The sequence below is a fragment of the Coregonus clupeaformis genome, chromosome 23 (assembly GCF_020615455.1).
Source record: "Coregonus clupeaformis isolate EN_2021a chromosome 23, ASM2061545v1, whole genome shotgun sequence".
NCBI classification, from domain to species: Eukaryota; Metazoa; Chordata; class Actinopteri; order Salmoniformes; family Salmonidae; genus Coregonus; species Coregonus clupeaformis.
In genome coordinates this window covers 26,523,349-26,667,527 of record NC_059214.1, presented here as the reverse complement: position 1 = coordinate 26,667,527, position 144,179 = coordinate 26,523,349, and the positions used below count along the sequence as shown (strand labels likewise).

Here is a 144,179-nt window from a genome sequence, read left to right as displayed (position 1 = left end):
ATTTACATTTTCGTCATTTAGCAGACGCTTTTATCCAGAGCGACTTACAAAATGGTGCATTCACCTTATGATAGCCAGTGGGACAACCACTTTACAATATAGATATATACAGTGGGGGGAAAAAGTATTTAGTCAGCCACCAATTGTGCAAGTTCTCCCACTTAAAAAGATGAGAGAGGCCTGTAATTTTCATCATAGGTACACGTCAACTATGACAGACAAATTGAGATTTTTTTTCTCCAGTAAATCACATTGTAGGATTTTTAATGAATTTATTTGCAAATTATGGTGGAAAATAAGTATTTGGTCACCTACAAACAAGCAAGATTTCTGGCTCTCACAGACCTGTAACTTCTTCTTTAAGAGTCTCCTCTGTCCTCCACTCGTTACCTGTATTAATGGCACCTGTTTGAACTTGTTATCAGTATAAAAGACACCTGTCCACAACCTCAAACAGTCACACTCCAAACTCCACTATGGCCAAGACCAAAGAGCTGTCAAAGGACACCAGAAACAAAATTGTAGGGTAGAGGGATTACTTGTATCCTATCCCAAAAGAGGTGGGGTTTCAAGTGTCTCCGGAAGGTGGTGAGTGACTCCGCTGTCCTGGCGTCGTGAGGGAGCTTGTTCCACCATTGGGGTGCCAGAGCAGCGAACAGTTTTGACTGGGCTGAGCGGGAACTGTGCTTCCGCAGAGGTAGGGGGGCCAGCAGGCCAGAGGTGGATGAACGCAATGTCCTCGTTTGGGTGTAGGGACTGATCAGAGCCTGAAGGTACGGAGGTGCCGTTCCCCTCACAGCTCCGTAGGCAAGCACCATGGTCTTGTAGCAGATGCCGGTGGAGTGTGTGGAGGAGCGGGGTGACGTGAGAGAACTTGGGAAGGTTGAACACCAGACGGGCTGCAGCGTTCTGGATGAGTTGTAGGGGTTTAATGGCACAGGCAGGGAGCCCAGCCAACAGCGAGTTGCAGTAATCCAGACGGGAGATGACAAGTGCCTGGATTAGGACCTGTGCTGCTTCCTGTGTAAGGTAGGGTCGAGGTTCAGCTTGAGGTGGTGATCCGTCATCCACACTGATATGTCTGCCAGACATGCAGAGATGCGATTCGCCACCTGGTTATCAGAAGGGGGAAAGGAGTAGTGTGAAATGGACTCGTAAGTAAAAAAATGTTTGCTGGTGTTCTAGAAGAACTCCCTCGTGTTCTGCCACCAACTTGCGCGCATCGCCCTTTGTGCGGCAAAGTTTGCAAACACAGAAAGGGGTCTATTGGCTACTTAGCTGATTCAAGCCTGTCTCAAAATACAACACTACCCCTTTAAGACAGAAAAAAAGCTCTTTACCTGACTTGCTTTTCAAAGATGGCTAGAAATGCACACATTTTGTGCTATTGTAGGAAGCAACCACTCCCCCATTGCTGACTAGAAATTAGCTATAACTGGGCTAATAACTCACTTACTAGCAAAGAATATGAACAAATGTACAAACGTGGCTACATGCAGCTCTTGCTTTGATCTAAAAACAAGTGCATCTACGTGCGACCACTCATGCTGTAAACACAGTCCTGTTCAAAGTGAATGGAACAGATCCATATATGGCAATGGTCTATTTGCATATAGGGATACTCCAACTCTGATTGGTTATGGCGCAACTGTCTGTGTAGAGTATGGGCCTGTCGTGCCTGTCATTGCAATAGAATCCTACTCCAATGCGCTCTGCCTACAAGAAAATCTCTTGCATAGTTTGTGTTGTTTCGGTGTGTTGCACTGAAAGTGGCTAATATTGCGTTCATTCGATTAAAATTCGCACAGTAGAGGGAAACGTTGATAGTGTTTTCTAAAGGGGAAAACTAGAAAGTTGAAAGAAAGTTAAATCTTGTGCTTCTCTGCGCAGGCTGATATTTATTCTGTGTGGCAGTCCCGGGGAGCTGCGCACCCGCGTGCAGCTTAGAGGGATCATTGCTCTCAGGCCAGGGGCATAATGTATGAATTTATGGTTGGATCAGAATCACTGTTATAACCATCGGCCAGTACGGATAATTACGTAAAATCACAAGTCCCTATCTTCATCCATGGCTAATCTACGAAAGGGCGATTTTAGCTAGCTAGCTAACCACCGGAGGGTAACGTCAGAATGAGATGCAACAATTCAAGTTTTTCTTTGCTCAATCAGTAAGTTTGCTGATGACATAACAGTGGTAGGCCTGATTACCAACAACGACGAGACAGTCTACAGGGAGGAGGTGAGAGCCCTGGCGGAGTGGTGCCAGGAAAATAATCTCTTCCTCAACGTCAACAAAATGAAGGAGCTAATCGTGGACTACAGGAGACAGCAGAGAGAGCACACCCCCATCCACATCAACGGGGCCGCAGTGGAGAGGATGAAAAGCTTCAAGTTCCTCTGCATGCAAATCACTGAGGACCTGAAATGGTCCCTACACACCGACAGTATTTCTTCAGCCTCCTGAGTGCCTCTTCACCCTCAGGAGACTGAAGAAATTTGGCTTGGCCCCTAAGAACCTCACAAACTTCTACAGATGCACCATCGAGAGCATTATATTGGGCTCATCGAGATAGATAGAGGACTCATCTTTGTATCTGTGCCATTGTAGCGTCTGTGAAAGCATGGGAAGCACCATTGAGGCAATCTCCATTTTGAAGTAGTCAGTTTTCTTCATAATTGGCTGATCCCTCCTGATGACCCCGGTTGGACATGACTATAACAAGGTCACCAGGAGGGATCAGCCAATGAAGTTGGAAGTCCCACCCAGTTGACTACATTAAAATGGTGGAAGCCCTCAATGGCGCTGCCCATGCTAATATGGCCTTTTGGCCACTAGAGGCCTCTATCATTCTCTATGGTCGGGCTGTATCACCACTTGGTACAGCAACTGCACCGCCCACAACCGCAAGAAGATCATCAAGGACCTCAGCCATCTGAGCCACGGCCTGTTCACCCCGCTACCATCTAGAAGGCGGAGACAGTACAGGTGTATCAAAGCTGGGACTGAGAGACTGATAAGCAACTTCTATCTCCAGGCCATCAGACTGTTAAACAGTCATCACTAGCCGGCCTCCGCCCGGTACCCTTCCCTGAACCTTAGACACTGTCACTAGCTGGATACCACCCTGTACTCTACCCTGCACTAAGTCATGTCTTGCAGAGGGGTCAAATACTTATTTCCCTCATTAAAATGCAAATCAATTTATAACATTTTTGACATGCGTTTTTCTGGATTTTTTTGTTGTTATTCTGTCTCTCACTGTTCAAATAAACCTACCATTAAAATTATAGACTGATCATTTCTTTGTCAGTGGGCAAATGTACAAAATCAGCAGGGGATCAAATACTTTTTTCCCTCACTGTAGAGTCATTGAACACTGGCCGCTTTAATAATGTTTACATACTGTTTTACCCACTTTATATGTATATACTGTATTCTAGTCAAGGCTCATCCTATATACTGTAACTATTGTTTTTCTATTCATATACTGTCCATACTGTCAATACACACCATTTATATATATTTATATTCCAGTCTCTGACATTGCTCATTCTGATATGTCAAATTGAAGGAAAATTATGAAACACAAAGAGATGAAAGCTCAATTATTATTATTAATTTTGTTTTTTCTTGGTCAAATTTTGGGGGATGCCTGTCTTCCCTTGGCATCCATGAATACACGCCACTGCGAATACTAATTCACTCCAAAGATGTTGAACCTCAGTTAATGGGTAAATGTGCTTGGCTCCGCCTGATTACACAATCCTAGCAAGCAACGTAAAAGTAAACCCTTTCAACGACCGGAAGCCAGATAGCACTGGTGACACCCTGAGTTCCCCTTCCTGTCAGTGGATGTAACCCCCTGTGACTCTGGGCCATCTGCAAGACACTCAGCATGCCCCCCTCTGCACATTATCATTAAATCAACCTTGGGGTGAAGGAGTACATTACAAATATCTTGTTGTGAGACAGAGAGAACAAGAGTGATGCACAACCTCTTATCTGTCATGGAGTGCCAGCTCTTATCATGACAGCCCACTCCAGTTCAATCACAGTAAATGGGAATGAACAGGAGGAGTAGCTGTCTGTTTTGACATGGAAAATAATAGATCACAGACACTAGATAGATAATTGAGGATGCAGAAGCAGCTCCTATATCAGGTCTTGCCTTACGCTCCACTGTCTCCTGTAGGTGCCACCTGTTCCTCTATCTCCTCATACGTGTCAGTCTGGCTCTATACACATATTTAGTCTCAGCAGGGGAGATGATGATAACCATGCTCAGACACAATGTTCATTGAGTGGAGAGTCTTGGGGGTATCAACACGATCTCACACACACTTGGAGAGGATAGAAGAGGCACGTCCTTCCACTCGGGCTCCACTCGGGCTGCCTACCCCAGGGACTGAGTGTGTGCATTTACACTGGCAGCCCAATTCTGATAGTTTTCCCCCTAATTTGTCTATTGAACAATCAGATTAGCTCTGAAAAAGATGCGAAAAGATCTGATGTGATTCGTCAATGCAGCCTTAGAGGAGGAGCAGACCACCTCTACCATCTATGATCCTATGCAACACGCGTTCTCTGAATAATAAAATGAGCGCTGACTCAACACCAGAGCATGCTACGAGTTCAGTGAGTCCTGCATCATGACATTTACTGAGACTTGGTTACATCCAGACATCCCTGACTCTCTTATTGAAATAGAGGGGTTTACTCATGTCTCCTTGGATAGGAGTTATGCGTCAAGGAAGAGCAGAAGGGGCGGTATCTGTGTGTACATCAACGACAAGTGATGTAGACAATATACAACACGAGAGTCTTGTATATTGTAAATATAATCTGCATTCCTACCCCAGGAATTTGGAAATATTATTATCTGCTCTGTGTACGTACCCCCTAGTGCCAAGGGTGCGAGGGCTGCTGCCCAAGTGGCTGACTGTGTCCACCAACAACTACAACGCACCACAGAAGCCCCTATTTTCATTTTGGGGGACTTCAATTATTGCAAACTGGAAATGTCACTACCTGGGTATGAACAATATGTTAAATGTGACACTAGAAATAACAGAATCCTTAACAAATGCTATGGAAATATTAAAAATGCATACATAGCTTAAGGCAAACCACCCGTCTAACTCTGATCACAACACTGTCCAGCTCATTCCCACCAGTGGTGTAAAGTACTTAAGTATAAATACTTTAAAGTACTACTTAAGTAGTTTTTTGGGGGTATCTGTACTTTACTTTACTATTTATATTTTTGACAACTTTTACTTTTAAGTCACTACATACCTTAAAAAAGTATGTACTTTTTACTCCATACATTTTCCTTGACACCCAAAAGTACTCGTTACATTTTGAATGCTTAGCAGGACAGAAAATGGTCCAATTCACACACTTATCAAGAGAACATCCCTGGTCATCCCTACTGCCTCTGATCTGGAGGAATCACTAAACACAAATTCTTTGTTTTTAAATGTCTGAGTGTTGGAGTGTGACCCTGGCTATCCGTAAAAAAACTAAAAATACTATTTGTGCCGTCTGGTTTGCTTAATATAAGGAATTTTTCATTATTCGTACTTTTACTTTTGATACTTAAGTATATTTTAGCAACTACATTTACTTTTGATACTTACGTTTATTTAAAACGAAATACTTTTAGACTTTTACTCAAGTAGTATTTTACTGGGTGACTTTCACTTTTACTTGTGTCATTTTCTATTAAGGTATCTTTACTTTTACTCAAGTATGAGAATTGAGTACTTTTTCCACCACTGATTCCCACCTACCGTACAGCTATTGAGCAGTAATCCTCTTGTGAAATCTGTGAACGTGTGGACTGAAGACAGCATAGAATCACTTAAGGGATGTTTTTTGTGCAGATATTGGGACATTTTTCATGAGTTAGATGTGCACAAGTTTACACAGATTGTCACAGACTACATACATTTCTGTGTTGACTCTGTAATACCCAAAAAGACAGTAAGGCCGTACCCAAACAACAAACCATACATCACAAAGGCATTAAAGGACTGTATCAACTGCAAGAGGCAAGCATTCAAAAACAAGGACCAAAAGGAGCTCATCCAAAAGCTCAGAGAGACAAGGAAACAACACAAGGAATCAATGGAAAAATAGTTCCTTACAATGAATTCCAAAGAACTGTGGGAGTCGATGAGAACAATTACCAACATGAACCCTGCAAAATAATCCTTGCAAACACCAGACGAGCTGACCAAAGACAATTAATTAAATGTTTTTTATGCAAGATTTGATGTACATGACTTCTCTGTTGAGTGTGATAATGTGATTGACTCCATTGTTATTGATGGTTGTGTTCATAGGTTGGAAATCAACCCTATAGCTGTCACTAGAGTCTTCAAGCACACCTGTATGAATAAGGCAACAGGTCCTGATGGCATCTCTGCTTTTCTTCTAAAAACATGTGCAGTGGAACTGACTCCGGCTTGGTGACCTATCTTTCAGAGGCCTGTAGACTCCCATACTGTCCCATCTCTGTGGAAAAAAGCCATCATCACGCCAGTCCCCAAAAAGCCTTGTTGCCCTGACCCCCATCGTAATGAAGTGTTTTGAAAAGATCATGGTGTGTGAGCTCTGTTCAGATGTGAACCCTGTGTTAGATTCTTATCAATTTGCCTATAAGCAATGTTGTGGAACTCATTATGAAATCAACACCATAGTGCATATCATTGTTAATCTGGAAAACCCCAAGGCCTATGCTAGACTGTTATTTATTGATTTCAGTTCAGGGTTTAACACAATACAGTCACATGTCCTACTCAGCCAGTTAAAGCAGATGGGTGTTAACCCCTATAATGTAAGGTGGTACCACTCATTCCTGACTAGCAGTACTCAGCAGGTTAGAGTTAACAGTACCCTCTCTGAGGCCAAGGACATTAGCACGGGGGCCCCGCAGGGTTGTGGGAGTTCACCCATCTTATTCACATTGTACACATATGAATGCACCAGCAGTAATCCTGATAACTATATTGTCAAGTTTTCTGATGATACCGCCATTCTTGGTCTGATGTATAAAGATGCTGATACTACTGTGTACAGATCAGAGATTCAAAGGTTTGTCAAGTGGTGTGATGAGCACCATCTCATCCTTAATGTAAAGAAAATGGAGGAGATGGTGTTTGACCCCAAATCTGTAGGCGACCACATGCCTGCGGTTGTCCACAATGCCAACATAGCACAGGTTAGTTCGTATAAGTACCTGGGTGTCCACATGGACAATGTGCTGAGCTGGAGGGTCCAAGTAGAGAGTGTCTGCTGCAGAGTCTAACAACGCCTCTAATTCCTACGTAGACTGGGTTTTTGGAGTTGACCAGAAAATACTGCTCCTGTTCTACCATGCGGTTATAGAGTATCCTGAGATATGGCATCACAGTCTGGTTTGGCAATTTATCAGTCCAACTGAAATCCCAAATTGCTCACCTGATACAAACTGCCATGAAGTTCATGGGTGTGAGGCAACTTCCCTCCCTGCAGACAGTTTTTGAACAAACCGTTATCAGACAAGAGCAGAAAATTATTTCAGATCCCTCCCATGTACTTTACTCCGGTATCAGCTCCTCCCCTCAGGCAGTGTCACAACTTCCGCTGAGGCTGCCTCTCCTCTTTGTTCGGGCAGGTTTCGGCATTCGTCGTTACGGGATTACTAGCTACTGCCGCTCCCATTCTCATCACTCCACTTGTCTTGTCTTGTCAATCACACACACCTGGTTCTCATCCCCTAATTAGTCTGTGTATAAGTGTTCCCTCTTCCCCCTTGTCTTTGTGAGTGATTGTTCTATGTGAGAGGAGAGTAGCTGGGTTGAGATACTCTCTCATTTATTTTGCCAGGGTTGATTTTCCCCTGTGTTATTACATTTATTGTATTTTCTGAGACTGTGTTTGGTCAGGGAGGATTGTTTCCCCTGTACCTGTTTTGATTGCCGTTGTAGGCGCATTGTATGTCTGGAAGGAATAAATCTGCATCCGGTTATTTTACTCCTGCGCCTGACTCCGTCCATCATTCACCACAGAATCACTCACCTGCTGATATGGAGTCAGCAGGAGAAGACTGCATGCCTGGAGTCGTGGCAAGGGTCCAGGAGCATTCCACGATGCTGGCCAGCTTGGAGGAAGTGATGGATCGGGTTCTTCAGGTCGTCCAACGCCTGGAGAGGAGAGGACCCAATCTGTCGAGACCAGCAGGCCAATCGGATCCAGCCACCTACACCCTAGCACCCGGAGGGATCCAGATATCCCAACCATCGGCGTTTGATGGGACGGCAGCGCGCTGTAAAGGATTCCTTCTCCAACTGGAGCTGTATTTCTCCAGCATCAGGCCGGCGCCATTGGAGCGGGAGAAGATATCCGTTTTCGATCACCCACCCGAGGGTCGAGAGGCGGGCGAGCGGCTGGTCCAGCTGAGAAAGGGGACGAGGACCGCACAGGACTACGCGCTGGAGTTCCGGACGCTGGTAGCGGGGTCCGGGTGGAACGAGTGGGCCCTGATCGACCATTTCCGGTGCCACCTACGGGAGAATGTCCGATGGGAGCTAGCCTGCTGGGATGCCATGCTATCGTTCTCCGAACTGGTGGACATGGCCATCTGGCTGGACAATCTGCTGGCAGCCAGAGGACGTCCTGGTAGGGGTCTGCCCGTTCCCACCCCGGACGACTCGGATCCCGAGCAGATGGAGCTGGGTGGAGCCGCCAGTCGAGAGAGCGGAGGAGGACAGTGACAGTGCCACTCTGGTGGCACGAAGGGACAATACACCTCACGTCGCAGTCAACGTTCTTTTGGGTCTGGAGGCGGTAGGCAGGGCACTCACGCATCACCCCAGGTATCGAACACCCACACTTGTTCAGAACCATTTGCGGCGCACTGTACCCTATCTATCTCTTTTCCCGATCACATGGTAGTTCCCCAGTGTAAGGCGCTAGTCGATTCAGGCACAGCTGGGAACTTTATGGACAGGGCATTTGCACGCCGTCAAGGTATTTAATTGGTTCCCCTATCCATTCCACTCCCCATCAGAGGCCTTGATAGTCGACCATTAGGGTCCGGGTTAGTTAAGGAGGTTACTGTACCAGTCACCATGATCACCCAGGAGACTCATTTTGAGCAGATCACCTTTTTGATTATTGAATCTCCTGCTTACCTTGTAGTATTAGGTATCCCGTGGTTAGCCCTTCACAACCCCAATTTCTCATGGCCGCAGAGGGTTCTGACGGGGTGGTCGCGAGAGTGTCCCGGTAGGTATACCCCCACCGTGCGCATTCCCCCCGAATACCATGATCTGGCGCTCGCGTTTTCCAAGACGCAGGTGACTAAATTACCGCCTCATCGGGAGGGGGATTGCGCGATAAACCTTCGGGTAGACGCTGTACCTCCCAGGAGTCATGTGTATCCCCTGTCACAGGCTGAAACGGAGGCTATGGAGACATACATCACCGAGTCCCTGGGCCAGGGGTATATACGTCCCTCCACTTCACCTGCTTCCTCGAGTTTCCACTGAACAAGGTAATGATACGATTTAGTTATCCTCTTCCCCTCATTCCTTCAGTGATTGAGTCAATGCATGGGGCCCGCTTCTTCACCAAATTAGATCTCAGGAGTGCCTACAACCTGGTGCGAGTGGAAAACTGCATTCAGCACAACCTCGGGGCATTATGAATACCTGGTGATGCCCTACGGTTTGATGAATGCTCCATCCGTCTTCCAGTCCTTTGTGAACGAGGTGTTTCGGGACATACTTGGTTGCGGTGTGGTGGTCTACATCGATGACATCCTGGTGTATTCCTCTACGTGCGCCGATCATGTGTCCCTGATTTGCAAGGTACTGGTCCGACTGCTGGAGAATGACCTTCATGCCAAGGCAGAAAAGTGTGAGTTTTTCCAGCAGTCAGTCTCCTTCCTCGGATACCGCATTACTACCTCAGGTGTGGAGATGGAGGGAGATCGCATTTCAGCCGTGCGTAATTGGCCGACTCCAACCACGGTTAAGGAGGTGCAGCGCTTCCTTGGCTTTGCCAACTACTATCGGAGGTTTATCTGGGGCTTTGGCAAGGTCGCAGCTCCCATTACCTCCTTGTTGAAGGGTGGGCCGTCCCGGCTCCGCTGGTCTGCTGAGGCTGACCTGGCCTTCAGTAGACTGCGGGGTCTGTTCACCTCAGCCCCGGTACTGGCCCACCCCGATCCATCACTACCGTACGTAGTGGAGGTGGATGCGTCCGAGGTAGGGAGAGGCGCTGTCCTGTCTCAACGCTCGGGCACGCCACCCAAGCTCCGCCCCTGTGCCTTCTTTTCTAAGAAGCTCAGCTCTGCGGAGCAGAACTACGGCATTGGTGATCGGGAGCTGCTGGCTGTTGTCCGATCTTTGACCGTGTGGAGGCATTGGCTCGAAGGGGCGAAACACCCTTTCCTCGTCTGGACAGACCACCATAACCTGGAGTACATCCGGGCAGCGAGGAGGCTGAATCCTCGCCAGGCCAGGTGGGCCCTCTTCTTCACCCGGTTTGATTTCACACTATCATACATTCCGGGTACGAAGAACGTGAAGGCAGATGCACTGTCCCGGCTGTATGACACAGAGGATAGGCCCAGAGACAACACCCCCATACTCCGGGCCTCCTGCATCGTGGCGCTGGTCGTGTGGGCGATGGACGCGGATATAGAGTGGGCATTACGCACAGATCCATCTCCACCTCAGTGCCCAGTTGGGCTGGGGTACGTGCCTGCTCTTATCCGTGATAAGAGTCACACGTCACCCTCCTTTGGTCACCCAGGTACCGGTCGTACAGTGCGCTGCCTGACCGATAAATACTGGTGGCCTACCTTGGCTAAGGACGTGAGGGTGTGTCTCCTCCTGCTCGGTGTGCGCCCAGAGTAAGGCACCTAGGCACCTCCCAGCGACTCATCCTGGTCGTTGTGGACCACTTTTCGAAGTCCTGCCGCCTCCTTCCTCTGCCCGGTCTCCCCACGGTCCTACAAACTGTGGAAGCCCTGTTTACTCACGTCTTCCGGCACTACGGGGTACGAGAGGATATAGTGTCCGACCGAGGTCCCCAGTTCACGTCTAGGGTCTGGAAGGCGTTCATGGAACGTCTGGGGGTCTCGGTCAGCCTGACCTCTGGATTCCACCCCGAGAGTAATGGGCAGGTGGAAAGGGTTAATCAAGATGTGGGTAGGTTCCTGCGGACCTACTGCCAGGACCGGCCGGGGGAGTGGTCGGTGTTCTTGCCATGGGCAGAATATGCCCAGAACTCTCTCCCCCACTCCTCCACTAACCTAACACTCTTCCAATGTGTTTTAGGTTACCAACCGGTTCTGGCACCATGGCACCAGAGCCAGACCGAGGCTCCTGCGGTGGATGACTGGTTTCGGCGAGCGGAGTAGACTTGGGACACTGCCCACGTTCACCTCCAGCGTGCTGTGCGTCGTCAGAAGGCAAACGCTGACCGTGGGGGATACGGGTCTGGCTCTCGACCCGGAATCTGCCCCTCCGCCTGCCCTGCCGGAAGCTGAGCCCGCGGTTTGTGGGGCCGTTTAAAGTCCCGAGGAGGATAAACGAGGTCACATACAGGTTATTACTTCCCCCTGATTACCGTATTAACCCCTCGTTTCATGTGTCTCTCCTCAGGCCGGTGGTGGTTGGTCCGCTCCAGGAGTCTAAGGTGCGGGAGGTCCCTCCACCTCCTCTGGACATCGAGGGGGCCCCGGCGTACTCAATCCGTTCCATACTGGATTTGAGGCGTCGGGTGGGGGGCCATCAGTACCTTGTGGAGTGGGAGGGGTATGGTCCGGAGGAACGGTGCTGGGTCCTGGAGAGGGACATCCTCGATCCCTCCCTGTTGCAGGATTTCCACTGTCGCCATCAGGCACGCCCTGCTCCACATCCTCCTAGCCGTCCCCGAGGCCGGGGTCTGCGCACTGCTGGAGCCGCGCGTCAAGCCTGCCTCCCCTCCTTGTTTCGGCGTTCGTCGTCACCGGCTTACTAGCTACTGCCACTCCCATTCTCATCACTCCACTTGTTTCGTCTTGTCAATCACACACACCTGGTGCTCATCCCCTAATTAGTCTGTGTGTAAGTGTTCCCTCTGCCCCCTTGTCTTTGTGAGTGATTGTTCTATGTGAGAGGAGAGTAGCTCGGTTGAGATACTCTCATTTATTTTGCCAGGGTTGATTTTCCCCTGTGTCATTACATTTATTGTATTTTCTGAGACTGTGTTTGGTCAGGGAGGATTGTTTCCCCTGTACCTGTTTTGATTGCCGTTGTAGGCGCATTGTATGTCTGGAAGGAATAAATCTGCATCCGGTTATTTTACTCCTGCGCCTGACTCCGTCCATCATTCACCACAGGCAGACACTATAGGGTCCCTCCTCCCCTCAGGCAGACAATATAGGGTCCCTCCTCCCCTCAGGCAGACACTATATGGTCCCTCCTCCCCTCAGGCAGACACTATAGTGTCCCTCCTCCCCTCAGGCAGACACTATAGGGTCCCTCCTCCCCTCAGGCAGATGCTATAGGGTCCCTCTTCCCCTCGGGCAGACACTATAGGGTCCCTCCTCCCCTCAGGCAGAAACTATAGGCTCCCCACATGTAAGCTGAACAGGTATAAGCATTCCTTAATTCCCATGTCCATCAAATACCTAAACAGCAATCAGTAAAGCTGAGCTGTGTTAGTACGCCACTGACAGAATAAGGGAATATACAGCGTATTATGTACAGTGAGGGGAAAAAGTATTTGATCCCCTGCTGATTTTGTACGTTTGCCCACTGACAAAGAAATGATCAGTCTATAATTTTAATGGTAGGTTTATTTGAACAGTGAGAGACAGAATAACAACAAAAAATCCAGAAAAATGCATGTCAAAAAATTTATAAATTGATTTGCATTTTAATGACGGAAATAAGTATTTGACCCCCTCTCAATCAGAAAGATTTCTGGCTCCCAGGTGTCTTTTATACACGTAACGAGCTGAGATTAGGAGCACACTCTTAAAGGGAGTGCTCCTAATCTCAGTTTGTTACCTGTATAAAAGACACCTGTCCACAGAAGCAATCAATCAATCAGATTCCAAACTCTCCACCATGGCCAAGACCAAAGAGCTCTCCAAGGATGTCAGGGACAAGATTGTAGACCTACACAAGGCTGGAATGGGCTACAAGACCATAGCCAAGCAGCTTGGTGAGAAGGTGACAACAGTTGGTGCGATTATTCTCAAATGCAAGAAACACAAAATAACTGTCAATCTCCCTCGGCCTGGGGCTCCATGCAAGATCTCACCTCGTGGAGTTGCAATGATCATGAGAACGGTGAGGAATCAGCCCAGAACTACACGGGAGGATCTTGTCAATGATCTCAAGGCAGCTGGGACCATAGTCACCAAGAAAACAATTGGTAACACACTACGCCGTGAAGGACTGAAGGACTGAAATCCTGCAGCGCCCGCAGCACATATACAGGGCCGTCTGAAGTTTGCCAATGAACATCTGAATGATTCAGAGGAGAACTGGGTGAAAGTGTTGTGGTCAGATGAGATCAAAATCGAGCTCTTTGGCATCAACTCAACTCGCCGTGTTTGGAGGAGGAGGAATGCTGCCTATGACCCCACGAACACCATCCCCACCGTCAAACATGGAGGTGGAAACATTATGCTTTGGGGGTGTTTTTCTGCTAAGGGGACAGGACAACTTCACCGCATCAAAGGGACGATGGACGGGGCCATGTACCGTCAAATCTTGGGTGAGAATCTCCTTCCCTCAGCCAGGGCATTGAAAATGGGTCGTGGATGGGTATTCCAGCATGACAATGACCCAAAACACACAGCCAAAGCAACAAAGGAGTGGCTCAAGAAGAAGCACATTAAGGTCCTGGAGTGGTCCCATCCCATCCTATCCCACCCTATCCCACCCTATCCCATCCTATCCCATCCCATCCTATCCTATCCTATTCCATCCTATCCCATCCCATCCTATTCCATCCCATCCTATCCCATCCTATCCTATCCTATTCCATCCTATCCCATCCTATTCCATCCTATCCTATCCTATCCCATCCTATCCTATCCTATTCCATCCTATCCCATCCTATCCCATCCTATCCCATCCTATTCCATCCTATCCTATCCCATCCTATCCCATCTTTCCTTTTCCCATTCCCTTTATAGTGCAATACTTTTGACCAGTGCAGATGGTTTTCATTCTGACTCCTGCTGCTACACTTTGTCTTTTCATCACTGTTCTATCTCCAGCCTTGTTTACCTCTCTGTGGGTCTGAGACTTCATTTACAGTGGGGGAAAAAAGTATTTAGTCAGCCACCAATTGTGCAAGTTCTCCCACTTAAAAAGATGAGAAAGGCCTGTAATTTTCATCATAGGTACACGTCAACTATGACAGACAAAATGAGAAAGAAAAATCCAGAAAATCACATTGTAGGATTTTAATGAATTTATTTGCAAATTATGGTGGAAAATAAGTATTTGGTCAATAACAAAAGTTTCTCAATACTTTGTTATATGCCCTTTGTTGGCAATGACACAGGTCAAACGTTTTCTGTAAGTCTTCACAAGGTTTTCACACACTGTTGCTGGTATTTTGGCCCATTCCTCCATGCAGATCTCCTCTAGAGCAGTGATGTTTTGGGGCTGTCGCTGGGCAACACGGACTTTCAACTCCCTCCAAAGATTTTCTATGGGGTTGAGATCTGGAGACTGGCTAGGCCACTCCAGGACCTTGAAATGTTTCTTACGAAGCCACTCCTTCGTTGCCCGGGCGGTGTGTTTGGGATCATTGTCATGCTGAAAGACCCAGCCACGTTTCATCTTCAATGCCCTTGCTGATGGAAGGAGGTTCACTCAAAATCTCACGATACATGGCCCCATTCATTCTTTCCTTTACACCGATCAGTCGTCCTGGTCCCTTTGCAGAAAAACAGCCCCAAAGCATGATGTTTCCACCCCCATGCTTCACAGTAGGTATGGTGTTCTTTGGATGCAACTCAGCATTCTTTGTCCTCCAAACACGACGAGTTGAGTTTTTTACCAAAAAGTTATATTTTGGTTTCATCTGACCATATGACATTCTCCCAATCCTCTTCTGGATCATCCAAATGCACTCTAGCAAACTTCAGACGGGCCTGGACATGTACTGGCTTAAGCAGGGGGACACGTCTGGCACTGCAGGATTTGAGTCCCTGGCGGCGTAGTGTGTTACTGATGGTAGGCTTTGTTACTTTGGTCCCAGCTCTCTGCAGGTCATTCACTAGGTCCCCCCGTGTGGTTCTGGGATTTTTGCTCACCGTTCTTGTGATCATTTTGACCCCACGGGGTGAGATCTTGCGTGGAGCCCCAGATCGAGGGAGATTATCAGTGGTCTTGTATGTCTTCCATTTCCTAATAATTGCTCCCACAGTTGATTTCTTCAAACCAAGCTGCTTACCTATTGCAGATTCAGTCTTCCCAGCCTGGTGCAGGTCTACAATTTTGTTTCTGGTGTCCTTTGACAGCTCTTTGGTCTTGGCCATAGTGGAGTTTGGAGTGTGACTGTTTGAGGTTGTGGACAGGTGTCTTTTATACTAATAACAAGTCCAAACAGGTGCCATTAATACAGGTAACGAGTGGAGGACAGAGGAGCCTCTTAAAGAAGAAGTTACAGGTCTGTGAGAGCCAAAAATCTTGCTTGTTTGTAGGTGACCAAATACTTATTTTCCACCATAATTTGCAAATAAATTCATAAAAATCCGACAATGTGATTTTCTGGAATTTTTTTTCCTCAATTTGTCTGTCATAGTTGACGTGTAACTATGATGAAAATTACAGGCCTCTCTCATCTTTTTAAGTGGGAGAACTTGCACAATTGGTGGCTGACTAAATACTTTTTTTCCCCACTGTATATACTTTGATATCTGCTGTTCTTTGCTCCCTGCTCTGTATGACCTTTCTAGGCCTCTATAAGTGGCTGTTGTTGTTAGTGTGGGAGATGGAGATGATGGTTCATTATAGATTGATCGTCGTGACCATCTTACCTTACGTCAGCACAGTCGTTTTTCTGTTTCCAAGAACCAGCTAATTAATGGCATAGTCTGTTTTTAGATGGCAGGCCTGTTCATTTGCGTTAGCATGGCTTTGTGATTTTTTCAATACATGTTAATTGGGATGAAAACATGCATGAATGGCATTTAAATTACATTGTGTTTTGATGTGTGTAATATGTTCCATGTTAAAATGTAGCCTAGATGGGGATGTGAAACTAAACCTGCTTGAATATGAATAGGGTCCTTTAATGATGGTGTGATGTGAGAGGAAATTATGATTGCTATTGTGAGCGTGGTGGAGTACTTCTCTAATTACACACATACACTTCCCTAAGTATTTATTTTGACTTTTAATTAGGCTCTATACTCCAGCATTCAAGTGTTTTATATGAGGCGACAGTAGAGAACGTCACCTTTTATTTGAGGGTATATTCATACAAATCTGTTTTACCATTTAGAAATTAATGCACATTATGTATCTACTCCCCCCATTTGAAGGTGTCATACGTATTTTGACAAATTCATTTATAGTCTATTACATTTAGTCAAAAGTTTAGTATTGGGTCCCATATTCCTAGCACGCAATGACTACATCAAGCTTGTGACTCTACAAACTTGTTGGATGCATTTGCAGTTTGTTTTGTTGTGTTTCGGATTATGTTGTGCCCAAAATAAATTAATGGTAAAAATGTATTGTGTCATTTTGGAATAATTTTTTATTGTAAATAAGAATAGAATATGTTTCTGAACACTTCTACATAAATGTGGATGCTACCATGATTATGGATAATCATGAATGAATCGTGAATAATGATGAGTTTAGTGAGTGAGAAAGTTACAGATGCACAAAGATCATGCCCACAAAACATGCTAACCTCTCACCATTACCAATAACTGGGAGGTTAGCATTTTTGGGGGGTATGACATTTATGATTCTAACATCATTATTCACGATTCATTCATGATTATCCAAAACACAACCAAAACAAACTGCAAATGCATCTAACAAGTTTGTGGAGTCACATGTTTGATGTAGCCATTGCGTGTTTGGAATATAAGACCAAATACTAAACTTGACTACATTTAATACACTATAAGTGAATTTGTCCAAATATGTATTACACCTTCAAATGGGGGAACTAAATACTTGTGAAGTGCTTTAATTTCTAAACGGTAAAACAGATATGTATGAAAATACCCTCAAATAAAAGGTGACATTCTGCACTGTCGCCCCATATAAAACATTTGATCTCAATTCAAAATGCTGGAGTATAGAGCCAAATTAAAAGTTTTACCTTCACTGTCCAAATAAATACGTAGGGGAGTGTATGTTGTCCTTATGTCCATTGTTTAAGGAGAAAAAAATATGTTAATTGTATGGAATTTCTACACTACACTAATTTCATAGAACAGAAAGTGGTATTTTAAATGCATTTGTCGCAACGTTTCAGAATTGTATTGGAGCATTTCCATGTAAAAAGCCCCATGAGCACTAACATGTGAAGTTCATAGGAGCACATCAGATTTGGTGTCAAATGAAAGCTAAGAGTCTATATTTTCTCGAGAAATGAAGGCATCTATACATTTTCAACCATTTTCCATCCTAAAAATGTGGAATAAGCAAAAGCTTTTATTTCTGGTCAAACAGATTTAAAAGGGGTCTTAGAAAACATCTAGCAGAAAAAGTCTTAAAAGCTATTAGAAATACATCATGAAAAAACCCAGACCTCCTCCTCGAGGATAAATCATATAAATTCACATCTCTCCTGAATGACCTTTGATACCTTTAGGAACGTGAAATACAAATTCATTCCAGGGCTGTTGAACCTCAGCTAATGTGTCAAGTCAACGTGCTCGGCTCCACCTGATTATACAATCCTAGCGAGCAACGTAAAAGTCAACCCTTTCAACGACCGGAAGCCAGATAGCGCTGGTGACACCCTGAGTTCCCCTTCCTGTCAGTGGATGTAACCCCTTGTGACTCTGGGCCATCTGCAAGACACTCAGCATGCCCCCCTCTGCACATTAAAGAGGTAAAAACAAAATGGCACGGGAGGCAGAGGTTGTGTCCCAAATGGCACCCTAGTCACGCTATAGTGCACTACATTTGACCAGGACCCATTAGGCTCTGGTCAAAAGTAGTGCACTATGTAGTGAATAGGGTGCTATTTGGGACACAACCATAGTTTGTGACCGGGAATATCGGGCAGTAAACGTTGCTAAAAGCCTGTTAAAAGCTGCCACCAAATTCTAATACAACACGTTGAAGCTTCACGCAGAGTCTCCTCCTGTGACTATAATAACTACCATTAAAGCAAGCATGGCCAAGCTTTTAAAGTTTAATGGAGTGTTTTGCTGTTGTTGTTTTTTCCCTGGCTCTGACTTTCAGAAAATGTTCCTCTGTGGGGAATTAAGTTGTCTACACAGCTACAGGCTGCTTAGGCTTACAGTAGCTAAAATATGGTAACACTTTACTTCACACCCAGCGTCATAACACATTATGACACGATCATAACCATGTCATAATATGTGATAACAGGTGACATAACTTGTCGTAACATGGTCATAACAATGTCATGACCCATATTTACACCTGTTGTGACATTTCATGGCTGGTTATGAAACTTACATAAGAGTGTCAAAACCCACATTTATTCAAATTTGTTTTTTCCCTGCCAAGCAGTTTCCTTTAGTTTTTTCTTAAGTCCTTTGTTGTTGTTGTAATTAATTATTTACAGACATGTATTTTTTTCATCATATTTTAAATAACTTGACATTATGACCATCCTGTGTCACTTTACTTGGACTAAGAAAATGACCGTTATGATACTGTCCTGAACCATTATGATCATCCTGTGTCAATTTACTTGCACTAAGAAAATACACTTTAGGACACTGTCAAGAAACATTGTGATGACCATCATAATCATGTAAGCCAGATAGGCCTATCAGGTACATGCCCTAATACCAAAGACAATATCAGCATGTAAAGTACTCTATATTTATAAAAGTATGTAGACACCCCTTCAAATTAGTGGATTCGGCTATTTCAGCCACACCCGTTGCTGACAGGTGTATAAAATAGAGCACACCACCATGCAATCTCCATAGACAAACATTGGCAGTAGAATGGCCTTCCTGAAGAGCTCAGTGACTTTCAACATGGCACCGTCATAGGATGCCACGTTTCCAACAAGTCAGTTCATAAAATGTCTGCCCTGCTAGAGCTGCCCCGGTCAACTATAAGTGCTGTTATTGTGAATGGAAAACATCTAGGAGCAACAACGGCTCAGCCGCGAAGTGGTAGGCCACACAAGCTCACAGAACAGGACTGCCGAGTGCTGAAGCACGTAGGTTGTAAAAATCATCTGTCCTCGGTTGCAACACTCATTACCAAGTTCCAAACTGCCTCTGGAAGCAACATCAATCAATCAATCAATTTTGAGACGACTTTACAACCATCAAGATGAATTGTCAGATTTAACAGAAGATCTCTTTGTTTCTTGGGACCTAGAACAAGCATCTCTGTTTTGTCCGAGTTTAAAAGTAAAAAGTTTTCAGCCATCCACTTCCTTATGTCTGAAACACAGGCTTCTAGCGAGGGCAATTTTGGGGCTTCACCATGCTTCATTGAAATGTACAGCTGTGTGTCATCCGCATAGCAGTGAAAGTTAACATTATGTTTTCGAATAACATCCCCAAGAGGTAAAATATATAGTGAAAACAATAGTGGTCCTAAAACGGAACCTTGAGGAACACCGAAATGTACAGTTGATTTGTCGGAGGACAGACCATTCACAGAGACAAACTGATATCTTTCCGACAGGTAGGATCTAAACCAGGCCAGAACTTGTCCGTGTAGACCAATTTGGGTTTCCAGTCTCTCCAAAAGAATGTGGTGATCGATGGTGTCAAAGGCAGCACTAAGGTCTAGTAGCACGAGGACAGATGCAGAGCCTCGGTCTGACGCCATTAAAAGGTCATTTACCACCTTCACAAGTGCAGTCTCAGTGCTATGATGGGGTCTAAAACCAGACTGAAGCATTTCGTATACATTGTTTGTCTTCAGAAAGGCAGTGAGTGAACATCAGCACAATAACTGTTTGTCGGGAGCTTCAGGAAATGGGTTTCCATGGCCGAGCAGCCCACACTTAGTTAGAGTGAAGGGAAATCTTAATGCTACAGCATACAATGACATTCTAGAAGATTCTGTGCTTCCAACTTTGTGGCAACAGTTTGGGGAAGGCCTTTTCCTGTTTCAGCATGAAAATGCCCCCGTGCACAAAGCGAGGTCCATACAGAAAGAGTTTGTTGAGATCGGTGTGGAAGAACTTGACTGGCCTGCATAGAGCCCTGACCTCAATCCCATCAAACACCTTTGTGATGAATTGGAACACTGAGTGCGAGCCAGGCCTAATTGCCCAACATCAGTGCCCGACCTCACTAATGCTCTTGTGGCTGAATGGAAGCAAGTCCCCGCAGCAATGTTCCAACATCTAGTGGAAAGCCTTCCCAGAAGTGTGGAGGCTGTTATAGCAGCAAATGGGGGACCAACTCCATATTAATGCACATGATTTTGGAATGAGATGTCCGATGAGCAGGTTTCCACATACTTTTGGTCATGTAGTGTATTTAGCCACCCTTCCCCCCTTTTCAGTCTATCACACCTGAAGATGTTATAATCAGCAACTTCAATGTCCTTATCCATGATCCAAATCTTGAGCACAGGAGGTTGGTGGCACCTTAATTGGGGAGGACGGGCTCGTGGTAATGGCTGGAGAGGAATGGTATCAAATACATCAAACACATGGTTTCCATGTGTTTCATGCCATTCCATTCGCTCCTTTTCAGTCATTATTATGAGCCGTCCTCCCCTCAGCAGCCTCCACAGCTCTTGAGCCAGGTTTCCATGAGAACCAGAATAGCAGGGCTCATATCATGCACCCAGACATCAAGAAAGTCCATCTTTGACATTAAGCGTTGCATGTTTACGTGCAACTGCCCAAGCCCTCAACATTATTTGAAAACTGAAGGGGTCTCCGTATTGTTGAATTCACAATAGAACTAATAGCACTTGTCGAGTTAATCACTAGCTGCCGAGTTAATCACTAGCTGCCGGGTTGACGGAGGTATTGCCGGATTGACAGAGGTATTCAGGGGAGTTAGAGGAACATAAATTAGGCTACTTATATCGGCCGCACTTGTACGAGACATAACATGCTTTCGATGTCCTCTGTTACTAATTATGATAGGGATAGCAATGTTGCTGGAAATAATCCTGGAACCCCTGCGGTTAGGGAGAATCGATCTCTTTAAAAAGCACTGGTTGTTCCCATAGCATATCAAAATTGTCACAAAAGGAAACATTCTGGTTATTGCAAAGTTCCTTGAGGTACTCATTTTAGGGCAACGATTTGGCTGAAACGTTCCGAACCCCTTCCATAGCACAGGACTGGGCCAGAGAACATTCTTATCTTCCCTGTGCTAATGAGGGTGTTTAAAAGAGCATAACAATTGTTGGCTGCTGAAAGTTGTTTGTCGTAGTCGCTATAACAAGCTTCAGACCTCATACACTTTCCCTACTAATGAGTCACTGCGGTGAAGTGAATACAGGAATTATAGGAAAGTCGGTGTCCTAGTCCTGGACGCACCGCTTGTCTCCGAGTGACTCCTTTGTGCCATGAGTGTCTCATACACAGCAGCATACAGGAGCAGACAGGTAACCAATTAAGCTCTTAATTGGCTCTTTAAGAGAGAGCTGTACTCCTTGCTGCCAAAGAGTAGATCCCTTCTTCACTGTCCCTCTTTCTTTCTCTCTCTTTCATCTCTTTTTTACACATATATTTTGCTTCTTATCTTTGCCCATACTGATGAAAGCTTTCGCCAAAATGCTTGGTGGAACAGATTATATTTTGAGCAAAAGAGAACTTTGGTAAAAAGGCCTGGTTTTGCTTGTGCCCCCTAATCAGACGTAATCACCATTCCCATTTTAGACATGAATGTAGCCTATTGGTTAGACTATAGAGATAAGCAATTTTCCAAAAGTCAAGGCTGATTGGCTTGTTAGCTTAGCCTTTGGATCAATTCCATGCAATCGATTCCAACCGAAACTTGTAACTATCTATTGTTATAGAGAACACTGACTTCATACATTGTTCCTCTAATCACACCTTTTGGGCTGGAACATTACTATTATTGATTTCACCACAACTCCCCATGATTTTAGAGGTGTTGGTTCAATGACACTCACAGTTGGAGGGCCAGTGGTGCCAGTGGTGCCAAGCACTGTAATGGTGTTGATGGGGGGAGAGCTTTCTGGCTAAACACGCTGGACAATAATACCATGGGGCATGGCTGGCTACTGTCCCTCTACTCTGGATCACCCTACTGATTACACAGAGGTGCATATAATCATAGCCTATTTTTCAGGATTTGCTGCGTATGTTCAAAATGTGACTTTTGTGGACGTGGCATACCTATTGTCAGTTTTAACTTAAAAACTTAGTGAAAACGTCCTTGAAATCTGCTCACTCTAGTTTGTCCTTGTTGAACACACTTTCGTTTTCCATTTAGTGCCCGTTATTTTTACATTTTTACTCGGTCAGGACATAATGGCCTCAACAGGTCTTTACCTGTGAGTGCCCATACACTAACTACCATTATTGATCCATTGGGCTTCTCTTGGCGCCCTGTAAAATTGAGGGCCATATTTTTACGGGAACAAATATAGAATAGCTTTTGGTTGACTTAAAGCAGGACGTCCAATTTGGCCCGTGGGTGGTTTGAGTAAAAATAATAATAATAAAAAAATTATAATAATAAACCAAACTCAATATACTTTAAAATAACTCAAACCAAATCGAAACTGTGTAGAAATGACAATGGACCTATATTCATACAGTTTTCTTGACTGTTCAGCTCGCTAATAATCATTAGACAGGGAGCATCGAAAAGTTCAAAAACGATGGATAGAGGACTATTGTTTGCACATTTTTACGGCAAGGAAATATAAAAAGATGTCAGTGCAGCCCTCTGGACCTCGTTGAAGACCGAATGCGGGAAAATGAGTTCGACACCCCTGAATAGAAGTGCTCATGCACATACACACTTACTAACATGATTAAACCATTTTGGCTTGTTTAGGTAGTGTACAATTGAGAACCATATCTATTGTGGCGTACGGCAGACAAGCCACCAGGGCGAGACTCGTCGAGGCCTGGTGACAGACGGAGTCTACATCACACAGCGGTGGCTCCCTCTGCTGGACGTGCCAGATTGAGGCTGGTGAGTAATCAAGGGGCTGATTGCTCACCAGCAGTACGGGGCCCATAAAGCTGCCAGGAGGGCAGCACACGGGAGGGTTGGAGGTAGTGAGGGGTTGCTACCAGACAGAGGTCCTCACGGTCTGATAGAACCGAGGGGCTCGGTGTTCTACCCCAGAGACAGCATTCCCTGGAGCCCAGAAGGCGGTAACACGGAAGAGGTCTCCTGGAGGAGACTGGTTTCTTTTCTTTTTCTTTATTGTTTTAAAGAAACACCCTTGAAACTGAGGTATCACACTTGTGCCCGTGTCTGATCTGTGTAAACGTCTTGATCAAACCCCCTGGTCTGCCACAAGTGGTGGAGAATGTGGGCAAGTCTGATAACGTGGTCAGACCAGGGTTGATGTTTACGCAGTATCAGCATGGACGAGTTGATAGCTCAGTTCGTTCGGGCCCAACAAGCGCAACTGGGCATTCAGGAACGAACGCTGGAAGAACAGCGTCTACAGAATGTCCTGTAGACCGAAACGCAGACCGAATCGCATCCCAATCAGTTTTTAATCAAGCTAACGGAGGATGACTACATCGAGACCTACCTCTGCACGTTCGAACGGACAGCACTCCGGGAAGGATGGCCCAAGACGAAGTGGGCGAGTCTGCTGGCCCCGTTCCTGTCTGGAGACGCCCAAAAGGCGTATTATGACCTCAACACCGAACAGGCGGCTGACTACGACTGTCTCAAGAGGGAGGTACTCAGCTGCTACAGGTACAGCCTGGCCCGTTGGGCCCAACTGGTCTACGACTGGAGGTTCGTGGCTGAAGCTTCCCCCCCCGAGCCCAGATGAGCGACCTACTGCGCGTAGCCACCCTCCCCGTTATTGACAAAGTGGTCATGGATCACTTCTTACGGGCACTACCACACGACATGAAGAGGGCGGCGAGCCTATGCACATCCTAGACCTTGGAGGACCTCTTGGGAGCCGTGGAGACACAACAGAATACCGAGGCCTTGCTGAAGGGGGCGCAGGCTGAGTCCGGGAGCCACCGCCGTGTTTTCCGAGAAGCCGGGCCGAACGACCCTCATTGAACACCACGTAGGAAACGGTAGGAAAGAGGCCATAACGGATCCCCGAGGCCTGAAGGAAGGCCGTGAAGCAGGAGGTGGAGGGTATGCTGAGGATGGGAGTCGTCGAGGAGTCCCACAGCGCATGGTGCAGCCCCATCGTGTTTGTGCCCAAACCGGACGGTAGTCTACGTTTCTGCAATGACTTCCGGGGGGTGAACGACATCAGTTTGTTCGACGCCTACCCTATGCTGAGGGTGGACGAGCTCATCGACCGGTGGGGAAAGGCCCGGTACATCAGCACCCTGGACCTGACCAAGGGATATTGGCAGGTGCCCTTGGCAGCCTCCTCCCGGGAGAAGACGGCATATATCAATACCGGGTCCTCCCGTTCGGTCTCCATGGAGCCCTGCCCACGTTCCAGCGCCTGATGGACCGAGTCCTCTGACCCGACCAACAGTATGCAGCGGCCTATTTGGATGACATCATCATCCACAGCCAAGGTTGGGAAGAGCACCTGACGCGCCTCCAGGCGGTACTGGACGCGCTCAGGCAAGCCGGGTTGACAGCAAATCCCAAGAAATGCAAGCTGAGGTTCGAGGAGTTGGAGTACCTGAGGTATTTGATCAGATGGGGGAACATCAAGCCCCAGGAGAGGAAGGTCCAGGCGGTTCGTGACCGGCCCGTTCCCCGCACCAAGACACAGGTAAAGTCCTTCCTGGGGCTGGCGGGATACTATAGCCGGTTTGTCCCCAACTTTGCAGCTATAGCCTCCCCCTTACTGATCTGACCAGGGCCCGGCGGCGTCCCGCAAACAAGCCACCAGGGCGAGACTCGTCGAGGCCTGGTGACAGACGGAGTCTACATCGCGCGGCGGTGGCTCCCTCTGCTGGACATGCCAGGTCTCGACGGGTCCTCGGCCAGGACAAATTTGGGCTGATTGAGGCTGGTGAATAATCAAGGGGCTGATTGCTCACCAGCCGTACAGGGCCCATAAAGCTGCCAGGAGGGCAGCACACAGGAGGGTTGGAGGTAGTGAGAGGTTGCTACCGGACAGACGTCCTCACGGTCTGATAGAACCGAGGGGCTCGGTGTTCTACCCCAGAGGAGACAGCATTCCCCCGGAGCCCAGAAGGCGGTAACCGGGAAGAGGTCTCCTGGAGGAGACCGGTTTATTTTCTTTTTCTTTATTGTTTTAAAGAAACACCCCTGAAACTGAGGTTTCACACTTGTGTCTGATCTGTGTAAATGTCTTGATCAAACTCCTTGGTCTGCCACACTATATTGATGCATACAAGACTCAACCTTGGCTTGACTAAAATGGCTTCCAGGAAATAGAATAGAATAGCTTTGTCTGTACACAGTATACAGACCTGAGGGAGAAAAAGAGCGTCTACAATACACAGTGAATTTACCCATCTCTCTGTATGAGTGACAGTAAGTAACTCTAAAAGACAGAAAGAGTCGAGAACAGGGAGCAGTTAAATAACATTTATCACAAGTAAACAGAGAAGAGAACAACAAATATCACTGAGACATGACTGTAATCACTTTTTAAGCCAACAACAAGCCAGACTTTTTAAAGGTCTTCTTCTAGACTGGACAAAACTCAGCTTGACAAGGGGGCAAACACAATACTGTTGGCATTTAGACATCTGTTAGTCAGTCAAATTTAATTATGGATTAAAAAATCATGCTTTGAACAGACAGACACATGATGCAGACATCTCCTGTAGCCCTTAGTACTGACTTTAGCCCTCACCTCCACTGGGGAGTGTTTGGCAGAAAACATGGATCCTTGGCCAGAAATCGTATGGACAAAGCAATGAAAATGTGTATTTTTTGCTTGAAAATGTGATCTATTGGCTACAAAAAGTCAGTCCATGAGTTTGTACAAAGATGAGACATGTATTTTCTTGTTTTTTGTCTTACCCCTCAACTGGGCTTCTGTTTGTATGTGGCGTGTGTGTGTGTTTGAGTCTGGAGCCTGCATATACGCCTACTGTATCTATCAATATAGGCCTACTGTATGTATCAATATAGGCCTACTGTATGTATCAATATAGGCCTACTGTATGTATCTATATAGGTCTACTGTATGTATCAATATAGGCCTACTGTATGTATCAATATAGGTCTACTGTATGTATCTATATAGGCCTACTGTATGTATCTACAGTGGCTAGCGAAAGTATTCACCCCACTTCACATTTCTCCTATTTTGATGCCTTACAACCTGGAATTAAAATTGATTTTTGGGGAGTTTGTATAATTTGATTCAAACAACATGCCTACCACTTTGAAGATGCAAAAATATGTTTTATTGTGAGCCACCTTTTGCAGCAATTACAGCTGCAAGTCTCTTGGGGTATGTCTCTATAAGCTTGGCACATCTAGCCACTGGGATTTTTGCCCATTCTTCAAGGCAAAACTTCTCCAGCTCCTTCAAGTTGGATGGGTTCCGCTGGTGTACAGCAATCTTTAAGTCATACCACATATTCTCAATTGGATTGAAGTCTGGGCTTTGACTAGGCCATTCCTAGTTTAAACCACTCAAGTGTTGCTTTAGCAGTATGCTTAGGGTCATTGTCCTGCTGGAAGGTGAACCTCTGTCCCAGTCTCAAATCTCTGGAAGACTGAAACAATTTCCCTGTATTTAGCGCCATCCATCATTCCTTCAATTCTGACCAGTTTCCCAGTCCCTGCCGATGAAAAACATCCCCACAGCATGATGCTGCCACCACCATGCTTCACTGTGGGGATGGTGTTCTCAGGGTGATGAGAGGTGTTGGGTTTGCACCAGACATAGCGTTTTCCTTGATGGCCAAAAAGCTCAATTTTAGTCTCATCTGACCAAAGTACCTTCTTCCATATGTTTCGGGAGTCTCCCACATGCCTTTTGGCGAACACCAAACGTGTTTCCTTATTTTTTTCTTTAAGCAATGGCTTTTTTTCTGGCCACTCTTCCATAAAGCCCAGCTCTGTGGAGTGTATGGCTTAAAGTGGTCCTATGGACAGATACTCCAATCTCCACTGTGGAGCTTTGCAGCTCCTTCAGGGTTATCTTTGATCTCTTTGTTGCCTCTTTGATTAATGCCCTCCTTGCCTGGTCCATGAGTTTTGGTGGGCGACCCTCTCTTGGCAGGTTTTTTATAACCCAACCCTGATCTGTACTTCTCCACAACTTTGTCCCTGACCTGTTTGGAGAGCTCCTTGGTCTTCATGGTGCCGCTTGCTTGGTGGTGCCCCTTGCTTAGTGGTGTTGCAGACTCTGGGACCTTTCAGAACAGGTGTATATATACTGAGATCATGTGACACTTAGATTGCACACAGGTGGACTTTATTTAACTAATTCTGTGACTTCTGAAGGTAATTGGTTGCACCAGATCTTATTTAGGGGCTTCATAGCAAAGGGGGTGAATATATATGCACGCACCACTTTTCCGTTATTTATTTTTTAGAAATCTATTTTTTATTTTTATTTTTTTTACTTCACCAATTTGGACTATTTTGTGTATGTCCATTACATGAAATCCAAATTAAATCCATTTAAATTACAGGTTGTAATGCAACAAAATAGGAAAAACGCCAAGGGGGTTGAATACTTTTGCAAGGCACTGTATGTATCTATACAGTGAGGGAAAATAAGTATTTGATCCCCTGCTGATTTTGTATATTTGCCCACTGACAAAGACATGATCAGTCTATAATTTTAATGGTAGGTTTATTTGAACAGTGAGAGACAGAATATAACAACAAAAAATCCAGAAAAACGCATGTCAAAAATGTTATATATTGATTTGCATTTTAATGAGGGAAATAAGTATTTGACCCCTCTGCAAAACATGACTTAGTACTTGGTGGCAAAACCCTTGTTGGCAATCACAGAGGTCAGACGTTTCTTGTAGTTGGCCACCAGGTTTGCACACACCTCAGGAGGGATTTTGTCCCACTCCTCTTTGCAGATCTTCTCCAAGTCATTAGGGTTTCGAGCCTGACGTTTGGCAACTCGAACCTTCAGCTCCCTCCACAGATTTTCTATGGGATTAAGGTCTGGAGACTGGCTAGGCCACTCCAGGACCTTAATGTGCTTCTTCTTGAGCCACTCCTTTGTTGCCTTGGCCGTGTGTTTTGGGTCATTGTCATGCTGGAATACCCATCCACAACCCATTTTCAATGCCCTGGCTGAGGGAAGGAGGTTCTCACCCAAGATTTGACGGTACATGGCCCCGTCCATCGTCCCTTTGATGCGGTAAAGTTGTCCTGTCCCCTTAGCAGAAAAACACCCCCAAAGCATGATGTTTCCACCTCCATGTTTGACGGTGGGGATTTTGTTCTTGGGGTCATAGACAGCATTCCTCCTCCTCCAAACACGGCGAGTTGAGTTGATGCCAAAGAGCTCGATTTTGGTCTCATCTGACCACAACACTTTCACCCAGTTCTCCTCTGAATCATTCAGATGTTCATTGGCAAACTTCAGACGGGCCTGTATATGTGCTTTCTTGAGCAGGGGGACCTTGCGGGCGCTGCAGGATTTCAGTCCTTCACGGCGTAGTGTGTTACCAATTGTTTTCTTGGTGACTATGGTCCCAGCTGCCTTGAGATCATTGACAAGATCCTCCCGTGTAGTTCTGGGCTGATTCCTCACCGTTCTCATGATCATTGCAACTCCACGAGGTGAAATCTTGCATGGAGCCCCAGGCAGAGGGAAATTGACAGTTATTTTGTGTTTCTTCCATTTAAGAATAATCGCACCAACTGTTGTCACCTTCTCACCAAGCTGCTTGGCGATGGTCTTGTAGCCCATTCCAGCCTTGTGTAGGTCTACAATCTTGTCCCTGACATCCTTGGAGAGCTCTTTGTTCTTGGCCATGGTGGAGAGTTTGGAATCTGATTGATTGATTGCTTCTGTGGACAGGTGTCTTTTATACAGGTAACAAGCTGAGATTAGGAGCACTCCCTTTAAGAGTGTGCTCCTAATCTCAGCTCGCTACCTGTATAAAAGACACCTGGGAGCCAGAAATCTTTCTGATTGAGAGGGGTCAAATACTTATTTCCCTCATTAAAATGCAAATCTATTTATAACATTTTTGACATGCTTTTCTGGATTTTTTTGTTGTTATTCTGTCTCTCACTGTTCAAATAAATCTACCATTAAAATTATAGACTGATCATTTCTTTGTCAGTGGGCAAACTTACAAAATCAGCAGGGGATCAAATACTTTTTTCCCTCACTGTACCTGTACAGTATGTGATAGTGGTGCGCGGGTCAGCTGTTTGTTCAGCCGCACCTGCCCACAATTTTTAATAACCCATCTGCAACCACCCGACTACATAACTACATGTGATAAAGTGAAAATCTGAGGCCCGCACCCGACCCTAACCCGCTAATATAGAAAATGAGCTGTAGGCTACAGTCAGAGACGGCAGAATTGTTTTGGGACGGGGGTGCAGGATTTTTTTTGCCTGATTTAGATATGTTTCTGATTATAATTTCTGACATTTTGGTAGACTATTTATTAGTCAACTTGTCTATAGTTAGATCCATGCAGCTTCTCTCCTGTCATTATATGTTGCCCTAGAAGACTAAATAAACCCTTGCTCACCAAAATAACGTCATAAATCGATAAAATGAATGCTTCAATCTAGTTGACATCGGTAATGTTTTCTGTCATCTCTGCTTATTTCGCGGAGCAGACATTTAGGGACCAGGGAGAAAATGCAATAAATAAAAAAAATCAGTTTGACCAGTTATAAGGAAATAGAAAGCTGTGAAAACGACCCAGCATGTTCCTGATAAGATTTCAGTTCGGCTTGGATGCATATTTTATGTGGTTAAAATACTATCAGCTTTTATGATGCTGATAAAGATAGCACCTCTACAGATGGTATCTAACTAATTATTTGCATTCTCTCACAAACTGGTCTCAGAGCATTTAGTATTATTCTGTACGTAAATCCAAGACACTTGATTTAGTATGATATGTTACGTTTCGTATGGTATGTATTAATTTGTGGATGTCCATCACCCATTTCGTATGATATGTTTCGAATTATAATTCGTATGATATGTTACGAATTTACAAAATGCACAACATGTTATGAATTCTAGCTACGTGGCTAGCTGGCTAAACTTAGCTAAGCTAGGGGTTAGGGTTAAAGTTAGGGTTAAGTTTAGGAATTAGCTAAAAGGGTTAGGGGACAGGTTAGCTAAAAGGGTTAAGGTTAGGGTTAGAGGAAGGGTTAGCTAACATGCTAAGTAGTTGCAAAGTAGCTAAAAAGTAGTAAGTAGTTTAAAAGTTGCTAATGAGCTAAAATGCTAAAGTTGTCCATGATAAGATTCGAACTCGCAATCTTTGGGTTGCTAGACGTTCACGTTATACGCCAACCCATCCACCCTGACCAAATACCCTACTTTCGTTTTTACCTTAAGTAACCATCTGTTTTGTGTAACCATACCAAATGTAACATATCATACTAATTTGATGTCCCGGATTTACTTTTACTATGTTACTTCTAGTCTATGAGACCAGGCTGCCTCTCAAGATGCTGAAAGAAAGAAATCAAATTTCTCCACTCCTGTTCCTGAGTCAAAATGTTGCCTACATTTGGTGTATAATTTTACTGCAAGAAATACTTAGGCCAAATTGAGTTAATATTAAGGCTATGTGAGAGGTTATAGACCTACAGTCAGTGTCCAGTGTTCAGTTTCCATTTAACCCATCTAAACAGTAGGCTACAGTTCCCTTGACGTGCCATAGGTCTATTTGAAGTTCCTGTCTTGTGACTGTTGAATTTGTATAGCGCCTCACAATCATCATACATGGCACTGCCATCATCCTCTTTTACCACTTCACCTAATCTTTCCCAAACATTACTTTTCCGACCCTCCCTTCTCTTTATTTTCAGCTCTCCCTTTCGCATATTTTCTCTTATTTAATTAAACTCCGACATTGTCCTTTTTGCCTCGGTGGATCGACATTAACTTTCTCTGCCCGTTTCCAAAAGCTTTTGACGATTGGTGTGTAGGCTATTTGGCGCGCCTACAGCTTAGGCTTAAGCACTAATGCCAGATAAATAATGAAAGAAAACACTGAATGTAGCCTATAGATATAAATTGCACAAGAATTATACATTCATGGATTTTTTAAGGTATAGTTTTCTCTTTATTCAAACCGCCCGCAACCTACCCGCCCTTCATCCACACAATATTTAATTACCCTAAACCCGCCCGCCCTGCGGATATAACCATGGGGACTGCAGGTTATGAGCCAACCCGCGCAGCACTAGTATGTTTGTATCTGTATGAATGTACATGCGGTTCCAAGTCTAGGGCCAGGAGTCTTTGGTCCCTATCCCAAAGGACTGGTGTTTTTCCCAGCCGAGATATATATTATTAATATTCAGGAAATCCTCCTGTCTCTCCCCTTGTCTACAGCGTCTCCTCATCTTCATCTGCGGTCATGCTACTATTGAGTACAGGCAGCGTCTCCTTCAGAGAGATGTCATCCACCTGCTTGGCACTGTCCTCCTCTGGTTCCTCTGGGATGGAGGGGTGGAGGCTGTCTGGGTCTGAGTTACTGATGACGTAGCCAGGCAGGGTGGCATGGGTGCTGAGTGTAGGGGGTCCGTTGCTCCGGTATACCCGGCTGGAGAAGAGGGTGGTGGATCGGGTGGCAGGGACGACCCCGGCCAGCTGGGACTGGCTGCTGGTGCTGTTGTTGAGCACTGTGAGCACCGAGCCGTAGCGGTACCTGCCACACACCACTGGACCCTTCCAGTCAAACGCCAGGTTCCAACGAGTCCATGTCTTCTTGATCTCTGTCTGGACCTTTGGGGGAGATGAGGAGAGGGTTAGGGGGAGAGGAGGTGGTTGGTGGAGGAAGATGGGGAGAAATAGAGAGGAAGAGGGTTTGGGGGAATCTCAGCCCTTGTTTCTCATATGTCAAAAGAACAGAGATCTAAGGAGCCCCTCTAGGGAAGCTCTCAATCTAGAGATGTCTTGTGTTGAAATTACACAACTTATATAGAGTGTAGAATCCTCCGCACTCACCTCTCCATTGCAGTAGCAGTAGATGATGGATACAAAGAACCCCTGGAAGAGACAGAAGAGTATGAGGTGAGAACCAGTGTAATAGAGAAGATCAGTTTATTTCTGGGTTGCAGCGGCATTGTAAATCAATGGAAAGTGTATAGCATTGGGGCGGCAGGTAACCAAACGGTTAAGAGCGTTGGGCCAGTAACCGAAAGGTCGCTGGTTTGAATCCCCGAGCCGAATAGGTGAAATCTGTCTATGTGCCCTTGAACAAGGCACTTACAGTAACCCTAGTTGCTCTGGATAAGGGCGTCTGCTAAATTACTAAAATGTAAATTGCAAAGCCTTTGTCAACTGGTGACATGTACAGTGCCTTCAGAAAATATTCACACTCCTTGACTTTTTCCACATTTTGTTGTGTTACAGCCTGCATTTTTAATGGATTAAACTTTTTACTGCAGTGGGCTAAATCAGGGTCACAGAGAGTGATTATTTCTAGTCTTAAACAAATCTACTTTGAAACAAAAGTATATACCTCACACATTGTTATGGGCTTAATAAAAAAAGTAAGATATAATTTTGAGTTTGCATCCCAATATATTACACTTTATATACATCACATAAGACTGAAATATAACAAAACCGTTTGACATTGAAACACCTGATTTTTTGTCTGATTTTTTAAAGTAATCTTAATAACATTCCACCCGTGAGGCCAAAGAGGGAGCTTTTGGTCATCGACTGCAGGAAAGGGCTACATGTACAGTGGGGAAAAAAAGTATTTAGTCAGCCACCAATTGTGCATGTTCTCCCACTTAAAAAGATGAGAGAGGCCAGTAATTTTCATCATAGGTACACGTCAACTATGACAGACAAAATTAGAAAAAAAAATCCAGAAAATCACATTGTAGGATTTTTAATGAATTTATTTGCAAATTATGGTGGAAAATAAGTATTTGGTCAATAACAAAAGTTTCTCAAATACTTTTTTATATACCCTTTGTTGGCAATGACACAGGTCAAACGTTTTCTGTAAGTCTTCACAAGGTTTTCACACACTGTTGCTGGTATTTTGGCCTATTCCTCCATGCAGATCTCCTCTAGAGCAGATGTTTTGGGGCTGTCGCTGGGCAACACGGACTTTCAACTCCCTCCAAAGATTTTCTATGGGGTTGAGATCTGGAGACTGGCTAGGCCACTCCAGGACCTTGAAATGCTTCTTACGAAGCCACTCCTTCGTTGCCCGAGCGGTGTGTTTGGGATCATTGTCATGCTGAAAGACCCAGCCACGTTTCATCTTCAATGCCCTTGCTGATGGAAGGAGGTTTTCACTCAAAATCTCACAATACATGGCCCCATTCATTCTTTCCTTTACACGGATCAGTCGTCCTGGTCCCTTTGCAGAAAAAACAGCCCCAAAGCATGATGTTTCCACCCCCATGCTTCACAGTAGGTATGGTGTTCTTTGGATGCAACTCAGCATTCTTTGTCCTCCAAACACGACGAGTTGAGTTTTTACCAAAAAGTTCTATTTTGGTTTCATCTGACCATATGACATTCTCCCAATCCTCTTCTGCATCATCCAAATGCACTCTAGCAAACTTCAGACGGGCCTGGACATGTACTGGCTTAAGCAGGGGGACACGTCTGGCACTGCAGGATTTGAGTCGCTGGCGGCGTAGTGTGTTACTGATGGTAGGCTTTGTTACTTTGGTCCCAGCTCTCTGCAGGTCATTCACTAGGTCCCCCCGTGTGGTTCTGGGATTTTTGCTCACCGTTCTTGTGATCATTTTGACCTCACGGGGTGAGATCTTGCGTGGAGCCCCAGATCGAGGGAGATTATCAGTGGTTTTGTATGTCTTCCATTTCCTAATAATTGCTCCCACAGTTGATTTCTTCAAACCAAGCTGCTTACCTATTGCATATTCAGTCTTCCCAGCCTGGTGCAGGTCTACAATTTTGTTTCTGGTGTCCTTTGACAGCTCTTTGGTCTTGGCCATAGTGGAGTTTGGAGTGTAACTGTTTGAGGTTGTGGACAGGTGTCTTTTATACTGATAACAAGTTCAAACAGGTGCCATTAATACAGGTAACGAGTGGAGGACAGAGGAGCCTCTTAAAGAAGAAGTTACAGGTCTGTGAGAGCCAGAAATCTTGCTTGTTTGTAGGTGACCAAATACTTATTTTCCACCATAATTTGCAAATAAATTCATAAAAATCCTACAATGTGATTTTCTGGATTTTTTTTCCTCAATTTGTCTGTCATAGTTGACGTGTACCTATGATGAAAATGACAGGCCCTCTCTCATCTTTTTAAGTGGGAGAACTTGCACAATTGGTGGCTGACTAAATACTTTTTTTCCCCACTGTAGATTTTGTGTCACTGATCTACACAAAATACCCCATAATGTCAAAGTGCAATTATGTTATAAGACATTTTTACAAATTAATAAAAAATGAAAAGCTGAAATGTCTTGAGTCAATAAGTTTTCAACTCTGTTGTTATGGCAAGCCTAAATAACTTCAGGAGTAGAAAATTGCTTAATAAGTCAGATAAATTGCATGGACTAACTCTGTGTGCAATAATGGTGTTTAACATGATTTTTGAATGACTACCTCATCTCTGTACCCCACGCATACAATTATCTGTAAGGTCCCTCAGTCGAGCAGTGACTTTCAAGCACAGATTCAACGACAAAGACCAGGGAGGTTTTCTAATGCCTCGCAAAGAAGGGCACCTACTGGTAGAATATATAAAAAGCAGACATTGAATATCCCTTTGAGCATGGTGAAGTTATTAATTACACTTTGGTTGGTTATCAATACACCCAGTCACTACAAAGATACATAATACAAATATTCCAAAACATGCATCCTGTTTGCAATAAGAAAACTAAAGTAATACTGCAAAAGATTTGGCTAAGAAATGTACGTTTTGTCCTGAATACAAAGCATTATGTGTGGGAAAAATCCGGGCAAATCCAACACAACACATAACTGAGTACCACTCTTCATACTTTCAAGCATGGTGGTGGCTGCATCATGTTATGGGTGTGCTTGTCATTGGGACTAGGGAGGTTTTTAGGATAAAAACAAAAGGAGCTAAGCACAGGCAAAGTCCTAGAGGAAAACCTGGTTCAGTCTGCTTTCCAACGGGCACTGGGAGACAAATCCTCCTTTCAGCAGGACAATAACCTAAACCACCAGGCCAAATATACACTGGAGTTACTTACCAAGACAACATTGAATGTTCCTGAGTGTCACGACTTCCGCCGAGGCTGCCTCCCCTCCTTGTTCGGGCAGGTTTTGGCGTTCGTCGTCACCGGCTTACTAGCTACTGCCGATCCCATTCTCATTACTCCACTTGTCATGTCTTGTCTTGTCAATCACACACACCTGGTGCTCATTTCCCTAATTAGTATGTGTATAAGTGTTCCCTCTGTTCCCTTTGTCTTTGTGAGTGATTGTTTCATTGTGAGAGCAAGTAGCTCGGTTGAGCTACTCTTCCATTTGTTATTGCCAAGGTGGAATATTTCCCTTGTGATAGTTTCGTATTGACGCTGGGTGCGTTTTATTTATGTAAACGGAATAAACTCTGGACTTCAGTGTTTTACCTCCTGCGCCTGACTCCTTCATTCACACCTCATCACAGAATCACTCACCATCTGAATGGAGTCAGCAGGAGAACACCGCATTCCTGGAGTTGTGGCAAGGGTCCAGGAGCATTCCTCGATGCTGGCCAACTTGGGGGAAGCGATGGATCGGGTTCTTCAGGTAGTACAACGCCTGGAGAGGAGAGGACCCGATCTATCGAGACCAGCTGGTCAACCGGAACCAGCCACCTACACCCAGCCCCTGGAGGGATCTAGATATCCCGGCCACCCGCGTTTGATGCGACAGCAGCGCGATGTAAGGGTTTTCTGCTCCAACTAGAGTTGTATTTCTCCAGCATCAGGCCGGCGCCACTGGAGCGGGAGAAGGTATCCGTCCTCGTTTCCTGCCTTTGTGGGAGAGCCCTGGAGTGGGCCAACGCGGTGTGGAACGAGGGAGGTGCCGCGTTAGAGGACTACAGGGAGTTTGCTCGCCTCTTTCGGGCCGTTTTCGATCACCTGCCTGAGGGTCATGAGGCGGGCGAACGACTGGTCCATCTGAGGCAGGGGACGAGGGCCGCACAGGACTACGCACTGGAGTTCCGGACACTGGCAGCGGGGTCCGGGTGGAACGAGCGGGCCCTGATCGACCATTTCCGGTGCCACCTAAGGGAGGACGTCCGACGGGAGCTAGCCTGCCGTGATGCCATGCTATCATTCTCCCAACTGGTGGACATGGCCATCCGGCTGGACAATCTGCTAGCAGCCAGAGGACGTCCTGGTAGGGGTCTGCCCGTTCCCACTCCGGACGACTCTGACCCCGAGCAGATGGAGCTGGGGGGAGCCGCCGGTCGAGAGAGCGCAGGAGGACAGCGACAATGCCACTCTGGTGGCACGAAGGGACAATCAACCTCACATCGCAGTCAACGTTCCTTTGGGTCTGGAGGCGGAAGGCAGGGTACTCACGCATCACCCCAGGTAACGAACACCCAAAATTGTTCAGAGCCCTTTGCAGCACACTGTACCTTATCTCCTTTCCCGATCACCTGGTAGTTTCCCAGTGTAAGGCGCTAGTCAATTCAGGCACAGCTGGGAACTTTATGGACAGGGCATTTGCACGCCATCAAGGCATTTCATTGGTTCCCCTATCCATTCCACTCCCCATCAGAGCACTTGATAGTCGACCATTAGGGTCCGGATTGGTTAAGGAGGTTACTGTACCAGTCCCCATGATTACACAGGAGACGCATGTTGAGCAGATCCATCTCCACCGCAGTGTCCAGCTGGGCTGCAGTACGTGCCTGCGCTTATCCGTGATCGTCTGATCTACTGGACACACACGATACCCTCCTCTGGTCATCCAGGTATCGGTCGTACAATGCGCTGCCTGACCGAGAAGTACTGGTGGCCTACCTTGGCTAAGGACGTGAGGGTGTATGTTTCCTCCTGCTCAGTGTGCGCCCAGAGTAAGGCACCTAGGCACCTCCCAGCGGGTAAGCTACAACCTTTACCAGTCCCACAATGACCATGGTCTCACCTTAGTATTGGTTTTCTTACTGATCTTCCCCTCTCCCAAGGTAACACCACTATCCTGTTCGGTGTGGATCGCTTTTCGAAGTCCTGCCATCTCCTTCTCTGCCCGGTCTCTCCACGGCCCCACAAACTGCGGAGGCTCTGTTTACTCACGTCTTCTGGCACTACGGGGTACCAGAGGATATAGTGTCCGACCAAGGTCCCCAGTTCACGTCTAGAGCCTGGAAGGTGTTCATGGAACGTCTGGGGGTCTCGGTCAGCCTGACCTCTGGATTTCACCCCGAGAGTAATGGGCAGGTGGAAAGGGTGAATCAAGATGTGGGTAGGTTCCTGCGGACCTACTGTCAGGACCGGCCGGGGGAGTGGTCGGTGTTCCTGCCATGGGCAGAATACGCTCAGAACTCTCTCCGCCACTCCTCCACTAACCTAACACCCTTCCAATGTGTTTTGGGTTACCAACCGGTGCGCGGAGGAGACTTTGGACGCTGCCCACGTTTGCCTCCAGCACGCCGTGCGTCGTCAGAAGGCGAACGCTGACCGCCACCGCGGGATCGGGTCTGGCTCTCGACCCGGAATCTACCCCTCTGCCTGCCCTGCCGGAAGCTGAGCCCGTGGTTTGTGAGGCTGTTTAAAGTCCTGAGGAGGATAAACAAGGTTATATACAGGTTGTTACTCCCCCCTGATTACCGTATTAACCCCTCGTTTCATGTGTCTGTCCTCAGGCCGGTGGTAGCTGGTCCGCTCCAGGAGTCTGAGGTGCAGGAGGTTCCTCCACCTCCTCTGGACATCGAGGGGGCCCCGGCGTACTCGGTCCGTTCCATACTGAATTCGAAGCGTCGGGCGGGGGGCCTTCAGTATCTCGTGGAGTGGGAGGGGTACGGTCCGGAGGAACGGTGCTGGGTCCCAAGGAGGGACATCCTCGATCCCTCCCTGTTGAGGGATTTCCATCGTTGCCATCCGACTCGCCCTGCTCTGCGTCCTCCTGGCCGTCCCCGAGGCCGGGGTCAGCGCACTGCTGGAGCCGCGCGTCAAGGGGGGGGTTACTGTCACGACTTCCGCCGAGGCTGCCTCCCCTCCTTGTTCGGGCAGGTTTCGGGCGTTCGTCGTCCCCGGCTTACTAGCTACTGCCGATGCCATTCTCATCACTCCACTTGTCATGTCTTGTCTTGTCAGTCACACACACCTGGTGCTCATTCCCCTAATTAGTATGTGTATAAGTGTTCCCTCTGTTCCCCTTGTCTTTGTGAGTGATTGTTTCATTGTGAGAGCGAGTAGCTCGGTTGAGCTACTCTTCCATTTGTTATTGCCAAGGTGGAATATTTCCCTTGTGATAGTTTCGTATTGACGTTTTGTTTATGTAAAAGGAATAAACTCTGGACTTTGGTGTTTTACCTCCTGCGCCTGACTCCTTCATTCACACCTCATCACACTGAGTGGCCAAGATACAGTTTTGACTTAAACCGGCTTGAAAATCTAGGTTAAGACTTGAAAATGCCTGTCTAGCAATGATCAACAAGTAACTTGACAGAGCTTGAAGAATTAAAAAAAGAATAACAGGCAAATATTGTACAATCCAGGTTTGCAAAGTTCTTAGACTTACCCAGAAAGATTCCGAGCTGTAATCGCTGCCAAAGGTGATTTTAACGTATTGACTCAGGCGGTTGAATACTTATCTAATCAAACTATATTAGTGTTTTATTTTCCATTAATCCATTTTCACATTACAGAGTATTTTGTGTAGATCGTTGACAAAAAATTACAATTAAATCAATTTTAATCCTACTTTGTAACACAACAAAAAATTTGGAAAAGTCAAGGGATGTGAATACTTTCTGAAGGCACTGTATTCCAGGGGGGAAAGTACCCTTCTCTCCTTTATTCTCTGTCTCTATTCAACATAACACATAGACTACTGAAATGCCATAAGATGTATGAGATGTTTTGATACAATTCATATGTTTATTTAAATTGTAATTCCTCAAATAATTATTCAGAAGAATCATCAATCACAGGAAAATGTCATGCATTGATCGGCATCCCTTCTGCTATATCTCACAGGCCATTATATCTCTCTTTCAAATCTTCCCCTTTTCTCTACTCCTGCTTTCTTTGTGTAAGCAGCAGCACCCCTTTTCTCTCTGTTAAGTTTGCAGATCTATTGCAGTGGTTGGCTTTGCTATAGACAGAGCTGAGGCAGACTTGCCTAGTAAGGAGAGAACACTAAACATGCAGAGAACACATGGTGTAATTTATACTCCTTTATCTCATCACCACATTGAGCTGGTAAATAAAGAAACTCAATGATGAGTAAAACTATAATATTGTCACGCTGTTAGTTGTTATTATTCTCTCCAAATTGCATGGCCTGTTGGGTACATAAACCACAGGACCATTCTCAAACGTACAATATTAAATGGGCGACAGGTAGCCTAGCGGTTAAGAGTGTTGGGCCAGTCGCTGGTTCAAATCCCCGAGCCGACTAGGTGAGAAATCTGACAATGTGCCTTTGAGCAAGGCACTTAACCCTAATTTCTCAAGTAAGTCACTCTGGATGGGAGCGTCTGCTAAATGACTAATGTCTTAATGTACGAAGGTTTCCACACTTCATACTGTGCTGTATGAAGAATAATGCCTTAGGGTAATGCGGCTATGATGTATGTAGAAACAGGCAGAATATTAATGAATGCTCTTTGCTAACTGGAGACAAGGGGAGGGAAACACATTACAAAATGCATCACAAACAAATGTGGAAACACAAAACATGAGAGGAAAGCTCTTATCCTTTGGGTAATTACATAGAAAGAAAACCAGACAAATAAGACGACAGTTCTGCAATGTGCGAGGAAAGCCACACTTTGTAGTAAAATAAAGTGTTGTTCCTTTTGCCTGAAGAACAACTATTAAAGATATAACAGAGAGGCTAAGATGAGCAGCTTATAAGGATTAACCAGATATTTCTAATAAAGCAGCTACCCAGCTACCCAGCTACCCAGCTGTAAGATGTAGCATAGCTTATTAAAACAACAGTTGGGTGTCTCTATAATGAGCCACTTAAATCATTCAATTCAAAAGCATAAAAGTATGTTTTAAAGCTGAAATATTTTATTAGTAGAATGAGAGGAAAGCGCTTGGTAGTGAGCCACTACTGAGGGGTCCTACACATTATTACACTGTCTGGCACAGCTGTGATAAACTGACTGAAAACAGAAGGCTCTCATGACTGACAGAGTGAAGCTGATCCGAGCTAACCTGATCTGTCACTAGCACTTGGTCCGGAGAAGGACCTCAGCTAGACAGAGAGATGAAGGGAAACCTGCCTGAGGATCAGGCTCTCAACTGTAGCAGACCCTGTCAAACCGCACCAGTCTGAGTGAATGCAACGAAGCGAATGATACGGAGCGAATACTACAGAGCAAAGTAGCTTTCACTTCAGGTCAAACTCCTGTCCCAACTTATTTTTATTGGATACAAATTTAAAGCTTTCTTTAAAAATTGGATCCTACTTTATTTAATTGGATACTGTTCTATCAGCTTTCAGAGCTACATGTACATTCAATCTTGAGGAGTGAGAGGGTTCTCATGTAGAATTCAAATTGTGTTCTTCAAGAAACAAAGGAAATATGTAAAATGTCTTCAAAATGTAATTTAGCGATTTGGCTTCAATGTTCAGGATATAGTGGCTTATTCTGACACATTAGTAATTCTACTAACTATTATGAGCTAGGCCTACAGAACATAGTAAACACCATCTTCCATTTACAGTGGATGCTATTCAAAAGGAATTATTTAGTACAGAATGTGATTATAGGCGCCAAAAGAGAGTGGGACCCATATGGACTGAGTCTGTAATACCTACATGTTTCAAGCAGTCCAACATAGTCCCTGTGCCCAAGAAAGTGAAGGTAACCTGCTTAAATGACTACTGCCCCGTAGCACTCACGTCGGTAGCCATGAAGTGCTGTGAAAGGCTGGTCATGGCTCACATCAACACCATCATCCCGGAAACCCTAGTCCCACTCCAATTCGCATAACGCCCCAACAGATCCACTTATGACGCAATCCCAATCGCACTCCACGCTGCCCTTTCCCACCTGGACAAAAGGAACACTTATGTGAGAATGGTCTTCATTGACTACAGCTCAGCGTTCAACACCATAGTGCCCAAAAAGCTCATCACCAAGCTAAGGACCCTGGAACTAAACACCTCCCTATGCAACTGGATGCTGGAATTCCTGATGGGCCGCCCCCAGGTGGTAAGGGTAAATAACAACACATCTGCCACGCTGATCCTCAACGCGGTGGCCCCTCAGGGGTGCGTGCTTAGTCCCCGCCTGTACTCCCTGTTCACCCATGACTGCGTGGCCAAGCATGACTCCAACACCATCATTAAGTTTACTGACGACACAATAGTGGTAGGCCTGATCACCGACAACGATGAGACAGCCTATAGGGAGAAGACCTGGCAGTGTGGTGCCAGGACAACCTCTCCCTCAACGTGAGCAAGACAAAGGAGATGATCGTAGACTTCAGGAAAAGGAGGGCCGAACACGCCCCCATTCACAACAACGGGGCTGGAGTGGAGGGGGTCGAGAGCTTTCAAGTTCCTTGGTGTCCACATCACCAACAAACTATCATGGTCCAAACACACAAAGATAGTCGTGGAGAGGGCATGACAACACCTTTTCCCCCTCAGGAGACTGAAAAGATTTGGCATGGGTCCCCAGATCCTCAAAAAGTTATACAGCTGCACCATCAAGAGCATCCTGACCGATTGCATCACCGCCTGGTATGGCAACAGCTCGGCATCCGACCGTAAGGCGCTACAGAAGGTAGTGGTACGGCCCAGTACATCACTGGGGCCAAGCTTTCTGCCATCCAGGACCTATATACTAGGCGGTGTCAGAGGAAAGCCCAAAAAATTGTCAATGACTCCAGTCACCCAAGTCATAGACTCTTCTCTCTGCTACCGCACGGCAAGAGGTACCGTAGCGCCAAGTCTAGGTCCAAAAAGCTCCTTAAAAGCTTCTACCCCCCAAGCCGTAAGACTGTTGAACAATTAATAAAATGGCCACCCGGACTATTTACATTGACACCCCCCCCCTTTTCTTTTTACACTGCTGCTACTCGCTGTTTATTATCTATGCATAGTCACTTTACCCCTACCTACATGTACAAATTACCTCGACTAACCTGTACCCCGCACATTGACTCGGTACCGGTACCCCCTGTATATAGCCTCGTTATTGTTATTTTATTGTGTTACTTTTTATTTTATTTTTTACTTTAGTTTATTTAGTAAATATTTTCTTAACTCTATTTCTTGAACTGCATTGTTGGTTAAGGGCTCGTAAGTAAGCATTTCACTGTAAGGTCAACACCTGTTGTATTTGGCGCATGTGACAAATACAATTTAATTTGATATGGTATTGACACCACTGTTACATTTGAGCCATTCTTATCCAGAGTGACTTACAGTAGTGAGTGCATAATTGTTCATACTTTTGTATACTAGTCCCCTGTGGGAATAGAACCCATAACCCTGGCATTGCAAGCCACACAGGACTTATCATATGATTCAGAGCCCATTATTAGCATTACCTGTGGGCCAGGGTCATTGTAAGTGTTGCTACTGGAGTGCACTAAAGCAGCCTCTGTATTATCAGTTCTAGTAGATTGGCCTCCTTTCTTCAGGGAGAGGAGTGCAGGACTAGAATAGAGTAAGAGTAATCTATCACTATCACCTCAGTAGGAGTATCTCTAGTAGAAACTCATTTTCCCCCAGGTACTGTATCATTTCTCATACAGGTCTAGACAGTGAGGGCCAGGGAGAGCCAAGGGCGAAGATGATAATATTGAAAAGTACAGTAGCAATCAGTTGTATTGATCATCTCCCAATGCTTCTGGCAGAGTTTTTAATCGATGAATAGAATCACCGACCTGTGGTGATAGATACAAGTAGGGTTGATTAAGCAAAATCGTAATTTCATTGCTTGATTATATGTGATGAATGTTGGTGGGACTTGGCCACAAACAGTCTCACTTCCCTCAGGTGAGAAATTATGTTTAGGGGATAAAGTTGAAGGAGTGTTGGAAAGTAAAGTTCTCCCTGAAGTTGTGAATTTTTTTTTATCCAACAACATAAGTGTAATACACAAAAAACTAAGTAAAAGTATGCAAGCTTGATAACCCTGAGGGTTGTGTAGCAAATACATTTGTTACCTCATATCATAAATGGCAAGTAACAAATGACTCCCTAATTTTCAAACGATAGTTACCTGGAAGGAGTTGAAGAAGAGCTCGAAGTACATCCTGACCTCCCAGCTGAGGCCCTGGAAGGTGTGAGGCATCCCCACAAAAACAATGTAGTGGACCCCAAACACCAGCACCAGCACTAGGGTGGACTTAGCAAGCTTCCTGTGGGTACAGACAAAAACAGAGGTTTGCAGGGGATCAGTTTGAGCAAGACAAGACGAGATGTAGAATTGTTGAATATTTATCTCATAACAGGTCATTATTTGGGATGGAAGGTGATCAGTAATTCTGCGTAGTCCGACTCCAATGTAGTTGTTTTTCTCACACACACAAAGGCTGAACATCACCAGTCTTTACATCACAGTAGATTCAGTCATGACATCGACACTCACCAACAACTCCCTGTTTAATAATGAACAGTGTTTCAAATTTCACAGATGGCCGTTAGTCATTTCACATTTGCTGCCTTCTGATCTCCTCGCCACAGGGGTCTCTGGTAGTTCTTCCCCTCAGATCTGATCCGCATTAGTTATCTATCTAACCAATCTCCTGATCCATCAGTGAAAATGCCAATAAGCAACGAAGCCTACCGGTAATTATGGAGCATTTTTAAATGGCATGTAGGCCGACATTCAGTACGGAGAATGATGTAAATGGGGCACATTTAGTTCAGTGCCTCGTATCGTCTGCCATCATCAGTCATGCTACAGTTCAGTGAACACATGACTGACGCCCACAGCAGGGTTGACACTCTCCAGCAGGGTGATGTTCTCCTGGTCTATAAGGTGACTCAGATGCGTGTGTGTGTGTGTGTGTGTGTGTGACTGTGTATGTTTAAACGTGCGTGTGTGTGCCTGTGCGTGTGTGTTCCTGTGCGTGTGTGTTCCTGTGTGTGTGTGTGTACGTCGGCGTCTATGCCTGTGTGTGTGTGCAAACATGAGACGTCCCTGGCACCATGTCAGCTGTTAACCGGCCACCTGGTGCCCAGCACTGCACTGTGGTACGCTGCTCAGCAGGGGAGGAGAGGCAGAACCAATTGATCACTGACCATTATTAAGCCTAGCAGTGACGTGGGGTTTGGCCCAACTGCGACCCTGGTGGAAACACTCTGGCTCAGTCTCAAATGGCACCCTATTCCCATTATAGTTCCCTACTTTTGACCAGAGCCTTATGGGCCCTTGGCCAAAAATGGTGCACTGTATAGGGAATACAAGAGTGCCATTTGAGATCCACCCACTGAATGAACCCCTGAATATCTCTGACCTCCCCAACACACAGCCCTATCATTACAGAGGCTTTCAACATTCACTGTGGATGTTGTTTGGTACCATCATGGGTAATAACAACAACTAATAGGCTTTATCCCATCAAGGCTGATGAATACATAGTTAGTACTGAGTATAGGAATTCAACGTCAAAATATTACAGAGTGCATAAAAAGGCTTTGGCCAGGGGCAGATTTTCTCAAAGCATAATGTTCATTTAAACTTACATGGTTTTGGTCAAATACACGCTGGTACCATAAGTGCCCTGAGGCCTAGAATAAAGACGTTAAATGCATGGACCTTGCTTGAGGCTCTTCTGTATGTTTTACGGCATATCATCCCATTTTGTAATGATAAGGAGGCACAGGGGATATTTTAGACAGAACATCAATTGTAAACTAGAGGCAAGGTATTTTACACCTTAGACAAAATGTACACCTATCAAGTTATTTTCAAAGGGAACATGAAAGGAGGAACAAAAGGCAGAGCATTGTAAATAGCATATTTCATCTCAAATGTTCAACTCTACAGCCCAAAACACATTGTGCATTCAGAAATAATTCAAGGTAGAATGCCTTATCTTTGCAGTTGACTTTCATTGTGAAATTCAATTTCACATTTGAAGCAATATGATCCATAGAGATTCAAATAACTAGTGGGTCCTTACAGACATCTTACAGAAATCTTTGCACTAACTGTAAATCGCTCTGGATAAGAGTGTCTGCTAAATGACAAAAATGTAAATGTCAATCTTTGCCAATGCCACTGTGACATTGACCTACCCACCTGTACTGTTTTCTTGTGTCATATCTCCCTGCGTTGGTCTCCCTGATCTTAGTCGCCAGCACTCGCACAATGTTCACAAAAAGGATAAAGTTGAGCTGAAAAGACAATTGGAAAAAGTTATAATTAGCCGAGCCAGAGATACCAGACACTTGATTGCAGAAAGTACAACTCCCCTGCTTGAAACTAATTCCCTCACTTTAATCTCCTCTCAATTCCCTGCGTTCTTGAGCTCTATTTGAAAAGCCAATTTTCTTAGCACTTAACATCTCTTCACAATCCCATGATAGAGAAAATGGGATTAACTGTCAGGAGGCATCGAAGCATGTTGATAGATTATAGACCATACAGTGGCTGGACTTGAAAATACAGGTTCTATCTACCATGTTAATGTATATCAGTACATAAAGCAATTCAGTACAAGTACAAGTGTGAGTTATAGAACTCCAAAGCTAATATATAGGAGACAATAGGCTTTGAAATGGGCTTCAAGGAGTGTTCCGAGTGTTGAGACAGCATTCGATTCCAAACTCATAAATATGCCTGACTCATAAACGGAATCAGGTCATTGTTCCGTTTATGATGAATGATCGTTACTCTCTGAGGAAAACCTCTCAGTGACTGGTGAGAACAGCATTAAGAAAATTATTATTTTGGACATGTGTGGCAATCAGTTGAATGCCTTTTGCCACAATATAATTAAATAATTGGAAAAATGCAAATTGCCGTTTATGTATTTAGGCATTTAATTCTGAGAGGGCTCTTGGATTGGGGCTCTTAATGAAACTCAACATCCATTAAACACCCTTCTGTCACTTTGTATGAGTAAAACCATGACAATATTAATACAAAATACATTCAACAGTGGTCTCATTTTAGAGTGATTGGTTATTGTGCCATCCATTGCGGTGGGAACAGACTGCAAAGGATGGAATTTTGGTGAGACTGTTGGGGCTTAATTTATTTCACCATTCATGTGGAGTGTATATGTGACTTATGACATCTGATGAAAAAACTCTATGATAAGCTATATGATCGGCCTTTGACATCCCATTCTCACCATGTGAGTGAGAATGTTTTCCAAATCCCATACTGAAGAGCTAGCCAGCCCTGAGCTAACACACTTTCATTCAAATATTCAACTTATCTAACTATTTAACTAAAAAGTATTCTCTCTGGACCATAATTAAATGAGCTTAATAGGATGAGTAGCAGGCTGGATGGAAAGCCTTCAGACCCAGACCCAGTATTTTCTCAAAACTGATATAATCTTTTCAGACAACCAATCTCAAACCTCAGAGTTCCTTCCTTCCAGCCAGAGTCTTTGCTTGCATCCCAAATGGCACCCTATTTATTTTATAGTGCACTAATTTTAACCAGGTCAAAAGTAATTCACTATAAAGAGTCAAAAGTAGTTCACTATAAAGGGAACAGGGTGCCATTTGGGACTCAAACCTTTATCTCTTATTCATCCCACCTTACTTACAGATTCAGATCACACTCCTCAGATCCCAATCACTTCATACTCCTCCATTTCAAATCAGTGTGATTATATACATTCCCTCCAGTCTCAGACCCAAAGGGAACAGAGACTGAGAGGAAAATCTTTTCAGGTGAAGTCATTTGGTAATTAAAAAAACTACACAATTTCCTTTATTAGGTGATGACGCAACTACAGTTTAAATTGTTTTAACCCATTATTGTCATAAAATGCTAAACTTTTCAAATCCAACTGCATTACAAATATATTCTGTATAAATTAACAATGCATACAGACTATATAACTTCCACACAATGTTAAAGGCCACATAATTAATGTATGCACTCACTAACTGTAAGTCGCTCTGGATAAGAGCGTCTGCTAAATGACTAAAATGTAAATGTAAATGAAAATGTCTTACCGGCAGGGAGGATGGGAGAATAACTGATTAATACAGCCAGCCACGAGGCTAAATTAATTGTAATGTAAGATTTAACAACGCACCTTTGAACTGCTTTAGAATACATAGTCTGGCTGATGGAGTCAGTGAAACGTGAACACAAACAACATAAGGATGTAAATTATGTACAGTATGTTATTAATCCTACATGATCCGATCAGGCATTGTGAACTCCAATCCCAAAGGATAACACTTCAAAGTCAGTCAGTGGAGTGGAAGCTACAACTGGCAAATTGGCTCTTATGATAAGGTAAGTGTGCCTCCATACCAGTTGCTATCGCTCACATCGCAGTCTGTATAAGAATGATATCCCAGAGTTAACACAGAGATGGCAGGGCAATGGGGGGCAGTTGAATGTTTAAACTCCATCAAAATCGATCATATTTTGCCGGAGTGCAATTTGCTTCCAGTTAAAGATTCTCTAATTTCTCTAGCTGGCTTCATTCATGCGAGAGACCCCCATAGACAGTGTAAGAAGCAGACATTGTCATACTGTGTCTGTTTCTTCAGCTTCTGAAACAACTTAGCTTGGTGATGGGTCTCAGCAGGCAGGTCTGTGTGTCTAATCTTCAAAGCTCCCGATAACCCACACACTGACAAAAAAGTAGGTCGTCTGAACTAAATAAATAATGAGGCAGTAAACATACAGTATATACTGCATTGGTTGTCTATATTTTCTCCCAAAGCAATAAAGGTTTGAACCAATCAGTGAGCCAAATTACACAACAAGACTTACTAATCATCATAATCATTATGTGTATATTATATGCTCATGCCTACAATAGCCCTAAACCCCCATCATGTTCTGGGAATTTGAATGATCGCTCTCCATTTCCCTCCTCTATGGCCTCTGTCATATAGTGTTCGCCATGCTAACATCATGGTAACCAAGGTCATTAGAAGACTTCTGAACTCATGTTGTCCCTGTCTGACTTTCATTAGATGCTGCTCAGCTCTTTGTATGGATTTACATATTAGTGAAAATGTTGTTGTTATTTTTCCGGTAATTATATTATTAGACATTCAATTCCAACTGTCAGGGAAAGGAGATTGCTTTTTATACTTAATTGTTGGTGTTAACTGCTGAATAATTGGTGGGATCCTCAGATAAGCACATGCACACATGCATGCATGCACAAACAAACACACACACATACACACACATAAACAGATGCACGCAGGCACGCGCTCTCACACACGCGCACGAGATTGAGAGGGAGAGAGAGCAATTATCATGTGAACTGAGTTTGCTTTTCCTGCTCTCATATCAGTCTGTGTCCCTGCCACAGGGGTGTTCAGCTGTGTGTTATGAAACAGAGAGAAAAGTGAAGGGGAATAGTTTATCTATTTTCCTGAGGCAGCGTGTCATCCTTAAGCTGCACCAACTCTGAAACTGAGACTGCAGGCAGAACGCAAAGCATTTCTCTGACTTACTCCGATGGCTGTCAGAATGGGGACCTGGTATATCCACTTAATGTTCCCAGCACTTAACTCCCAGCACCTAGAAAATAGGAGAGTAACATAGATGGTTAAAACAAGACAAACAATGAGGGTAAAGTTGGATGGAGTGAAGGAGTAAATATGGGGTGATCAAAACAAAGAAACAGAAATAGAAGTGGAGGGATGGAGAGAGCGAAAGAGGTGAAGAGCGAGAGATGAAGTGAGTGGGAGAGAGAGGAGAACTGCAATTGACATTCATGGGGCAGGATAATGAAATCCATTAAGAGACTCTTCCCTATTCATTACAGTGACAGGCAGGGCAGCTAAAGAGAGCTCCATTGAGTTCCATCACGGCTAACGGCAAAGGCTATGCCTGCCTACCCATTCAATGTGAGAATGTGTTTTGCTTATTCTGTCAGAAAGGTTTGTTTACCCTCTATTTGAGCACACTTAATCCGGTTAGAGGTGTTTACTTCATGAATCACAGAACGAGAAGCTCTGAAAATAAAATACCCATCCAAAGCGAAGGAGTCATGCTGAGAACGAAGGGACATTCTGGGTGGACATTCTGCTAACATGATTTGGGAGGTTTATGGTCACACATTAGATAGGAACCTGTTTGAAAAAAGAGAGTCTGCAAAAGTCTTATTTTCCCTAAACAAATGTGCCACATTAGCTATATATAGCTAGCCATAATTGTAATGTGTAGGCGATTTGAGGTATTCAATCCTTGCAGTTGTGTTTTTTCTGCACTGAGCTTTAAGAATTGTTTGATGCGCACAGCAGTGTGTCCCGAACGGACAGAGTTGACACTTGATTTAGAACTTGACAGTCCCATTTAAAGCTGGCTGCAAGTAATCCGTGACAGAAAATTCCTTAAAGATGGAATCCGCAGTAGGGGGAAACAGCGCCACTGGCCGCCCCACCACCGTTGTTATTGTCCTTCTAGCGTGCATACAATGATGTCCGAGGGGAAAGACAGTGTTTGTTGTTTGCAGTAACTTCTTCTTCGTTGTTGTAATATCGCAAACATACGTGTCTGTTTTACCATTCAGGATTCCATCTTTAATGTAGTGTTAACTATAATGCTACATCTGAAAAGTTGTGTATTAAATACATCATCTATAAACAAACACAGAAATTTTAATGATCCATTTAAACAGCCTTAATCAAATGCTGTCTCTTTATCCAAATGATGTATTTTTATCCAAATGATGGCTCTTTCTACAAATGATGGCTCTTCCTACAAATGCTTACTCTCTTACCGTTTCTTGCTGAGAGAATAATTTAGGAAAAACATTAAAAAGGCAGCTTGAGAGAGAGAGAGATTTTATAAAACCTTTATTTTATACTCAAGTATTAACAAAAATAATGGCACACTGTGCCTTTTCAAAAATGCCATTCCTAAATAAAAATTAAAACATTAAAAAAAGCATATACAGTGGGGAGAACAAGTATTTGATACACTACCGATTTTGCAGGTTTTCCTACTTACAAAGCATGTAGAGGTCTGTAATCCAGAAAATCACATTATATGATTTTTAAGTAATTAATTTGCATTTCATTGCATGACATAAGTATTTGATCACCTACCAAACAGTAAGAATTCCGGCTCTCACAGACCTGTTAGTTTTTCTTTAAGAAGCCCTCCTGTTCTCCACTCATTACCTGTATTAACTGCACCTGTTTGAACTCGTTACCTGTATAAAAGACACCTGTCCACATTCTCAATCAAACAGACTCCAACCTCTCCACAATGGCCAAGACCAGAGAGCTGTGTAAGGACATCAGGGATAAAATTGTAGACCTGCACAAGGCTGGGATGACTACAGGACAATAGGCAAGCAGCTTGGTGAGAAGGCAACAACTGTTGGCGCAATTATTAGAAAATGGAAGAAGTTCAAGATGACGGTCAATCACCGTCAGTCTGGAGCTCCATGCAAGATCTCACCTTGTGGGGCATCAATGATCATGAGGAAGGTGAGGGATCAGCCCAGAACTACACGGCAGGACCTGGTCAATGACCTGAAGAGAGCTGGGACCACAGACTCAAAGAAAACCATTAGTAACACACTACACCGTCATGGATTAAAATCCTGCAGCGCACGCAAGGTCCCCCTGCTCAAGCCAGCGCATGTCCAGGCCCGTCTGAAGTTTGCCAATGACCATCTGGATGATCCAGAGGAGGAATGGGAGAAGGTCATGTGGTCTGATGAGACAAAAATAGAGCTTTTTGGTCTAAACTCCACTCGCCGTGTTTGGAGGAAGAAGAAGGATGAGTACAATTCCAAGAACACCATCCCAAACGTGAAGCATGGAGGTGGAAACATCATTCTTTGGGGATGGTTTTCTGCAAAGGGGACAGGATGACTGCACCGTATTGAGGGGAGGATGGATGGGGCCATGTATCGCGAGATCTTGGCCAACAACCTCCTTCCCTCAGTAAGAGCATTGAAGATGGGTCGTGGCTGGGTCTTCCAGCATGACAACGACCCGAAACACACAGCCAGGGCAACTAAGGAGTGGCTCCGTAAGAAGCATCTCAAGGTCCTGGAGTGGCCTAGCCAGTCTCCAGACCTGAACCCAATAGAACATCTTTGGAGGGAGCTGAAAGTCCGTATTGCCCAGCGACAGCCCCGAAACCTGAAGGATCTGGAGAAGGTCTGTATGGAGGAGTGGGCCAAAATCCCTGCTGCAGTGTGTGCAAACCTGGTCAAGACCTACAGGAAACGTATGATCTCTGTAATTGCAAACAAAGGTTTCTGTACCAAATATTAAGTTCTGCTTTTCTGATGTATCAAATACTTATGTCATGCAATAAAATGCAAATTAATTACTTAAAAATCATACAATGTGATTTTCTGGATTTTTGTTTTAGATTCCGTCTCTCAAAGTTGAAGTGTACCTATGATAAAAATGAATGCTTTGTAAGTAGGAAAACCTGCAAAATCGGCAGTGTATCAAATACTTGTTCTCCCCACTGTATATACATTCAACTCATTTAGTCAACAAAAAATCATTTCCCCTCCTCCACAAAACAAACCGCTCCTTCGTAAGCCCACTTCTCCTCAAACAATGGGAGATCTTTTACAGCCGAGAACTCAAAATCCACTTTTATTCTTGTTTTGAATAATCCTTTAAAAACACATCTTACATCCTGCCCATATCCCGTGTCTATCTTATGTTTCCTACTCAGAAAAATGTACATCTTAGCATTTTACAATTTACATTTTCTTTTCTGTTGCTTACTATATTGAAATCCCAAAACAAAAACAGTTGTAAACAAAGACTGCAGTATTTCAAAGAGAGGCTTTATCCTCTCACACTCAAATGGTTTCTCTTATATTACGAAAAGGACATCCATCTCCAACATCTGAGTTAATAACAGATACAAAACCATTAACTGCAATGACGCCATTCAAAACCCTCCATTGCATATCACCAGTACCCTTTTGTAACGGTGGCTTGTACAGTGCTCTCCATGCTGGCGTTACCCTGTCATCAATGCCCAACTTTACCTTCCAAGTGTCTTTTCTATTTTTCAATGTATCTTTATTCAAAACCTTGACACACCCCCTATATAAGTCTTTCCCATTCACCTCATCCAACCCCACCTCTTCCAACCCTCTCAAATCCAGTTATAACGCCTTTCTTTCTGACTCTGGGATATTGGGTGTAATCCCTAGTCTTGGAAATGGGATGTTTTCATCTTGTACCTTCTTCTTGTGACTATTAAGCATAACCCACTCTTCTGCTGACAGAGCCTTCCTGCAGCTTCCCATCAGTTGTCCGACAATCCTTTCCGACCTCACCCCCAAATGTTCAGCCACCCGTCCTCCATCCATTAAGGTGGGCCCAGCCATGGCTATTAACTGTTTTAAGGTGATGATTTTGCCCTTCACCAGAATCTTGGTGGAACAGCTTAAGTTGTACAATCCAGTCTTGCCCCATACACCAGAGGTTCCTCCAGCAGCCAATGCACTGACTCCGCTGAAGTGCGTCTGGACACCTTCATTATGCTCCAAACCCTAAGAAGGCCTCTGTAAAACGGAGGTAATCCCTCCCTAGAAATCTGGCTACTATCAACCAAAAATAAAGCCTTCTTTAAACCTAATCCCCCGACCTGCTGTAATACAAGACCTGCCACCACTCTCCAAACCACAAAGCAACCTTTGAATAAACTGAAACCGGAAAGCAGCAGACCTACTAGCAAGATGTACAAGACCATTTCCCCCTTCCTCTTTTGACAAATACAAAACACTTTGTGAAACCCAATGATATTTATCCCAAAATAAATCTACAATAATCGCCTGTATCTTAGCCAGAAGGCCAGATGGTGGCTCTAAAACTGACAACCGATGCCACAGTACAGAGGCAACCACATTGTTAACAATAATAGTGTGCCCCCTATATGACATATGAGATAACAACCAACGCCATCTCCTCATCCTCCCTTCCATCATTTCAACCACCCCATTCCAAAAAAAATTCCATTGTACCCTCATCCCCTAGGTACACTCCAAGATACTTAAAATCTCCCTTACACCATTCCAGCCCCCCTGTCAAAGCCATGATCATTCTAGACCATTTTCCAATCTGTAAAGCACAACTTTGCCCCCAATTTACCTTTGCAGAGGATATTCCCCAAAACCAATCAACCATTAGACTCAAACTATCCACCTCTGTCTGATTTTTCACTAAAATAACTACATCATCAGCATAGGCTGAGAGACGAATAGGTGGAATATCCTCTGAAAGGTATACCCCTTCAATGCTACTTCTAATGCTATTTAGTAGTGGCTCTATAGCAATGGCATATAACATTCCCGACAAAGAACACCTATGCCTAATACCTCTACACACTTTAAAAGGAGCACTAAAGCCACCGTTAACTTTCAATGTCACCATATATCACCCTGATCATGGCAATAAAACCAGAGCTGAAACCAAACGCCTCAAAAGTGCGCCATAAGTATTGATGTTCAACTCGGTCAAATGCCTTTTCCTGATCAATTTAAATTAGACCAGCATCCAACCCAATAGCCCTAGAGACGTCCAAAAATCCAGAATCAGATCAATGTTATACCCTATCTGCCTGCCGTGGACACAGTAGGACTGGTCCGTATGATTTGCCCCATCACCTCCCTCAGCCTGTTGGACAACGTCTTTGACAGGATCTTATAATCAGTGCACAATAAAGCCACCGGCCTCCAGTCCTTCACCTCCCTAGGGTCACCCTTTTTTGGCAGTAGGGTGAGGACAGCCCTCCTGCAGCTTATCGGTAGTAACCCTCTGGTCAAACTATCGTTAACTACTGCTAGCCAATCCTCTCCCAACATAGCCCAAAAATACTTTGAAAAGTCAACGGGAAGCCCATCAATGCCTGGTGCCCTTCCATGTTCCATGCCTTTTAATGCAGTGTATAGCTCCTGCAAAGACAATGGTTGCTCTAGCTCAACCTGAGCTTCTGCAGCCACCTGTGGGAGCCCATCAATGAACTGCTGTGTCACTGTTTTATCCTCTTTGTACTCACACTTGTAGAGCTCAGCATATAACTCTACTGCCCTCTTTCTAATTTCACTAGGGCTAGTGAGCTCCTGTCTCCTGAGGCAATTAATAATTATTCTTTGTCCATTCTTTTTCTCTAAACCAAAGAAAAATTTGGATGAGGCATCCATTTCAGAGATTCCCTGAAACATACTTCTCACTAATTCCCCCTGTGCTCTGATACCCAGCAGGTCTGCCAATGCTGCTTTTTTCCTCTTGAGGGTCTGAGTATGGCCTCGATCTCCTGTCGTCTCAACCAACGTCAGGAGTTCCACTATTTCAGACTAGGGCTTTCATTGATCTGGTGATGTCTTTGGTGACATTCATCGTGTATTGATTACAGAATTGTTGAATCTGGATTTTCCCTATATCCCACCACTGTTGAAGGGATCCAAAACTGGCCTTTTGAGACCTCCACCTCTCCCAGAAAAACTAAAACATTTCCTGAAGTGAGCATCACTCAATAAAGTTATATTAAAATGACAGTATGCGCTTTTGGGTTTTACAGCGTTAATGAACACAACCTCTGTTATTAAACAATGATCAGATCAGATCAGATCAGGGTTATCACACTTGATTTACAGACCTGAGATTGATGCTCAAAACAATAAAACCTATCTAACCTGGCCAGAGAGATGGTGTTGTCTCTCACATGGGCCCATGTGTACTGTCTCGTGCCTCCATGTTAACTCCACCAAATATCACACAATTCATGTTTTTTTCAAAGTATTTGAGGCTATATGAGGTTCTTTGTGATTTATATCTAAATCACTGACTGTGCAGTTAAAATCCCCAGCAATAAATAAATAATCCTCAGTATTACATTTCTCAATGGTATTTGATAATGTCTCTAAAAAACATACCCTCTCAACTGCCACCACTGGGGCATATACATTTATCAGACACATAGTGATGTTTTCATACCTCGCTCTAACTTTTAATAACCTCCCCTCAACTACCTCTTCAACCTCATAAGGCAAAAACCCTTTTGGGAACAAGTCACTTCCCTTTCCCTTAATTAACTCATACACTAAGGCTCTTTTTTTAACATCTCTCGCCCCATTTACGTTTAAAGAAGAAATCTTAAAACTGCTCATGGATGAAAAAAAAATACAGAGGAAGAGACAGAAACTACATCTCTTTACAGAGTTAAGGCTGCGACTGAACTCTTTCATTTCCTTTAGAATAAACATCACTTGTCACTCTCGTGACCACTTTCTTGAGTCTAGCGATTTCAAGGCTTGTCAAACCTCCCCCCTTATTTTTCACATGAGAAACTTTGCTTATTCAATAAACAATTCACTTTCAAGAAAAAAATCTGTTACATTATAATCCTGCATATATTTCTTCCCTTTTGTCAAATTCAGAAATTGACGTACCTTCTCAATCCCATACCTCCCTTCCACCCCATTTCTCTCGCTATTATGTTGTGACGCGTCAGATGACTCACTCTCAATATCCTCCCCAGAAGAAAACTCCACCATCTCTACAACCTTTTTATCCTCAACTGATTTATCAATCTCTACCTTCCTCTTAGAATTAGACCCTTCACCACCCCTTACATTTTTCCTCTTTTCCGCTTCCTTTTCCATTAATTAAATCTCCTCTTGACCTCCAATTTCATTTTCCAGCACCACTCAGCGACCCCAGTCGCAATCTCACCGACTGTTTCCCCTCCCTCCTTATTCTGATCTACCACAATTGCCCCCGTAGCCACACTGCTTTCCTTTAATACTTTTCCAACCACATCTACCCACCTTCTCCCTTCCCCTACACCCTTAGCATGTTCATCCCTTCGCGTGGTGCATTAGCTGCACCAGCGCTAGAGCTGCTACCTGGCTAGACCCCCCCTCCACAAGCGCTGCCAGGATAATGGCTCCACAGCCCCCTCCACCTCCAACTGTTCCTGACGATCTTGGAGCAGAGGAGCCAGCCCAGGTTAGCCGACAATCATACCCTAGCCGCATGATTTTCTGTCCAAAACATTTCATAGCAACTGGTTCATAGGAAGAGAGTGGCTGGAATACTCGCTTACTGCAGATGCAGCATTTTGTTTCCCATGTCGAAAGTTCTGTATTGGGTCCAATGCTAACGCAGACAAGGCCTTCACCCAAGCTGGGTATTCTAACTGGAAGCATGCTATTGATAGTACCAAAGGATTCGCTAGGTATGCATCAAGCAAGGAGCATTTTAAATGCACTGCACTGTGGAAAGAAAAACAAGTTCGAAGTGCTATAGGACCTGAGGTGTCGAAACTTGTTAATGATGGGCAACTGGCAAGAAATTGCATGTATTTGTCGGCGATTGTGGACATTATTGAGTTCCTTGTTTCAAACCAGCAACCAATTGGACGTGATAGAGTCAAGAGGGGAGGGGGGCAAGGGACTTTTTCTGTCTATGACAGAATATACACTCAGAAAGACAAGGCTCTTGCCAAACACCATACCCCACAATGCCACATTCACGTCACACGATATTCAGAATGAAATCATAGGGATCATGAGTGAGATAGTTAAAGAAATCTGAGAATCTTAGTACACACTGAAGGTAGACAGGACCAAGGATCCTACTGGATGTGAAAATATATTGTACAGTTATGAATATAACTCGCCCATTGGGCCAATGGGCCAAATCTCGGAAGCCCCGCCTTCCTGCCGATAATACCGGGTCTCGCATTCATTTCCTCTATTCAGTACCGCTCTTCAGTGAGCCCAAACCCCTGATGGCGCTGGGCAAAAATATGTTAAACCTCGTTCCCTCCTTCAGGGAACAGTAGTTATATTCATAACTGTACATTCACTTACAGTCAGTCACTCAGTATAACATATTATGGGCACATACAATCACGCCCCAAGCCGGCTCAGAGGGTACCAAACTAGGAGGCCCACGGCAGCCCAAGCACATACAGGTTCTACCAGCTCCAAAAAGCGGTTACAGAAGCCACCTTTTTCCCTAATACTTACCCGAGAAGCCTGAACTGTCAGAACCTCATGAGGCCTGACCTGTCAGAGCCCAATATAGGGAACCATAACCTGCTGCAACTTGGTGCACGGACACGCTGCCACTGCAGCTCAAGTCCATAGACCCCACGGTTACAATAACAATACTTAGCCTGAAATGTCAGAACTCGTACAAGGAATTGCAAATCAAAAACAACAGAACAGCTGTCGTGACTTGATAAAATATACATGCGTAAAGAGCGCACCAGACACAGGCCATACAACCTCCGTTGTTCACTAGAAGCAAACGGAGGAGGTGAGAAAGGGAACAGCTTGAAAGCCAGGGACCTGTAAGACATAGGCATAACCTTAGAAGAAAGAGCTGCATTAGGACATAACATCCCTTTGGAGTCACCAGGCGCGAACTCCAAACAGGAATGGTGTACTGATAGCACGTGGAGATCCCCAACGCGTTTTGGCTGACGCCAAGGCCATGAGCAGGGCAGTCTTGTAGGAAAGGACCTTCAGGTCCACAGACTCCAATGGTTCAAACGGAGCGTCCAGGACCCGAGCGAGGTCCCAGGTCGGTGCCATAGGCTTAGACACTGGTCTGAGCCGACGCACACCTTTCAGGAACCGCAACACCAGAAAATTAGACCCCAGGGTAGAGCCGTCAATCTCTACATGACACACCGAGATGGCTGCTATATAAACCTTCAATGTGGAAAAAGAAAGGCCCTTCAATGTGCAAAAAGCTCTTGCAAGAACATCAAAATGTCCACCAAAGAGCTCTGAAAAGGAGATACTCCTTTAACCTTTTCACGAGTGAGTTCCAAATATCTCTAACGGTTGCCCCATCGTGAATTTTTTATGCGCGTGATGCCAGAATGCACTCACTGTTCCAAAATGTGATTGTTACGCAATAGGACAGTTAACCCGCGCTGCCCTCAAACCAAGACACACTGCCTACTAATTATCTATAAGCTATGTTTTAACATGTCCATTTCAAATTATTTTCTAACAAGTTGTATTTTCTAACAACAGTTTGAATTGAGGTGTCTTCCGCCTCCTCATTAATTCACTTAGAACTATCCCATTACACTGTTGCGGATAAATTCTGTTTGAGGCTTTACTGAGCCGGACAAACTTCTCTCTTCCATGAGAGCCCAAGCACTTCCCCAGTGTTTCTCCAGATCAAGTATGCAGACATTTGCGCATTTTTGCACAAACCTTTTCCCCCTGGCACATTTTCCGGCTGGCGCTCGCATTGCCTTCATTGTTGTTTTCCTTACAAATAATAACTTTGGACATGTATGCATTCCTATCAAAGTAAGTGCCTTATTTTCTGTGTCTCGTGTTGTCGTTTCTACTGTAGCATATCTACTATATGTATGTATGGAGCATAACGTATTTACTGTTTTATTCACGTTTTCAAGTACTGGCGACAAATCATGCATTCCAATTCTTGCATACAGTGGGGGAAAAAAGTATTTAGTCAGCCACCAATTGTGCAAGTTCTCCCACTTAAAAAGATGAGAGAGGCCTGTAATTTTCATCATAGGTACACGTCAACTATGACAGACAAATTGAGAAAAAAATATCCAGAAAATCACATTGTAGGATTTTTAATGAATTTATTTGCAAATTATGGTGGAAAATAAGTATTTGGTCACCTACAAACAAGCAAGATTTCTGGCTCTCACAGACCTGTAACTTTTTCTTTAAGAGGCTCCTCTGTCCTCCACTCGTTACCTGTATTAATGGCACCTGTTTGAACTTGTTATAGGTATAAAAGACACATGTCAACAACCTCAAAGAGTCACACTCCAAACTCCACTATGGCCAAGACCAAAGAGCTGTCAAAAGACACCAGAAACAAAATTGTAGACCTGCACCAGGCTGGGAAGACTGAATCTGCAATAGGTAAGCAGCTTGGTTTGAAGAAATCAACTGTGGGAGCAATTATTAGGAAATGGAAGACATACAAGACCACTGATAATCTCCCTCGATCTGGGGCTCCACGCAAGATCTCACCCCGTGGGGTCAAAATGATCACAAGAACGGTGAGCAAAAATCCCAGAACCACACAGGGGGACCTAGTGAATGACCTGCAGAGAGCTGGGACCAAAGTAACAAAGCCTACCATCAGTAACACACTACGCCACCAGGGACTCAAATCCTGCAGTGCCAGACGTGTCCCCCTGCTTAAGCCAGTACATGTCCAGGCCCGTCTGAAGTTTGCTAGAGTGCATTTGGATGATCCAGAAGAGGATTGGGAGAATGTCATATGGTCAGATGAAACCAAAATAGAACATTTTGGTAAAAACTCAACTCGTCGTGTTTGGAGGACAAAGAATGCTGAGTTGCATCCAAAGAACACCATACCTACTGTGAAGCATGGGGGTGGAAACATAATGCTTTGGGGCTGTTTTTCTGCAAAGGGACCAGGACGACTGCTCCGTGTAAAGGAAAGAATGAATGGGGCCATGTATCATGAGATTTTGAGTGAAAACCTCCTTCCATCAGCAAGGGCATTGAAGATGAAACGTGGCTGGGTCTTTCAACATGACAATGATCCCAAACACACCGCCCGGGCAACGAACGAGTGGCTTCGTAAGAAGCATTTCAAGGTCCTGGAGTGGCCTAGCCAGTCTCCAGATCTCAACCCCATAGAAAATCTTTCGAGGGAGTTGAAAGTCCGTGTTGCCCAGCGACAGCCCCAAAACATCACTGCTCTAGAGAAGATCTGCATGGAGGAATGGGCCAAAATACCAGCAACAGTGTGTGAAAGCCTTGTGAAGACTTACAGAAAACGTTTGACCTGTGTCATTGCCAACAAAGGGTATATAACAAAGTATTGAGAAACTTTTGTTATTGACCAAATACTTATTTTCCACCATAATTTGCAAATAAATTCATAAAAAATCCTACAATGTGATTTTCTGGAGAAAAAAATTCTCATTTTGTCTGTCATAGTTGACGTGTACCTATGATGAAAATTACAGGCCTCTCTCATCTTTTTAAGTGGGAGAACTTGCACAATTGGTGGCTGACTAAATACTTTTTTCCCCCACTGTAGATTGTTATGGACACATATGATATGTGTAAAATACTTTTTTGAAGGTTGTACTGATTATGATGAGCTAATGCTAAGCTATTTGCCAGCTATGTGTGGCGCCATGTTTGTTGACATTATTGTCACACCCTGGCTCGGGGACTCTATATGTTGAGCCAGGGTGTGTGCATTCTATGTGTTCGTTTTCTATGTGGGGTATTCTAGTTGTTCTGTTTCTATGTTTGCCTGTATGACTCCCAATCAGAGGCAACGAGTGTCAGCTGTCGGCTGGTTGTCTCTGATTGGGAGCCATATTTAATCTGTATGTTTTCCTTTGGGTGTTGTGGGTTTTTGTTCCTTTACGGTCAGTGTTAACCGTTGGACTTCACGAGTCGTGTTTTGTTTGGTTTGTTAGTACTTTAATATAATAAAGTCATGTTTCTTTCACACGCTGCGCCTTGGTCTACTTCGCTACTAGACGATCGTGACAATTATACAATGCATTCTGGGTGTCAATTAAACATCTAATACTAATTGTAATTATTTTGCACTATGGCCTATTTATTGCCTTACCTCCATAACTTGCTACATTTGCACACACTGTATATATATTTTTTCTGTTGTATTTTTGACTTTATGTTTTGTTTTACCCCATATGTAACTCTGTGTTGTTGTTTTTATCGCACTGCTTTGCTTTATCTTGGCCATGTCGCAGTTGTAAATGAGAACTTGTTCTCAACTGGATTACCTGGTTAAATAAAGGTGAAATAAAACAATTCTGTCAGAACAAAGATATTATAACAACATGAGGGGAAGGGATCTTTCGAGTAAACTTCCAAAAGTGAATGAAGGGAAGTTAATGATGGTGTCACGTCTACACCCGCTCCCCCTCTCCGGCGCTCGATGTTGCCGGTCTACTAACCACCAGTCCTGGCAACCCATCTTTACGCACACCTGCATCTCATCATCAGTCACACCTGGACTGTAGTTTTGGTTATGTTTCCTTGTCAGACATTTCTCTTGTTTTGTATCGTTCTATGTTCGTTATTATTAAACTCACTAACTGCACCTGCTTCCTGACTCCCTGCGTCAACGTTACAGAATACTATCTCAACAAATGGAAGCAGCAGTTTATCAGGACATCTCCCAGAGGGTCAGCAAACAGGGATACCTACTTCGCCAACACCACAACCAGCTGGCACAACTGGGGACGGCTATGGATGAGGTCCTCCGTGTTCTTCAACGTCTTGACATTCCCCGAGGGGTGTCACCTCCAACAAGCAGAGGTTTCTCTACCACAAGTTGACCCTGCTAGCCAGCACCCCAACCCATCCAACAGTCCGCCCAGGTCAACGATGCCCGTTTGTCCCTCCCGGACAAATATGACGGGTCTCCCTCCAAATGCCGTGGCTTCCTGCACCAGTGCTCCCTCTATTTCACTCATCAGATGGGAGACCCCACCACGAGAGGTCCAAGGTTGCCACGGTTATTTCCCTGCTGACCGGACGGGCGTTGGAGTGGGCTACGGCCGTCTGGGAGAGAGGAGAGGAGGAGCTGGGTTCGTATGAGGGGTTCATGGCTCTGTTCAGGGGGTCTTCGACCACCATCGGTGGGCAGAGAGGGGGGCGAGTGCCTACTCCAACTACCGCAGGATGGCCAGACCACGGCGGAGTACATGCTCACCTTTCGGACAGTAGCAGCATCCAGTGAATGGAATGAGCCAGCGCTCTGCAACCTATTCAGAAGTGGATTGTGTGAAGAGGTCCAGACGGAGTTGACGTGCTGAAACGACAATCTAACCTTGGACACACTCATCTCGATGGCCATCCATCTGGATAATCTCTTTGGAGCGTTGGCACCCCCATCATGTGGACGGCCCCATGATCATCCATCTCCTGGGTTAGGCACTTTCCGCCAAACATTTTTAGTATTGATTTCACTAGCTGGCTGTCCCTCATCTATTGTTTCTACAGCTCTAGTTGATTCCGGTGCCAGGAATTTTATTGACCAGGCCCATGCCTCCTCCCTGCCCATCACCTTATACCTGCTCTCCTCTCCGTTTCCGGTCCAAGCGTTGGATATGCGACCACTGGGATCTGGCACTATTATGCACGTCACAGCTCCACTCACCCTCATCGTGGGACCCAAGCACCAGGAAAGCCTTTCCTTCCTCATCACCTCCACACCCGTTTATAAAGTCATCCTTGGCCTCCTGTGGCTCCAACTTCATAATCCCACCATCTCCTGGTTAGAAAGGAGGATTACTGCCTGGGGACCAGGATGTCGGAGGACCTGCTTTCCCGCACCCTGTGGTTTCACGTCGGTGGAGGTCCCTGTGAGTGTCCACCATCCAATCAATCGGTCCTCCCGTATCGTTGGCCCTGTGTTTTGGGATGTAGATGTGGGCTCTGGAGAGGGAAGCCACTCCTTCCACCTGCCCTCCGGGGTGCATCTACGTCCCCACCGTGGTCAGAGATTGGTTGCTGACCTGGGCATACACATCCCTTGCCGCTGGACACCCAGGTATCACCCGCACCACTCAATCCCTTTCGGATAAATACTGGTGGCCCACATTGTTGTGACCCTGGCCTGAGAGGCAGGACCAGGCCACACCTTCGAAATTAAACCTCAGAAACTTTCTGTGGGGAGGATGTATAGCGACATCCTTCAGATCTATGGCCGTGAACCAATCACTGGGACGCACTGACTGCAATAGCCGGCAAAGTGTGAGCATTTTGAACTTGCAAACCTTGAGGTGCTTGTTTAAAACACGCAAGTCCAGGATGGGAGGCAACGTTCCATCGCTCTTGGGAACCAAGAAGTACCAGCTGTACCAACCGCTCTGTGCTTCTGACACGGGGACAACAAATAGCCTGCTTTTGAAGGAGAGATTAAATATCCTCTCTTAAGACAGGCGCTAGGACCTCGGGGACCATTGACATAAGTACGCCATGAAAAGGAGGAGGACGCAAGGCAACTGCAGACCGAACCCCCTCGTCACCGTCCTCATCACCCATGGTGAAACTGCGCATGCCCGCCACTGGACGGAGCACACTGTCAGTCTCCCATACATTATCTATCACGGCCGGTTGTGATACAGCCTGGGTTCGAACCCGGGTCTGTAGTGATGCCTCTAGCACTGCGATGCAGTGCCTTAGAGCGCTGCGCCACTCAGGAGGCCGGATAAAAATGTTTTATGTCATACTTGTTTTCATATCCACCACTCTTGACAACTGTGTGTCTGAATGTGGGGAAGGAACTGTGTTTATTATGCCCACACCTGGATGATACCTCACTCTTGATACCCCTGAACACCGAGGAACCTTAGGTAGAAATAATGTGCTTTTGTGGTACCGCCGTTCTGATCCCCGGCCCACACTGGGTTCGGGAACTTCGGCAACCAGTAACTTGCCCCCATTGACCGAGCAACTTGTGAGCACTGTTGCCACAGTAAATGTTTGGGGAGGAGGGCCCAGAGAACACGCAAGGTCTGCTTCTTCCCCCGCACCACGGAATAATCTGCTTTCACCCCGCTCTCCTTCGATCCAGCAAGGCATCTGTGCCAAGATATCTGCCACTGCCCAGAAGCACCAAGATGGTCATAAACTGACCTCGAAGCCACCCCCTGGCCCGGGGAAATCCGCTTCTGGCCTGGGTCCTTTCCTTCATGCCTCAGGAACTGCCGGGCTGCCCCCGCAAAGGATTTTCATGGAAAAAGGCCCCTTAGAGCTGTGTCCTGTTTCTGTTTCTCCTCGAAACTGGCCTGTAAGTACTCAATAGCCGAGCCAAATATTGCAGCCTGTTCCTCTCAGGAATCCGGTACAACGTCAACCAGAGGTGGTGCTGAGCCACCACCGTCTCACCATACATTTCCCCACAGCCAGGATAGTTCAGTGGGACAGACGCAGCACAAAATTAACAATAGCACGGAGTGCGTCAAGAAGCTCTGAAACCTGCTTCCCTGCCTCCACGGTCTTAATCGTTATGATACATCTGCAGCATTATGACCATATTCAACGACCGGGCCGCCACATCCTCAGCCTGGTACACTTTGTCCAGCTGATCTGCTGAGAACCGGCACTGTTTATTCGGAAGCACCATGCTAGGATAAGCCCCCATGTTAGCCTTTGGAGCTAAGTAATTTGCCAGCTTTCCATCCATCGGCAGTGTGAAAATGAGCCCCGCCTCTTCCATACCCTCTACATTCATGAACACGCCATAACCTGGTAGCACCAGCCTGGCTGAATGAAGGGTAATCCCAGGAAGTCTTTTGGAATTTACTCTTACCACTGGCTATCTTACTCAAGCACTGGCTACACAAGCAAAGCAGAAAGTAGTGGATTTTTTGCAAACACAAATCCTACCCAAGCAAGGAAGCATTAGCTACACAAGCAGAGCAGAAAGTAGTGAACTTTTAGCAAACACAAAAAACAATACCAAGACCCAAAACTCGCAACATCTAGGGGGACGAGTACTCTATCCCCACTAACAGACACTTAAGTATGAGCCGAATCTCGTAGTCTTTGAGTACCTGAAAAGTTTTTGTCATGTAAAAAGGGGGACATGCAGAAAATATGGTAGTACAAAGTAAACAGATAAGTGGCATACATTCAATGTTTCAACTACCAGCTTCACTTAGTGGTTGTTCACACAATGTCGTCTGAGAATGCGCTGGCGGACGTTTGTGACTCACTCTACAAGTTCCTAAAGACACCAACAGTACCTGCCCTGTACACTGGCGAAACCTGAAAAAGGTTATAAAGTTGGACTGGACACCTGGCTACTGTGTCAGTGGTTGTTAAAAGTTAACCCATAGCCTACAATTTCCGCTGCCTAATCTAATTAACATAATACATTTAACATAATACAGCCTCACAAGACTCGTCTGATGGTCCCCGGTACCAGTTAAAAAAATGAATGGAAGTAATTTATATATGGAGATAGTTTAGTTTAGACAGGGCTTAGACTATAGGGTTAAAAGTTTGGACATCATTGTGAAGTTCCTCTCTGACATCGAATGCATGCATTTGTACAAAACATAAGTAAGACTTGAGGCTACAGGGCTGCTAAAGGCGGTGATGGAACCTGGCTTTAAGTTTACAGCCACCATGGTGCACAGAATCTTCTCGACCCTCCAAACAAATTACTCCAGGCAAAAGTAACGGATCTTTACACTGGAGTCAAAGTGGTCTGCAGTGCATTGGAGTGTGTCAAGAAGCTGAGCTGTGACAGTGAGTTCAAAGCCATTTGGGCACAGTGCAGTGTCAGTGGCACTGAAGCACCACCAGCTCCATGCAAACAACAACGTTTCCCGCAATCCCTGGTGGACAGTACAGTAGGCCTGCAGGACAAAGGAGAAAAGACTGAGTGTAAAAGACTGTTCTTCAGCACTTTAGATGCTCTGATTGGCGAAATGTCCGAACGATTCAGCGAACACAACAGCAAACTGGTGGAGGCCCTGTGTGCCCTTGACCCAGAGAGCCATGACTTTCTAAATGTGAAAAAGGTGACAACACTGCTGGATCTAAGCAAAACAGATTTGGTGGAAGCTGAGTTTAGTGTCTCTCGCCAGTTTTTGCAGACTGAAATCGCCCGCTTCAATGAGGACAAATGGACAGCACTTGATATCCTGCAACGATTCTCTTTGCCTCTCTCCGCTATGCTTACTGTGCTAACACCACTGAAACATGGATTGACGTTTGGGTGTCCACAGCTACATGCGAGAACTCATTTTCCACTTTGACAAATGTGTTCAGTCAGCACAGACAAAGCATGCTACACCCTAGGAAAACTCAACTAATCCAACTGGCATTTGAGGGGAAATTTACAAGAAGATTTTGGGGAGAAAGGAATTATCGATTACTCAGGAAGTTCAACAGAGCATCAAGGAGGATGCAACTCTTCTGAAAAGGTAAGAAACAATCTAGCTGGTAGTTTTTTTTATCAAAATCTTGGTGGTATAGCCAGTGGCATAATTTTCAGCCAAAACCTAGGGTATGGAATGGCAAAATGACTTCTTTAGCTTTAGTGTGTAGGGTGCTGTCCATAGTGCTGATACAGCGTAGCGGAGATTTCACGCAAATCTGTCACTTGTTGGTCAAAAGCACTCAATAGTCTCTGCATTTTAACTTTTATATTTATTGTGCTATAATGTGACTTAAGCAGAATTCAATATACACTGAATAAAAATATAAACGCAAGTAAAGTGCTGGTCCCATGTTTCATGAGCTGAAATAAAAGATCCCATAAATGTTCCATACGCACAAAAAACTTATTTATCTCAAATTTGTTGCACACATTTGTTTACATCCCTGTTAGTGAGCATTTTATCCTTTGTGAAGATAATTCATCGATCTGACTGGAGTGGCATATCAAGAAGCTGATTAAACAGCATGATCAATACACAGGTGCACCTTGTGCTGGGGACAATAAAAGGTCACTCTAAAATGTGCAGTTTTGTCACACAACACAATACCACAGATGTCTCAAGTTTTAAGGGAGCATGCAATTGGCATGCTGCCTGCAGGAATGTCCACCAGAGCTGTTGCCAGATAATGTAATGTTCATTTCTCTTCATAAGCCAGCTCCAACGTCGTTTTAGAGAATTTGGCAGTACGTCCAACCGGCCTCACATCCGCAGACAATGTGTAACCACGCCAGCCCAGGACCTCCACATCCGGCTTCATCACCTGCGGGTTCATCGGGGGGGAGGAGTATTTATGTCTGTAATAAAGCCCTTTTGTGGGGAAAAACTCATTCTGATTGGCTGGGCCTGGCTCCCCAGTGGGTCGGCCTGGCTCCCAAGTGGGTGGGCCTATGCCCAGTCATGTGAAATCCATAGATTAGGGTTTCATGAATTTATTTCCTTATATGAACTGTAACTCAGAAAAATCTTTGACATTGTTGCATGTTGCATTAATTTTTTTGTTCAGTATAATTCCAATGCATGAACTCAAATGATGCTCCAGGGTATAGCTACATATTGGTATGTTTCATCATAGAAATAGATACATTCTATTTCTATGGTTTTCTTGGTAGCCTATTGCTTTTCGTGGATGTACACTACCGTTCAAAAGTTTGGGGTCACTTAGAAATGTTCTTGTTTTCGACAGAAAAGCATTTTTTTTGTCCATTAAAATAACATCAAATTGATCCGAAATACAGTGTAGACATTGTTAATGTTGTAAATGGCTATTGTAGCTGGAAACGGCAGTCATTTTATGGAATATCTACATAGGCGTACAGAGGCCCATTATCAGCAACCATCAGTCCTGTGTTCCAATGGCACGTTGTGTTTGCTAATCCAAGTTTATCGTTTTAAAAGGCTAATTGATCATTAGAAAACCCTTTTGCAATTATGTTAGCACAGCTGAAAACTGTTGTGCTGATTAAAGAAGCAATAAAACTGGCCTTGAGACTAGTTGAGTATCTGGAGCATCAGCAATCGTGGGTTCGATTACAGGCTCAAAATGGCCAGAAACAAATACCTTTCTCATGAAACTCATCAGTCTATTCTTGTTCTGAGAAATGAAGGCTATTCCATGCGAGAAATTGCCAAGAAACTGAAGATCTCGTACAACGCTGTGTACTACTCCCTTCACAGAACAGCGCAAACTGGCTCTAACCAGAATAGAAAGAGGAGTGGGAGGCCCTGGTGCACAACTGAGCAAGAGGACAAATACATTATTGTCTAGTTTGAGAAACAGGCGCCTCACAGGTCCTCAACTGGCAGCTTCATTAAATAGTACCCGCAAAACACCAGTCTCAACGTCAACAGTGAAGAGGCGACTCCGGGATGCTGACCTTCTAGGCAGAGTTGCAAAGAAAAAGCCATATCTCAGACTGCCCATCTTAATCTTTTCTTTTTATTGGCCAGTCTGAGATATGGCTTTTAGGCCTATAGGCCTATTTATTTGTCAATTAAGCTGTGCATGGCTGCATCTCACTGTAGTGGGCTGTAGACTATGTTTTGGTTATTTGGATCTCCATTTGCCTTTGTTTATTGTGATTGTTTACTGTTAATATATCTAGCCTAATACAGATTGGGTCATGCCTTTATCAATCTGATATTTTGTTTACTAGGCGTACTTAGTACCACTGTTTTGTTCTGTTTGCATTCATTCGTTCGCATTCGCAGTTGTGTCGGTATTCTAAGCCAAACTTTTTGTTTGCATGAATAACTAGGCTACTTTCAGCATTTAGTTTGCATTTATTTTGATAAGAAAGCTGTGTGTATGGCTGCAGTCACATAGGCTGTTTGTAATAGGTGAATTACCTTATCTATCTTGTAGCCTGTTAATTGGCAAAACGGGCTTGCTTTAGTGTGTAGGGCGCTGTCCATGGTGCTAATACAGCGCAGTGGAGATAGGCTACAGATTTCGCACCAACATGTCACTTCAAAAGCACTCAATGGCCTTGCCATTTGAACTTTATGTTTATTATGGTATAGCGTGATGTAAGCAGAATTCAATATCATTCCAATGCAAGAACGTCACAATATTGTGCCCCCTCGCCGATTTCAACTGCCCCCTTAGTCACTTTATCCTGGCACTGGGGCTGAATAAAGCCTGTTACCCAGCCAGCAGGATTTGTCTCGTACATGTGTTGTCTCGTACATGGCCCTGACCCCACTCTCGAGGGTGTCTCAGGGGGAGTGGGATTTGCACTTGTACATGTGTGAAACAGGACAAATATAAGCATCCCCTATTTGACCTTTGATGACTCACAGCATAAAATCAGCAGTCTTGTGATTCATCCAACATATCATGCTGGTACAAATGCTCAAATGAAGGCTGAGGGTGTGACATGGCAACACCTGGAGCGGAGAGCAAAAGACAAAGGGATGGAGGCGATTCATCGATGGCCTATGTTCCGCAAGGAATAAAAAGCCCTATGTAAGTAAGTACAAAATGCTCAAACCGATATAATTATCTAGAAAGCTATGAAACAGAGTTACATCTATTCACTATGGGGATGTTAATTTAAATGTATTCACTATTGTGATGTTGAATATTATGATGTTTTGCAACCCTATTCATTAGAGGAGATACAGTGCACTTTCTACTGGTAGGGGCACGCTACATGAATTCATATTTATACAGTGCATATGAAGAGCAGGGGATGTATAATGGAGGCCTGACAAGGTGCTTGTGAGGGCCATAGCTGGAGGATTCCATCTGGTGAGCAGATCATTGAAGATAGCTATTAGATACTGTATCTACATGAATGACCTAAATACTGAATTTGGACTAGTGTCTCACTCACCTTCCATCTGCTAGTGTTGCCCGGACAACTGCCCATGCTGCCACAAACAGTGCTGGAACACCTGAAATTGTACATGAGGAAAAGAACATCAGCTTCCTACAAATGTTCTAAATGTTCTTACTAAATAGAGCACAGCATTGGCCCCAACATAATGAAATTACTTAATTACTTGTTTTCTATTCAATTAGTGATATTTGTATTATTTCTATTTTAATTACCATGTTGTTGCATTATTCTGTTCCTAGCTCACTAATAGCAGCTCTAATAGTGCAGGAACAGGCTAGTTAGACAAACAATGAGTTGTTCAACTCAGAAATGGCACTCTGAGCGTGATCTTTGAAAGCAGTATAATTGAGAGCGTAGGATTTCTCTTCCAGTGAAGGTGTTTTTAGAGCCGGAAGTTGTGACTCATACTCAACAAACGTATCTCTCTCCCCGTGTGAGTAAAGACAACTATAGGCCTATATAGTTATAAGATTAGAACATAAAGTTTTCACTTCAGTTTATTACTTTTAGCATTAGAAAAACAAGTATTTATATAATGCGAGTGTAAAAACCATTGAATGTAAGAAAGAGAACATTTTCGGAAAGCAACTTTAATCTTACATAAGCAATCACATTTGCATTTTTTTTACTTTAAACAAGAAAACATGCTGCTCTGCTGAACATCACAGTTCCATCCTAACTTATTAACTCTGACACACTCATATTTCCTTCACATGAATGTAATTACATGGTTCGCTGGATTGACATTGATTGCAATTGTGTGGTTTAACCAAAGAGACAAATTCACACTGATTAACTGTCATAGAAAGGCTTGTTTGTGTTTTTGTTTGTGTGTCTGTGTGTAAGTCAGTGTAAGTGTTTGTGCCTGCCTGCTTACCAGCTATCTGCACGTGTTGTGTTTGTCAACAACAGGGGTGGGAATTAATTTTGTCTCGAAGGCCACATTGGGATAAAAAAATTCAACGGAGCCCCGCACAGATTTTATTTCGGACCAATTTGGTTGTCAAAAACAATTACAAATATATACAGTGGGGAAAAAAAGTATTTAGTCAGCCACCAATTGTGCAAGTTCTCCCACTTAAAAAGATGAGAGAGGCCTGTAATTTTCATCATAGGTACACGTCAACTATGACAGACAAAATGAGAAAAAGAAATCCAGAAAATCACATTGTAGGATTTTTAATGAATTTATTTGCAAATTATGGTGGAAAATAAGTATTTGGTCAATAACAAAAGTTTCTCAATACTTTGTTATATACCCTTTGTTGGCAATGATACAGGTCAAACGTTTTCTGTAAGTCTTCACAAGGTTTTCACACACTGTTGCTGGTATTTTGGCCCATTCCTCCATGCAGATCTCCTCTAGAGCAGTGATGTTTTGGGGCTGTCGCTGGGCAACACGGACTTTCAACCCCTCCAAATATGTTCTATGGGGTTGAGATCTGGAGACTGGCTAGGCCACTCCAGGACCTTGAAATGCTTCTTACGAAGCCACTCCTTCGTTGCCCGGGCGGTGTGTTTGGGATCATTGTCATGCTGAAAGACCCAGCCACATTTCATCTTTAATGCCCTTGCTGATGGAAGGAGGTTTTCACTCAAAATCTCACGATACATGGCCCCATTCATTCTTTCCTTTACACGGATCAGTCGTCCTGGTCCCTTTGCAGAAAAACAGCCCCAAAGCATGATGTTTCCACCCCCATGCTTCACAGTAGGTATGGTGTTCTTTGGATGCAACTCAGCATTCTTTGTCCTCCAAACACGACGAGTTGAGTTTTTACCAAAAAGTTATATTTTGGTTTCATCTGACCATATGACATTCTCCCAATCCTCTTCTGGATCATCCAAATGCACTCTAGCAAACTTCAGACGGGCCTGGACATGTACTGGCTTAAGCAGGGGGACACGTCTGGCACTGCAGGATTTGAGTCCCTGGCGGCGTAGTGTGTTACTGATGGTAGGCTTTGTTACTTTGGTCCCAGCTCTCTGCAGGTCATTCACTAGGTCCCCCTGTGTGGTTCTGGGATTTTTGCTCACCGTTCTTGTGATCATTTTGACCCCACGGGGTGAGATCTTGCGTGGAGCCCCAGATCGAGGGAGATTATCAGTGGTCTTGTATGTCTTCCATTTCCTAATAATTGCTCCCAAAGTTGATTTCTTCAAACCAAGCTGCTTACCTATTGCAGATTCAGTCTTTCCAGCCTGGTGCAGGTCTACAATTTTGTTTCTGGTGTCCTTTGAGTGTGACTGTTTGAGGTTGTGGACAGGTGTCTTTTATACTGATAACAAGTTCAAACCGGTGCCATTAATACAGGTAACGAGTGGAGGACAGAGGAGCCTCTTAAAGAAGAAGTTACAGGTCTGTGAGAGCCAGAAATCGTGCTTGTTTGTAGGTGACCAAATACTTATTTTCCACCATAATTTGCAAATAAATTCATAAAAAATCCTACAATGTGATTTTCTGGATTTTTTTTCCTAAATTTGTCTGTCATAGTTGACGTGTACCTATGATGAAAATTACAGGCCTCTCTCATTTTGTAAGTGGGAGAACTTGCACAATTGGTGGCTGACTAAATACTTTTTTCCCCCACTGTAGGTCCATTATAACTTCCACATACTTTATATCTAGTTTTAGACGTTCAAGATTGGCCCGGAGTGTTTTTCTAATCCCAAATAATAATTTCCCCCAAACCATCCCTCGGCCCGGTTTTCCGATACCGATGGAATTTAGGCTTACGAGTGTTTTAACGATGCATCTTTCTTACAACGGCCGAAGATGTATATAACATGTGTTTCCCAAAACACCACACAGAAAGAACATTCGCTAAGTGCGTCGTTGGAGCATGTATCGATACTGATAGGATCGAAAGCAAGGCAGCGGTGCTCTCTGATAAGCTTTATCCATTCAAATCTTAATTGAACGTTCAAATCATTCCACATTCCTGACGACGGGTTAGCTCCTAGAGAGATATCACCTTTTTTTTAGATAAGCTTTAATATTACAGATAGATTGTGGCTTCCATCAATGTAATTGTCTGCATTATTTCCAATTGCGCACATTGTTACACATCATGAAATATATTGAGGCAAAAATTAGACAGTTTAGCATACAAAAATAGAACTCAATTGACTGAACATGACATTTATATCAATATGACTGAAATATACACTGAATGTACAAAATTCTAGGAACACGACCTGCTCTTTCCATAATATAGACTGACCAGGTGAATCCAGGTGAAAGCTATGATCCCTTATTGATATCACCTGTTAAATCCACTTCAATCAGTGTAGATGAAGGGGAGGAGACAGTTTAAAGAAGGATGTTAGCCTTGAGACAATTGAGACATGGATGCTGTACTGTATGTGTGCCATTCAGAGGGTGAATGGGCATGACAAAATATTTAAATGTCTTTAAACGGGGTATGGTTGTAGGTGCCAGGCGCATCGGTTTGAGTGTGTCAAGAACTGCAATGCTCAACAGTTTCTCGTGTGTATCAAGAATGGCCCACCACCCAAAGGACATCCAGCCAACATTACAAACTGTGGGAAGCATTGGAGTCAACATGGGCCAGCATCCCTGTGGAATGCTTTCGACACCTTGTAGTCCATGCCCCGAAGAATTGAAGCTGTTCTGAGGGCAAAAGGGGGTGCAACTCAATATTAGGAAGGTGTTCCTGTGATTCCTGTGCCACCACTGAAAACACTGCCACTCCTGCTGCTCTCTCCTCGTCTGACCATGTGTTCTCGCATACCCCGAGAGCATCTGGTCAGCGGGGTGGTGGCACAGGAATCCTCATCTCTCCCAAGTGGACATTCTCAATTTTTCCCCTGACCCATCTGTCTCTCCTCATTTGAATTCCATGCTGTCACAGTCACTAGCCCATTTAAGCTTAATATCCTTGTCATCTATCGCCCTCCAGGTTCCCTTGGAGAGTTCATCAATGAGCTTGACGCCTTGATAAGTTCCTTTCCTGAGGATGGCTCACCCCTCACAGTTCTGGGGGATTTCAACCTCCCTACGTCTACATTTGACTCATTTCTCTCTGCCTCCTTCTTTCCACTCCTCTCCTCTTTTGACCTCACCCTCTCACCGTCCCCCCCTACTCACAAGGCAGGCAATACACTTGACCTCATCTTTACTAGATGCTGTTCTTCTACTAATCTCACTGCAACTCCCCTCCAAGTCTCCGACCACTACTTTGTATCCTTTTCTCTCTCCCTCTCCTCCAACACCTCTGCCCCTACACAGATGGTAATGCGCCGTCGCAACCTTCGCTCTCTCTCTCCCGCTACTCTCTCCTCTTCCATCCTATCATCTCTTCCCTCTGCTCAATCCTTCTCCCTCCAATCTCCTGATTCTGCCTCCTCAACCCTCCTCTCCTCCCTTTCTGCATCCTTTGACTCTCTATGTCCCCTATCCTCCCGGCCGGCTCGGTCCTCCCCTCCAGCTCCGTGGCTTGATGACTCATTGCGAGCTCACAGAACAGAGCTCCGGGCAGCTGAGCGGAAATGGAAGAAAACTAGACTCCCTGCAGACCTGGCATCTTTTCACTCCCTCCTCTCTACATTTTCTTCATCTGTTTCTGCTGCTAAGGCCACTTTCTACCACTCTAAATTCCAAGCATCCGCCTCTAACCCTAGGAAGCTCTTTGCCACATTCTCCTCCCTGCTGAATCCCCCCCCCCTCCTCCCTCTCTGTGGATGACTTCGTCAACCATTTTGAAAAGAAGGTTGACGACATCCGATCCTCGTTTGTTAAGTCAAATTACACTGCTGGTCCTGCTCACACTGCCCTACCCTATGCTTTGACTTCTTTCTCCCCTCTCTCTCCAGATAAAATCTTGCGACTTGTGACGGCAGGCCGCCCAACAACCTGCCCGCTTGACCCTATCCCCTCCTCTCTTCTCCAGACCATCTCCGGTGACCTTCTCCCTTACCTCACCTCGCTGATCAACTCACCCTTGACCGCTGGCTATGTCCCTTCCGTCTTCAAGAGAGCGAGAGTTGCACCCCTTCTCAAAAAACCAACACTCGATCCCTCTGATGTCAACAACTACAGACCAGTATCCCTTCTTTCTTTTCTCTCCAAAACTATTGAGCGTGCCTTCTTTAGCCAACTCTCTTGCTATCTCTCTCAGAATGACCTTCTTGATCCAAACCAGTCAGGTTTCAAGACTGGTCATTCAACTGAGACTGCTCTTCTCTGTGTCACTGAGGCTCTCCGCACTGCTAAAGCTAACTCTCTCTCCTCTGCTCTTGTCCTTCTAGACCTGTCTGCTGCCTTTGATACTGTGAACCATCAGATCCTCCTCTCCACCCTCTCCGAGCTGGGCATCTTCGGCGCGGCTCACTCTTGGATTGCGTCCTACCTGACCGGTCGCTCCTACCAAGTGGCGTGGCGAGAAGCTGTCTCCGCACCACGTGCTCTCACCACTGGTGTCCCCCAGGGCTCAGTTCTAGGCCCTCTCCTATTCTCGCTATACACCAAGTCACTTGGCTCTGTCATATCCTCACATGGCCTCTCCTATCATTGCTACGCCGACGACACACAACTAATCTTCTCCTTTCCCCCTTCTGATAACCAGGTGGCGAATCGCATCTCTGCATGTCTGGCAGACATATCAGTATGGATGACCGATCACCACCTCAAGCTGAACCTCGGCAAGACGGAGCTGCTCTTCCTCCCGGGGAAGGACTGCCCGTTCCATGATCTCGCCATCACGGTTGACAACTCCGTTGTGTCCTCCTCCCAGAGTGCGAAGAGCCTTGGCGTGACCCTGGACAACACCCTGTCATTCTCCGCTAACATCAAGGCGGTGACCCGATCCTGTAGGTTCATGCTCTACAACATTCGGAGAGTACGACCCTGCCTTACACAGGAAGCAGCACAGGTCCTAATCCAGGCACTTGTCATCTCCCGTCTGGATTACTGCAACTCGCTGTTGGCTGGGCTCCCTGCCTGTGCCATTAAACCCCTACAACTCATCCAGAATGCCGCAGCCCGTCTGGTGTTCAACCTTCCCAAGTTCTCTCACGTCACCCCGCTCCTCCGCACACTCCACTGGCTTCCAGTTGAAGCTCGCATCTGCTACAAGACCATGGTGCTTGCCTACGGAGCTGTGAGGGGAACGGCACCTCCGTACCTTCAGGCTCTGATCAGTCCCTACATCCAAACGAGGGCACTGCGTTCATCCACCTCTGGCCTGCTGGCTCCCCTACCTCTGCGGAAGCATAGTTCCCGCTCAGCCCAGTCAAAACTGTTCGCTGCTCTGGCACCCCAATGGTGGAACAAGCTCCCTCACGACGCCAGGACAGCGGAGTCACTCACCACCTTCCGGAGACATTTGAAACCCCACCTCTTTAAGGAATACCTGGGATAGGATAAAGTAATCCTTCTTTTTGGGGGAAACAGCTCGGAGATTTAATGATACTCCTACGAAGGTTCTAACGATGAACTTAGCCTTAAGAGGCTTTTGGAAAACCGGGCCCTGGTCAACAACCACCCACAAGGTTCACTAGGAAGGTAAATCCAGCCCCTTCCGCAGTGCTTGACTTGGGCTGAAAGAGGTGCAGGAGCTGTCTTTTTTCAGGTCGGTTCATTTGACTATGTTTACAGAAATTCACAAATGACATGCTATAGAGACCTCTGATTAATCACTGTTAAGGGTTCATACACATTTTGACCGATGGAATTTCATGACCAAATTTCCACGACCGATAATTTGTGCGGTCGCTATGTAACTTACATGAAAAAGTCATCATAAATGTGGTATTGACACTAGAAGGCTGCTGGTCTCTGATCCCATTTAGGCCTACTATCTCCTGCCGTTGTGCCATTGATCAAGGTACTTAACCCCCCACAAAGTATAATAACTGCACTGTTAGGCTACTGTATGAAACACATGTGGTCAACCCTCCATCTGGAAAGCTACTGGGTGTGCAGGCTTTTGATCCAGCCCTGAAACACACCCGAGTCTGCTTATTAAGGTTCTGTTGAGCAGCTGATGTTTAGGCTACAATATGGTGTGTTAGAGTGGGGCTCGAACAAAAGCCTGCACACCCAGTAGCTCTCCTGGATGATGGTTGGCCACCCTTGATATAGAATATTGCAACATTACAACCAAACACTTATGTCTTTATACAATTATTCCCTCATTCAATGAATCAGAGATAAAAATGGATAATAGGCTACTTCAAAGCAAGGTAGCTAGACATGTTTATCTATAAACTTATAAGGCTAAAATATGAATGTTTCAGAGGAGATCTATGCACAGCATTGTTTGTCAATTAGGCTATTATTAGAATAATTTTAATGTTGTCAGAATTACATGGCTAGCCTAATGTTTAATAGAGGGGAATCCCAGCTTTCCAATAATGGTGTCAGATTGATTTCTCAACTATTCAAAACTTTGGACGTTTTAAACTTTCCATGTGAAATAATATATTTAATAAAAATATTACACATGTCCTAAAGCAAAAATATACACAAATAATACATTATCAAATGAAATCGCTTTAGACCAGGGCAGAAGACAGGGATGTCCTCTCTCCCCCTCCTGTTTGCACTAGCAATTGAACCGCTTGCAGAAATAATTAGACAGGACCCAAATGTAAATGTATCAGTATTGGTAAACATGAATATAAACTAAACTTATTTGCAGTCGGTCTCCTGATATACCTGACCAATAATGAAAACTCAATGCCGCACCTGTTAAAAATATTTTCAGAATACTCTAAAATCTCAGAATATAAAATTAACATTAAAAAAAGCAAAATAATGTCAATAGGAAAAGGAAAAAGAATAACTCATGATCTACAGCAATCATTTAAGTGGACCACAAAAATATATAAAATACTTAGAATACTTAATAAGCGGTTAAGAGCGTTGGGCCAGTAACCGAAAGGTCGCTGGTTTGAATCCTCGAGACGACTAGGTGAAAAATCTGTTGATGTGCCCTTGAGCAAGGCACTTAACTGCTCCTGTAAATTACTCTGGATAAGAGTGTCTGCTAAATTACTTAAATGTAAATATATGAAGAAAACTTTATCCCATTACTTAACAATATCAAAGCAGACCTAATTAAATGGAACAATCTTCCCATAAATCTAACAGGTAGAATAAACCTATTCAGAATGGCATGGCTCCCATAGTTTTTATACTTACTTATTCTTATTCTCTGTAATAACAATTACCCCACCGAAGACATTCTTTAAAAAACTTACAGAATAAAAAGGAACGTTTTACATCTTCCTAAGTCTGAGGGTGGTTTTAATCTTCCAGACTTGGAATTGTATCTGTAACGGTTGGTGTGAGGTGTGACCCAGGTGCAGTGCAGGATATACAGTAGGCAGTAGGCAGAGATGGTGAAACAAGGATCTTTACTGGTGGTCCCGAAGCCAAAATACAAAATAACGGACTTATCACGATAAAAGAAAGGCGGAGCAAATAACTCTCCAAAAACCGTCTGACAAAATACGAAATACTACCTAAGACTGAAACAAATAACGAAACAGGGAGAACACTACTCAAGTACCTGTACATAGATCTCCGATCAGACACTGAGTAGTACTGCTGGACATAGAGAAACTAGCAGAGAAAACTGAGCAAGGGAACACAGGGAAGTGAGGGCATAAATACACAGGTGAACCAATAGACACAGGTGACACCATTAGGATGATGATTAGTCCCGACTGTGAGTGAGGAGGTGCCTAAAGTTGTCGGAGGATGACACCTAGTGGGTCGCTCCGGAACTGCGACCCCCTCCTGTAACAGTATCAACTTGCCACCCAAGGCTTTTACTTGCGACATATACTGTAGTTAAATGCACTAAAGAGGAACAATGGGTACATATTGAAGATGCGCATGCACATCCCCAGAATATTTTCATGTGTCTATTTTCAAAGGATAAGAACGCCATAACAACATGGAAGAAAATGTAACATATTCTACAAGAATCAATATCACTCCCTAAAAAGAAAACCCTATAGAACAATCCTTGGATAGCTTTTCAGAATTCACCGATAAATTGGTCCACATGGAAAACTAAAGGCATAGAAACCATAAATGACTTGGTCATAGGAAATACATTTATTTCCATGACAGCATTAAAAAGCAATTTTGGATTGACCAATGTAGATATTTTCAAATACATGCAACTTCAAAGTTTTTTATCACAACATTTTCATTTGAAATCTTTTGGACATCAGAGCAATCTTGAGGGAATCCTATTTGAGTCAGAAAATGATATTCATATGATAGGTAAGCTATACAAAACCTTGCAGAGAGTATATCCAACTCAAAAATATAAACTATTGGAACCAAGACTTAAAAAGAACTGATATTGGCTCAAGATGGAGGGAATGTTGGATCATAACTAACAAAATTACAGTTAACTAAAATGTACACCTAATCCAGTGTAAACTAATGTATATAATGTATTATACAAGAGACAAAATTAACAAATTCTACAGCACAATGGCAGAGTCATGTCTTAAGTGTAAAACTAACAATGACTCAATAATCCATGCCTTCTGGGAAAAGTCAACAAGTTATGGGTGGAGTTAGAAATTTGGCTGTCAGAACTATTACAATGTAAATTTACTTTTAATCCATCTGTCTGCATATTTCAAGACATGGCATATGAGAGTGCAGTGAGATACCCAATGAGTTGGACAATAATTTTCTCATCAATCATCTTGAAAAAACGTATACTTAAAAACTGGAAATCAACCAATCCTTTGTCCTTAACACAATGGAAAGGTTAAATGTTTTATTATCAAAATGTTGAAATTGCATGGGCGATGGAGAGAAACAAAATGGTGCAGTTTGAGGCCATGTGGCGGAGAGTGATGCGGGCGCTGGAGATTGGGGAGTGAAAATGTGGGTCTGGGCAGGTGTGATGTAGTTGCAGTGGTGAAAGTACTTACAGTGGGGAAAAAAAGTATTTAGTCAGCCACCAATTGTGCAAGTTCTCCCACTTAAAAAGATAAGAGAGGCCTGTAATTTTCATCATAGGTACACGTCAACTATGACAGACAAAATGAGAAAAAAATTCCAGAAAATCACATTGTAGGATTTTTTATGAATTTATTTGCAAATTATGGTGGAAAATAAGTATTTGGTCAATAACAAAAGTTTCTCAATACTTTGTTATATACCCTTTGTTGGCACTGACACAGGTCAAACGATTTCTGTAAGTCTTCACAAGGTTTTCACACACTGTTGCTGGTATTTTGGCCCATTCCTCCATGCAGATCTCCTCTAGAGCAGTGATGTTTTGGGGCTGTCGCTGGGCAACACGTGGGCTTGCTCCTACCTATCTTTCCGAGTTGGTCCTGCCGTACATACCAATACGTACGCTACGGTCACAAGACGCAGGCCTCCTAATTGTCCCTAGAATTTCTAAGCAAACAGCGGGAGGCAGGGCTTTCTCCTATAGATCTCCATTTTTATGGAACAGTCTGCCTACCCATGTGAGAGACGCAGACTCGGTCTCAACCTTTAAGTCTTTACTGAAGACTTATCTCTTCAGTAGGTCATATGATTGAGTGTAGTCTGGCCCAGGAGTGTGAAGGTGAACGGAAAGGCTCTGGAGCAACGAACAGCCCTTGCTGTCTCTGCCAGGCCGGTTCCCCTCTCCACTGGGGTTCTCTGCCTCTAACCCTGTTGCAGGGGCTGAGTCACTGGCTTGCTGGTGCTCTTTCATGCCGTCCCTGGGAGGGGTGCGTCACTTGAGTGGGTTGAGTTACTGACGTGATCTTCCTGTCTGGGTTGGCGCCCCCCCCTTGGTTTGTGCTGTGGTGGAGACCTCTGTGGGCTATATTCGGCCTTGTCTCAGGATTGTAAGTTGGTGGTTGAGGATATCCCTCTAGTGGTGCGGGGGCTGTGCTTTGGCAGAGTGGGTGGGGTTATATCCTTCCTGTTTGGCCCTGTCCGGGGTTTCTTCGGATGGGGCCACAGTGTCTCCGGACCGCTCCTGTCTCAGCCTCCAGTATTTATGCTGCAGTAGTTTATGTGTCGGGGGCTGGGGTTAGTTGGTTATACCTGGAGTACTTCTCCTGTCTTATCCAGTGTCCTGTGTGAATTTAAGTATGCTCTCTCTAATTCTCTCGTTCTCTCTTTCTCTCTGAGAACCTGAGCCCTAGGACCATACGTCAGGACTACCGGGCATGATGACACCTTGCTGTCCCCAGTCCGCCTGGCCTTGCTGCTATTCCAGTTTCAACTGTTCTGCCTGCGGTTACGGAAACCCCTACCTGTCCCAGACCTGCTGTTTTCAACTCTTAATGATCGGCTATGAAAAGCCAACTGAGAGACCTGAGCCCTAGGACCATACGTCGGGACTACCGGCCGTGGTGACTCCTTGCTGTCCCCAGTCCGCCTGGCCTTGCTGCTATTCCAGTTTCAACTGTTCTGCCTGCGGTTATGGAACCCCTACCTGTCCCAGACCTGCTGTTTTCAACTCTTAATGATCGGCTATGAAAAGCCAACTGAGATTTATTCCTGATTATTATTTGACCATGCTTGTCACTTATGAACATTTTTGAACATCTTGGCATGGTTCTGTTATAATCTTCACCCGGCACAGCCAGAAGAGGACTGGCCACCCCTCATAGCCTGGTTCCTCTCTAGGTTTCTTCCTAGGTTTTCGCCTTTCTAGGGAGTTTTTCCTAGCCACCGTGCTTCTACACCTGCATTACTAGCTGTTTGGGGTTTTAGGCTGGGTTTCTGTACAGCACTTCGAGATATTAGCTGATGTAAGAAGGGCTATATAAAATAAAATTGATTGATTGATTGAGTTTCAACTCCCTCCAAAGATTTTCTATGGGGTTGAGATCTGGAGACTTGCTAGGCCACTCCAGGACCTTGAAATGCTTCTTACGAAGCCACTCCTTCGTTGCCCGGGCGGTGTGTTTGGGATCATTGTCATGCTGAAAGACCCAGCCACGTTTCATCTTCAATGCCCTTGCTGATGGAAGGAGATTTTCACTCAAAATCTCACGATACATGGCCCCATTCATTCTTTCCTTTACACGGATCAGTCGTCCTGGTCCCTTTGCAGAAAAACAGCCCCAAAGCATGATGTTTCCACCCCCATGCTTCACAGTAGGTATGTTGTTCTTTGGATGCAACTCAGCATTCTTTGTCCTCCAAACACAACGAGTTGAGTTTTTACCAAAAAGTTATATTGTGGTTTCATCTGACCATATGACATTCTCCCAATCCTCTTCTGGATCATCCAAATGCACTCTAGCAAACTTCAGACGGGCCTGGACATGTACTGGCTTAAGCAGGGGGACACGTCTGGCACTGCAGGATTTGAGTCCCTGGCGGCGTAGTGTGTTACTGATGGTAGGCTTTGTTACTTTGGTTCCAGCTCTCTGCAGGTCATTCACTAGGTCCCCCTGTGTGGTTCTGGGATTTTTGCTCACCGTTCTTGTGATCATTTTGACCCCACGGGGTGAGATCTTGCGTGGAGCCCCAGATCGAGGGAGATTATCAGTGGTCTTGTATGTCTTCCATTTCCTAATAATTGCTCCCACAGTTGATTTCTTCAAACCAAGCTGCTTACCTATTGCAGATTCAGTCTTCCCAGCCTGGTGCAGGTCTACAATTTTGTTTCTGGTGTCCTTTGACAGCTCTTTGGTCTTGGCCATAGTGGAGTTTGGAGTGTGACTGTTTGAGGTTGTGGACAGGTGTCTTTTATACTGATATCAAGTTCAAACAGGTGCCATTAATACAGGTAACGAGTGGAGGACAGAGGAGCCTCCTAAAGAAGAAGTTACAGGTCTGTGAGAGCCAGAAATCTTGCTTGTTTGTAGGTGACCAAATACTTATTTTCCACCATAATTTGCAAATAAATTCATTAAAAATCCTACAATGTGATTTTCTGGATTTTTTTTTCTCAATTTGTCTGTCATAGTTGACGTGTACATATGATGAAAATTACAGGCCTCTCTCATCTTTTTAAGTGGGAGAACTTGCACAATTGGTGGCTGACTAAAAACTTTTTTTCCCCACTGTAAGTAAAACTACTTTATAGTATTACTTAAGTCGTTTTTTGTGTATCTGTACTTTATTTTACCATTTATATTTTTGACAACATTTACTTTTACCTCACTACATTCCTAAAGAAAACAATGTACTTTTTACTCCATACATTTTCCCTGACACCCAAAAGTACTTGCTACAGTTTGAATGCTTAGCAGCACAGGAAAATTGTCAAATTCACACACTTATCAAGAGAACATCCCTGATCATCCCTACTGCCTCTGATCTGGTGGACTCACTAAGCACACATTCTTTGTTTGTAAATTATGTCTTAGTGTTGGAGTGTGCCCCTGGCTATCTGTACAATGCATTCGGAAAAGTATTCAGACCCCTTGACTTTTTCCACATTTTGTTACATTACAGCCTTATTCTAAAATTTATTAAATAACAAATGTTCCTCATCAAGCTATACACAATACCCCATAATGACGAAGCGAAAACAGGTTTTTAGAAATGAGAAATAAAAAACAGAAATACCTTATTTACATAGGTATTCAGAACCTTTGCTATGAGACTCGAAATTGAGCTCAGGTGCATCCTGTTTCCATTGATCATCCTTGAGATGTTTCTACAAGTTGATTGGAGTCCACCTGTGGTAAATTCAATTGATTGGACATGATTTGGAAAGGCACACACCTGTCTATATAAGGTCCCACAGTTGACAGTGCATGTCAGAGCAAAAACTAAGCCGTGAGGTCGAAGGAATTGTCCGTAGAGCTCCGAGACACGATTGTGTCGAGGCACAGATCTGGGGAAGGGTACCAAAAATTGGCTGCAGCATTGAAGGTCCCCAAGAACACAGCGGCCTCCATCATTCTTAAATGGAAGAAGTTTGGAACCACCAAGACTCTTCATAGAGCTGGCCGCCTGGCTAAACTGAGCAATCGGGGAAGAAGGGCCTTGGTCAGGGAGGTGACCAAGAACTTGATGGTCACTCTGACAGTGCTCCAGAGTTCCTCTGTGGAGATGGGAGAACCTTCCAGAAGGACAACCATCTCTGCAGCACTCCACCAATCAGGCCTTTATGGGAGAGTGGCCAGACGGAAGCCACTCCTCAGTAAAAGGCACGTGACAGCCCGCTTGGAGTTTGCCAAAAGGCACCTAAAGACTCTCAGACCATGAGAAACAAGATTCTATGGTTTGATGAAACCAAGATTTAACTCTTTGGCCTGAATGCCAAGCGTTACGTCTGGAGGAAACCTGGCACCATCCCTATGGTGAAGCATGGTGGTGGCAGCATCATGCTGTGGGGATGTTTTTCAGCGGCAGGGACTGGGAGACCAGTCAGGATCGAGGGAAAGATGAACGGAGCAAAGTACAGAGAGATCCTTGGAGTGCTGCATCAGTGATGGAGTGCTGCATCAGATGACCTAGCCTCCACAATCCCCCGACCTCAGATGGTTTGGGATGAGTTGGACCGCAGAGTGAAGGAAAAGCAGCCAACAAGTGTTCAGCATATGTGGGAACTCCTTCAAGACTGTTGGAAAAGCATTCCAGGTGAAGCTGGTTGAGAGAATGCCAAAAGTGTGCAAAGCTGTCATCAAGGCAAAGCATGGCGATTCGAAGAATCTCAAATCTCAAATATATTTTTATTTGTTGAACACTTTTGTGGTTTCTACATGATTCCATGTGTGTTATTTCATAGTTGTAATGTCTTCACTATTATTCTACGATGTAGAAAACAGTAAAATAAAGAAAAACCCTTGAATGAGTAGGTGTTCTAAAACGTTTGACCGGTAGTGTAGATTTTTAAGTGATTGATAATATATTTTAAAAGGAAAACATTACTTTTCCAGGATTTTCATGACCGTAAGAACCCTCATTTGACAACTTGGAATAGTGCATCCTGCACATTCAGGCATAGCGCATTCTCAATCTGTGCATTCTCAAACCGTAAGTCTACTGGTACGCGTACACCGGATTCACAGACTAGCGCAAATAATCTTGATCAGGATATGAATGCCTACTCTCCACTGCTATTCAATGCAGATCTGGCTTTCATTCCGCTTTGATAATTTTTTTTTTGACTGTTTGTGATTCCGGGACGGTGATAGGCTACTTTGTTTTAGAGAGGTGCCGGTATGCAGTTCCCCAAAAATTGTAGCCGCTGGTACAGTGCTCCAGACAGCTCCACCTCAAAAAGCATTTTTTCAGCATCTACATTTCAAAGGTGTCTTTCATGCCCCCTGCTCTCTACAAGGAGGAACACATCAAACGAGGATGGGCATGAATAAGAGACCTCTTAAGGTAAATTCTGCTTTGTTCATGCCCCATCCTCTTTTGATGTGCTTTATTCATGCCCCATCCTCGTTTTGATGTATAAAAATAAACAGAGTAACAGAAAGAGGAGGTTGTAAGAGGATTGAGATAAATGCTGCTTCTGAAGATTTTTTTACAATTCTTAACATTGTAGAATAATAGTTAAGACCTCAAAACAATGAAATAACACATATGGAATCATGTAGTAACCAAAAAAGTGTTCAACAAATCAACTTTCAATCAATTTTATATTTGAGATTCTTCAAATAGCCACCCTTTGCCTTGATGACAGCTTTGCACACTCTTGGAATTCTCTCAACCAGCTTCACCTGGAATGCATTTCCAACAGTCTTGAAGGATTTCCTACATATGCTGAGAACTTGTTGGCTGCTTTTCCTTCACACCGCTCTAGCTCTGTCAACTTTTACCGCAGATGTGGAAGTGTGACATAGGCGAATGCGGTGGATTGAGACGCATTTAAGGAAAAAAAACAAATATCTCTAGCTTAAACTGATGGATTTCTATGGGGATTTTCGTATTATGCTAATTCGATTTCAGCGGGGAGCGCGGACATCAACCTTAGTTATCGACCTTAGTAGGGTTAGTTGGTAGGGCATTTTTCTTCACTTTTCCCAATCCCTTTCCCCTTCCCTTTTTGTGTCACAAAGTGTAATGAATTCACACTCCAGAACAGCAGGCGTAAACACAGTGCTAGATAAGAGACATTGATGAATAGGGAGGCCGTGACCGGCCTCACACTGCAGTACAGTAGGTGGCGGTGTATGCACCTCACAGTTGCGATCCGTCAATACAAATTCTAAGAAGAAGAAGAAGCTTTGCTTGCTATCTTAGTGTTGGTTAGCTAGCAAACGTTACCTTACGTTCTTGTTGGGCCTACCAACTAGGCTATCTAGCTAGCTAGTTACCATCTACAGAATAGACTTTCCATGCAATCTGTTGAGTTTTCTTGGATTAGCTAGCTAGTTTTCTAACATTGACTACCTAGCTAGCTAAAGCTGGCAAATATGCTATGATCATTACTCACTAGCTAACTAGCTAGCTAGCTAGCTAATGTCAGCTGGGCTCGATGGTCTTATCTTCCCTGAACCTTGTTCTCAGGGTATCTGTTATCCAAGGTTATTACGTTAGACACACCCATTATGTCAATGTTAGCTAGCTACCTACTTGTGTCACGCTATGAGTAACATTAGTTCCTTTTCAATGTAGCTAAACACTAGCTAACTTATTAGTATTTGAGTCACCACTAGAATAGTTATTTTTATGTTATTGAGTAGGCCTATATCTTTGTTTAATCTAATTAATCTAATTATTAATCTAACAATAAAAATCCTGTAAGGTATTTTTACATGTTGCAATAAAGTTGTTTGTAGGTATTTTCACTTGCTACTGAGTAATAAGTAAATATATAGAAATTGCTCATAGGTAACTATAAAGTTACACGTCACTTTAAATAGTTAAATCCTGTGTAACAACTAGAGACAACCTTGTACTTATGCAGATATTACAGATATGTACTCTGTGATGTATTCAGAAGCTGATGATTAGATTGTCAGAATGGGTAATGTACCTTGTATGTACAAAATAATTACAAGTACACTTCATTTTAACTAGCTAAATCCTGTCTAACACACAGTGGCAAGGAGGTTCAGGTGGTCATAATGGGTAACGTACACATTAATTATACTTTAAAAAATATATATAATCTGGGATGACACCCGTATGGTTGACCCCAGTCAGTGAGGTTGACCTATATCAGATCTGTTTTTGTAAACTCAACCAAGTTAAACTGCAATTACCACCAGTTAGATGTTGTTATACAGTGTAACATTGAGTTATTATTACAATTAACTACAATACCTGTAATAAGGACCCCTTAAAATCAAGTGTTACCATAATTTCAATGCACTTTTATGACTCAAATTAAAGGGTTGATGATGCACTCTTTGTGAGAGGGAGGGATTCTGATTTAATTGGTCCTCAACTCGCGGCTCAGACACTTCCCACTGGGCACAGACGTTAACTCAACGTCTATTCCAAGTTGGTTCAACATAATTTAATTGAAATGACGTGGAAACAACATTCAGTCAGAAAAGTTAGCTCTCAGTTAGCTAGCAGGTTTGTTCTGAAGGATTCGTTGCCATAGAAATGTACCTGATCTTTCGTGGTATCGTCAGAGGTGGAAGTAACGAATTACAAATGCTCTCGTTACTGTAATTGAGTAGCTTTTCCGAGTACTTTTACTTCAAGTATTTTTCTAAGTCAGTAATTTTACTTTTACTTAAGTATGTTTTGAATGTAGTATTGTACTTCACTACCTTTTTAAAACCATCCGTTACAGAGTACAATTTTATATGCTATCCATAATAGTTGATCACGATGGCACGGAAAGTTTGCGGGTGGTAGCCCCTCGAAGACAGAAGAAACTGCTCATCGTTGTTTAGTCAGTGACCAATCAAAACAAATTTCACACATTGTGTGCAAAACAGGCCAATCAAATCAAACTGTCCACACAAACTGAACAATAATGAAGTTATAATAATTTGGCTAGCTAGAGAGACATGGAGACGGAGTAGAGTCAGGAGACAATCCAGACACAGAATCAGCGTCTGTGTCTTTTGAAGAAGATGAAGAGGAGAATCTATGGCGGCATTTCAGTGACCAGGGCTCCTTCAAGCACAGGAGAGGCGATAGCGTAATCATGCAATGCAAGCTGTATACCCCGGATGGCGGAGGTGGCTTCCTACAAAAAAGCTGTCTCGAACTTGAGGAAACATAGAGGTAAGATAGCTAGATATGAATAATAAAAAATGTCGCTGTGGATGGCTTAGGCAGTTAGTAGCTAGCTATCCTTGCAGCTAAGTTAGCTAACTAGCAACATGGCTAACCACCACTCAATGATAATAGCCGTTATTGTGGCTAGCATGTCAGCAATTGAACTAGCTAGCTAATGTTAGCTTGCTTGGTCGTGACATATTTAGAGAGACTTAGGATTTTTAGCTATGCACTTTGTCTGTGTAAATTAGGATAACGTTCATCTAAAAGCCAGACTCAGTAAGTCTCAGATAGAGTCTGGGTCAAATTATATTCTTCTTTTAGCTAATTATATTTGGTTAGATCACTCAGGTGATGTATGAAATCATAGAATAGCCAAATATCACATAATTCTGTCACGCCCTGGCTCTGGGGACTCTTTAATGTTGAGCCAGGGTGTTAGTTCCTATGTTTAGTTGTTCCTTGTTTTCTGTCTAGATCGTTTAGATCTATGTTGGCCAGGGTGGTTCCCGATCAGAGGCAGCTGTTGCTCGTTGTCTCTGATTGGGAACCATACTTAGGCAGCCTGTTTTGCACAGTTGATTGTGGGATCTTGTTCTGTATAGGTTTGTGTTGGTGAACCTTTAGACTTCACGTATCGTTTTGTTGTTTTGTTGTTGGTGTAAAGTACTCATTAAAAGATGTACGCCTATCACGCTGCGCCTTGGTCTGCCTCTAATAACGATCGTGACAGAAGATCCCACCAAAATAGGACCAAGCAGCGTGTGCAGGAGCAAACGCCGGGTATGGAACAGGAGGTTACTCTGGTAGATGTCCTCCTCGGTTGGGGGAGAATCACAGAGGAGGAGGCCGTCCGCTACCGGAGGGCGATGAGGGAGGATGCTCAGGCAGGAGAGGAGAAGCGGCGCCAACCGGGTCGTCGTCGGACAGGCGAGAGGCAACCCCAATAAAAAAAATTTGGGGGGCACACGGCATGGACGACGGGGATGCTGGAGGCAGCTACAGGACGTATCGGCGGATTAGGAGAGGAGGCCACCAGGTTTGGGGGGCTGGAAGGGAGGTTGGCGGAGCCTAGAGGTAGAGCAGAGCCAACTCCCCGTACTCAGGCTAGGCAGCGTGAGACTGGGCAGGTTCCGAGTTATGCGGAGCTGCGTACTGTGCCGCGAGTGGTCCGGCACAGTCCTGTACGTCCTGTGCTAGCACCACGCACGTGTCGTGCTAAGGTGGGCATGCAGCCAGGACGGAGTGTGCCGGCTCAACGCTCGTGGCCTCCAGTACCCCTCCTTGGTCCCGGATATCCTGCGCCAGTGCCACGTGCTGTAGTGCCAGTACGAGTGCACAGCCCTGTACGTCCTGTGCTGATGCCTCACACAGAGTGTGTAGAAATAGGCATTCAGCCAGGACGGGTTGTGTCAGCTCTTCGCTCCAGACCTCCAGTCCGTCTCCACAGCCCGGTCCGGCATGTTCCTGCTCCCCGCACCAAGCCAGTGGTGCGCGTCGTCAGACCGGTCCGGCCCGTTCCTGCTCCCCGCACCAAGCCAGTGGTGCGCATCACCAGCCCGGTCCGGCCCGTTCCTGCTCCCCGCACCAAGCCAGTGGTGCGCGTCGCCAGCCCGGTTCGGCCTGTTCCTGCTCCCCACACCAAGCCAGTGGTGCGCGTCGTCAGCCCGGTCGGGCCCGTTCATGCTCCCCGCACCAAGCCAGTGGTGCGCGTCGTCAGCCCGGTCCGGCCCGTTCCCGCTCCCCGCACCAAGCCAGTGGTGCGCGTCGTCAGTCCGGCACGGTCCGTGCCTGTTCCACCTGTGCCTGGTCCGGCACTGGTCAGCTGCTCCACGCCGGAGCCAGAGCAATCTGCTCCACCTGTGTTCAGTCCAGCTCCGGCCAGCAGGGCCAGACCACGAGGGCGAGAGAGAGAGTGGTGGTCACGCCCGGAGCCGGATCCGCCTCCGAGGCGGAATGCCCACCCGGCCCCTCCCCTGTGGTGTTTGGTTGGCGCGGTCGCAGTCCGCGCCTTTGGGGGGGGGGGGGGGGGTACTGTCACGCCCTGGCTCTGGGGACTCTTTAATGTTGAGCCAGGGTGTTAGTTCCTATGTTTAGTTGTTCCTTGTTTTCTGTCTAGATCGTTTAGATCTATGTTGGCCAGGGTGGTTCCCGATCAGAGGCAGCTGTTGCTCGTTGTCTCTGATTGGGAACCATACTAAGGCAGCCTGTTTTGCACAGTTGATTGTGGAATCTTGTTCTGTATAGGTTTGTGTTGGTGAACCTTTAGACTTCACGTATCGTTTTGTTGTTTTGTTGTTGGTGTAAAGTACTCATTAAAAGATGTACGCTTATCACGCTGTGCCTTGGTCCGCTTCATCATGTAGCGATCGTGACAAATTCATTAAATTAAATCACATAAAATGTATGTTTGCTGGGTAAAACTTTACTTTAACTGGGGCCTGGAGCCTAAACCCAACATAAGTATTCATAACACCTTTATGAAGCCGTTCATGACACCTTAATGAGAGTTGAAGTAGGCCTAGCATTCATTTGTTTGAAAGCAGTATCCAAATCCATTAGATGTAGTGATCACAATATAGTAGCCATATCTAGGAAAACCAAAGTTCCAAAGGCTGGGCCTGATATTGTGTATAAGAGGTCATAAAATAAGTTTTGTAGTGATTCCTATGTTGTTGATGTAAAGAATATATGTTGGTCCGTTGTGTGTAATGAGGAGCAAACAGACACTGCACTTGACACATTTATGAAATTGCTTATTCCAGTTACTAATAAGCATGCACCCATTAAGAAAATTACTGTAAAAACTGTTCAATCCCCGTGTATTGATGAGGAATTGAAAAATGGTATGGTTGAGAGGGATGAGGCAAAAGGAATGGCAAATTAGTCTGGCTGCACAACCGATTGGCAAATGTATTGCAAATTGAGAAATCATGTGACTAAACTGAATAAAAAGAAGAAACTACACTATGAAACAAAGGTAAATGACATAAAGAATGATAGTAAAAAGCTTTGGAGCGCCTTAAATTAAATTTTGGGAAAAAAGGCAAACTTAGCTCCATCATTCATTGAATCAGATGGCTCATTCATCACAAAACCAACTGATATTGCCAACTACTTTAATGATTTTTTAATTGGCAAGATTAGCAAACTTAGGCATGACATGCCAGCAACAATTGCTGACACTACACATCCAAGTATATCTGACCAAATTATTAAAGACAAGCATTGTAATTTTGAATTGCATAAAGTGAGTGTGGAAGAGGTGAAAACATTATTGTTGTCTATCAACAATGACCAGGGGTCTGACAACTTGGATGGACAATTACTGAGGATAATAGAGGACGATATTGCCACTCCTATTTGCCATATTTTCAATTTAAGCCTACTAGAATGTGTGTGCCCCCAGGGTTGGAGGGAAGCAAAAGTCATTCCGCTACCTAAAAATAGTAAAGCCCCCTTTACTGGCTCAAATAGCCGACCAATTAACCTTGTCACGGATTCTGCCGAGGCTGCTCCTCCTCCTAGTTCGGGCAGGCTTCGGCGTTCGTCGTCCCCGGAGTACTAGCTGCCACCGTTGAATGTTTCTATGTTTGATTGCTTTTGTCTGTCTGTTACACCTGTGTCCGTTTGTGTCTGATTACGTGTTCTATAAGTTGCCTGTGTTGTATTGGTTAGGTTGTGTGTTGTTTTTTGCCTGTCCGTCGTGCTGCGTGTTTTTTCTCTGTTTTGTTGTTTTATTGTTTTACGCATAGTTTGCGTAATAGCTCGCCTCTGTTTTGTTTGAGGCCGATCGTTGTATCTTTGCCTTGTGGTTCACAAGTAAACTTTGTTGGACTAAGCTTCGGTGTCCTGCGCCTGACTCCCACACCACACACACACCTCAGCCTTGACAAACCTGTTACCAACCCTTAGTAAACTATTGGAAAAAATTGTGTTTGACCAGATACAATGCTATTTTACAGTAAACAAATTGACAACAAACTTTCAGCATGCTTATAGAGAAGGAAATTCAACAAGCACAGCACTTACACAAGTGACTGTGGCTGAGAGAAATTGATGATAAAAAACATTGTGGGGGCTTTTTTGTTAGACTTCAGTGCGGCTTTTGACATTATCAATCATAGTCTGCTGCTGGAAAAACGTATGTGTTATGGCTTTACTCCACCTGCTATATTGTGGATACAGAGTTACCTGTCTAACAGAACACATAGGGTGTTCTTTAATAGAAGCCTCTCCAACATAATCCAGGTAGAATCAGGAATTCCCCAGGGCAGCTGTCTAGGCCCATTACTTTTTTCAATCTTTACTAATGACATGCCACTGGCTTTGAGTAAAGCCAGAGTGTCTATGTATGCGAATGACTCAACACTATACATGTCAGCTACTACAGCGACTGAAATGACTGCAACACTTAACAAAGAGTTGCTGTTAGTTTCAGAGTGGGTGGCAAGAAATAAGTTAGTCCTAAATATTTCTAAAACTAAAAGCATTATATTTGGGACAAATCATTCATTAAACCCTAAACCTCAACTAAATCTTGTAATAAATCATGTGGAAATTGAGCAAGTTGAGGTGACTAAACTGCTTGGAGTAACCCTGGATTGTAAACTGTCATGGTCAAAACATATTGATACAACAGTAGCTAAGATGGGGAGAAGTACAGTGGGGAGAACAAGTATTTGATACACTGCCGATTTTGCAGGTTTCCCTACTTACAAAGCATGTAGAGGTCTGTAATTTTTATCATAGGTACACTTCAACTGTGAGCGACGGAATCTAAAACAAAAATCCAAAAAATCACATTGTATGATTTTTAAGTAATTAATTTGCATTTTATTGCATGACGTAAGTATTTGATCACCTACCAACCAGTAAGAATTCCGGCTCTCACAGACCTGACTTTTTCTTTAAGAAGCCTTCCTGTTCTCCACTCATTTCCTGTATTAACTGCACCTGTTTGAACTCGTTACCTGTATAAAAGACACCTGTCCACACACTCAATCAAACAGACTCCAACCTCTCCACAATGGCCAAGACCAGAGAGCTGTGTAAGGACATCAGGGATAAAATTGTAGACCTGCACAAGGCTGGGATAACTACAGGACAATAGGCAAGCAGCTTGGTGAGAAGGCAACAACTGTTGGCGCAATTATTAGAAAATGGAAGAAGTTCAAGATGACGGTCAATCACCCTCTGTCTGGGACTCCATACAAGATCTCACCTTGTGGGGCATCAATGATCATGAGGAAGGTGAGGGATCAACCCAGAACTACACGGCAGGACCTGGTCAATAACTTGAAGAGAGCTGGGACCACAGTCTCAAAGAAAACCATTAGTAACACACTACGCCGTCATGGATTAAAATCCTGCAGCGCACGCAAGGTCCCCCTGCTCAAGCCAGCGCATGTCCAGTCCCATCTGAAGTTTGCCAATGACCATCTGGATGATCCAGAGGAGGAATGGGAGAAGGTCATGTGGTCTAATGAGACAAAAATAGAGCTTTTTGGTCTAAACTCCACTCGCCGTGTTTGGAGGAAGAAGAAGGATGAGTACAACCTCAAGAACACCATTCCAACTGTGAAGCATGGAGGTGGAAACATCATTCTTTGGGGATGCTTTTCTGCAAAGGGGACAGGACGACTGCACCGTATTGAGGGGAGGATAGATGGGGCCATGTATTGCAAGATCTTGGCCAACAACCTCCTTCCCTCAGTAAGAGCATTGAAGATGGGTCATGGCTGGTTCTTCCAGAATGACAACGACCCGAAACACACAGCCAGGGCAACTAAGGAGTGGCTCCGTAAGAAGCATCTCAAGGTCCTGGAGTGGTCTAGCCAGTCTCCAGATCTGAACCCAATAGAAAATATTTGGAGGGAGCTGAAAGTCCGTATTGCCCAGCGACAGCCCCGAAACCTGAAGGATCTGGAGAAGGTCTGTATGGAGGAGTGGGCCAAAATCCCTGCTGCAGTGTGTGCAAACCTGGTCAAGACCTACAGGAAATGTATGATCTCTGTAATTGCAAACAAAGGTTTCTGTACCAAATATTAAGATCTGCTTTGCTGATGTATCAAATACTTATGTCATGCAATAAAATGCAAATTAATTACTTAAAAATCATACAATGTGATTTTCTTGATTTTTGTTTTAGATTCTGTCTCTCACAGTTGAAGTGTACCTACGATAAAAATGACAGACTTCTACATGCTTTGTAAGTAGGAAAACCTGCAAAATCGGCAGTGTATCAAATACTTGTTCTTCCCACTGTATATAAGGGATCATAGCTTTCACCTGGATTCACCTGGTGTCTATGTCATGGAAAGAGCAGGTGTTCCTAATGTTTTGTACACTCAGTGTATTTCCTCTCTTATTTTTCTATTTATTGCATGGAAAAGATCATGTGGAACAACTTTCAGGTAACCTTAGCGAAATTAGCTAAGGTCAATGTTTTTATATTTTGAGTACTTTTTAAACAAGCTACATTTTACTTAAGTCGTTTTTTACACCAGTAGTTTTACTTCAACTACATCAACTAGCCAGTGCCCCCGCACATTGACTCTGCACCGGTACCCCCCTGTGATATATATCCTACCTACTGTTATTTTATTTTACTTCTGCTCTTTTTTTCTCAACACTTTTTTTGTTGTTGTTTTATTTTACTTTTTTTATAAAAAATAAATGCACTGTTGGTTAAGGGCTGTAAGTAAGCATTTCACTGTAATGTCTGCACCTGTTGTATTCGGCGCATGTGGCCAATAAAATTTGATTTGATTCTACTTTAATAAAATGTTATTATAGTCACAGTACTTCTACTTGAGTAGGATATTTCAGTACTCTTTCCACTTCTGGTATCGGTTATCCCGAGTTGAACTCAGAGTTGATCAAAGTTACCTCGCTAACTCCTCAAACCAGGTACGTAGTATAGGTCTCTGGTGTCAGAGTGCATTATCAATGTGTACTGGCATTTAGATAACAAATATTATAGCATGATTACCAAAGCTTTTGATGAAATGAAATAAACAACAATTTGGGCATTACATTTGTTTTTAGAATGCACACCAACCCAATCATATTCCATAAAGGCTGCAGTCTTACGATGACATCATCACACACAGGTCTCTCTTGCAAAATAGTTTTATTCTCAATGAGAATAACCTGTAGAAATAGAGGTTAAATTAAAATGAAATCATGACACACACTCACCCCATCCGATGAGGGTGAAGCCCCACAGGTACTTGGTGTCAGAGAGGAAGGCCATGAAGATGAGACTGTGAAGGTACAGGCCCTCCACTAGGATCCAGTAGTAGTTAGTCGCCAGGAAATAGATGAACAGCAACACTGTCACTTTACACCCAATCTGGAGAGAGAGAGAGACAGAGAGAGAGAGAGAGACAGACAGAGAGACAGACAGACAGACAGAGAGGGGGGAAGAGAGACGAGGAGTGAGAGAAACCAAAAACAAGAGAGAGTCTTTCAAACTCATCCTTCCCAAAAAAATGACTTCTCACTGCAGGTACTTTATCAAAGTCCCTGTTCCAGTTCCCTTCTTCTATAGAGAGAACTGGTTCTGGTTCTGTGATTTCCTTGTATCAGGGAGGCCCATACTGTCTCAGATGTTGAGACAAGTGGGAGGGAGATGGAAGCTTTTCATAACTGATGACAAATAATTACCGGGACGCAACACTCACATTTTCAGCGTCTGCAAAAGATCTGTTAGGTGCCAAAGAAACACTATAGACACATTTATCACAATGGGAGACAACGGAAACTTTACAATGTGACATTTCTCTAAATGGCTTCCCTGCCAGCCCACGTTCCAGTCATGCCAAGCTTTCACTGAGTTTCTTTCTATACATCAATGGCTGCTACCAGTGATGACTTCTCTAGTAAACTATACTAGTCATTGATCAGGGTTGGGTAGGTTACTTTCTAAATGTCATCCGTTACAGTCAGGGGTTAGAACTGAAATTATTTTCGAATTGTTTCCTTATGAACAGAACCATTCTTTTTTTCGTTCCGTTCCACTGTTCCGACCAGCAAAATAAAGTTTTGAAACAATTCAAACACCCAAAAAGTTTTGGTTTATTCCGTTCCTTCCTGTTCCTTTTTAAACCTCTGAAATCATATATTTTTTTAACATTTAGCTCGACATTAAATTACTTCACCAATCATGCAGTGCGGATAGAGCAGCTTGCTATGGAGCGGGCAAGCTATAGCTCAGTGAGTTGTTTACGTGTGTGATGGAAAGACAAGTGTAGGGCGCGAGATGCAACTGACATTTTTAGGGTGGGGAGAGATGGAGTGAGGGGGGAGGGAGCGAGTGAGGGTGGAAGAGGAGGCTTGGCTTGAAGCGCTGGGTATCTTGCGATGAATTATACCTACCGAGGAGCGGCTTCTATGGAGGAACTTTGAATGTCTTTGAAATTCAGAGTTGACTTAACGTTGGACCAGAGCTAGCTAGCTGGCTAACAAACTTGTGTGTGCAGAGCGGCACCAGATTTAAAAACACGTCTTACCTTTTTGTAGTTAATCAATCCAATGTGAAATGTGATAACTATAGTATCCCTAACTTGCATTGAAAAAGTTAATCCATTCTTCTCTAATTAAAAATATCTCTGCCTATCTTCTGAATCACCATTGTAAAGTCAGTAGGCTACAGCTATGCTTCGGAGGGGGAGTGGCAGGTAGGCTACACGCACACTCACTGGCAAAGCTTTTCAGCTGTCAGGCAGACACTGGAAGAAGTTTCTGATTGACAGAGGGATGCTTTGCATAGGTGGTTTTTTTTTGCGTTTTTTTGTGGAACTGGAAAGAAATGCCCTGAAAGTAAAATAACATTATTAACCGGTTTCCATGCTTTTAAAATGGTACAACGGTTAGGTTCTGGAACAGTATAGATCACTTTCGTTCCAGGTTCTGTTTCTTCTCCTTGAACATTTTTGTTATTTTCAGTTTTTCGGTTCTGTTCCCTGAACCGGTTCCAACCCCTTGTTACAGTTACTACCCACTGGGTACAAACTGGTTGAATCAACCTTGTTTCAACGTAATTTGTCAACGTATTGTGACGTGGAATCTACGTGGAAAATACAGCAGTTTTGAAAAAGGTGAATTTCAACCACAGGATTATGTCATCATGGTAACCAAATTTCAACATAGACAAACCTTGTATAAAATATGTTGGATTTGTACCTATCCAAGCAGAAGATAAATCTCCTTCAAATGTTGATATTTGGTTGCAATGGCAACCAAACACAATTTAATATCACTTTTGAAATACAATAAATAGCCTATTAACTTGTTAACAAATTATATGTTGGATTCACGTCTTCAACTCAATCATTACTGATTACTTATTGGATAACTTAAAAATTCAGAAAGGATGTTTGCGAGAGAAAAAATACATTGACCCCTTTCTTTTTTGTAAATTACATTCAATTCAGCATTGAAAAAAGGCGCAAGTTTAAGTTTGTTCAACCTGAGCGAGTCTAACCACATGTCAGAGACCCCTAGGGGGCGGCTTTCAACTTACTCCTGAAAGTTGTAATAGTAGAATGCACAAGGTGCAATTTCGAAATTTGGTAGTGCATCAGCAGTTTTCCTCTTGTCCTGTCAGTCATTGCAGACCTTAGAGAGCTATTTATAACATGCCAAAAATGTCCAGATCAACTAGCCCATGTCAGCTAATGTTTTTTAGCTAGGTTTTTTAGCCCATTGATTTTGTTGTAATGTTTGATTCACTCAAATATCACATGAATATCACATGTAGAATTGCAGAAAATTAGCTTTAAAACTGCAACGTTTTCTCTGCACCCTATTACAAAATGTGTAGAATTTCAGGAAAGGAGCTTAAAACCTGCAAAATGTTCTCTCCGCCAACAAGAGGGGTGTGAACAGTTTGTGTCATGAACTGTGCCCATAGAAATAGACGTGGTGCGGGATGATCCCCAATGCTGGAAGGGGGGCCTGAGTGAAAAAGTTTGGGAACCCCTGCATTAGTTAACCTTTGACAGCTGGTAATACTTTATTTTAAGGTCCCTTAATAAACTATTTATAAACAGTTTGTATAGCGTTTACTTACCATTTATGAATCATTATTCCTATGTTCGTAAATGTCAATAAGCAATCTCTAATTAGTATTTTATACATTTATAAACACTATTACATTATGTATTAATGATTTATAAGAACATGAATAGGGTTTCATCATACTATGTTCACAATTTATAAATGATTAATAATGTAGTACTAATGTACTTATAAGACAGTTATAAAGGAGTTATTGTCAACTCATCAGATTATTTATATGGCTTTTGTTGCCATATTCATATATGTCATGAATAGTATAGTTATTTATTGTTAATGAGTGCATTTATAAATGTGAATACATGCACTTACTAATAATACATCAGTTGATGATTAATGTAGATCCTTTTAAACCATTTTCTAATTATGAATAAACTATTTTCAGTCCCTAATCTAAAGTGTGCACTATAAAATATACTTTATAAATGTTACTAAATTATTTGTTACTCCCCAAAAGCTGGCCACATTACTAGACAGTACCTGATGCTCCACCAATGGCTACAAATAAGGCGGGGTTGAATACTTACGACAGGCACGGTTATATTTATACAATATACAATTCTGACATGACATGACTTCAGACCAATGTCCCGTCAGACTCCTTAGTTGCGCTTGAAGGTAACTTTGCTGCCCTGTTGTAACTTTACTGGTAGCTGGCATGTACCAAGCTAGCTACCTACTGTATCATGTGGTGGCTAGCCATGTTACAGGGTTAGCTACCCTCAGCTATGTAACTAAACGTTACACGTGTCTAAACTTGCCAGGACACGATAGGCTAGCTGATGCTAAAGCAGCCCATTGGAATGAAAATGAGACGCCTAGAGTTGGGGTGAGTTGCTGCCGGAAGTGTTCAGGAATCCAATGGCTGCTTTAGCATTAGCTAGCCGAGCATGCTGATGAAAAAGGCAGTTTAATAAAAAACTAACACTATTTACATTTTCTCGATTTTGCAGCTGGGATAATGGGGCAATTAGGAGTACAGCGACACCTTCTGTCCCTGGATTGAGGTATGTTTTTAAGCCGCGGTGAAAACATATTGGGGTATGTCCGTTTAGACTTGAAGACAGACTGAATAAACTGATTCTGGAGATGCTCCGTTTTTTTTTTTTTTTTTTTTTGTATGCTTCCTTGTATTGTGTACTTCATCTTTTACTATTGTATATATATATTATAATTTTTTGCCATTGGTGCAGCATCAGGTACTACTTTTGGGGAGTAACCAGTCACATATAAACATTTATAAAGTATACACTGTATATAGTGCACACTTTAGATTACTGGCTGCAAAATAGTTGATTAATAAGTAAATGGCTTATAAGGGTCTACATGAATCATCAACTGAGCTATTAGTAAGTGCATGTATTCACACTCACAAATACACTCATTAACAATCAATAAATATCCCATTATATACAGTGCCCTCCACTATTATTGGCACCCCAGTTTAAGATGTGGTCGAGGACTTCCAAAAATTCCATGACTTCCTGTTTCCCTGGGGTATAAATATGACGTGACACAGAGGCCTAATTCTCTTACCCATTTGTCAACATGGCAAAGACAAGTGAACACACCATTCAAGTAAGGCAGATTTGTGTCGACCTTCATAAGTCAGGCAATGGCTACAAGAAAATAGCCACTCGCCTTAACTTACATTTACATTTGACATTTTAGTCATTTAGCAGACGCTCTTATCCAGAGCGACTTACAGGAGCAATTAGGGTTAAGTGCCTTGCTTAAGGGCACATCGACAGATTTTTCAACTAGTCGGCTCGGGGATTAGAACCAGCGACCTTTCGGTTACTGGCACAACGCTCTTACCCACTAAGCTACCTGCCGCCCCAACTTGCCCGTATCTACAGTCAGAGGAATCATTAGGAAGTTTAAAACAACTGGAACAGTGACAAACAAGGCTGGAAGAGGTCCCAAGTTTATCTTGCCACAACGCACAGTGAGGAGGATGGTAAGAGAAGTAAAAAAAAGTCCTAAGCTCACTGTCACAGAATTGCATCAAAGAGTGGCATCTTGGGGTCACAAAGTCTCCAAAACAACAATCAGACGCTCTCTACATGCCAACAAGCTGTTTGGGAGGCATGCAAGGAAAAAGCCTTTTCTCACTAACACTCACAAACGTAAACGTCTGGAGTTTGCTAAGCGGCACTGGGACTTCAACTGGGATCGTGTGCTTTGGTCAGATGAGACTAAGATTGAGCTTTTTGGCAACAAACACTCTAAGTGGGTCTGGCGTAAAACAAAAGACGAGTATGCCGAAAAGCACCTCATGCCCACCGTGAAGTATGGTGGAGGATCTGTGATGCTGTGGGCCTGTTTCTCTTCCAAAGGCCCTGGGAACCTTGTTAGGGTGCATGGCATTATGAACGCTTTGAACTACCAGGACATTTTAAATAAAAACCTGATGGCCTCTGCCAGAAAGCTGAAGATGGGTCGTCATTGGGTCTTTCAGCAGGATAATGATCCAAAACATGTGGCAAAATCTACACAAAAATGGTTCAGCAGTCACAAACTCAAGGTCCTCCCATGGCCATCTCAGTCCCCAGACCTCAACCCAATCGAAAACCTGTGGGGCGAGTGCATAAGAGAGGACCCAGGACACTGGATGATCTAGAAAGATTGTGCAAAGAAGAATGGTCAAAGATCCCTCTCTCTGTGTTCTCCAATCTTGTGAAATGTTATAGGAGGAGATTAAGTGCTGTCTTGTTGGCAAAAGGGGGTTGTACAAAGTATTAACATCAGGGGTGCCAATAATTGTGGGACACATGATTTCAAGTTTATTTTTTTTCTAAATGTGTGATTTTTTTTTTTTACACCAAAGTAATGTACTTAAATAAAAGGTTGGATTTTTCTCTTTTTTTGCATTTGGGTTCTATGTTGTTTAAAAAAAAGGAGCATTTTTGGAAGTCCTCGACCACATCTTAAACAGGGGTGCCAAAAATGTAGATGTATAAATAGATGTATAAATATGTACATAAAAGGTGAGTCAAACCATTAATCAAACATTAACAAATGACTTATAAACAATAACTCCTTCATAATAAGTACATTAGTAATACATTATTAATAATTTACAAATTGTAAACATACTATGATCAAACACCTTATTAATTATCTTATAAATCTAACTTAAAATAGTTTATAAATTCGTAAATGACTATTTAGAGATTGCTTATCGACATTTACAAATGTAGGAACAATGATTAATAAATGTAAGTCAACTCTTTACAAACTGTTTATAAAGGATTTATTAAGGTACCTTAATATAAAGTGTTACCCAATTTAATAACTATATGATTATTCAACAATTATTCAACAATTATATGATTAATTTTGAATAAATGTATAATACATTTAATGTTTATGGAGCTTCGACTGGAAGCCAGTGGAGTGTGCAGAGGAGCGGGGTGACATGAGAGAACTTAGGAAGGTTAAAAACCAGGCGGGCAGCAGCATTCTGGATAAATTGAAGGGATTTGATGGCACAAGCAGGGAGCCCAACCAATGGCAAGTTGTAGTAGTCCAGAGGACAAGTGCCTGGATTAGGACCTGCGCCGCATCAGTGTTACATCATCATTGGTCTTCCTCTTTTCAGACAAGAACAGTATGTGTTCTTTTGTCATGAGACTTCCATTCACACAATAGAACCACACATTACTATTCAATCAGTACACATTAGCAAATTAGTCATTTTACCAAGTCAGTGTAATTAGACAAGGACATGCAGCTTGAACAGTGAGGACATGGTATTCAGATATTCACTTCAGTAAGGGCTCAAAGGATAAGGAAATGAAATTCTGAGAAGATGGACTTATCTCACATCTCACAATGAGAACATACAGTGCCTTCGGAAAGTATTCAGACCCCTTGACTTTTTCCACATTTTACGTTACAGCCTTATTCTAAAATTGATTAAAATGTGTGCAGCATTGAAGGTCCCCAAGAACACAGTGGCCTCCATCATTCTTAAATGGAAGAAGTTTGGAACCACCAAGACTCTTCCTAGAGGTGGACGCCCAGACAAACTGAGCAATCGGGGGAGAAGGACCTTGGTCAGGGAGGTGACCAAGAACCCGATGGTCAATCTGACAGTGCTCTAGAGTTCCTCTGTGGAGATGGGAGAACCTACCAGAAGGATAACCATCTCTGCCGCACTCCACCAATCAGGTTATATGGTAGAGTGGCCAGACGGAAGCCACTCCTCAGTAAAAGGCACATGACAGCCCGCTTGGAGTTTGCCAAAAGGCAAACCTGGCACCATCTCTACGGTGAAGCATGGTGGTGGCAACATCATGCTGTGGGGATGTTTTTCTGCGGCAGGGACTGGGAGACCAGTCAGGATCGAGGGAAAGATGAACGGAGCAAAGTACAGAGAGATCGTTGATGAAAACCTACTCCAGAGCGCTCAGGACCTCAGACTGGGGCAAAGGTTCAACTTCCAACAGGACAACGACCCTAAGCACACAGCCAAGACAACGCCGGAGTGGCTTCGGGACAAGTCTCTGAATGTCCTTGAGTGGCCCAGCCAGAGGCCGGACTTGAATGCGATCAAACATCTCTGGAGGGACCTGAAAATAGCTGTGCAGCAACGCTCCCCATCCAACCTGACAGAGCTTGAGAGTATCTGCAGAGAAGAATGGGAGAAACACCCCAAATACAGGTGTGCCAAGCTTGTAGAGTCATACCCAAGAAGGCTCAAGGCTATAATTGCTGCCAAAGGTGCTTCAACAAAGTACTGAGTAAAGGTTCTGAATACTTACGTAAATGTCTAAAAACCTGTTTTTGGTTGGTCATTATGGGGTATTGTGTGTAGATTGATCAGTAGTGTCTCTCTGATCAACCTGGGCTGACAGCTGCTTCTCCACACACTTAGGTCAGGTTCTCTGGCAGGGAGGAAGAGGACCCAGGCAGTTGAATTTATCCTAGAAAATAATGTTTGGGGTGTCACCATCTCAGGCTCACTTCTTGGGTGTTTCATGTTAGTGATATGTGAATGCTCGGCTTAGTTTTTGAAGCTGGCAGGTATGAAAGTGTGTCATTGCACATGACATGATAAGAAAAACAGAAACTCTGCATCCTCGCAAGGAGCCTTTCAGCAGAAAACAGGAGGAAGAGGGAGGAATAGAAGGAGCAGGACAAGGAAGAGGGGTAGGAATGGGAGGAGGAGGGGGAGAGGGAGAGACATTTGGAACCTTGCTGTAATGAAGTGGCTAGATTAGATTGAGTTGATTCTGCTGTTAATCACGAAAGTCAGATCGGTGTCACGATCGTTGAGAGACGGGTCAGACCAAGGTGCAGCGTGGTATGCGAACATGTTTATTAAACTGGATAAACACTAGACAAAATAACAAACTCAACGAAACCGTTAAGTCGTCTGGGCTATACACGAAACAAGCCTAACAGGAACACAAACAAGATCCCACAACCCAGGCAGGAAAACTGGCTGCCTAAGTATGATCCCCAATCAGAGACAACGAGCGACAGCTGCCTCTGATTGGGAACCACACCTGGCCAAACATAGAACTACAAAACATAGATTTTCACACCTTGACCAAACTACCTAGAGAATAACAGTCTCTCCAGGTCAGGGCGTGACAGTCGGTCAAAATCATTTGACAAACTTCCTTCTTTGAAGTCTCAAACAAAAGCCTACTCACAATTCAGCCAGAGATTAAATCACCTCACAAATTGACTGAAAACAATTATCTTCTCTCAAGAGGGCTGCAGCATTACACATTCAATCACTGGTAAATTTTAATCAAGATGCACATCCCATGGGAAGAGCCATTGAAACTGCTTTTGTTGGCCAAGCTCTGAGCAAAAGCACTGCGACATGAGCATGTCGCACTGTGCCATAGTGTTAATAAAAGTTCAGCTGTGTCTCACACTATGTCTTGTTCTGTTCCAGCCCTCATTAGACAGGCAATAGACAGCCTTAAAGCTTAATGACTTAAGACAAAACAGAAGACAAAATACAGTTCAGTAAGAAGTACAAACCATTCTAAATAGTCCTGAGGAACTACTATACAAAGGGAAGAGATTTAAGTAAAACATGCCAGTCTCTATAGCTTTGAACTCTTTGAACCAGCTTTCCCTTATAGAAAATACACATTTTCTGTGTGACGCCTGTGAAGCCTATGGCTGCGGGCTAGCAATCTATAGCGCTAAGCTAGTGCTCCCTGTGGTATATCCTCCCTCACATGTTTGCTGTATTTATCTCTGTTTATACAGCAATTACAGAGCAGAGGAGGCTACAGTAGGGGAACAGACAGACTGACAGAGCATTTTCAGAGCTGGACAAGTAAAATCACATACAACTAAGTGGAGACTTGGGGTACAGAGCATAGCCAGTCTGATTAGCTTTTTGAGTGCAACAGCATGCATGACTTTGAGGTGTTGAGGAAAGACCAGGAAATATCTATTAGCCTCCTGGCTCGAGCTCATCATTAAATGTGCAGTGCGTTGAATGGGCATGAGTCATGGAAGACTAGTCTGTATTTTCAAACGCACATCACAGGGGTGTTGGGCTGAAGAAAACGTCTAGAAATGAAGTAGGTCCCTCACACACGGTTGCATTTACTAGCCTAATTAAAGGTATGTATTGGAGCAATCGTGTGTCCATGTTAGGGATGTGACAAACAATTTGTTTTCCTTAATGTTTAAACTGCCATTTTTTGCATCGGTTTTCTGTTAAAACGATAAGAAAAATTCATAAGATTCCATGTGAATTCACAATGCACCTGTGCTGTTGCCAGCAACGGTTTGGGTCTCACGGTGCGTCCCTTTCAGATGGTTAAGCATTGCACGTGTAATACCATTACTGTAACTTAATTCCACCTCGCAAAGTTTGCATTTCATTATAATTTAACTTCTCAAAGTATTGCCATACATGCCTTCTCTGCAATTTTTCCAACTGTTAACAACGTATTTTTGGAACGGAGGAGACTGATTAGTTGCGGTACTTCCGAGAACACAAACACCTGCATCTTTCATGGCGAGCTAGCGAGGGGTGGAGAGAGAGGGTAGGGGCACAATATAGGCAGGTCGGCCACCAGGAAGACAGAGTCAGAATCATGCACTAAGCCTACAGTTGAAGTCGGAAGTTTACATACACTTAGGTTGGAGTCATTAAAGCTAGTTTTTCAACCACTCCACTAATTTCTTGTTAACAAACTATAGTTTTGGCAAGTTGGTTAGGACATCTACTTTGTGCATGACACAAGTAATTTTTTACAGACAAATTATTTCACTTATAATTCACTGTATCACTATTCCAGTGGGTCAGAAGTTTACATACACTAAGTTGACTGTGCCTTTAAACAGCTTGGAAAATTCCAGAAAATGATGTCATGGCTTTAGAAGCTTCTGATAGGCTAATTGACATCATTTGAGTCAATTGGAGGTGTACCTGTGGATGTATTTCAAGGCCTACCTTCAAACTCAGTGCCTCTTTGCTTGACATCATGGGAAAATCCAAAGAAATCAGCCAAGACCTCAGAAAAAAATTAGTAGACCTCCACAAGTCTGGTTCATTCTTGGGAGCAATTTCCAAACACCTGAAGGTACCACGTTCATCTGTACAAACAATAGTACGCAAGTGTAAACCATGGGACCACGCAGCCGTCATACCGCTCAGGAAGGAGTCGCGTTCTGTCTCCTAGAGATGAACGTACTTTGGTGCGAAAAGTGCAAATCAATCCCAGAACAACAGCAAAGGACCTTTTGAAGATGCTGGAGGAAACAGGTACAAAAGTATCTATTTCCACAGTAAAATAAGTCCTATATCGACATAACCTGAAAGGCCGCTCAGCAAGGAAGAAGCCACTGCTCCAAAACCGCCATAAAAAAAGCCAGACTACGGTTTGCAACTGCACATGGGGACAAAGATCATACTTTTTGGAGAAATGTCCTCTGGTCTGATGAAACAAAAATAGAACTGTTTGGCCATAATGACCATCGTTATGTTTGGAGGAAAAAGGGGGTGCCTTGCAAGCCGAAGAACACCATCTCAACTGTGAAGCACGGGGGTGGCAGCATCATGCTGTGGGGGTGCTTTGCTGCAGGAGGGACTGGTGCACTTCACAAAATAGATGGCATCATGAGGAAGGAAAATTATGTGGATATATTGAAGCAACATCTCAAGACATCAGTCAGGAAGTTAAAGCTTGGTCGCAAATGGGTCTTCCAAATGGACAATGACCCCAAGCATACTTCCAAAGTTGTGGCAAAATGGCTTAAGGACAACAAAGTCAAGGTATTGGAGTGGCCATCACAAAGCCCTGACCTCAATCCTATAGAAAATGTGTGGGCAGAACTTAAAAAGCGTGTGCGAGCAAGGAGGCCTACAAACCTGACTCAGTTACACCAGCTTTGTCAGGAGGAATGGGCCAAAATTCACCCAACTTATTGTCGGAAACTTGTGGAAGGCTACCCAAAATGTTTGACCCAAGTTAAACAATTTAAAGGCAATGCTACCAAATACTAATTGAGTGTATGCAAACTTCTGACCCACTGGGAATGTGATGAAAGAAATAAAAGCTGAAATAAATCATTATCTCTACTATTATTCTGACATTTCACATTCTTAAAATAAAGTGGTGATCCTAACTGACCTAAAACAGGGAATTCTTACTAGGATTAAATGTCAGGAATTGTGAAAAACTGAGTTTAAATATTTTGGTTAAGGTGTATGTAAACTTCCGAATTCAACTGTATCTATCGGCAATCAAATCTGTATTTCGCAATGGAATGCTGTATCTCGCAATTTCTTGGCTTGCAATGTCTCGCAACTTCAGTAAAGCAGGCCCTATCATCAATGAATAGGCTAGGATATTCTACACACAACAGACAGAAGACTGAACACAAACTCGCTTCATTAGCTAAGAGAAAGAGCAGGCTAACTAGCACGAAGGAAAAAGAGGAGGGGGCAGGCAGACCTGTGATGCGCATATACAGTATCTTGGTAATCTGTATCTCTTATCTTGCATGCCTCGCAAAATCACCAAAGTAGCCTAAAGTTCGCCTTTTCCTCTCTGGTTTTATTTAAATTACACAACTTTCTCCAGACTTTCATAGCCTATCATCTAGTTAGGCTATAACATAGAAAATAATATGTTTTGTGCTAACTGCACTGTGATTTACATTTTGTGGGGGAAAATAAACAAAAAAACATAGTTTTTCAGTTAGGGACTTTTCTTAATGTTAAGGATCCCAATTTCATTTGAAATGTTCTACTCTATTTCACTACTTCATTTCTTCATGAGTCCTGGAAGAGTAGGGGTTATTGGGATCTTTAGGGAGAAGGAGGTTATGAGTGGAGGAGTGGATGCGTAAAGGAGTGGAGGAGAGGAGGAGTGGGAGCACCACTACTCACATACTGAGAGTTGTCCAGCGGCGCCATGGCCACAGTCTTGAAGTTGTCCATGAGCACTGCATCAAACTCCTGCAGGCCAGCGCTGGCATACACCACCTGGTCCTTGACGAAGATGCTGACGGCTCGAAGCATGAAGGAGACAAACAGGTGGATGTGGATGTAGTTCCTGGTACAGTGGAGACGCCTGAAAGAGAACACAGACCCAGGAAAAGTTAGCAATAGTTCTTAAAGACTCTTATAGCTGAGTCAAAATGCTAATAAGAATGCCTAAAAGCAGTGGGGTAGCCACGGTATGTTAACGATCACTTGCTGGGTGTTGATGAACGGTCACGATTCAAAATATAAAATCGCCTGGAAATTAACAGAAAAAGACAGCCGATATTCTGGTCAGAGGCCTGCTTGTTTTAACTGTTTGCCATCACAGTGTGTCTCGTCTAATAGCCCTTTCCTGCAGTCATTGCAGTCATTGACCAAAATCACCTTCTTTGGCCTCATAGGTGGAATTTCATTAATCTTTTTAATAATTTAATCATTCATAAAGATTATTTTTTTTTTAAACAGACGAAATTCCAGTTTTCTGTGATGTACAGTACCAGTCAAAAGTTTGGACACACCTAGTCATTCAAGTTTTTTTTTTTTTTTTTTACTATTTTTTACATTGCAGAATAATAGTGAAGACATCAAAACTATGAAATAACAGTTATGGAAACATGTAGTAACCAAACAAGTGTTAAACAAATCAAAATATATTTTATATTTGAGATTATTCAAATAGCTACCCTTTGCCTTGATGACAGCTTTGAACACTATTGGCATTCTCTCAACCAGCTTCACCTGGAATGCTTTTCCAAAAGACTTGAAGGAGTTCCTACATATGCTGAGAACTTGTTGGCTGCTTTTCCTTCACTCTGCTATCCGACTCATCCCAAACCATCTCAATTGGGTTGAGGTCGGGGGATTGTGGAGGCCAGGTCATCTGATACAGCACTCCATCTCTCTCCTTCTTTGTCAAACAGCCCTTACACAGCCTGGAGGTGTGTTGGGTCATTGTCCTGTTTAAAAACAAATGATAGTCCCACTAAGCCCAAACCAGATGGGATGGCGTATCGCTGCAGAATGCTGTGGTAGCCATGCTGGTTAAGTGTGCCTTTAATTCTAAATAAATCACAGACAGTGTCACCAGCAAAGCACCCCCACACCATAACACCTCCTCCTCCATGCTTTATGGTGGGAACCACACATGCGGAGATCATCCGTTCACCCACACCGCATCTCACAAAGACACAGCGGTTGGAATCTTAAGTCTCTAATTTGGACTCCAGACCAAAGGACACATTTCCACCGTTCTAATGTCCATTGCTCATGTTTCTTGGCCCAAGCAGGTCTCTTCTTCTTATTGGTGTCCTTTAGTAGTTGTTTCTTTGCAGCAATTCGACCATGAAGGCCTGATTCACACAGTCCCCTCTGAACAGTTGATGTTGAGATGTGTCTGTTACTTGAACTCTGTGAAGCATTTATTTGGGCTGCAATTTCTGAGGCTGGTAACTCTAATTAACTTATCCACTGGAGCAGAGGTAACTCTGGGTCTTACATTCCTGTGGCGGTCCTCATGAGAGCCAGTTTCATCATAGCGCTTGATGGTTTTTGTGACTGCACTTAAAAAAACTATCAAAGTTCTTGAAATTTTCCGGATTGACTGACATTCATGTCTTAAAGTATTGATGGACTGTTGTTTCTCTTTGCTTATTTGAGCTGTTCTTGCCATAATATGGACTTGGTCTTTTACCAAATAGGGCTATGTTCTGTATACCCCCCTACCTTGTCACAACACAACTGATTGTCTCAAACGCATTAAGAATGAAATAAATTCCACAAATTAACTTTTAAGAAGGCACATCTGTTAATTGAAATGCATTCCAGGTGACTACCTCATGAAGCTGGTTTAGAGAATGCCAAGAGTGTGCAAAGCTGTCATCAAGGCAAAGGGTGGCTATTTGAAGAATCTCAAATATAAAATATATTTTGATTTGTTTAACACTTTTTTGGTTACTACATGATTCCATATGTGTTATTTCATAGTTTTTATGTATTCACTATTATTCTACAATGTAAGAAATTGTAAAAATAAAGAAAAACCCTTGAATGAGTAGGTGTGTCCAAACTTTTGACTGGTAGTGTCACAAGCCGGGCTAGAACTCCGGTCTCAAATGTGTAGAGCTGGGGGTACTACCCCTTAGCCACAGAGGAGATGTTGTAGGACCCAAATGAAACACCCAAGGCAATACTCCAGGTAAGTAGATTTAATGTTCCAAAACAAGAGGCAAAACAAAACAACTCCCCAGGGGAGAAAAACAAACTAAAGATAACTTCGAATAACTTACTAGGACTGACACGGTGGGACAAAGCAGGAGACACATAGACAGGACGCAAAAACCAAGTGAGAAACAAGGGGAAAACACACAGCTAAAATACTCAAGGGGAAACAAGGCACAGGTGACATAGATAAGCTAATTAGGACACATGAGGAAAAACTAAGGCAAAGGGGAACACAGCTGACCTCTAGAGGCCGGGAGACAAACAGGGGAAGCAGGAAGCTGACAGGACCCCCCCCTCTAGGAACGACTCCTGACGTTCCTTCCAGAACACCCTGGCCCCAGGGTGCGAAAATCTCGGATCAACCCTGGGTCCAGGATGTCCCTGGCCGGAACCAGGAGCGCTCCTCTGGCCCGTAGCCCTCCCAGTCCACCAGATACTGCAGAGAGTTCTGGACCCTCCGGGAGTCCAGTATCCGGCGGACTGTGTAGGCTGGCTGGCCGTCTATGATCCTGGGAGGTGGCGGGGGTCTGTGTGGGGGGGCAAAAGGAGAAGACAAGACAGGTTTAAGGAGTGAAGCATGGAAAGTGGGGTTAACTCTAAGGGAGCGAGGCAGAACTAAACGATACGACACAGGGTTAACCTTTCTAGAAATGCGGAAAGGGCCGATGTATCTCTGGGAAAGCTTCTTGGATTCGACCCGGAGGGGCAAGTTCTTAGTGGCCAACCAAACTCTCTGACCAGCACGGAAACTAGGGGGCCGTCCGGCGGTGGCGATTAGCCTGACTTTGGTATCTCTGGGAGGTCCGAAGGAGGGTACACCTGGCCTTCTTCCAGGTCAGCCTACAGCGTTGGACAAAGCGCTGGGCCGAGGAACACCAACTTGCGCCTCTTCCTCTGGAAACAAAGGAGGGTTGTAACCGAACTGGCATTCGAAGGGGACAATCCGGTGGCTGAGGACTGGAGGGGTGTTGTGGGCATATTCAGCCCAAATGATATAGGTGGCCCAAGACGTGGGATTACTGGCCGCCATACACCGCAGGGTGGTCTCCAGATCCTGATTAATCCGTTCCCGTTTGGCCATTAGACTCTGGATGGAATCCTGACGATAGGCTGGCTGTGGCCCCAATAAGCCTGCAGAAGGCCCCCAAAAACCGGGACGAGGATTGGGGACCTCGGTCAGAGACCACGTCCAGGGGAATGCCAAATATCCGGAAGACATGGTTCATGAGGAGCTCCGGAGTCTCCTTAGCCGAGGGCAGCTTGGGCAGGGGAATAAACCGGGCAGCCTTAGAGAAACGGTCTACCACCACAAGGATGACGGTGTTGCCCTGGGATAGAGGAAGTCCCGTAAAAAAAGGTGTCCAGGAATGGCCTTCGAGGAACAGGTAAGGGATGGAGCATCCCTGGGGTCGCTGGCGTGTCGACTTTCCTCCGGTTGCACACAGGGCAGGCCTCAACATAGACCCGCACGTCCTTCTTGATGGACGGCCACCAAACGCCGTTGGAGGAACTCCAGTGTGCGGAGCACTGCCAGGATGGCATGTCAAGGGCGACTCATGACCCCACTGCAAGACGCGGGCCCGAACCGAGAGAGGAACGAGCAGGCGACCGGCAGGACCACCGCCTGGATCGGGCTCATGGGCATGACTTCTCGTACCCCTCTTTCTAGTTCCCACTGAAGAGGTGCGACGATCCTAGACTTCGGAATAATCGATGCCAAGGGCTTCTCTTGTACCTCGGGAGAATAGACTCGAGACAGAGCATCCGGCTTGAGCGTTGGTGCCAGGTCGAAGTCAGGATGAACTGGAATCGATTAAAGAAAAGGGACCATCGTGCTTGCCGAGGGTTCATCCGCTTAGCCTGTTGGAGATATTCCAGGTTCTTGTGGTCTGTGAGAACCTGGAAGGAGCTCGAGCCGCCTCAAGCCAATGGCGCCACTCTTCCAAGGCCAGTTTAACCGCAAGCAACTCTAGATCCCCCACGTGGTAGTTGCGCTCGGCCTCAGACAGCGGCGCGAGGACATGAAGGCACAAGGGGTGTAATCTCCCATCCGCACCCCTCTGTGACAGGACGGCTCCCACCCCCACCTCTGAGGCGCCCCCCTCCACCACGAAAGGTCTCTCTGGGTCAGGGGTCACCAGAATCGGAGCAGAAGTGAAGCGGCGCTTGAGATCTCGAAAGGCCCCCTGCTGCTTCCGGACCCCAGTGAATCTTGGTCCCTCCTCCCTTGGTAAGCGTCGTCAAGGGGCTACCACCCGAGCTGAAATTCTTGATGAACTTCCGATAGAAGTTAGAAAAGCCAATGAACCGTTGAACCTCCTTGACCGTGGCAGGTGTGGGCCAATCGTGGACCGCCTTGACCTTCTTGGGATCCATCTCTAGGTGCCCGGGAGTGACAATAAACCGAGAAACTGAGTCTGAGAAACATGAAATTCACACTTCTCAGGCTTAACGTAGAGGTGATTGTCAAGGAGCCTCTGGAGAACCCGGCTAACATGCCCCCTCATGCTCCTTCAGTGACCTCGAGAAGATGAGGATATCGTCCCAGGTACACGAAGACGAACAGATTAAGCATATCCCGGAGAACATCATTAATCAGGGCTTGGAATGATCTCGGGGCATTGGTGAGCCCGAACGGCATCACCCGATATTCATAGTGTCCCGTGGGCGTGTTGAACGCCGTCTTCCATTCGTCTCCTGGCCGGATCCGCACGAGATGGTAAGCATTGCGGGGGAGATCCAGCTTAGTAAAAATGGAAGCCCCTTGAAGCAGCTCAAAAGCAGGGGCTAGGTGAGAGGAAGAGGGTATGGATTCGAACCGTGATCTTGTTGAGTCCCCATCAATACAAGGCGCTCAGACCCCTCTTTCTTTTCAACAAAAAGAAGCCCCAGCCGGGGTAGTAGAGGCATAGATGAGGCCGGCTGCCAAGGACTCCTTAATGTAGGTGTCCATAGCTGCGTGCTCGGGGAGGACAAGGAAAAGATCCGACCTCTAGGAGGGCAGCACCCAGGGAGTAGATCAATGGCACAGTCATAAGTGCGATGAGGCGGTAAGGCAGTAGCCCGGGCCTTGCTGAACACTGCTTTGAACCGATGGTAAACACTGGGGACTCGGGAGACGTCAACAGACTCTTGAAACTGGGTACTAGGGGCTGAGGAACTCTGAAGCATGCAGGTGAGTTGGTAAGTGGGACCCCAGCTAAGAATGGTGCCAGTAGGCCAGTCGATCTGGGGATTATGTCTGCATAGTCAAGGGGGTGACCCAGGATAATAGGATACTCGGGAGAGTCAATGAGATAGAAGGTCTCCTCCTGCTGGTGTTGAGAGATGGTAAGTCGCAGGGGATGAGTCGCCTCAGTAACTTTTCCTGGTTCCAGAGGTCTGCCATCTAAGGCTGTAACTGCCTGGGGTTGAGGAAGTAGTTGGGTAGGGATCTTAAGTTCCTTGCCAAGGTTACATCCATAAAATCACCTGCGGCACCGGAATCGATCATAGCCTGGACCCGATGCTGGTGGCCCTCCCAGGACAGAGTGGCTGGAATAGCTAGGACCGCGTTAGTAGGAGGAGCTCTAATTTTCCCCATCACAACCCTCCTGTAGCTGGGGGGAAGGCGTTTTCGAAAGCTCGGGGCAAGTGGAGCGGAAGTGGGCGGCAACCCCGCAGTAGAGGCACCGACGGCTCCTCTGACGTTCCCTTTCGTTGGAAGAAAGCCTGGAACGGCTAACTGCATGCTCTCCGGGGAATCCTGGGGCAGTTCAGGAGCCGGGGCAGCTCTGAATGACGGAGTCCAAACAGGAGAAACAGAGCTGCTCAGAGGAACTTGGGACTGAGACACCTGACGGGAGCCGTTCTCCGCTCTCTTAGACTATGGTCCAGGCGGATGGCCAAGGCTATGAGGGACTCGAGATCTTCAGCTGGTTCACGGGTGGCTAACTCATCTTGAAGGGGCTCAGATAACCCTCCCTGAAAGCAGACCCTCAGCGGTTGCATCATTCCATCCGCTCCTTGCTGCTATGGTTCGAACTCAATGGCAAAATCTGCCGTGCTTGGGGGCCCGGACGGGAGACAGTAGTGCGCTGGAAGCCTCCCGCCCACTGACAGGATGATCGAACACCCGCTTGAACTCTTCTACAAATGCAGCGTGGGAGTCACAACAGGCCTCCTGGGACTGCCACACCGCAGAGGCCCAGGCGAGCGCCTTGTCTGAAAGAAGGGTAATGAGGTAGGCAATCTTGGAACGGTCTGTGGGAAAACTTGAGGGTTGGAGCTCGAAGGTGAGGGAGCATTGGGTGAGGAAACCCTGACAAGAGCTTGGATCCCCAGAAAAGGGCTTGGGAGGTGGTAGTCGGGGCTCCGCCAACCGAGAAGGCCTGTCGTCACTGGGAGGTGACCGGGGAGGGGGAGAACCAAGGAGGCGTTCTAAAGAGCTGGTGAAGGGAACTCATCATTTCGGCCAGGAGTTGAGAATGTCTAGCCATCAGCTCCTCTTGTCGGCTGAGAACGGCTTCATGGCGCTGGAAAGAAGCCTCATGTCGAATGATCACCGCCAACAGGTCCTGGGAACTGAGTGTTTCTGGGTCCATGATTGACTTGGTTATTCTGTCACAAGCCGGGCTAGAACTCCGGTCTCAAATGTGTAGAGCTGGGGTACTAACCCTTAGCCACAGAGGAGATGTTGTAGGACCCAAATGAAACACCCAAGGCAATACTCCAGGTAAGTAGATTTAATGTTCCAAAACAAGAGGCAAAAACAAAACAACTCCCCGAGGGGAGAAAAACAAACTAAAGATAACTTCGAATAACTTACTAGGACTGACACCGGGGTGACAAAGCAGGAGACACATAGACAGGACGCAATAACCAAGTGAGAAACAAGGGGAAAAACACACAGCTAAAGGGAAACAAAACACAGAGGTGACATAGATAAGCTAATTAGGACACATGAGGAAAACTAAGGGAACACAGCTGACCTCTAGAGGCCAGGAGACAAACAGGGGAAGCAGGAAGCTGACAGGTAGTGTATATAAAGTGTAATATTTGGATGCAAACTCAAAATGTAATCTCTGACATGGTACAGGTGTCTTCATTTCTTTAAGCCCATAACCATGTGTGTGAGATGTATACTTTTGTTTCAAAGTAGATTTGTTTAAGATTTAAAGCCATCTCATCTCGGCTGTTAAATCTGAACAGGGCATAATAGTCTCCCACACAACATAGCTGGATGTTAGACAAAATCGGTTACTCTTTGCTTAGGGGAAAGATACACTTTCCAAGCCACCCACTCAAATTGATTCTGGGGACCGTTGAGTCAGTCCCTGAGTGTTCTCTCTGCAGTCTCTATTTCACTCTGTTCAAAAGCTCCATTAATTGGAGAAAGAGTATTCTTTCATCCGGAACTACTCTTAATAAAGAGATCTCTCCCACATGAGCTGTCTGATAGCCTGTGTGTGTTTCTCTCTGTAGTGTACTCTGACATATAAGACCAGTGTGCATAAGCACTGGTCTTATACACTGATCATACAAAACATTAAGAACACCTCCTCTTTACATGACATAGACTGACCAGGTGAATCAAGGTGTAAGCTATGATCCTTTCTTGGTGTCACTTGTTAAATCCACTTCAATCAGTGTAGATGAAGGGGAGAAGACAGGTTAAAGAAGGATTTTTAAGCCGAGACAATTGAGACATGGATTGCATATGTGTGCCATTCAGAGGGTGAATGGGCAAGACACAAAAATGTAAGTGCCTTTGAACGGGGTATGGTAGTAGGCTGCTAGGTTTTTCACGCTCAACAGTTTCCCGTGTGTATCAAGAATGGTCCACCACCCAAGGGACATCCAGACAACTTGACAGAACTGTGGGATGCATTGGAGTCAACATGGGCCAGCATCACTGTGGAACGCTTTCAACACCGAGTCCATGCCCTGGTCTCACGAGGCGTCACTACAGACCCGGGTTCGATCCCAGGCTGTCACAGCCGGCCGTGACCGGGAGACCCATGAGGCGGCGCACAATTGGCCCAGCGTCGTCCGGGTTAGGGGAGGGTTTGGCCGGCCGGGATTTCCTTGTCCCATCGCACTTTAGCGACTCCTTGTGGCGGGCCTGGTGCCTGCAAGCTGACGGTGTTTCCTCCAACACATTGATGCGGCTTGGCAGGGTCATGTTTTGGAGGATGCATGGCTCTCGACCTTCGCCTCTCCCGAGTCCGTAGGGGAGTTGCAGCAATGGGACAAGACTGTAACTACCAATTGGAGAGAAAAAGGTGTAAACAATTAAAATAAAAAAAGAAAGAAAGAAACGTGTTCCTAATGTTTGGTATACTCAGTGTTCATCAGACAAGGCCAATGGTTGTTGTTGTTGTTAGCATTCTAATTACAGACCTCTGGTACCTAGTACCGGATTTAGTGCATAAAGGCTGCGTTTACACATGCAGCCCAATTCTGATCTTTTGCCCAATTATTGGCAAAATATCTGATATCATTGGGCAAAGGACCAGTAATTGGGCAAAAGATCAGAATTTGGTTGCCTGTGTAATTACAATTCAATAGAATAGATAACAAGCAGATTACGGTTATAATTAAGTGATAATGCCCGAGAAGCCAGTGTTTGGAGGATATATTGACACGTTGTTAGGCCAGAAACGGTGTTGTTAGGCATGGGTTACCAACATATTCAAATAATGATTGACATATTTTCATTAAAAACGTTATTTCATTCTTTCATGAGATATAGTGCGACACAAATCTAAGGTTGCTACCCAAGCTTGCTGGTCGGTCATTCTATCCGTTTGGTTGCCAGAGACATGACCCAGTCGTTAAGTATTTTTGTTCTGTATCTATGGATGCGACCCAGTCGTTCGTTCTAAATGTTCCATTGCCATACTGGCTGGCAACGTTCTTATCCCTTGCTTGCTAGCTAGCCAATTACGGCTAACTTACTGTCATGTCAAACAGTGCAGCCAGAATAACAGCAAAGTAGCTGCATTTGCATTTGTTTAAGCTGTTTTCTAGTGACATTTCTTTGGATACATCCATAACGATGATGCGTGATTTCGCCTGGCATAGAAAATGTGCTTTCTCGTCAGGACACTGTTATTCAGAGGAGCTAGCCAATAACACAGCAAACACAATCACTTCAAACTGAAGCTGGAAAGACAGCAAACTAGTTGCATTTCGTTTTGTTTTACCTGTTTTCTGTTGACATTTCTTTGTATATATCGATTAAAATGATGCCAGCTGATTCATGATTTCGACTGGCTGAGAAAAGCTGCCTGCCTGTCTGTCTCGTCCCGACTCCTGACACATTCATAACTATGGGACAGCTGGAGATCGAATTTCAATATTGAAACAATGTTGCAAATGTCGGAGAGACAGACAGCAAGGTTTATACAAATCTCTGTTGTTGGAAACCAAATGCTAGTCTAAAAGAAATGGGAGATAATGTCTAGATGCTTTTTATAGTGGAGATCAAGTTCATTAATTGCCTGTGAGATGGAACAGAGTAAATAGGCATTTCAGCGTCATAGATTTAGCCAGTGGTAATTTGTGGAATAGACATCTGCTGGAATGCGGTTTTAACCAATCAGCATCCAGGATTAGACCCACCCGTTGTATAATGAGGTCATAATAACCAGTTTTGCATGCTGGGCTCATTCAATCTGGGCTATTTCAGACTCTCCATGATCATGCTTGATCTGAGAACATCCACAATACGAACCATCCTGCTCAGCAGAGAGAAAGGTGCAGAGTAAGGGGTTGTAACCAAAGTATCTCAGGTCAAGAATTATCGCACCCTTGATTAAAATAAGCAAAAAATACTGTATAAATTAAATAATACAAATACTGAGCTATATTGTATGCAAAAAAAGGGGGAATAGTATTATTTTATACTAATACAATTACTCAGAGAAAGAGATTTTGTTTAACAAGTAATACAAAAATCTAGTGGATCTTCCAGCAAGACAATAACCCCAAGCACACATCAAAATTGTTAATTGACCACAAAATCTACATTTTGCAATGGACATCTCAGTCTCCAGACTTGAACCCCATTGAAAACCTGTGGTTTGAATTGAAGAGGGCAGTCCATAAGTGCAGACGAAGGATATCAAGGATCTGGAACGATTCTGTATGGAGGAATGGTCTAAAATCCCTCCCAATGTGTTCTCCAATCTCATAAAACATTTTAGAAAAAGCCTCAGTGCCATTTTCCTCGCAAGGTGAGATACAGTATTTAAAGGCTTTGAAAACAGGGGTGCCACAAATGTTGACCCCTATCTTTTTGAGAAAAAAAGTATTACTTTTATAAACAAACTATCTTTCTCTGAGCAATTATATTAGTATAAAATAATATAATTTTCAAAAAAATTTAGCATACAATATAGCTCAGTATTTATTTTATACAGCATTTTTTCTAATCTTTATCAACAGTGCCAATCATTTTGGACCTGACTGTACTTTTAAGGTGCTCACAGCTTCAGCTCTGTGTTTGCAACATGATATCATTGATAAGCGTCAATCTGGTATGAATTTGCTAAAAGATAAGCATACATTGCATTCAATAGGGGGAAGATTAGTGTCACAATATTGAAGCCTACACACAGAAAGACAGATAGACAGAGCCCCTCTAGTACTGCAATGCCATTGTGTCCAATGAAGGCAAAAATAATTTTGGGCCGATTGACTTCAAATTTCATATGTCGTGTCATGACAGTACTCAGTTCACAAATATGTAAAACACTTCTAAACTGCCCCTATGACCCCCAATTAAATCATTTATTGTTATTGCAGGAAGCTGAAATTCTATGTACAGCCTCCAAACACTCTTTAACAATGCCCTGAGTCTTTACATTAAGAATTGACTGTTCTACAGAGGATGGAACACAGTGTTTTTGTGTAACTGCAGGGAAAGAATAAAGTACCATGTTGAGGATGAATTAAGCTACTTCCTGTTGCTTCAACACAATGCATCACTATAAAGTCACGGTGGGTTTTGTCCAAGGATGGTTAGCTAGCTCAATCGCAGTCCACGGGGGCTGGGGTTAGTGTTAAGGCATCAGCATGCTTCGGTTCGGCTGGTTCGGCACACCAAAACCCACGGGGGCTAGGGTTAGTGTTAAGGCATCAGCATGCTTCGGTTCAGCTGGTTCCGTACACCAAATCAAGGAAGAGACTCACGGGAAAATAAAATAGTGTACACAGAGAAACACTTGACTGGTGAGAAAATGGAAGTTGTGGGGATTGCCAGGGATCTACCAGATTTGCTTTACCTAGCAAGACATATAATAGGCAAGATATGGAGACGGAGATGGAGACGGATGTAGGGGCATATGGCCGAGAGAGCGATGGTGGAATATTTCAATAGTTATTTTGGATCCAAACTGCTGCAGAAGACCCTCGTTTTACCACCGTCAACTGTCCTGCCAGTTACCACAATGCCAAGTCCATGTTTTCCTGGGAGATGCAGCTTTCCCCCTACATGAGAAGCTCATTCACCCTTATCCAGATATGTTGATAATAGAATGTTGGAATCAATTTAACTTTTTCTGTTTATACACTGCTCAAAAAAATCAAGAGAACACTAAAATAACACATCCTAGATCTGAATGAATGAAATAATCTTATTAAATACTTTTTTCTTTACATAGTTGAATGTGCTGACAACAAAATCACACAAAAATTATCAATGGAAATCAAATTTATCAACCCATGGAGGTCTGGATTTGGAGTCACCCTCAAAATTAAAGTGGAAAACCACACTACAGGCTGATCCAACTTTGATGTAATGTCCTTAAAACAAGTCAAAATGAGGCTCAGTAGTGTGTGTGTGGCCTCCACGTGCCTGTATGACCTCCCCTACAACGCCTGGGCATGCTCCTGATGAGGTGGCGGATGGTCTCCTGAGGGATCTCCTCCCAGACCTGGACTAAAGCATCCGCCAACTCCTGGACAGTCTGTGGTGCAACGTGGCGTTGGTGGATGGAGCGAGACATGATGTCCCAGATGTGCTCAATTGGATTCAGGTCTGGGGAACGGGCGGGCCAGTCCATAGCATCAATGCCTTCCTCTTGCAGGAACTGCTGACACACTCCAGCCACATGAGGTCTAGCATTGTCTTGCATTAGGAGGAACCCAGGGCCAACCGCACCAGCATATGGTCTCACAAGGGGTCTGAGGATCTCATCTCGGTACCTAATGGCAGTCAGGCTACCTCTGGCGAGCACATGGAGGGCTGTGCGGCCCCCCAAAGAAATGCCACCCCACACCATGACTGACCCACCGCCAAACCGGTCATGCTGGAGGATGTTGCAGGCAGCAGAACGTTCTCCATGGCGTCTCCAGACTCTGTCACGTCTGTCATATGTGCTCAGTGTGAACCTGCTTTCATCTGTGAAGAGCACAGGGCGCCAGTGGCGAATTTGCCAATCTTGGTGTTCTCTGGCAAATGCAAAACGTCCTGCACGGTGTTGGGCTGTAAGCACAACCCCCACCTGTGGACGTCGGGCCCTCATACCACCCTCATGGAGTCTGTTTCTGACCGTTTGAGCAGACACATGCACATTTGTGGCCTGCTGGAGGTCATTTTGCAGGGCTCTGGCAGTGCTCCTCCTACTCCTCCTTGCACAAAGGCGGAGGTAGCGGTCCTGCTGCTGGGTTGTTGCCGTCCTACGGCCTCCTCCACGTCTCCTGATGTACTGGCCTGTCTCCTGGTAGCGCCTCCATGCTCTGGACACTACGCTGACAGACACAGCAAACCTTCTTGCCACAGCTCGCATTGATGTGCCATCCTGGATGAGCTGCACTACCTGAGCCACTTTTGTGGGTTGTAGACTCCGTCTCATGCTACCACTAGAGTGAAAGCACCGCCAGCATTCAAAAGTGACCAAAACATTAGCCAGGAAGCATAGGAACTGAGAAGTGGTCTGTGGTCACCACCTGCAGAACCACTTCTTTATTGGGGGTGTCTTGCTAATTGCCTATAATTTACACCTGTTGTCTATTCCATTTGCACAACAGCATGTGAAATGTATTGTCAATCAGTGTTGCTTCCTAAGTGGACAGTTTGATTTCACAGAAGTGTGATTGACTTGGAGTTACATTGTGTTGTTTAAGTGTTCCCTTTATTTTTTTGAGCAGTGTAATTTCCCTTGTTACTGGATACATGTATGCACCTCTATGAGAAATGCCATTTTATCAAGGGTTTTGGAATATGGTTCCTGGAAAATGGTATGGTGTTTTTTTTAATGACCAAATAGACCATATTTTATATCTGACATACAGTATATTCTCTTGTTATCTCTCATTCACAGGCATTCATCTCAATGAACCTGGGCGTACCTACACTCACGTTGTCAGAGAGTCATAGAGAAGGCATTCAGCATCAAGGCTGGAAGGATGAAGATTCTTGGTCGGCTAATCCAGTGTACCCCTGAAAAGGTTAAGGACATTGTGAAGACATCTGTGGCCTTCACAACTAGCTGTTCTCCACGGATGAAGTTCATGAGCCGAACGCAAGATACGTGCCTCACGCTTTTGCTGACACGCCACTCCCTTCTGGCAACTACCAACCTGTTTAGTGGAGGAGGGTTGTGGGAGGGGACAACAATCTCCAAGAGCCAGGGAGACTCTCTCGTGCCAGGGCGACACAGCTTGCAAGTGAAACAAGAAACAAGCTCAGGGACTTCCTCTCCCCCTCTAGACTTGTGCCATGGCAGGAAGACATGGTTAGGAGAAGACAACTCATCCCAAGGCCAGCCAATCATGCAGAATAGGCCTTTGTTTGGACTGCTCACACACACACACTCCTTGATGTACGCACACAGACTTACACAGTTATTATTTTGTGTGCACTGTGAACCAAAGTACTTTGTACTAAAATGTAGTTTTAATATTGTTAATAAAATGAAACTTGATTCTATGATGTCTGTGTGCATTGATTTAGATTAGATTGAACTACACCACACAAGTTGAAGAAAGCCAGTAAAGTCTGTGGCACACAGCTCTTCTTAACATTGTCAGCACTTGATGTTCAAATAGAATGCATTGAAACACCTTGTATTGGGATGAAAGAGCTTTTTCAGCACACAAAAATAAAACTTTATTCTTGCACCTGGGCTCTGAAAGTAAACCACAATACAATACAAAAGTGTCTGCTAAGATCAGACATAAACAACACCTGTCAATTAAATATAATTAAAGTGTCCGAAAATAAATGCAATTATTTGTACAATAGTTCAAATGTGTCTGCAAAAAACAGACATGTAAACAACAAAAGTGTCTATGGAATAAAATGAAAGTGTCTAGTGTCTGATTCCTGAGATGTCTGAACAACATCAGAACAAGTTCATTTGACTGTGGTCCCAGTCGTTCGGTCCATGTCCTCTTCTTGAAGTCATGCATGAACTCATGCAGCTGGTGACTGAATTCCTCCCAGAGTTTGGGCGATAGTTAATCCATTAAATCAGCTATAGGTGCCAGGGCCTTGTGGAGAGGATGAGAAGAGGGGGGTAAATTAGAGGAGTGGAGAGCAGTGTGCAGGTGAGGAGAGGAGGAAAGAGGACAACAGAAGAGAGGAAAGGAGGAGAGTCTGAAATTATTTACCTTCGGGACAAGCTGGTGGCTTGGTGCGTGGCATTCTCCAGATCTTGAGATTTGTCTTCAGTCATTTATAATGCCTTTGCGAGCGATGTGTCAAGGGCTAGTCTGCAGCTCTTTTCTCCCTTCTTCGTACACTCCTGCTACTAATGCTGACGCTGCTCTGTGGCATTGATGTGGAGCAAGCCAGTGGAGTACAGTAGGTCTTGGAGGTGGGCCAAGAATAAATCTTCCTAGGTCCAGCATGAAGATGGTTTCCCATTCTGCACTGCAGCTCAGTGCGGGAGATGGGCTGGGGGCCGAAGTAGAGGTCTATTTAGTAAACATATCCAAACTATCCAAAACGATCAATGAACAACATATAAAATATCATTAACCGAGACTACAATAGACTATAATGATGCAAACATTTGAGCAGAGTTGAGTAGGCCTGGCCTAGCTCCTCAACTATGCTCAAATGTTTGCAACATTTTAGCTAGCTGGACCTTACTACCGAACTTTCTCTGACAAAATGATGTTTGATCAAAAAGTTGTAAATATCTTTATTTTATTTGGCTAGCTAGTACTAGCTGGCTAGCTATTGCTAGCAAACATGGCTACTCTTTTCCTCCACTACAATAGAAAATACAACAACATACCTCATCCTCTGGTGAAGACGGCATGTTGCTTTCCATCTTACCATGCTTCACGTGTCGAACAAGCCAATGAAGCTGCAGCAACATTTCTGGAGTAGCCTTTCCACCGGCACCTTCTTTTCTTTGCCTAACAAACTTGGCGCAAACATTACCCATCTTTTTCGAACAAGTGTTTGGGTCGAAACCCAGCATCTCCGCAATCTCCCTCCATGAATTGGCCTTTACATGCTGTTTTTTATATAATGCATGGCAATGCTACCAAATACTAATTGAGTGTATGTAAACTTCTGACCCACTGGGAATGTGATGAAAGAAATAAAAGCTGAAATAAATTATCACGCCCTGACTTATGGGACTCTTGTATATTGAGTCAGGGTGTGGATATCTATGTTAGTATTTCTATGTTTGCATTCTATGTTGTGTGTTTCTACAGTGAGGGAATTAAGTATTTGATCCCCTGCTGATTTTGTACGTTTGCCCACTGACAAAGACATGATCAGTCTATCATTTTAATGGTAGGTTTATCTGAACAGTGAGAGACAGAATAACAACAAAACAATCCAGAAAAACGCATGTCAAAAATTTTATACATTGATTTGCATTTTAATGAGGGAAATAAGTATTTGACCCCTCTGCAAAACATGACTTAGTACTTGGTGGCAAAACCCTTGTTGGCAATCACAGAGGTCAGACATTTCTTGTAGTTGGCCACCAGGTTTGCACACATCTCAGGAGGGATTTTGTTCCACTTCTCTTTGCAGATCTTCACCAAGTCATTAAGGTTTCGAGGCTGACGTTTGGCAACTCAAACCTTCAGCTCCCTCCACATATTTTCTATGGGATTAAGGTCTGGAGACTGGCTAGGCCACTCCAGGACCTTAATGTGCTTTGTCTTGAGCCACTCATTGTCATGCTGGAATACCCATCCACGACCCATTTTCAAGCCCTGGCTGAGGGAAGGAGGTTCTCACCCAAGATTTGACGGTACATGGCCCCGTCCGTCGTCCCTTTGATGCGGTGAAGTTGTCCTGTCCCCTTAGCAGAAAAACACCCCCAAAGCATAATGTTTCCACCTCCATGTTTGACGGTGGGGATGGTGTTCTTGGGGTCATAGGCAGCATTCCTCCTCCTCCAAACACGGCGAGTTGAGTTGATGCCAAAGAGCTAGATTTTGGTCTCATCTGACCACAACACTTTCACCCAGTTCTCCTCTGAATCATTCAGATGTTCATTGGCAAACTTCAGACGGGCATGTATATGTGCTGCGGGCGCTGCAGGATTTCAGTCCTTCAGTCCTTCACGGCGTAGTGTGTTACCAATTGTTTTCTTGGTGACTATGGTCCCAGCTGCCTTGAGATCATTGACAAGATCCTCCCGTGTAGTTCTGGGCTGATTCCTCACTGTTCTCATGATCATTGCAACTCCACGAGGTGAGATCTTGCATGGAGCCCCAGGCCGAGGGAGATTGACAGTTATTTTGTGTTTCTTCCATTTGAGAATAATCGCACCAACTGTTGTCACCTTCTCACCAAGCTGCTTGGCGATGGTCTTGTAGCCCATTCCAGCCTTGTGTAGGTCTACAATCTTGTCCCTGACATCCTTGGAGAGCTCTTTGGTCTTGGCCATGGTGGAGAGTTTGGAATCTGATTGATTGATTGCTTCTGTGGACAGGTGTCTTTTATACAAGTAACAAACTGAGATTAGGAGCACTCCCTTTATGAGTGTGCTCTAATCTCAGCTCGTTACCTGTATAAAAGACACCTGGGAGCCAGAAATCTTTCTGATTGAGAGGGGGTCAAATACTTATTTTCCTCATTAAAATGGAAATCAATTTATACAATTTTTGACATGTGTTTTTCTGGATTTTTTTGTTGTTATTCTGTCTCTCACTGTTCAAATAAACCTACCATTAAAATTATAGACTGACCATTTCTTTGTCAGTGGGCAAACGTACAAAATCAGCAGGGGATCAAATACTTTTTTCCCTCACTGTATGTTTGGCCGGGTGTGATTCCCAATCAGAGGCAGCTGTCGCTCGTTGTCTCTGATTGGGGATCATACTTAAGTAGCCTGTTGGCACTCATTAGTTGTGGGTTCTTGTTCCGTGTTAGAGGCTTGTATTGTGTTTAGCCTTAGGACTTCACGTTTCGTTGGTTTGTTGTTTTGTTCGTGTGTTTATCGTTGAAATAAACATGTATGCATTTCACGCTGCGCCTTGGTCTGACCCGTCCTTAAACGAACGTGACAGAAGATCCCACCAAACACGGACCAAGCAGCGTGCCCAGGAGCAAACACCCTGGACACAGGTGGGGAAGATTTGGTCTTGGGAGGAGATATTTGCGGGGAAAGGACCCTGGGCGAAGAAGGAAGCCCAGGCAGGAGAGGAGCAACGGCAACACAGAAGGCGCCGGCCGAGGAGGAAGCCCGAGAGGCAGCCCCAAGAAAAAAAATGTGGGGGGCTAAAGGAGTGGTCGGGGAGCGAGAGAGAAGAGCCCCGACCACTGCACCCGGTGGGTTTCCAGGTTGAGTCCCTACGACCATGGGAAGAAGAGTGGGAACAGTTTTATACTGAGGAGTCGGAGGATGACGACGACGATGAGTTTCTGTTCCCTAACTCGTGGGGGTTCCCAGAGGAGTCCTCACTGGAGGAGGAGTGCAGAGAGAGAGAGAAGGATCGGATCTGCAGGGTAAGAGAGGCCACCACATTACGGGGGCTGATAGCAAGAATAGAGCGGGAGAATTCCATTCAAGAGGAGGCACTGCAGGAGGCTCATGGGGAGAAGGCGGAAGTAGATGCACGGAAAGAGGAGCTGGTTAGGCAACATAAGGAGCGTGGGTTAATAGAGGAACCCATGAATGCGGAGATACGCACTGTATCACCAGTGCACATGCACAGCCCAGTGCGTTCTGTGCCAGCGCCTCGCACGTGTCGTGCGAAAGTGGGCAGCCAGCCAGGACGGGTTGTGCCGGCTCAACGCTCCTGCTCTCCAGTGCACCTCCAGGGTCCAGTATATCCTGCTCCGGTTCTACGCACTGTTTCACCAGTGCACCTTACCAGTCCTGTACGGCCCGTACCTGCTCCTCGCACCAAGCCAGTGGTGTGTGTCCCCAGTCCGGCCGGCCCGTTCCTGTTCCTCGCACCAAGCCAGTGGTGCGTGTCGCCAGTCCGGCCCGGCCCGTTCCTGCTCCTCGCACCAGACTAGTGGTGCGTGTTCCCAGACCGGTCCGGCCCGTTCCTGTCCTCGCACCAGGCCAGTGGTGCGTGTCGCCAGTCCGGCCGGCCCGTTCCTGCACCTCGCACCAGACCAGTGGTGCGTGTTCCCAGTCCGGCCCGGCCCGTTCCTGTTCCTCGCACCAGGCCAGTGGTGCGTGTTCCCAGTCCGGTACGGCCCGTGCCTTCTCCCCGCACCAAGCCAGTGGTGCGTGTCGCCAGTCCAGTCCGGCCCGGCCCGTTCCTGTTCCTCGCACCAGGCCAGTGATGCGTGTTCCCAGTCCGGTACGGCCCGTGCCTGCTCCCCGCACCAAGCCAGTGGTGCGTGTCGCCACTCCAGTCCGGCCCGGCCCGTTCCTGCTCCTTGCACCAGACTAGTGGTGCGTGTCGCCAGTCCGGCCCGGCCCATTCCTGCTCCTCGCACCAGACTAGTGGTGCATGTTCCCAGTCCGTTCCGGACTGTTCCTGCACCTCGCACCAGACCAGTGGTGCGTGTTCCCAGTCCGGCCCGGCCCGTTCCTGTTCCTCGCACCAGGCCAGTGGTGCGTGTTCCCAGTCCGGTACGGCCCGTGCCTGCTCCCCGCACCAAGCCAGTGGTGCGTGTCGCCAGTCCAGTCCGGCCCGGCCTGTTCCTGCTCCTTGCACCAGACTAGTGGTGCGTGTTCCCAGTCCGGCCCGGCCCGTTTCTGGTCCTCGCACCAGGCCAGTGGTGCGTGTCGCCAGTCCGGCACGGCCCGTTCCTGCTCCTCGCACCAGACCAGTGGTGCGTGTTCCCAGTCCGGTACGGCCCGTGCCTACTCCCCGCACCAAGCCAGTGGTGTGTGTCGCCAGTCCGGCCCGGCCCGTTCCTGCTCCTCGCACCAAGCCAGTGGTGCGTGTTCCTAGTCCGGTCCGGCCCGTGCCTGCTCCTCGCACCAGACCAGTGTTGCGGGTGTCCAGTCTGGCACGGCCCATGCCCGTTCCACCGGTGCCTGGTCCGGCACCGGTCAGCTGCTCCACTCCGGAGCCAGAGCAGTCCGCTCCACCGGGGTCTAGTCCAGCTCCGGTCAGCTGCTCCCCTCCGGAGCTTGAGCAGTCCGCTCCACCTGGGTCCAGTCCAGCTTCGGTCAGCTACTCCACTCCGGAGCCAGAGCAGTCCACTCCACCGGTGCCAAGTCCAGCTCCGGTCAGCGGCTCCACTCCGGAGCCAGAGCAGTCCGCTCCACCGGTGCACAGTCCAGCTCCGGTCAGCAGATCCACTCCGGAACCAGAGCAGTCCGCTCCACCGGGGTCCAGTCCAGCTCCGGTCAGCAGCTCCACTCTGGAGCCAGAGCAGTCCGCTCCACCGGTGCACATTCCAGCTCCGGTCAGCAGCTCCACTCCGGAGCCAGAGCAGTCCGCTCCACCGGTGCCCAATCCAGCTCCGGTCAGCGGCTCCAGTCCAGACCCAGAAGTCAGCCCCTCTCCAGGTTCGGTGTCTCCCACACCAGGGTCCAGACAGAGCTTGGTACATCATGGGAGGAAGGAGAGGGGAAGCAGTGCGCCGAGGTCCAGACCAGACCAGGGGCGCAACGGGGAGGCTGAGAGAATGTGGTCGTCACGCCCGGAGCCGGATCCGCCTCCGAGGCGGAATGCCCATCCGGACCCTACCCTGTTATGTCAGGTTTGTGCGGTCGGAGTCCGCACCTTTGGGGGTACTGTCACGCCCTGACTTATGGGACTCTAGTATGTTGAGTCAGGGTGTGGAGTTCTATGTTGTTATTTTTATGTTATCATTCTATGTGTGTTTCTATGTTTGGCCGGGTGTGATTCCCAATCAGAGGCAGCTGTCGCTCGTTGTTTCTGATTGGGGATCATACTTAAGTAGCCTGTTTGTTATTATTAGTTGTGGGATCTTATTCCGTGTGTAGGCTTGTTTTGTGTTTAGCCTGAGGACTTCACGTTATGTTGGTTTGTTGTTTTGTTTGTGTGTTTATCGTTGAAATAAACATGTATGCATTTCACGCTGTCACGCCCTGGCTCTGGGGACTCTTATATGTTGAGCCAGGGTGTGGATTTTTCTATGTTATAGTTTTCTATGTTGTGTTCTAGATCGTTTAGTTTCTATGTTGGCCAGGGTGGTTGCCAATCAGAGACAGCTGTAGCTCGTTGTCTCTGATTGGGGACCATACTTAGGCAGCCTGTTGGCACCAGTTTATTGTGGGATCTTGTTCCGAAAGGTTTGTGTTGTAACCTAGGACTTCACGTATCGTTTGTTTATTGTTTTGGTTCGTGTTGTGTACACCAATTAAAGAATGTACGCTTATCACGCTGCGCCTTGGTCCGCATCTGTCGACGTTCGTGACACACGCTGCGCCTTGGTCTGACCCGTCCTTAAATGAACGTGACATAAATCATTCTCTCTACTATTATTCTGACATTTCACATTCTTAAAATAAAGTGGTGATCCTAACTTCCCTAAGACAGGGAATTCTTACTAGGATTAAATGTCAGGAATTGTGAAAAACTGAGTTTAAATGTATTTGGCTAAGGTGTATGTAAACCTCCAACTTCAACTGTAAGTGGCAATAGGCTCAAGTGATGCAAAGTCAGTGAAACGACTGTCAAACTCAGATAAGATGCTCTGGACTTTCTCCATGTAACGTGCACTATCAAGCTGTGCTGTATCCTTGCCCTGACGTTCAAGTTCTGAATGCATGTGCATGTGCAGGTCCTTACGTTGCAGCTTTCTTGTGAGCAGTTGTAGTTTGCATTTAAAAGTGTTCACGAAGCTGATCATGTCGATTACATGTTTGCCTTTTCCTTGCAGCTCTACATTCAATTAATTAAGCATGTAAGTTAGGTCAGTGAGAAAAGCTAAATCCAGGAGCCACTGTGTGTCCTCTAGCTGTGCATATTCTGCATTTTTGGAGACCTTGAGAAACTCCTTGATTTCAGGCAACAACTCACTGAATCTCCCTAAAAATTTACCTCGGCTCAGCCACCGCACATCCGTGTGCAGCAGCAGGTCTGTCTGCTCCGCTTCAGTCTCTTCTAAGTGAGCGTGAAATAGCCTCCGCTGTAGGCTTCTTGCTCGAATAGAACACACAATCTTCATTGCAACATCCACCACCTCTTTCATGTTTAACATCTTCCCGCACAAAGCTTGCTGATGAATTACGCAGTGATAACTATGACATTCGGGAAAGAATCATCTTGTTTGCACAATGCAACGAACCCACTAATGCGACCTACCATAGCGGGTGCCCCATCGGTAGTAATGGAGACAAGCTTACAAAAGGGCAGTTGGAATTTGTTAGCAAACTCCATAAAAGCTTGAAAAATATATTCGCCCCTTGTATGTCCTTTAAGTGGCAAAATGGCGAGTAGTTCCTCCTCTGTAATCATGTTGACAAATACCATAATAAATAATCTGATGAAAATGCATAACTGTGCCACATCTACCATATCTGTGGACTCGTCAAACTGGAGGGAATAACACTCACAGTTGTCAATATCCTTCTTCAGTTGATCCTCGAGGTTCTCCACTATTCCCTCACATCTTCTTGTCATCGTATTTCTGGACAACTGAATGTCATTGATGGCAGCCATAATTTCAGTCTTATTCTTAAAATCTCCAAACAGCGAGTCTGCAGCCTCAATAAGTGCTTCATTGATCATCTCCCTATCTTTGAACGACTTTTTATGCTTAGCAAGAACGCGACTCACACAATAAGATGCTATGGTTGCCGCTTTCCCTTTGGTCACAGGCCTTGTGAAAATTGACTGCTGCGCTGCCAGTAGCTTTTTAATTCTTGTACCTTTCTTCTTCGTAATTCAGTCAATCTCTTTCCTGGGTTTTGTGTGTGGTTTTAAAATGTCGTTCTATGTTACCTTTCTTTGGTCTGACCTCCACTCCGGAGCCAGAGCAGTCCGCTCCACCGGTGCCCAATCCAGCTCCGGTCAGCGGCTCCAGTCCAGACCCAGAAGTCAGCCCCTCTCCAGGTTCGGTGTCTCCCACACCAGGGTCCAGACAGAGCTTGGTACATCATGGGAGGAAGGAGAGGGGAAGCAGTGCGCCGAGGTCCAGACCAGACCAGGGGCGCAACGGGGAGGCTGAGAGAATGTGGTCGTCACGCCCGGAGCCGGATCCGCCTCCGAGGCGGAATGCCCATCCGGACCCTACCCTGTTATGTCAGGTTTGTGCGGTCGGAGTCCGCACCTTTGGGGGGTACTGTCACGCCCTGACTTATGGGACTCTAGTATGTTGAGTCAGGGTGTGGAGTTCTATGTTGTTATTTTTATGTTATCATTCTATGTGTGTTTCTATGTTTGGCTGGGTGTGATTCCCAATCAGAGGCAGCTGTCGCTCGTTGTTTCTGATTGGGGATCATACTTAAGTAGCCTGTTTGTTATTATTAGTTGTGGGATCTTATTCCGTGTGTAGGCTTGTTTTGTGTTTAGCCTGAGGACTTCACGTTATGTTGGTTTGTTGTTTTGTTTGTGTGTTTATCGTTGAAATAAACATGTATGCATTTCACGCTGTCACGCCCTGGCTCTGGGGACTCTTATATGTTGAGCCAGGGTGTGGATTTTTCTATGTTATAGTTTTCTATGTTGTGTTCTAGATCGTTTAGTTTCTATGTTGGCCAGGGTGGTTGCCAATCAGAGACAGCTGTAGCTCGTTGTCTCTGATTGGGGACCATACTTAGGCAGCCTGTTGGCACCAGTTTATTGTGGGATCTTGTTCCGAAAGGTTTGTGTTGTAACCTAGGACTTCACGTATCGTTTGTTTATTGTTTTGGTTCGTGTTGTGTACACCAATTAAAGAATGTACGCTTATCACGCTGCGCCTTGGTCCGCATCTGTCGACGTTCGTGACACACGCTGCGCCTTGGTCTGACCCGTCCTTAAACGAACGTGACATAAATCATTCTCTCTACTATTATTCGGACATTTCACATTCTTAAAATAAAGTGGTGATCCTAACTTCCCTAAGACAGGGAATTCTTACTAGGATTAAATGTCAGGAATTGTGAAAAACTGAGTTTAAATGTATTTGGCTAAGGTGTATGTAAACCTCCAACTTCAACTGTAAGTGGCAATAGGCTCAAGTGATGCAAAGTCAGTGAAACGACTGTCAAACTCAGATAAGATGCTCTGGACTTTCTCCATGTAACGTGCACTATCAAGCTGTGCTGTATCCTTGCCCTGACGTTCAAGTTCTGAATGCATGTGCATGTGCAGGTCCTTACGTTGCAGCTTTCTTGTGAGCAGTTGTAGTTTGCATTTAAAAGTGTTCACGAAGCTGATCATGTCGATTACATGTTTGCCTTTTCCTTGCAGCTCTACATTCAATTAATTAAGCATGTAAGTTAGGTCAGTGAGAAAAGCTAAATCCAGGAGCCACTGTGTGTCCTCTAGCTGTGCATATTCTGCATTTTTGGAGACCTTGAGAAACTCCTTGATTTCAGGCAACAACTCACTGAATCTCCCTAAAAATTTACCTCGGCTCAGCCACCGCACATCCGTGTGCAGCAGCAGGTCTGTCTGCTCCGCTTCAGTCTCTTCTAAGTGAGCGTGAAATAGCCTCCGCTGTAGGCTTCTTGCTCGAATAGAACACACAATCTTCATTGCAACATCCACCACCTCTTTCATGTTTAACATCTTCCCGCACAAAGCTTGCTGATGAATTACGCAGTGATAACTATGACATTCCGGGAAAGAATCATCTTGTTTGCACAATGCAACGAACCCACTAATGCGACCTACCATAGCGGGTGCCCCATCGGTAGTAATGGAGACAAGCTTACAAAAGGGCAGTTGGAATTTGTTAGCAAACTCCATAAAAGCTTGAAAAATATATTCGCCCCTTGTATGTCCTTTAAGTGGCAAAATGGCGAGTAGTTCCTCCTCTGTAATCATGTTGACAAATACCATAATAAATAATCTGATGAAAATGCATAACTGTGCCACATCTACCATATCTGTGGACTCGTCAAACTGGAGGGAATAACACTCACAGTTGTCAATATCCTTCTTCAGTTGATCCTCGAGGTTCTCCACTATTCCCTCACATCTTCTTGTCATCGTATTTCTGGACAACTGAATGTCATTGATGGCAGCCATAATTTCAGTCTTATTCTTAAAATCCCCAAACAGCGAGTCTGCAGCCTCAATAAGTGCTTCATTGATCATCTCCCTATCTTTGAACGACTTTTTATGCTTAGCAAGAACGCGACTCACACAATAAGATGCTATGGTTGCCGCTTTCCCTTTGGTCACAGGCCTTGTGAAAATTGACTGCTGCGCTGCCAGTAGCTTTTTAATTCTTGTACCTTTCTTCTTCGTAATTCAGTCAATCTCTTTCCTGGGTTTTGTGTGTGGTTTTAAAATGTCGTTCTATGTTACCTTTCTTTGGGATAGCGACGCTATTACGGCAGATGAGGCCCACACATTTAGAGATTGACATGACGAAAAAATAATCTTCCTCCCATTCATTGTGGAAATGATACGTTTTCTGTTTTTTTGTATCCTTCCCTTCACTCATTATTGCTGCTGTAGACCACACAACTTAAGAACAACTTAAGAACGAATATGGCTACAAAGTTAGCTAGCTAGCTACCTGCCTGGCATCACCGTGACCTCGACTTGGAGTTGGGAGTTGGCATCTGACTGCGCTAACTAGGCATAAGTCAATAAGTGGGCAGGGACTGGTCATATTCTATGTACATCACGTGACTTTTCAGACATTGCTGTGAATGGAGGACTGTCGAACGTTAAAACAGAAAGAGATTATAGGCATTGATTTGTGTGGCTGAATTTTAGTAGATGTATAATCATCTCACGATCGACTGGCAAGCAACTCCGCGATCGACCAGTAGATCGCGATTGACTGGTTGGGCACCCCTGTTATAGAGCAAACAACGCATTTTACCCAGGCACCGCTACTGCGTAAGGACATTTCTATGGCAACGAATCCTTTCAGAACTAACCTGTTCCAGGGAATAAATAATAACGTTTCTGAGCCGCGAGTTGAGGACCAACTAAATCACATTCCCTCGTTCTCGCAAAGATTGCGTCATCATCCCCTTCATTTGAGAGAGATGACTGATTAAATATTTAATTAATACAACATTTTTTTGTGTGTTAAAAATAGTAATGTTAAAATACCTATCACCAATCGGAATCCATGCTTCAAGATTGTTTTGATCACATGGACTGGGATATGTTCCCGTGTAGCCTCTGAGAATAACATTGACGTATACACGGACACGGTGACTGAGTTCATCAGGAAGTGTATAGGGGATGATGTTCCCACTGTGACTATTAAAACCTACCCAAACCAGAAACCATGGATAGATGGCAGCATTAGCGCAAAACTGAAAGCGCAAGCCACTGCAGTTAACCATGGCAAGGTGACTGGGAATATGGTCGACAGTGTAGTTATTCCCTCCGTAAGGCAATCAAAAGGCTCAGACACGAGACATATGTGGCAGGGTCTACAGACAATCACGGATTACAAAGGGAAATCCAGCCATGTCGCAGACACCGACGTCTTGCTCCCGGACAAGCTAAACACCTTCTTCGCCCGCTTTGAGCATAACACAGTGCCACCGACACAGCCCACTCCCAAGGACTGTTGGCTCTCGTTCTCCATGGCCGACGTAAGTAAGACATTTAAGCGTGTTAACCCTCACAAGGCTGTAGGCCCAGACGGCATCCCTAGCCGCGTCCTCAGAGCATGCGCAGACCAGCTGGCTGGAGTGTTTACATACATATTCAATCTCTCCCTATCCCAGTCTGCTGTCCCCACTTGCTTCAATATGTCCACCATTGTTCCTGTACCCAAGAAAGCAAAGGTAACTGAACTAAATGACTATCGCCCCGTAGCACTCACTTCTGTCATCATCAAGTGCTTTGAGAGGCTAGTTAAGGATCATATCACCTCTACCTTACCTGACACCCTAGACCAGGGTTCTTCAATTCCGGTCCTGGAGGGCCGAAACACTTCTGTTTTTTATTTCAACCTGGTAGTTAATTGCACTCACCTGGTGTCCCAGGTCTGAGTTAGCCCCTGATTAGAAGGAGAGGATGAAAAACAGAGGTGTCTCGGCCCTCCAGGACCGGAATTGAAAATAACCTCTCCCTCAACTTCAACAAAATGAAGGAGCTGATCGTGGACTTCAGGAAACAGCAGAGGGAGCACTCCCCTATCCACATCGATGGGACCGCAGTAGAGAAGGTGAAAAGCTTCAAGTTCCTCGGCATACACACTGACAATCTGAAATGGTCCACCCACATAGACAGTGTGGTGAAGAAGGTGCAGCAGCGCCTCTTCAACCTCAGGAGGCTGAAGAAATTCGGCTTGGCCCCTAAGACCCTCACAAACTTTTACAGATGCACAATTGAGAGCATCCTGTCGGGCTGTATCATCGCCTGGTCCGGCAACTGCACTGCCCGCAACCGCAGGGCTCTTCAGAGGGTGGTGCAGTCTGCCCAACGCATCACCGGGGGCACACTGCCTGCCCTCCAGGATACCTACAGCACCCGATGTCACAGGAAGGCCAAAAAGATCATCAAGGACATCAACCACCCGAGCCCCGGCCTGTTCACCCCGCTACCATCCAGAAGGCGAGGTCAGTACAGGTGCATCAAAGCTGGGACCGAGAGACTAAAAAACAGCTTCTATCTCAAGGCCATCAGACTGTTAAATTGCCATCACTAGCCAGCTACCAGCCGGTTACTCAACGCTGCACCTTAGAGGCTGCTGCCCTATATACATAGACATGGAATCACTGGTCAATTTAATAATGGAACACTAGTCACTTTAATAATGTTTACATACTGCTTTACTAATTTCATATGTATATACTGTATTAGATTTGACATTACACATTTAGAAATGACAGAATGCATTTGAAACTTCATGCACAGTAAAACTTTTGTATGACTTAATATAATTATTTTATTAATAGGAGTGGGGAAAAAAGCACCCCAAAACATACCAAAGACAGCATGACAATAAGTAATAAAATAAAGATGGCACTTCTAAAAGCCTATTTCACACCATAGCCTACTGAATCATTTTGATTTAGGAACAAATTAAAATGTGGCACCGACTCACCCATGGACTGATGTTTCAGCATTGTCTCAATGAAGAGTTTGGCGTTCGACTAGCCACGTGTGACATGCACGAGCAGTTACAAGCCTACTAGAGTTAACGGCAGGTGGACGAGCAATATCCACCGTTGTAGTACAGATGAAGTCTGAGCTGGAATGTGAAGCTAACTGATGCTGGCTAGCTTTAAAAAACTAGCTAGTTTAATTCCTATTTTCCTCAGGGTGGAAATATGAGTAGCTAACCTTAGCTAGCTAACTACTCATCGTCCTTAGGGTGTACGGTTTACTTGCTGGCTTAGCTAGCTAACGTTAGTTACCATTCATCCGAAAATGTATGTCTGCCTCAGTCAGGGTCTTTCTAGCCATGCAAGAGATGGCAACTAGCTAAGCTAGCTACACAGTTGACATCAGAAAGACAGAGCTTACACTGAGGTAAAACATTTTTATATTGGATATTCGGTGGATGTTCAGTTTTCTCTCGTCAATAGCTATTGAACCAAGCATGCCATGTCTATGAAAATGATATATATTCTGAATCAGGGGAGGATGGAGAAATATCCACAGCTTATTTTGTGTGTGAAATTTTTAAGAAGGAACAAATTATTGCAGATTTCAATCTTCAATGTCTATTAAACAAAGTGTGCCATGACTATGAAAATGATATATTCTGAATCAGTGGAGGATGGAAAAGAATCCACAGCTTTTTCTGTTGCTTTAGAATACAGTGTCTAGACCCCATAGGTACACTGGAAATATGGTGAAACTACACATGAAGTAGCAGGTTGTACAGTGCTGAAATAACTGGGTAACGACAGGAAAGTAATCGGAAACAAGACGGAAACAAGACCGCAACGACAAGGTACAAGCAAAGACCCAAAAGGTATGTTTTTAGGTTGCTCCACATACAGCATAACGTTTCTCTTAAATAAACTGTCTTCTAAAGGTTCAAGTACATTCTTAAAAAACAAGCCTCTATTATGGATAGTGCTTCAGTAATGAATAGTTGTTCCTACATAACAACCAGGATAATCAGTCACTCTTTATATCAGTACTTACCAGCTACAAACTAACCATTAATGGGTAATTACCGCTTTCTTACCTGGTTGTTGCCATCTTATTTCCCTGTTGTTTCCTGGTTCTTCCCAGACGTTACCATTTCATTTCAGCACTGCTACCGAGTCTTGGAGGACTATGCTTAAAATGTTGATTCTTTACTTTCAGATCCCAGCTCTCAATGTTTAGAGGATTTTGGCTTTTTTAAACGTATTGGCTTGGCTTTCATTTTGGATTACTCTGTATTTCCATGTTGCCAAATATATTTTCACCCTTGCAGTGCACAGCCACGGAACAGCTATATCCACAGCTTTTAGTTTGGCTCAGGTTTGGCTCAGTGTTTGTATGCAAAACTGAGTCTTTATTGATCAATTGATCATAACTGGCAGCCTCTCTCACTCTTTCAGAAAGACACACACACACACACACACACACACACACACACACACACACACACACACACACACACTCACCTAAAGTATCCAATGATGAAGATAGCCACTAGTAGAGAGCTGAAGGACACAGCATAGCCCACGGTGTACATGACATACAGCCGCTCAAAGAAGTCCTGCTGGAAGAGAGAGAGGGATGTATAACAGTAAACCTGCCCATACAGAGGTATTTTCTAGTTAAGCTGAAACAGTCATGTAGTGGTTCCAGTGGGTTTGAGCATGGTTCTGGCAACACTAGGGTTGTGGGTTTTTTCCTCGCATGGGCCACTATGTTGATATACTGTATGTGTCACTGCTTTTACATGCAATATATGGTGACATGGTGGGGCTTATGTTTGGGTTCAAGATTAATCTACAGTAGCTATAGAACAGTACTCACTTTCCCTCTCTCATTGCTTGGCTTCATAAACCCAGGGCCCAGACACTCAGAGTAGTTAGGCCACGTCCTGTTCAGGTTCTCCACAAACACCCATGACCCATTGATGTCACACTTCCTGTAGGTGTGACCTGGAACATATCAACAACACACTGTAGCTCTTCACTTGGTTCCACATGTTACAAGTGAGATAATACATATGATAATTCAAGCATTAACATTCACTAAAAATTTACAATCTTATCAATCATTCACTGGTAAAGGTGTTACCTTTGTGGTTGAAGTCGTAGACATAGCTGGGGCAGGGGACCTTGGTGACAGCTCCTGGGTAACCCTGAGGCCAGCAAACCAGGCCGTCCCAACCAGGGGGGCAAAGGTCGTCTAGAGGAGAGGTAGAATACTTTGAATTCAGAGTTCACTCATTTCAACTACAGTATATGACTGGTGTACAACCTCAGAAATATGAACACGTTGGGAATGGAGGTTGTTCGGAATACTGATGCTTTACTGTAATGATATTTGAACACACTTCCCCATGCAACACAAGGAGTGCACACTTTGGCTGATTTTATGCCTTGATCGTAACGGTTAAATTGTTTACCTGTAAAACTTAAATTAATAGCCTGGGCGTTTATTTACTTCAATCACTGAACGTAAGTGTTATGAAATGTAATGTCATGTAATATTTAAAATTGTATATAACTGCCTTAATGTTGCTGGACCCCAGGAAGAGTAGCTGCTGCCTAGGGGATCCTTAATAAATACAAATCAAATCAAATTTTATTGGTCACATGCGCCGAATACAACAGGTGCAGACATTACAGTGAAATGCTTACTTACAGCCCTTAACCAACAGTGCATTTATTTTAAACAAAAAAAGTAAGAATAAAACAACAACAAAAAAAGTGTTGAGAAAAAAAGAGCAGAAGTAAAATAAAGTGACAGTAGGGAGGCTATATATACAGGGGGGTACCGTTGCAGAGTCAATGTGCGGGGGGCACCGGCTAGTTGAGGTAGTTGAGGTAATATGTACATGTGGGTAGAGTTAAAGTGACTATGCATAAATACTTAACAGAGTAGCAGCAGCGTAAAAAGGATGGGGTGGGGGGGGCAGTGCAAATAGTCCGGGTAGCCATGATTAGCTGTTCAGGAGTCTTATGGCTTGGGGGTAGAAGCTGTTGAGAAGTCTTTTGGACCTAGACTTGGCACTCCGGTACCGCTTGCCGTGCGGTAGCAGAGAGAACAGTCTATGACTAGGGTGGCTGGAGTCTTTGACAATTTTGAGGGCCTTCCTCTGACACCGCCTGGTATAGAGGTCCTGGATGGCAGGAAGCTTTGCCCCAGTGATGTACTGGGCCGTACGCACTACCCTCTGTAGTGCCTTGCGGTCGGAGGCCAAGCAGTTGCCATACCAGGCGGTGATGCAACCAGTCAGGATGCTCTCGATGGTGCAGCTGTAGAATTTTTTGAGGATCTGAGGACCCATGCCAAATCTTTTTAGTCTCCTGAGGGGGAATAGGCTTTGTCGTGCCCTCTTCACGACTGTCTTGGTGTGTTTGGACCATGATAGTTCGTTGGTGATGTGGACACCAAGGAACTTGAAGCTCTCAACCTGTTCCACTACAGCCCCGTCGATGAGAATGGGGGCGTGCTCAGTCCTCTTTTTTTTTCCTGTAGTCCACAATCATCTCCTTTGTCTTGGTCACGTTGAGGGAGAGGTTGTTGTCCTGGCACCACACGGCCAGATCTCTGACCTCCTCCCTATAGGCTGTCTCATCGTTGTCGGTGATCAGGCCTACCACTGTTGTGTCGTCGGCAAACTTAATGATGGTGTTGGAGTCGTGCCTGGCCATGCAGTCATGGGTGAACAGAGAGTACAGGAGGGGACTGAGCACGCACCCCTGAGGGGCCCCGTGTTGAGGATCAGTGTGGCAGATGTGTTGTTACCTACCCTTACCACCTGGGGGCGGCCCGTCAGGAAGTCCAGGATCCAGTTGCAGAGGGAGGTGTTTAGTCCCAGGATCCTTAGCTTAGTGATGAGCTTAGAGGGCACTATGGTGTTGAATGCTGAGCTGTAGTCAATGAATAGCATTCTCACGTAGGTGTTCCTCTTGTCCAGGTGGGAAAGGGCAGTGTGGAGTGCGATAGAGATTGCATCATCTGTGGATCTGTTGGGGCGGTATGCAAATTGGAGTGGGTCTAGGGTTTCTGGGATTATGCTTATTAATAATATGCTTATTCATAATAATAAATAATAATATTGTCACGGAATCAGCCGAGGCTGCTCCTCCTCCTTGCTCGGGCAGGCTTCGGCGTTCGTCATCCCCGGAGTACTAGCTGCCACCGATCTATGTTTCGGTGTTTGACTTGTTTTGTCCTGATTGTGTACACCTGTTCCCCATTATGTTGTATTGTATTCCCTATTTAACCCTCTGTCGTTCATTGTGTGTTGTGTGTTATTGTATTTCGTCATCGGCAGTGTTCGTGCGCGGGTTGTTTATTCCTCCTTATGTGGAGATTGTTTTTTCTACTCTGGTTACTTTCGAGTAAAGTACGTTTCCAGTAAGCTCTGTGTCCTGCGTTTGACTTCGCCTACCGCATTTCACCTTCGCATTCTGACAGAATAACACACCTTCATGGAGTCAGCAGGATCGGCGGTGCCAAGTGGATCACTGGAGGAGCGCGTAATCCACCAAGAGGCCATGATCCAGCACCTGGGCACCACCATGCAAGGGGTGATGGACACTTTGAGGCGATGGGAGAGTGGAGGTTTGCCCACACCTCCTCCTACGATACCACCACCATCAGCCATACCCATTGTTCCATCTCCGGAGTCCAGTGGGATTCGGCTCTCGCTCCCGAGGGCTTATGATGGCACCGCGGCCGGGTGTCAGGGTTTCCTACTCCAGGTTGAACTCTACCTAGCAACCATTCACCCGACGCCCTCGGGATACGAGAGCGTATCCGCCCTCATCTCCTGTCTGTCCGGCAAGGCGCTTGAGTGGGCCAACGCCGAATGGGGTGGGATAGACGCCGCTACGGTCAGCTATGCGGAGTTCACCCGCCGCTTCCGGGCAGTATTCGATCACCCCCAGAGGGTAAAGCGGTGGGTGAGCGTCTATTCCACCTTAGACAGGGGAGGAGGAGCGCGCAGGAGTTCGCGCTGGACTTCCGGACGCTAGCTGCCAACACGGGATGGAATGAGAGGGCCCTCATCGACCACTACAGATGCAGCCTGAGGGAGGACGTGCGTCGGGAATTGGCCTACAGGGACACCAACCTCAGCTTTGATCAACTGGTGGACATGTCGATTCGCCTGGATACCCTGTTGGCTACCCGCGGACGACCGGATTTGGGGCCGTCCATTCCATCCCCCAGCACTTCCGAGCCGACCCCTATGGAGCTTGGGGGTGCTGGTGCTAGGGAGACCAGGAGGGAGACCAGGAGGGAGGCCGTCCCCTGCACCAACTGTGGCCGCAGAGGACACACTGCTGGTCGGTGCTGGGGAGGGTCTCCTAGGAATCGAGGCAGTGGGCGACGCACTGATGAGTCATTCCAGGTGAGTAGGCACCCAACTCACCCAGAGCTCTCTGCTGATCATATGTGTATTAAAGTGGTGTTTCCCGAGGTTTCTCCTCACTCCCAGCATAAGGCGCTAGTAGATTCAGGCGCAGCTGGGAATTTTATCGATCGCCAGTTCACCTATATGTTAGGGATTCCTATCGTACCTGTTGATGTGCCCTTCCCCATTCATGCCCTAGATAGCCGTCCGTTGGGGTCAGGATGTATTAGGGAGGTCACGGCGCCTCTCCGGATGAAAACGCAGGAGGCGTTCTTTGGCATTTCAGGTGGAGGTGGACGCTTCAGAGGCTGGGATCGGCGCTGTGCTGTCTCAGCGCTCGGGTACGCCACCTAAACTCCGCCCCTGTGCTTTCTATTCTAAGAAGCTCAGTCCGGCGGAGCGCAATTATGACGTGGGGGATAGGGAGCTGCTGGCTGTGGTTCAAGCCCTGAAGGTGTGGAGACATTGGCTTGAGGGGGCTAAACACCCTTTTCTCATTCTGACTGACCATCGTAACCTGGAGTACATCCGGGCAGCGAGGAGGCTGAATCCTCGCCAGGCAAGGTGGTCAATGTTTCTTTCCCGCTTTGTATTTAAGCTCACCTATAGACCAGGGTCCCAGAATGCTAAGGCAGACGCCTTGTCCCGAATATATGACACAGAGGAGAGGTCCATTGAGCCCACTCCCATACTCCCAGAGTCTTGCTTAGTGGCACCGGTGGTGTGGGAGGTGGATGCGGAAATCGAGCGGGCGTTACGTTCCGACCCTACTCCTCCACAGTGTCCGGGGGGTCGGAGGTACGTGCCGCTCGAGGTTTGCGACCGTTTGATATACTGGGCTCACACGTCACCCTCCTCTGGTCATCCGGGTATTGGTCGGACAGTGCACTGCCTTAGTGAGAAGTACTGGTAGCCAACCTTAGCTAAGGACGTGAGGGTTTATGTTTCCTCCTGCTCGGTGTGCACCCAGTGTAAGGCACCTAGACACCTGCCCAGGGGGAAGTTACAACCCCTACCCGTTCCACAACGGCCGTGGTCTCAACTATCGGTGGATTTTGTCACGGACCTTCCTCCCTCCCAGGGGAACACTACGATCTTGGTCGTTGTGGATCGGTTTTCTAAAGCCTGCCGTCTCATTCCCCTGCCAGGTCTCCCTACTGCCCTACAAACTGCTGAGGCCCTGTTTACACACGTCTTCCGGCACTACCTGGCTACCATACACCCGGCGCCCTCGGGATACGAGAGCGTTTCCGCCCTCATCTCCTGTCTCTCCGGCAAGGCGTTGGAGTGGGCCAACGCCGAATGGAGGGGAATAGACGCTGCCACCATCAGCTACGCGGAGTTCTCCCGCCGTTTCAGGGCTGTGTTCGATCATCCCCCTGAGGGTAAAGCGGCGGGAGAGCGTCTGTTCCACCATCGACAGGGGAAGAGGAGCGCCCAGGAGTTTGCCCTGGACTTCCGGACTCTAGCGGCGGATGCGGAGTGGAATGAGAGGGCCCTCATCGACCACTATCGGTGTAGCCTGCGTGAGGACGTTCGACGAGAGTTGGCCTGCAGGGACACCAATCTCACCTTCGACCAGCTGGTGGACAAGTCAATCCGTCTGGATACCCTGCTGGCCACCCGCGGACGTCCAGAGTTGGGGCCGTCCATTCCATCCTCCAGCACCTCCGAGCCGAGCCCTATGGAGCTCGGGGGTGCTGGCGCTAGAGAGAGGAGGAGGGAGATACCGAGGGAGGCCGTCCCCTGCACCAACTGTGGTCGTAGAGGACACACTGCGGCTAGGTGCTGGGGAGGGTCTCCAGGGGTTCGAGGCAGCAGGTCGCGCACTGGGGAGTCATTCCAGGTGAGTAGGCGCCCACCTCACCCAGAGCTCTCTGTTGTTCACTTTTTCTCCGAGCTGGGCATCTCCGGCGCGGCTCACTCCTGGATTGCGTCCTACCTGACCGGTCGCTCCTACCAAGTGGCGTGGCGAGAAGCTGTCTCCGCACCACGTGCTCTCACCACTGGTGTCCCCCAGGGCTCAGTTCTAGGCCCTCTCCTTTTCTCCCTATACACCAAGTCACTTGGCTCTGTCATATTCTCACATGGCCTCTCCTATCATTGCTACGCTGACGATACACAACTAATCTTCTCCTTTCCCCCTTCTGATAACCAGGTGGCGAATCGCATCTCTGCATGTCTGGCAGACATATCAGTATGGATGACGGATCACCACCTCAAGCTGAACCCTGGCAAGACGGAGCTGCTCTTCCTCCCGGGGAAGGACTGCCCGTTCCATGATCTCGCCATCACGGTTGACAACTCCGTTGTGTCCTCCTCCCAGAGTGCGAAAGCCTTGGCGTGACCCTGGACAACACCCTGTCGTTCTCCGCTAACATCAAGGCGGTGACCCGCTCCTGCAGGTTCATGCTCTACAACATTCGGAGAGTACGACCCTGCCTTACACAGGAAGCGGCACAGGTCCTAATCCAGGCACTTGTCATCTCCCGTCTGGATTACTGCAACTCGCTGTTGGCTGGCCTCTCTGCCTGTGCCATTAAACCCCTACAACTCATCCAGAATGCCGCAGCCCGTCTGGTGTTCAACCTTCCCAAGTTCTCTCACGTCACCCCCCACCTCCGCACACTCCACTGGCTTCCAGTTGAAGCTCGCATCCGTTACAAGACCATGGTGCTTGCCTATGGAGCAGTGAGGGGAACGGCACCTCTGTACCTTCGGGCTCTGATCAGTCCCTACACCCAAACGAGGACATTGCGTTCATCCACCTCTGGCCTGCTGGCTCCCCTTCCTCTGCGGAAGCATAGTTCCCGCTCAGCCCAGTCAAAACTGTTCGCTGCTCTGGCACCCCAATGGTGGAACAAGCTCCCTCACGACGCCAGGACAGCGGAGTCACTCACCACCTTCCGGAGACATTTGAAACCCCACCTCTTTAAGGAATACCTGGGATAGGATAAAGTAATCCCTTCTACCCTCCCCCCACAAAAAAATAATTGTAAAGTGGTTATCCCACTGGCTATAGGGTGAATGCACCAATTTGTGAGTCGCTCTGGATAAGAGCGTCTGCTAAATGACGTAAATGTGCCCTTGAGCAAGGCACTTAACCCTAATTGCTCCTGTAAGTCGCTCTGGATAAGAGCGTCTGCTAAATGACTAAAATGTAAATGTAAAATGTAGTATTTCCTCAGGTTGCATCTCAGTCCCAGCATAAGGCGCTAGTCGATTCAGGCGCAGCTGGGAATTTCATTGATCGTAATTTTTGTGTTAAGTTAGGAATTCCCCTCCGACCAGTAGATGTG

General features: G+C 45.1%; 1 protein-coding gene across 1 annotated transcript; it reads right to left on the bottom strand.

Annotated features, from left to right (window-relative positions):
* Window positions 1-31,593: 31,593 nt before the first annotated feature.
* On the bottom strand, window positions 31,594-117,137 carry LOC121536238 (parathyroid hormone 2 receptor-like). Its single transcript, XM_041843506.1, has 9 exons — window positions 117,104-117,137; window positions 107,601-107,784; window positions 95,339-95,492; window positions 70,024-70,084; window positions 49,213-49,279; window positions 45,842-45,936; window positions 43,814-43,952; window positions 32,437-32,478; window positions 31,594-32,214 (listed from the first exon to the last, which is right to left on the bottom strand). Exons 1-9 carry the CDS (start codon window positions 117,118-117,120, stop codon window positions 31,816-31,818), a joined length of 1,158 nt encoding a protein of 385 aa, XP_041699440.1. The 5' UTR covers window positions 117,121-117,137; the 3' UTR covers window positions 31,594-31,815.
* Window positions 117,138-144,179: the final 27,042 nt, after the last annotated feature.

Excerpts from the sequence above, each read along its gene's own strand:
- LOC121536238 (XM_041843506.1), bottom strand. Across the intron at positions 95,493-107,600 it reads CGCTGGACAACTCTCAGTAT|ATTGGGTGTAAAGTGACAGT; the intron begins GTGAGTAGTGGT and ends CTCTCTCTCCAG. Across the intron at positions 49,280-70,023 it reads GCAACACTAGCAGATGGAAG|GTGCTGGGAGTTAAGTGCTG; the intron begins GTGAGTGAGACA and ends CCTATTTTCTAG.